At 41.0% G+C, this 144,179-nt stretch overlaps 2 protein-coding genes across 3 annotated transcripts; both read right to left on the bottom strand.

Annotated features, from left to right (window-relative positions):
• Positions 1-47,343: 47,343 nt before the first annotated feature.
• On the bottom strand, positions 47,344-49,581 carry SLC35D3 (solute carrier family 35 member D3; the record flags this gene model as incomplete). The annotated part of the gene is made up of 2 exons (XM_080700744.1): positions 47,344-48,164; positions 49,143-49,581. 2 exons carry the CDS (start codon positions 49,579-49,581, stop codon positions 47,344-47,346), a joined length of 1,260 nt encoding a protein of 419 aa, XP_080556870.1.
• Positions 49,582-60,401: 10,820 nt separating this feature from the next.
• On the bottom strand, positions 60,402-134,622 carry PEX7 (peroxisomal biogenesis factor 7; the record flags this gene model as incomplete). 2 transcript variants are annotated; one of them, XM_080700541.1, is made up of 10 exons in its annotated part: positions 60,402-60,654; positions 77,665-77,764; positions 99,864-99,919; positions 102,442-102,555; positions 105,752-105,858; positions 115,996-116,104; positions 116,527-116,604; positions 127,609-127,759; positions 129,540-129,597; positions 134,508-134,622. In XM_080700541.1, the coding sequence occupies 10 exons, from the start codon at positions 134,620-134,622 to the stop codon at positions 60,586-60,588; spliced, it is 957 nt and encodes a 318-aa protein (XP_080556667.1). In that variant the 3' UTR covers positions 60,402-60,585. The 2 variants fall into 2 exon arrangements, with proteins under 2 accessions (XP_080556667.1, XP_080556668.1); XM_080700542.1 differs by lacking the exon at positions 116,527-116,604.
• Between the last annotated feature and the right edge of the window lie 9,557 nt (positions 134,623-144,179).

The following is a 144,179-nucleotide window of genomic DNA, read 5'->3' as shown; positions in this document are numbered from 1 at the left end:
GGTGATTCAAGAACTCTCTGGACATCCAGTTTCTGCTTTAGCTCTGACCACAGACCACTATCCTCACTTCCTACCCACCAGCGCTAATTTACAACCCCCGACTGGTAGAGCCAAAAGGGCTATATATTCTAGACTCTTGTCTGTTACCAGCCAGTTGTGTGACATTGAGCAAGCATCACCCTCTTGGCCTTAATTTTCTCTTTTGTAAAATGAGAACTTTATTCAATGAGATCTCTAAGAACCCTTCCAAAGGAAGCGTTCAACCATTCTGATTCTAACAACCTCTCTGCGTTGGCCCTTCCAATATTTAAATGCATCCAGATCATCTCATTCTCTGCAAACATCCCCTTTCCTTCCACACGTTCCTGTCACTCCTGGTTTCCAGATCCCTCCCTGCTCCAGCCATTCTCCCCTGGAAGGGGGCCAGCTCATCAACTCGGTTCAGATAAGGGGCGAGGCAGAGCCTGCCTGGGACTTCATCCAGGGCACCTGCTCATTGCCAGAACCAGGACAGTCTGACGCATTAGAGCATCTGGTCACCTCCCGTGTCCCCCCTAACCTTGTGGCACCACCACCGACTTCCCAGGTCTAGAGAGCTAGATTTAAATTGCGGCTATTATGGGGCAAGTTACGGAACCAAACCAGGTGTCCATCAACAGGTAAATGAATTTTTTTTAAATGGAGTTTTATCAGCCATAAATAAGAACAAAAGCATGTCATCTGGAAAATGGATGGGACTGGAGAACATCGTGCTAAGTGAGATCAGCCAGACTCAGAAAATCAAGGGCTGTGTGTTTTCTCTCTCTCATACAGAAGCCAGGGAGAAAAAAAAAGAGAAAGTAGGGAGCTCGTGCAAGTGAGGAGAGACCAGTGAGTAGAGGAAGAGGATCGGGGGAGGAGAAGGGGAGGGAAAGGGAGGTCTGGCAAAGGAGGAGGACCAAATAATGTCATATGCAATACGAACGTGTCTCTGTGGCTCTCAGCATCATGTATGGGGAGGGAGGAGGAGGAAGGAGAGAGTGTGGGGAAGAAGAAGACCCAGTGACGTTGTGCACAAATATGAATGGATTGCTGTGACTCTCACTAGGATGTGCAATGACAATGCACTAAAAAAGGTTTTTTAAATAAATAAAAATAAAAAACCAAAATAGTGGCTATTAGGAGAAGATGAGAAAGTTACCCACGAAGGTGTCACCTCAGCATTTCCAAGACAGCATCTTAAGCAAAGGGAAACATTTAGCAGGCGCTCCATAACAAGCACCGTGAAGCTCTCCAGCACCTCAGAGGGCGACTCATTTCTGAAGATCTGAGGGGGAGAAAGTCATTTCGTGTACAGTTCAAGAAAAAGCACCCTTTGGGTAAAACAGCCAAGGAGATACTGCTGCCACCGTGTGGCTGCAGATGCTGCATTGAGTCTGTCCATCGACAGTAGAGCTGAATTCCAGATGAATGGCTGAGAAAAAAAATCGACATTATTTACAATTATATATCAGACATATATAATTATAAATATACAAGATTATTGTGCAGACTGGTTTTCATAGTAGGAGTCCTGACACAGAAAATATGAATGGAGACAGCACACTAATAAACACGTCCATCCCCCGGATCCCTTGCCCTCTCCTGGTTCTTATTCCTCTGGCTGCTCACCACCCCCGGGGCATCTTTCATGGCGGAAGCCCAGTGTACTTGGACAGCCCCTGAAGCATCTCAGGCGACATCTGTGACTGCTGACCCCTGCGTAACCCAGAGTGTGGGGTGATTTCTAAGCCACAATTGCTCTCGCCTTCAGACACACCCCTGACCATCAGGGCTCCTCACGGGAGAGACTCATGTCTGGACCTTCTCCTGTCTCCTTGCCCTCTCTGAAGGGGGCCCCCACAACAGCAGTTTTCTTGCTCATTCTTCACATCCACTGGGGAAAGTTGGGTTTTTTTGTTGTGTGTGTGTGTGTGTGTGTGTGTGTGTGTGTGTGTGTGTGTTACTGTTGATGGAACCCAGGGGCATTCTATTTCCAAGTTACACCCATATCCCTATTTTTTATTCTCTTTTTGGAACAGGGTCTCACTGAGTTGCAAAGGGCCTCACTAAGTAGAGGCTGTCCGCAAACCACAACCCTCCTGTCTCTGCCTCCCAAATTTTGGGATTACAAGCATGGGATGGGGTGGGGAAGTTTAACCTCCAGGTTAGAAAAGAGAAACTGCCTTTGTCTCTAGGTCTCTCCATGCTCCAAGGAAGCCCTGAGAGCTGGCTTCCCACTCTGAGTGAAGGTGAGCTGCCCCTTCCCACGTGCCCTGCTGAGGACAGCACTATATAGAAAGCCACATGGTAGATGTCATTTATGGTCCCCACCAAGAACACTACCCAGAGATGCCCAGGTTGGACGGCGGCTCTGGGGATGCACAGCCATGGCCTCCTGTGGTTGGTCTGCCTACAGTATGGGCTCTGTGTGCCTCTGTCCAAGTGGTCAGCAAGGCCAGCCTCTCCTCTTACAGATTGGCTGCTTTTCCATCTGAGAGTTCTACTGCAGGTCATACACATTGGAAAACCAATGCACAAAGTGTGGTGTGTGCATGTATGCTTCTACCATTCTGTACCTCAACATGATATATGGTTACAATGGCACCAATAAATAAAAAGAGCCAGGCATGGTGGCGCACGCTTGTAATCCCAGCATTTGGTGGGCTGAGACAGGAGGATCGAGCAGGTTCGAAGCCATTCTCAGCTACTTAGAGAGGCCCTTTGCAACTCAGTGAGACCCTGTTTCAAAAATAAGGAATAAAAAATAGGGCTGGGGGTGTTGCTCGGAAATAGAATGCCCCCAGGTTTCATCCCCAGTACTGGAAATAATTAATTAATTAGTTAGTTAATTAATTAAAAAGAGAGGAAGAAAGAAAACCAATGCACAGGAGCAAGGGTGACCATATATATCTGGTCTAGTGATATCCCCTGAGCATTATTTCAGGGAGGTTTCCAGCCTTAAAATAATTTATTTTTCCCATCACTAGTTCACAAGTCCTACTAATGGGGGTGAGGGTACAGCAGGGCACAGTGGCACATGTTTGTAATCCCAGTACTTGGGAGGCTGAGACAGGAGGATTACAGGTTCCAGGCCAGCCTCAAAAATTTAGGGAGACCAGGTGCCAGCTCTATCTGTATCTTACTAGTGCCTAGCTTCGTGCAGGTCGGTCACTAAAACTCTTGAGTCTGTTTTCTTATCCATAAAATGGAGACATTAATACCCAGAGTAATTACATTGATGGAGACTACAATAGAAAGAACCTGAGATACAGTTAGTCTTAAATAAATGTTTAAGAAAAAAGAAGCCAGGCGTGGTAGCACACGCTTGTAATCCCAGCATTCGGGAGGCTGAGACCGAAGGATCGCGGTTTGCAGACAGCCTCAGCTTCTTAGTGAGGCCCTCTGCAACTTAGTGAGACCCTGTTTCAAAATATAGAATAAAAAAAAAATAGGACAGAGGGTATAGCCCAGAGGTTGAATGCCCCAGGGTTCCATCCCCAAACCCACACAAAAAAAAAAAAAAAGAAAGAAAGAAAGAAAAAAGAGAGTATTGCCCAAATCAGAAATGATGCAGGCCTATGAAGATGGTGGCCAAGAAGAAAAACAAAAAGAAACATGATGGAGACAATTTCCTCAGAGTTCAGAGGTAGGAAGTGAGGTGCCCGGGCCATTTCATCCTCAAGAGGTAACCTCAAGACAGAGGACCTCTTCTGAAGCTCTCCCAAAGCTCCCATGGGTCCTCCTCTTGTCTCTTGTCTCATGCTTTTTCCAGAGCCAATCATGAGCAAGAAGGTAGGATGCCCCTGAGACTCATGGGTCCAGCCCTGGAGACGGGAACGGGTATGGTTACTCCCAGGCAAAGGCACAGCCCAGGGGCAGGGGAATGGCAAGAACCCAGACAAAGTCAGGGCTCTGTGAGAAAGAAAAAAGGAGGGAATAAATGCAGGTCAGCAGGTTTCTGGCGTCCACTTAAGTACCAGCTGTGGTGTTCCTGAGCAATTTGATTAAGAGAAACAGGTTTCTACTTTGGTCTCCATATTGTGCTAGATCTCTAGAGAGCAAACAATGGTTGATTTAGTTATTTTGATCACATTTATTTTGACTAGCTATTCATTCAGACACATGAACTATAAAGTTGTAGCTTTTCATGTTGGACACACATTTTACAGTATGTTGTGGTCTCCTTTTTAAGCAATGTGAATAATGAACAGACTGGGGCAGGAAGCGGTAGCTCAAAGCCTGGCACTTTGACATTCCGAACACTTCTAACTAAAACAACTGCTCCAGAACCACAGTACATGTCTTCTCTGAAGTGCCCCATCTCTTGCCTCTCTCTCTCCCCCAAAGTACAGGGAGGGGCTTTCTCTAAAGCTCCCTTATCTACCAAAAGCCAGATCATCCAAATGTTTAGTAAGAAAAAAGACCAGAGTTGACCCCACACCCAGAGCCCAGGCTACTGTCTGTTCTTGGGGACCATCCATTTTCATAAAAATCATTTAGTCCTCCCCTAAAATTTTCTACATCCTCTGCTTCCCTCTGCCCCATCAACAGGGCACAAACCTTCTACATCTCATTGAGTTATTGAATGCTCACTTTCCTGGGATGCCCCATGCACATCATATACTTGTGCACCTTTTCTCCTATTTATCTACACTTGATCTTAGCCAAGCGGCCAAAAAGTGATTTTCTCCTATTAATTTAATTTCTGTTTGTTTCAGCAGACTCAATTACTAAGCCTTTAAGGAGGAAAGTTCCCTTAACCTCTATGATACTATGAGGGACAGATTAGATAGATAGATGATAGATAGATAGATAGATAGATAGATGATGTGTGTGTGTGTGTGTGTGTGTGTGTGTGTGTGTGTGTGTGTGTTGTGTTCCTTTGGGTTGTTATGTTTTGGGATTTTTCTAACAGAGGAAATACAGTATCAGGAAAGGAACATAGATCTGAGTACCTAAGAAACAGGTCCATCATCTTAACTTTTCTAAGTTAGTGACATTAGGTAAGTCCTTTCTTCTCTTTGAGCTTTGATTTTTTTTTCACTTGAGAGATAAAAGATTACCAAAGTCCCTGATATTCCTAAGTTTTATATCTTGGAACATACTGCTACTATATTACAGTTTATTTGGGTTTGTGTGGGGGGGGTGCTTATATTCTTGGTTTTACTAAATATTTTGTTTCTATTTGTAAATTTTCCTGAAAACTTGAGAAGATATAAGCTCTCAATTAGAATGTTGTTTTGATGGAAAATATAATCCATTTTACCATAAACCATGCCATAATCACAGTTTCCAAAGGGAAACATTGGTACTAACAAAAGCAGCCTCTTGTATTCAGGGTTAAGTGAGCATATTCAATCTTTTATACAAATGGGTGGGTGGACAAACAGAAATAAAATTGAATGAACAAATGTTCTTGCTGTCTAATAATTCACAGGTGACATCAAGGAAATGAAGTGGCAGGTGTATGTCTTTCGACAATCAAGGACAGTTGGACATTGTCCCGATTCTAATAATCGGCTCATGAATGTGTCTGCAGCCTGAGTCCACAGAAGCAGCTCACTCTGTTTGCCAAATTCCCAGAGGGCTTAGTGTCATTTTCATTAGACTCTCTCCTTTCTTTCTATTAACACATCTGGACACATGCTCCCCTAGCTAGGGTGCTCATAGACCCCATTCAAGTCTGTAATATGGAAAAAATTCTCTGGTGGTAAGTACGTTTCCCCAGTCCTTTTTCCCTTAAGGGTCATGAAATTTATAGGGTGCTCCTAATGAGTCAGGATGTGTTTCCTTTTTGCACATGCTCCATAAAAAATAAATTATTAAAAAAATACACAAACACAACACATACAACACACATACCTGGAACCATTTACAAAGTCAGTTAAATTTTTATATTCTTTGGAGCAATAATGAATTATAAATGTCTCAATGAAGATATTTTTATCTAGAAAGACTTTTTTTTAAAAAAAGAAAAAGCTGTTTTCTATTTTAACCTAACAAGAAAATATAATGCAATAGCTGTTGTTTTAATTGTTTGATTATTCACAACTAAAAAAAACAGCCCAACTGACAAACCTCCTCTGACCATCCCAGGCTCAGCAACTCCAGGGCACCAGCTTCCTCCCAGCCCCATTTAGCTGAAGACCTCCGCTGTCAACACCGCAATGGGACTGTTGCTTCAGAGGCCACTTCCTGCAGCTGCCATCTGGCTGATTAGAAGGGGGAAAGGCCTATGGTGACAAGCCCTCAGGGCATTTCTCCAACCCTTTAGGAAACAGAAGGAAATACTTGGGACTCTAATTAGAGACCCAGGAACCACTAATAAATAGTTCAAGCAGCCTTAAAGAGAAGAGCTTATGGTTCTGAAAGACGTGGATGGCTTCACATGTCATCTTCTACATGCGCCCCCCTTTCATTTGAGCAGTCTTTATTCTATTCTATTATTTCCTTTCCCTCTTTCTTTTAAATTACAAATCTGCACGTCCAACCCACAGCCCCATTATAAGGAATTTCCGCCCTGCATCAGCCTATGCTCCTATTGGATCCTGTGTTCCTGTCTATTAGGCACCAGGTGTGGTGCAAAGCACTGGGACAAAAAGACAAAGATAAAACAAAAGCTTGATTTGAAAATACCTAAAACACAGTTCAATGCCCTCCTCAGCTCCGTATTTATCTGTTTCCCCCATACCCCTTCCAATTATTTTTTTTCAATATATCCCAGAGGTTAAGAATATAGGCTCTGGACCACCACACTGCAGATGGATCCCAGCTTCACCTCTGGCCCTGCATGCTCATTTTCTCACCCTCAGATGTCAAGAAACTTACAGTCACACAGATTTTAAGGCATGGAGCCAGGAAGAGTATGCTAGTGGTTCATCAGTCAGTCTGGCTTCAGAGTTCATGTACTACACCACTATGCTGTCCTGCTTTCCCAAAGTACACAAGCTATCCTGCACTTGAAAATATAATATAGGGTTGGAGGTATAGCTCGGTAGTAAAGCACATACATTCCTAGCATTTGTGGTGATGCCCTAGGGTCAAATCCCACCACCACACACAAAAAATAGAATTAGTTCTAGGTCCTTAATAATTATTTTAATAATTTAATAGTAGCAATATTCCATCTACATATGTATTTATACATAATATACATAAGTATACACACAACAATAAACATTATGTTTGTATATTTAACTAACCCCTATTATGTTACCAATTTTCATTACTGTAAAGAATAGCAGCCAGCATCTTATAAACAGATATGTCTATGTCTACTTATTTTTTCAGGATGAACAGCTATAAGTAAGATATTAGACCAAAGACTCTTCACTTTTAATGCTTTTTTCTTTTTTTTCTTTTCTTTTTTTTTTTTCTGTCCTGGGGATTGAACCCAGAGGCATTCTACTTCCAAGCTACACCCCCAGCCCTATTTTTTATTCTTGATTTTGAAACCAGGTCTCACTGAGTTGCAAATGTCCTCACTAAATAGCTGAAGCTGTCTTTGAACTGCAATCCTCCTGTCTCAGCCTCTCAAATGCTGGGATTACAAGCATGCCCACCACTCCTGGCTCACTTTTTAATGCTTTTAATGGCTAATACCCAGGTGCCCTTTGGAAGCCCCCAGCCCAAACGGGTGAATATGTCTATTTCCTCTACACCTTTGCTAACATTGATAAAATCTTGTCAAACTGAGAAGTGAAAACTTGTCAAATATATATTTCTATTAATTAATAGTCAAACATTTTGATAGGGAATGTGCCAGTATTGGGAAATGGCCTTGGTACTAATTTCAAAATGTATTGGAAAATAGCTTTGTTCCTGTGCAGGCACTCAGGCAGGGAGGAGGAGGCAGCTGTTACCCTGCAGAATTCTTGGCACCACAAGCGATTAGCAAGAACACAAAAAAGGAGCCAGGAATGGTGGCGCACGCTTGTAATCCCAACATTTGGGAGGCTGAGACCAGAGGATCATGGTTCATGGACAGCCTCAGCCACTTAGGAAGGCCCTCCACAACTTAGTGAGACCCTATTTTAAAATAAACAATAAAAAATAGGGCAGGGGATGTAGCTCAGAGTTCAAATGCCCCTGGGTTCCATCCCCAGATAAACACATACACAAAAATGAACACAAAAGAATTGTAGCCCAGGACCTTCAAATTTTAAAGACAGGTTTATATAATAAATAACTTCTAGCAGACAGACTAAAACTCCCCAGGAATGCAGGAGGATGGTACAGAACTTCTTCAAAGAGGGCAGATATCAGGAGATCCCTGACTTTAATAATCAAGTAACACATTTTGGTCTTAACAACGACTTAGGCTTGCTTTAGGGGCAGGCCTACACCTGCATCAAGGCAGGAAGAAGGTTTTTGGCCAAGCAGGAAATCCTCATAATCATACCAAAAGGTTTGCCGCAGAGTTAATGGGCCGGCCCACACCTAGTTGGGTCAGGAAGACTATTGGTTAAACAAAGATGGGAGATAATAATCTTTATAAAAAACTGTTTGGTATTCAAAGACTTCAGTGTCTTATTTTCAAGGCACTCCACTACATTTCTCTGATGTAGTGCTTTATAATTTTGGTCCCTTCTTTAATAAAAATTGCTTAAATTTATAGCAGAACAGTTCTGGCTACTTTCTTTCTAAAATTAACTAAGAACAAGAACCCACAGCTCCATCTCAAACCATTACACATTTCTTTATTAATTAACCTGGTTTATAATTGAATTATTTGAAAAATGGCCTTTCCTCTTTTTTTTTCCCTAATGAAATCTTTGAATTTTCTTATTGATTATGTTTTTGTTCTTTTTTTTTTTTCAGAACTGGAGATTGAACCCAGGGGCATTCTACCTCTAAGCTACCCTCCCAACCCTATTTTTTATTTTTTATTTTGAAACAGGCTCTCACTAAGCTGAAGAGGGCCTCACTAAGTAGCTGAGGCTGGCCACAAACCTCTGATCCTCTGGTCTAAGCCTCCTAAGTACTGGAATTACAAGTGTACACCATCACACTGTCATTAATGTTTTCTTTACATATTAATATCGGCCTTTGTTGATACTCTGTTGAAATATATATATATATATATATATATATATATATTTTTTTTTTTTTTTTTTTGGTGGTACTGGGGTTCCTGGAAGCCCTTCTACCTCCGGGCTACACTCCTGGAAGCCCTTCTACCTCCGGGCTACACTCCCAGACCTATTTTTACATTTTTATTTGGAAACAGGGTCTCCTAAGCCAGCGCGCGCAGCTGGCTTCGAACCTGCGTGATCCTCCTGTCTCAGCCTCCCAAGCGCGGGGATTACAAGCGTGCGCCGCCACCACGCCCGGCACTTTAATAAAGATATTTTTGCCCATAAACATTGCATGTGTGTGCACATTTAGGTAGCCCCCTCTACTCCAAGAGTATTAAGTATATTCACCTAAATTTTCTTCTAGTCCTTTTAGGAAACCTTTTTTTAAGAATATTTTTATCCAATACCACAGGTATGGTTCAGACATGGCTGATATCCAAAAAGGAAGAGAAGTCAGGTGCATGCTTGCAATCCCAATACCTGGGAGGCTGAGACAGGAGGATCACAGGTTCCCAGCCAGCCTCAGCAACTTAGTGAGGCCCTCTGCAACTTAGTAAGACCTTGTTTCAAAGTAAAAATTAAAATAGGGCTAGGAGTATAGCTCAGAGATAGAATTTCCCTGGGTTCAAACTCTACTACCACCAAAAAAACAGAAGGGGTGGGGGAGAAAAGGATTTTAAGCAAACTAGATACAAATAGTGCTAAGTTGAAGTGTTTTGACCTTAATCATAATTTTATAATGATATATAATAATAATAAAGATGGGAGAAAACCAAATGTCAGGCTGATGGAGAAATGATCCACAGATGAGCTTGTGGGGACTCAGAGGAACTGAGAGGTGGGCCAAGGTCACAGTTTCTTTAACTGATGCATTGGAGGTGAACCAGGACCACTGGGCAGGCTCCAGTCTGAGCCACCCAACCTGTCTGAAGAACCAAGTCCTCCTCTTCCACACGCACCCTCATCATTCCTGTCCTCGCTCCGTCTGTCCTCTGCCTCTGACACCTAGATGGTTTCCTCATTGTCCCTCACTCCGGCCATAGGAATTCTGCATCCCTGTCGCCTGTGGACATCAGCCTCCCTGAAGGTGGAGCCGCCTTCTGGGTGTGAAAGAGGTTGCTTGACTTCGGGCATTTGGATGGCATTCTTACTTGGGGGGGAGGAGGGCTTCTGGATGCCCTGGATCAGTCCAGCAACCTAACTTGGGGGCCCCATGCAAAGTGAAAAGCAAAAAGACCCCATGTTCAGAAACCAGAAAAGAGCTTTTTCTTCTTTCCAAGTTTTTCTCTTGCCTCTTCCTGGTGGTTCTGTTTGCTATTTACTATGGCTCCCAAGGACACAGGGACACCTGCAGGGTGAGAGTACCCCACCCCCTGGAAGCTGGGACACCTGCTGTGTGTGCCCACAATGCAGGAAAGCAGGGCGGCTGCGTGGGTGATTGGAGGCTCCAAGTTCCTAGCCTCTGCTCCATTGTCCCATTTGGACTCCACTCCAAAGACACAAATTCAAAGATAACTCAGAGTTGGAAGAGGGAGACTGCAGACGCTGGTCATGCAGGTGCCCTGCTGGATGGGCACTCCGCACCCCGCCCCAGATGCCAGCCCGGGTCTCAAGCCCAGGCAGCCAGTTCCTCTCTTCCCACTGAAGCACCTCCCGCCTCTGCTCTCTGGTCTGCGAGCACTGTCCCATCATTAACTTTTCCGGTCTTTTCCACAGCACCCAGCCCACTACAGCAACCTCTGAGCAGGTTGAGATAAGCAGGCGCAGCCACAAGAAATGCAAACCAGGAGGTCCTTCCGGATGAGGTCTGCACTGCCCAAGTGCATTCCACTTAACTAGCAGGAGAAATTCTCTAGGACTGTCTTTGATACTATTCCTAGAACCAATTAGCCCTAACCTTTCATTTAGATGCAACTTAAAGATGCAAAAACAAATAACTGCGGTGCTGTATCTTAACAGCTTAAACAGCTCCGTTTGTTTAGCTAAAGCAGATGAATAGCTGCCCAGAAATACACAGAAGAGCACTTGGGGCCTGATGAATGCATAACAATGACAGCTGCAAGTCACAAAGGAAGCACCATTTAGGTGCATTTGCTAATGAGCTGTATTTGGGGAGGGAAAGAAAAAAGTCATTAAAATAATGAACAGCAAAGCCAAATGGAAACATTTCTCTCTCATCTACTTTATGTTATGAATGAACAACTCAGTTCATCAGTTTGGATCATGATCTGGTTGACCTCAGTCGGGAGCAGGCTGTGGCATTTAATAAGGGAAAGCTCCGTCTCCGTCTCCCACTGCTTCTTGGACTCCACATTTGTTTGTTTGCTTGTAGTTTGTTTGTGCTGGGGATTTAACTCAGGGGCATTCTACCTCTGAGCTACACCCCCAGCCTTATTTTATTTTTTATTTTGAAACAGGGTCTCACTAAGTTGCAGAGGGCCTCACTAAGTTCCTGAGGCTGTCCTCAGCCTCCCAAGTACTAGGATTATAGCTGTGCACCACCACACCAAGCTGACTCCACAGTTAAATAGATATCATATACCCAAGATTATTCTATAATTGTGCGACTATAACATTTGCTTTGACTTTCATAAAGATTTGTGTTAATGATAGGATACATACATATGCTTAAAAGTCATAGTTTGTAAACAGACTTTCTACAAATAGGCAGGTGAGTGACTTAATTCCAGTGAAAAGCTAGGCTAAAAAGTAGGAAAGTGATTTTCAAATATTTTTTCAATTTTAAAATTGTATATTGAAAATATAATAACAATAGAGCTTCATGAATTTTCAATCCAAGGAAGGATTTTTAAAAATTAATTTTGAACCGGGCGTGGTGGTGCACATTTGTAATCCTGCTCTTGGGAGGCCGAGACAAGAGGATCGTGCAGGTTCAAAGCCAGCATCTGCTGGCTTAAGAGACCCTGTTTCCAAATAAAATATATAAAATAGGTCTGGGAGTGTAGCCTGGAGGTAGAAGGCCCCTGGGTTCCATCCCCAGTACCACAAAAAAAAAAAAAAATCAATTTTGAGCCAGGCGTGGTGGCACACGCTTGTAATCCCAGCATTTAGGAGGCTGAGACCGGAGGATCACGGTTTGCGGACAGCCCCAGCTACTTAGTGAGGCCCTCCACAACTTAGTGAGACCCTGTTTCGAAATAAAGAATAATAATTTTTTTAAAAAAAGACAGGAGGTGTAGCTCGGAGGTCGAATGCCCCTGCGTTCCATCCCCAAACCCACACACACACAAAAAAAATTAATTTTGTTGTTTTACTTCCCATCTCATTCAAAGATAATTTTAAACATTTACTTAATTGATTTTCTACCTAAAGAACCTAATCCTAGGGAGGGTGATTTTAATTATATATTTTTAACAATGTAAGTCAGACAGTAAACTTTTCCCTGAATCAATACACACCTGTCAATTTGCAGATGAATTGACTGATCAGAGAAAAAGCCTGTTTCTAAGTGACACCGTAAACAGTCCCATGTATTACACACAAGATAAGGTCTCACACAAAATTAAGACTCGTAATAGTTTCTAACATACAGAGATAGTGGGTGCGTTAGCACATTTCTATAATCCCAGTGTTACGGTTTGAGGGAAGATGTTATGGTTTGGGAGAAACTGTCCCCGGGGACTCCTGTTAGGGTCCCAAACACAATTTCCTTCAAACCACAAAAAGATAAAAAGGTAAAAAGCGTGTGGGTTCTTGTCCTGAGCTAAGGATAAATACACATTAGCCTGGACTCTTGCTGAAAATTTAAAGAAGTTTATTAAAAAGATAGAAATACAGAAGACAGTTACAGGCCCATGCCATTCTTGAATGGCATGGGGGGGGAGTTCAAACAAATTCACTGAAATACAAAGCACGGAACAAACTTTTTATACATGACACCCTCCATTTTGTTCACATAATTCTGTGTAGTAAAGGTCTCTGTAAGGTACCTCCCCTTACTTTCCCGCCAAAGTGTACTTTCCCACCTAGGTCTCTTTTCATGAAGGTCAAAGGTCGAAGGTCAACCCCCTCCTTCCACCCCAGCTAGATTATCCAATTATTATGTCAACCTGTCTTTAGAATGAGGATGAGGAAGTCCTAGTTCCCCTCTCCTATAGACTTGGTAATTTCCTTTTGCTAGGTTAATTTACATTGGAATAATTGCCTCCTTTTTTTTTTTGGCAGAAACCAAGTCCTTTCACCAATTTTTGAAATATAATAATCAGAGCTTTCTCAAATCTCCCTAGGCCACTCCCAATACTGGTACACCAGTCCTTGGAAGGCTGAGACAGGAGGATTGCAGGTTCGAATCTAGCTTCATAAACTTAGAGAGCCTCTCGGCAACTTAGCAAGACCTTGCTTCAAAAATAAAAAATAAAAATAGCTGGTAGCATATCTTAGAGGTAGAACATTGCTGGGTTCAATCCCCAGTACAAAAATAAATGATTAATAAAGTGCAGAGAGATAACGTACTCCAGTTGAAAGAGAATGGAACTGCATTATTCCAGCTCTAAGAACATTTTAATTTAATTTGGGAAGAGTAAGCAACACCAGCAGCTAACTCAGCTTAACGATGGAACCTGGGACACAACTGCAAGCTGGCCGGGTCTTCATCTTAAATCCTTTCTCTTTCTTCCAAACCACCCTTTCTAGCTTCTAATCTTGGCTGGTTTTGTAAACCTTTCATTCTAATCTGAATTCCTTGTTTTATATTGAACCCCTGAATAAAACTCGGCTTCTCCAACACAGTACCTCACAACCCCCCCCCCCAAAGCATTAGTTTTTAGTCTGCGTACAAAACAAAAACCGTTGGGTCTCACTAAGTTGCAGGGGGTGGGGGTTCTCACTAAGTTTCTGAGGCTGTTCTCGACTGTGCCAACCAAATGTAGAGAGGGAAGTGAGACCCTGTTTCAAAATAAAAAATTAAAAAATAGGGCTGAGCTGGGCGTGGTGGTGCACGCTTGTAATCCCTGAGCTTGGGAGGCTGAGACAGGAGGATCACACAGGTTTGAAGCCAGCCTTGCCTACTTAGTGAGACCCTGTTTCCAAATAAAATAGAAAATAGGTCTGGGAGTGTAGCCCGGAGGTGTTCCACCCCTAGTACCACCAAAAAAAAAAAAAAAAAATAGGGCTGAGGGTGTAGCTCAGAGGCAGAATGCCCCTGGGTTCCATCCCCAGTACCGAAAAAAAAAAAAAAAGGAAGGCACTGATCTCACCTATAATGACTTAGGACAAGACTTAGAATCCTCAGAGGCACCCACGATGAGATCACTTTAGAATCCTGGTGTTAATACCGCACAACGGCTTGCTGTCTGATTGTGCACAGAAGCCAATACTAGGGCACAAGGTTTGTGCAAAAAGAAACAATTGCCTAATGGTCAGTGGGCAAGGAGGCCAGCTTAAGAAAGAGAACTCAAATCTGCCACCCCATCGTGTGTGTGTGTGTGTGTGTGTGTGTGTGTGTGTGTGTGTGTGTGGTGTGTGTACACGCTATAGGAAGGGGAGAGGTTGCTTGTTGACTGGATGAGAAGAAGGGGAAGCTTTAGGGTTCTCTGCACAGGTGTAAACAGCCATCATGGCCCTTCAGGCGGCCTCTTCTTTTCGTAATCACCATGCTCTGTGAGGGGGATTTTGAGCTTCTGGTATCCAAAGGTAGTTGACTCATTGAGTTAGCTTCTTCTGCGTAGGTCCATTGGTGGGCAGGGGTGGGGGTGCTGGCAACTGAGCCCCGGGGCACTCGACCTCTGAGCCACAGCCCCAGCCCTTTTAATTTTTTATTTTGAAACAGGGTCTTACTTAGTTGTTGAGAGTCTCACTAAATTCCTGACGCTAGCCTCAAACCTATGATCCTCCTGTCTTAGCCTCTTAAGTACTGGGATCACAGGTGTTTGTTCCCGAACCCAGATTGCACACAAACCCATTCTTGAAAAGCCAGTTCCATATTGTTCTTAAGTGTTTTTTGGAGGCCTTCCCAGAGAGCCAAACTCAAAAACTTTATTATTTAAGGAATTTATGTCCAAGCATGTCCAGGCCTTAATTAATTTCAGGGTTGGTGTTGAGACTATGAATTAATTCAATGACTATGATTAATTAATTAATTCAACAAGTCCTCTTGCCAGTCTGTTGTCTTCCAACTGCTTTGAATAAAGGGTTGATAAATCATTTAGAATTCTTTATGATAGATACTGCGATTTTATTGGGATATGCAGTTACGAATCGCTTAAAAACAAAGATAGGGTCTAAGAAATATGACATTAAGGCCATGTCATCCTTCTGTGAACACACAGAGCATCTTACACAAACCAAGGTGGCTCCTGTGTCACTAGGCAACATTATCTTATGGAACCACCATCATACATGTGGTCCCTCCTATGTTCTTATATTAATGTATCTTGGAGAAGAAAATGGATTTCCTATAAGAAAACCTCTCCTTTCTATCTACTTGAGTGAACAAAATTTCTCAACACATCTATAAAAATGACAGATATGAAAAATGGAGTTGAATCTTATCTCTTCCTTACTACAAGTAATATTCACCCAGGAATACATGAAATAACTTCTTAAATGTCATACCTATCTCACTAAGAGATGTAGTTCTAGCAGATTTTTATTTTTGTATTTAGCAGCTACTAACGCGTGTGATAAAATAATATTGAGGACCAGCTGGGTACTACTGATAATTGTGATGATAACTCAACATAGAAGAAAATCTTTGAACATTTTAGATCCTATAGTGAGAGGAAATAAAAAAAATCAATTTCAATTTATATATCCTATTTTTGTTCCAGAAATGTATTTAAGACTTTCAGGCAGAGTACACAGGATAAAATTCTACTGGATAATGGCACAGAAATATGCTCTCAAGGAGTTTGAGGGAAAAGAAGGTGATATAAAATTTCTTTCATGTGCATGCCTGTGTCTTTCTCATCCCTGCTATTACTTATTGGACACGCTTAAGAAAAGATATATCAATTTTATTTCAAATAAAGCAAAAGGGTAAAGTATATTCTCTACAACTGAGTAAGTTTAAGTTGAAAGTAAGTTTAAATTTAATAGATATCAAATTTTAAATGTGCACAAAACACGCAGCTTTTAAAAGTTCTCTCCGAGGGTACACAAGCAGAAAAGGTTAGAGACAACCTCTGCCCTGCCTCCTGCCAGGCCACACCTCCTCACCCCCTAGCATCTTGCCCAGATTGTTTTGCTTAGCTATGGCACCTTGGTCAGGAGCGTAAGCTTTAGGGTCCAGAGGCCCAGACTATAGGTCCTGGGCTGCAGATGCAGCGCAAAGTGCCGGCTGAGCATGCAAGGCTCCAGACGTGCATCTCAGGTTCCTGCACACGTTGACCTTGCACTTGCACAAACCAGGGAGTTCTTCTCCCTACCCTCCGTACTCTGAGCACCCCTCTTGCCTCATCCTACTTCCTCCCACTTATTACTATGTCACCTCAATAAATTATTTAGCTTCTCTGACTTCACTGTACCCATTCATAAAATGGGAGGGAAAATAACACAACTTTACAGAGTTTTTAGGAAGGATTAAAGAAGAGAAATGCAACCAGGCATGGTGGTGCGTGCCTATAATCCCGGTGCATGGGAGGCTGATACAGGAGGATTGCAGGCTTGAGATAATCAGTGCATGGTCACTTAGTGAGACCTTGTTTCAAAATAAGAAATAAAATAGGGCTGGGGTGTAGTTCAGAGGTTTAACAGCCCTGCGTTCAATCCCCAGTACTGAAAGAAGGAGACGGAGAAGAAGAAGAAGAAGAAGAAGAAGAAGAAGAAGAAGAAGAAGAAGAAGAAGAAGGAGGAGGAGGAGGAGGAGGAGGAGGAGGAGGAGGAGGAGGAGGAGGAGGAGGAGGAGGAGGAGGAGACAGAGTACTTGACAAAGTGCCAGCCTGTGGCCACCAATCTGTAAATGACTGCTGCTTTACTCTGCGGCAGAGGAAGATATCTGATAAACCAATCCCTAATGAGGCAATAATCACCAAAAGACTCAAGAGATTAATAGATTTTCATTCCCAGCAGATTTGATTTTAGGAAGCACTTGGAAAAGCACCAGCCTCTCTCTCTCTCTCTCTCTCTCTCTCTCTCTCTCTCTCTCTCTCTCTCTCTCACACACACACACACACACACACACACACACACACACACACACACACACACAGCCAGGGTGACTAACTGGCATTGCTATATGGGAAAAAAAAGCAATATTTTCTCCTCACCTTCCTCAAGGTTCACAACTGACAGCCCTTTAACAAGACAGATTTACAAGAGAAAAGCATGACAAATTTATGCAACCAATGTTTTACATGACACACGTCCCTCAAAAATAAAGATCCAAAGACCCACAGACTCCGAGGGAAAACTGGGTCTTTTTGTGCTTCAGTTTGGTGAACTGTCATGTAGAAGTATGACTGGATGAAAAGAGGGTGTGACCTGATGGTAATAAACTGGGAGGAATTTAGCAAGTCCTGATTGTATAGATTCTTCTTGGCCTCCGTGGACAGCCAGGACCCCTCTGGAGTAAATGTCTTCTAGCCTACTTCCAGGAAAGGGAAAGCAGAGGATTCCTTTGTGACCTGCTTCAACGGAGAAGGCGGAAGGTCAGGTGACATTGCTTCTGCAGTTTTCTCAGTTTCCCGGGTATCATAGTTTGGGGTATCATGATGCTCTGAGCCCCAACAAGGCTTCCTCCTTTCCTCCCTTAGGTCTCCTGCTAACCTCCCTCCCTCTCTGTTTATGTTGACTTTGCACTTGCATAAACCAGGGAGTTCTCCCCCTACCCTCCCTACTCTGAGCACCCCTCAGAGTTTACACAGCCTGTGCCCTCTCTGCATTAGGAATGTCCCTATCTTTCAAGACAAACTTGAACCAGGCAGGGAATTTGCTTTCTCTTTGTAAAAAGTAGATATAACAACTTAGTCCACATGATACTTGAAACACAGCACAACATAACCTAACAGCGTGGCCTCCAAAAAGGCATTATCAATAGAAATACAAAAATGCACTGGAAGGACTGGATTCAGCATGCAGTGGATAATTCTTGGAGATGCTCAGTGAAATTTTAATAATCACCTCTCGGGATGGGGGGTTGTTTGGTTTGGTTTTTGTATGTTTCTTCTGTTTTGGATGCTGGGGATTGAACCTTGGGACATTCTACCTCTGAGCTCTACCCCCAGCCCTATTTTATTTTTTATTTTGAAACAGGGTCTCCCTAAATTGCTGAGGGTCTTGCTAACTTGCTGAGGCTGTCCTTGAATCTGCTATCTTCCTATCTCAGCCTCCCAATACTGGGATCACACGTGTACACCACCATGCCCAACCTATCCCCTTTAAGGTTAAAGGGCCTTACAGCTCACAAAGGCCAAAAGGGCAAAGGCAGCATGCTGCGTGTGCTTATAAAGAAAGTTTTATTGATACATAGCTATGTTATTCATGCATTCTCTGTGGCTGTTTTCCCACTGTGATAGCAGGCTTAAAGAGCAGGGACAGAAACCATAGGGCCAAGCTGGACCCTATGGTAGTGAGACTCTCAAAGTAAAAGATAAAATAGGGCTCAAGGGTGTGGCTCAGAGGTACAATGCCTCTGGGTCTAATCCTAAGTACTGCAGAAAGAAAGGAGGAAGGGAAGGGAAGGGAAGGGAAGGGAAGGGAAGGGAAGGGAAGGGAAGGGAAGGGAAGGGAAAGGAAGGAAAAGAAAGAAACCATGAGGCCTGCAAAACCTAAAATATTCTCTGCCTGATTGTTTAAAATGCTCACTCCTGCCCTGGAGGTAACCCCCAAGCCTGCCTTTCCTTTAGCTTCTCTTAGCGTATTGAAAAAGTCTCAACCTTTAAAAAAAATTTACTAAACATCTACAGAAAACAAAATGAGAATGAATTTAGAGAATAAAGCAAGTGTAAAACCACTCTGACACTGGACTTTGGCATCTGGCCCTGTAACACAGCTTACTCCTCTGTCTTCAGTCTATTTCTAATCCTGCCCCAAAGGCCAACCCAGAGCTGCAGACTTCCTGCCCCCTCTTCTTCCAACTGAGTCCGTGGGGATATTTCTGTTTTATGATTCAACAGGTAGAAACTACCTCCTGAACATCTTGAGACTCTACTCAAAACTGTGACAGTCTCCAGTTCCACAGCCCTCCTAGGACCCTTCATTCTTTTTTAAAGCAGTTGTTGGTTCACAGTGAAACTGAGAGGAAGGTACCATGATTTCCCATGTACCCTTTGCCAACACATATGCATTACCTTCTTCCCCCACCAATATCAACATATTCCACCAGAGTGGATCATTTATTACAATTGACAGACTTATACTGACATATTGTTATCACCCCAAATCCATAGTTTACATTACAGTTCTCTCCTGGTAATATGCATTCTGTTGGTTTAGACAAATATAAAATGACAGGCATCCACTTATTAGAGTATCATATAGAGTAATTGTATTGTCCTGAAAATCTTCCCTGCTTCATCTATTCGTCCCCCCAAACCTCAACACTGACAATCACTGATCTTTTTAGAGCCTCCAGGGTTCCGTCCCTTCCAGGATGGATAATGGTTGAAATCATACAGTGGTTTCAAATTGTCCTTTGACCTAATAATATACGTTTAAGTTTTCTGCATATCTTTTCATTGTCTCGAAGTGCCATAATTTATCCATTCCCCTGCTGAAAGGTACCTTGATTGTGTTCAAGATTTGAGAACTTTTGAAGACAGCCGTTATGCACATCGGTACACAAGCTTTTGTGTAGACATAGGTCTTTAACTCACTTGAGTAAATACCAAGGCAGATCGTAGCTGGATTGTACGGTGGGAGTGTGTTTAGTGTTGTAAGATGCCACCAAACTGTCTTCCAAAGTGGCTATACCATTTTGCATTCTCAACAGCAACAAAGTAGAGTTCCTGTTGCTCCACATTCTCACCATTTCATGTCATCAGTGGTCTAGATCTTGGCCATTCTAATGGACATGGTGCGGTATCTCATTGTTGCTTTCATTTACATTTTCCTGGTGACAAGTGAGGCAGAGCATTTTTTCATGTGCTTATTTTCCATCTGTAAATCTTCTGTAATGATGTGTCTATTAAGGTCTTTGGCCCATGTTTTTATTTTTTATTATTTATTTACTTATTTATTTATTTTGCAGTACTGGGAATGGAACTCAGGGGTATTCTACCCCCAAGCCACACCCCCAGCCCTATTTTTTATTCTTTGTTTTGAAACAGGGTCTCACTGAACTTCAAAGAGCCTCACTAAGTAGCTGAGACTGCCTGGGAACTGTGATCGTCCTGTCTCAGCCGCCCGAGGCACATTTTTTAATTGGGTTGTTTCTTTCTATTATTGAGATTTTTTTATTACATTGGTATATCTTATTTATTTTTTAAATTTTTTATTGGTGCATTGTAGTCGTACATCTTAATGGAGTACAAGATGGTAGATGCATACATGCATACATCACCCAATTAGCCCTTACCCAATTCCCACCCCGTTCCCTCCCCTCCCTCCTTCTCATGTTTGGCTTAGTCATTGACTTTGATATGTTTGTGAATGTACAGCATGTACATTAGGGAACTTCTCTCTTCTCTCCTCCCATCCCCTAGGTCACCCTATTTTTTTTTCTAGTCAATTTATAAAGAGAAAAAGTTTATTTGGGCTCACAATTTTGGAGTTTCAAGTCCATGAGTGGTTGTTCCTGTACTTTGAGCCCGTGGAACGGCAACACACAAAAGAAGGAGTACATGGCAGGAAAAAACTGCTCATCTCCTGGCCAGAAAGCAAAATGAAAGAGGAGGGACCTGGGGTTACACAATCCACTTCAAGACCATCTCTTCCAATCTCTCACTAGGCTCTGCCTCTTAGAGATCTACTACCTCTCAATAATTCCATCCTGGGGAACAAAGCTCTAACACATGGACCTTTGGGGGATATGAAGATTCAAACTATAAAGTTTCCATCTTCACTAAGCCATTTATCACTATCTTGGGCAAATTATCCCACTTTTTATTTTTTTTTTTTTATTTTTTTACATGCATTAGTTGAACCTTTAAGTTACATTTTATTTTTTTATTTAATTTTTATTTTTTATAAGTGGAACATATTGAGAGTGGTGTACATTCACATTGTGCTTCATGCCCTTCCCCCTCCCTTTCCCTCCCCCCAATAGAGAGTGTCCAGGTTAATCATGTTGTATTTATGCTATTACACATATTCGTATGTAGCTCCTCCATTGAACAACCTCAACTTTCTTCCTCTCCTATCCTTCCATTCAAGCTTTGCTGAGATTTCCCCTCCATCATCTGGAGTCCCTCTGGTATTACTACTCCCTAGCTTGAACATATTAGAGAAGACATATGTCCCTTCTCTTTCTGTTCTTGACTAATCTCACTCAACATAATGTTCTCTAGTTTCTTCTATCTTCTTGAAAATGCTATTGTTTTATTTTTCTTTATAGCTGAATAGCATTCCATTGTGTGTATTTCCCATAATTTTGCAATCCATTCATCTGTTGATGGAGATCTAGGTTGGTTCCATATTTTGGCTATTACAAACTGTGCTGCTATGAACATGGGTATGCATATGTTACTGTAGTTCTCTGATTTCAACTCCTTTGGAAAGATACCCAGGAGTGGTATAGCAGGACCAAATAGCGGATCTATTCCCAGTTTTCTAAGGAATCTCCATACTGATCTCCATAGTGGCTGAACTACTTTGCACTCCCACCAACAGTGTAAAAGAGTTCCTCTTTCCCCACATCCTCGCCAGCATTTGTTATTTGATTTCTTTATGCTTGCCACTCTGACTGGGGTTAGATGGAATCTCAGCATAGTTTTGATTTGCATCTCCCTCATGGCCAGTGATGTTGGACATAGGTCGCCTCATTTGCTCATCATCTATAGTTTCTCCTTCTTTGTCTAGAGTTCCCCCTATGATCCATTTTCTCCCAACTTCCACATATTAGGAAGAACATCTGATTTATCTTTTTTTGTGACTGGCTAATCTCGCTTAGCATAATGTTCTCCAGTTCCATCCATTTCCCTGTAAATAATTTAATTTTGTTGAGTTTTAAGGGTCCTGGATATATTTACGATAACTGTTCTTTATTAGATGCAATTTTTTGCAAATTTTCTCTCAGTCAATTCTCTTGGCAAGGCCTTAGCAGAGCAGAGATTTTTTAACTTTAATGAAGCCCAGCCATCTTATCAATTCTTTCTTTAATGGATTGTGTCTCTGATGTCTTATTTAAAAGGTCATTGTCAACCCAGTGGGTACACATCTGTAATCCCAGTACTTGGGAGGCTATGACAGGAGGATTGCAGTTTCAAGGCCAGCCACAGCAACTTAGTGAGACTCTCAGTAACTTAGCAAGACAAATAAAATAAGATTAGGGGACATAGCTCAGAGGTAGAATGCTTCTGTGTTCAACCGCCAATACCAAAAGAAGTAAAATATAAAGTCATTTCCAAATCAAAGGTCATCTAGATTTTCTTCTATGCTATCTTATAGAAATTTTATACTTCTGCATTTTATACTGAAGGTTTGCTCCTGGTATACATTTTGTGATTGATATCGAGTAAAATTCTAAGAAGAGCATAAGATCTGTATCTAGATCATACTTTGCATGTGGGTATCCAGTTGTTGAAAACATTGCCTTTGCTCCTTTTTCAAAGATCAGTTAATTGTATTTATGTAGGTCTGTTTCTGGGCTTGCCATTCTGCTCCATTGATCTACCTATTTATTCTTTTGCCAATACCTCATTGTCTGACTGCAGCTTTACTTTACAGTAAGTTTTGAAGTAATGTCAGTCTTCTAACTTTGTTCTCCTTCGATATTGTATTGACTACCCTGGGTCTTTAGCCTGTCCATATAAACTTTAGAATTAATTAGGTGATGTGTGTGAAACAACGTGCTAGGCCTGGAACCCATTTTTTTACTCCCTCAGTTTTCTATAAACATCTAGGACTGTAGTTTTTCCTCCAATGAGCATCCTCACCCTTCAGAAAAGGGTCTTGTTCAGACTACAAGACTAATAATATAAAAACCCCAGATAAATGTAATATTCCAAAAAAAAGCAGTCTCCGTGTAGTAGCAGAGAGTTATTTGTATCACCTCCCAATTTCAGAAACCCGATCTCCTAGAGAATATATAAATTTCTCAGGGGATCAGATCTATTGGTGGACAATAATTAGAGGACAACATGAGAAAAGCCTTTAAATAGTATAGTTATAAATGTATCTGCTGAGAGGTATGGAAAGAGATAATGGTCAGAGGAGAAAGATGGAGAGCAGGGAGGGCCTTTTGAAGGGGTGGAAGTTGAATAGATTTGGGATAGGAACTAACAGGGAAAATCTGTACCACTGAGAGACTCTGCTATGACTTCACCACTCAGATTTCTCCTTATTTCCTCCCTTTTAAATTGTCTTAATATAAATGGCAACAACACTGAATGGCCGGGGATCTGCTCACAGCAGCTTAGCTATTAATGTCTGTGTTTATTGGGGGAGAAAAGAGGATTTGAAGATAGCTTAGCTCAGTAGAAAAAAATAGGCCTTTGGTAAGAATTAAAGTCAGAATACCATAGCAATACATGCATGCCCATCTTTATAGCAGCACAATTCACAATAGCCAAATTATGGAACCGACCTAAGTATCCATCGACAGATGAATGAATAAAGAAAATGTCGTAAACACACAACAGAATTTTCCTCAGCTGCAAAGAAGAACAAAATTTTGTGCAGGGACATGGATGCAACCAGAGAATATTATGCTGAGCGAGATCGGTCAGTATCAGAAGGTCAAGGATTGTATGTTTTCTTTCATACGTGGAAGCCAGACATAGGAGACATAGGAGACTTCACATAATGTAGAGAGAGACCTGCGGAGTAGTGGAAAGGGATTGGGGGATGTTGGGAGAGGCAAAAAAAAGGAGTATTGAGGAAGGGAACAGTTCAAATAATGCTGTGGCAGTGTGTGAAGCTATCGCTAACAATCCCACTAACAGGAGCAGGGAGGGAGGAGAGAGGAGCTGGGTGGGACAAGGACGGGAAGATGCCAGAGCTGTGCGCACGTAGGTCTTCATCATGTTGAGCCTCATTATGATGTATAATTGCCAGGAACTAAAATCAAATAAATTTTTAAAATAAGCCTTTGGTGATCAAAAGTGAAAGGCAATTTGCTCAAGCAATCACACTTTTATTCCCATTTTATCGTAAAACACTAACTAAAAATGGAAGAAGTCTGCGACAACAGCAATAAGAGTTTCTTGCACCTCGTCAAAATGAGTTTTTATTACTGAAAGGCAGTTGCTTACTGAGACTGGTTTTCACCAAAGATACAAATTTTCCTCCGTATTGCACACTCTCCTACCCAATACCATTTTTAACTCAATGATTTTTTTCCTCATATAGTCATGGAATAATATTCTTGTTTTTACAAGTGGGTCTAGACTTTGATGTAAAAAAAAAGTGAACAGACTTATTAATAAACATAAGATTAAGCTTAATCGTTTGCCTTTGGATTTTTATCTTCTCCTCTATCTTAGCATCTCTAAGGGGGAACAGATAAGGTCAAAAACATTAAAACTAGCATTTGCTTTGCTTCAAAAGAAGAAAAATCTTTGTTTCTACAGGATTGTTGGCAAAAACAAAATTAGCATCAATTCATGCTAATGGGCACTCTGCTTTCTGGTTTACAATGTAGATTCTAATCCCATATTTCCCTTTGATGCATTTCCAAAAGAGAAAAAAATCAAACAAACTACCTGTTTCTTTTAAGTGTAACATTAAAATCCCATTCTCTGCCACTCTTCTAGGGACCTTATTAAAATTTTTTAAAAGTCGTCAATTTTGTTGTGCCCATGGAGGTTTACTGGGGGAGAGTGAGGTTAGAACAAGATGAAGGGGATGCTTTCATCAGAGGAGAATCGGTCTGCTGAAGAAGCTCCCAGGCAAATAGCTTGTGTTTCAGAAGAATAAGGAAGAAAAGGCGAAGGTTGGGAGGAGTCTGCTTCTGTGGGCGGCAGACTCACAGGAGAGACTGTTCACACATGACATGTTTCAGATCTTTTGACACGGTCATGCAAGCAACAGAAAGCTATATGGTTTTTAGTCTCCCAGGTAGCAGTGAAATGATAATGTGGGTGGATCAGAAAAAATGAACTTCTCCTCGTTTTTCATTTAAATTACTTTCGAGCTAGTTCTACACTGTGGGGGAGTTGATAAACCACTCAGTTCACACACACTCACAGCTCCCTGGTCCTCCACAGCGACGTCCACGTTTCCCACATTCTTGCTTATTCAAACTGTCTTTGTGGAAGGAATGTGGACTCTGTATGCCCTGGGAAAACGGACCAAAGAACATATTTCTGGCCTCTAATGAGAAAGTCAGACAAATAGGCAAAAATAAACGACACACATTGAGAGAAGTGTACTGATAGGAGCAGGTGACTACCCGCCAGGTACCCGGTGCATCTGGGGCTGGGTGTGTAGGGTGCGAGGGAAGCCTCCGCAGAGATGATGATGGCTCGCTTGGCATTGGAAGATGGACAGGGCTTGTTCAGGAAATGGAAGGACATTTCTGGGAATCTCAGTTGTACAATTTCCAGATTAAGACGTGGCACAAAAATGTTAGATTTGGAAAAGAAAGCAGCAGGGGCGATCACAAGACATCTTGGATACTGTACACTAAGCACTGCACTTTTATTATACTCTATACTACTAAGACTTTGTACTTCTTTCTGAAGTTGATGGGAAGTAGTTTCTGGGGACAGTTAGATGGATTTAATTCATGAAACGATGCTTTGGGAAATTGAATAGAGAAATCTAGAGCTCGAGAGGCATGGACGAGTAGAAAGATACATTTTGGTGCCAACCAGGGGATGGGAGAAGCCACAGGTGAGGAGGAGATGCCTAAGGAAATAGATGGAACCCCCAAGCATTTGTAGGACCCTGGAAAAGAGACTGAGAAGAATTGGACAGATAATCAAAACCATGAGAGTCCTGTAAAACCCAAGGAGAGAATGGTGACCAAAAGGAGCGACTTCACAGAAGCGTAGAAAGACCAGGCTCAAGTAGGGCTTTGGCTCCTGCAAGTGTGACAGTCATGAGGACCTGGGCAGCACACCGAGGCGCTGTGGAGTGCTCAGGATAGTCCACACCTCAAAGACCAAAGACAAACAAAGATGGAACCTTGGAAACAGCAGTGCAGACTCGATCCAAGAGGCTTGACACCAGAGGCAGTCAAGGAGGAGTGTTCTGTGTATATGTGAGCAAGTAATTGTGAGAGAGACAGAGACTGGAGTGTCAAGAACGTGCTATCTTCAAAAGCGAGGCAAGGTGGCACACACCTGTAATCCCAGGACTTGGAAAGCTGAGATAAGAGGATTGCACACTGGAGGCCAGCCTCGGCAATTTAGTGAGACCCTTAGCAACTTAGCAAGACTCTGTTTCACAGTAAAAATAATAAATAAATAAGTATGTAAATAAATAAAAGGGGGTGTGCTCAGAGGTAGAGAACCCCTGGGTTCCATATGACATTGCCAGGGTGAGAGTATATGTAGCTCAGTGGTAGAGTGCTGGCCTAGCACACCCAAGCCACTGGGTTAAATGACTGGCACTGAAAAAAAGATGCACATATGTCCTCTTCCTCTGTTCCCTACTCAGAAGAACTCCAGCTCTAATCTAATTGCCAGGTAAAACAAAAAGAACATTGCATGTGGCCTGGGAATAGATATTTATGGGATGCTTATCACATGTCTAAAACTTCATGTATTTGCCCCTCTGTCATCCTAGAAATCCTACCACATGAACATTTTTATATTGCCTCCCTTCAAACTATTTGGGAATCCTGAGGCAAAAATTTTCCCTGTTTTTTTTTTTTTTTTCCCAAAGCCTGATATAGGTAACAAAGGAGCTGGAATTTGATTCTAGGCCTTTTGGGGGTTTGTTGGTTTGGTGCCAGGGATGGAACTCAGGGCCTTGCAAGATATGCACTCTACCACTGAGCTCTGCCCCCAGTCCCTCCAGGTCTATTCTCCAGGTCTATTTGAATCTAAGGTACTATTGTCCTGGGAGTAAAAGGGCCAGCTGTGTTCTAGTAACTTCTCCTTGGGGGTCTGTTTCTTTATTTGTGAAATAAAAGCATAGGGCTAGGAAGTCACCATCTCAAACTCACTCCTTGCGGTGCACCTAGTGATCAAGGTCTAAGCGCTCCTTTCAAGAAGCTCTCAGGGAGGAAGGGAAGGAGGAAAACCCATTCCTATCTCTTGCCACTCAAACTTCCATCTACACACCTGAGACACAGTTCTATTATTTTCAAATTCTAAATTAAGCACAGAAAGAATTGAGTTGGTTTTAGCACCAGGAGTCGCTCGTCCTGCCTTCCAAGGGCCAATTACTCTAACCCCAAGCGTCTTTCCTGGGCCATTCCGGACTTGCTCATGGGGTAAGGGGATTTTTTTTTCTTTATCTCAAGCTTCTTTATTTATTTATATTTGAACTTCTTATCGATTTATAACATACATTCACAACAGTGAGCGCATCCTAAGTCTTTAGCATGATGAATTTTCACAAGAGGAGTGCACGGGCAAACCAGCACACCAGCAGTTGACTCTGTTGGAAAATTATTTGTTCTTTGTTCTCACGGTTACAAAGCTTCCTCGGTAATTCAACTCTACCTCGCAGTGAATTTAGAAGGGCTAGCTAATTATAGCTTTAAATGTAAAACACTTTGACAAACTTGAAGTAGGTAGAGAGATGCTTAAATTGATTATAATGTCACATGGTTTCTACTTAAATTATTTCACCTGGGAGAATGTCAAACTGTCCTCATTAGCAGATCACGAAAGAAAGTGTTTGAAATTTAATTTAATGGAGACTTGTGAATTTTTTAAACTATTGGTGGCTTGTTGCCTGAAATATTCCTGTTTAAGTTCTCTGAGCCAGCCTCCTTTCCTTCCCATAGCTTTCTCTGCATTTCTTTCTTTTTTCTACAGCAGTGGAAGACTCTGCATTTGAAAGCAGTAGTGGTCCCCAAACGTCTATGTGTTAGGAGTTGGTCATATGGTTGGACTGATTTATACTGATCCCCAGCCTTAATTCTTGATTCTTAGGCATTGTTAATGGCATTTTGAACCAAGCCACATTTGCATTCTAACCTCCAGGTATGAGTAACCTTTCAGCATCTGAGCTCATTCCAGGCCATTTCTAGTCCAGAGGGATAAAGTTTGCAAGAGCCCAGGTGGACTCTTCCAGTACAGGGGGAGAGAGACAGGAAAGCAGCTGGCAGCCCCACTACCTCACTGGGCAGTGGTGGGGAGAGGAAATGAGTCCCCTGTGACAGAGACTGATGGGAAATCCAGAGTTCCAGAGTAAAAAGCAAGGACTGAGGTTTGCTAAAGTGTGCGTGATTTCCACCCCAAAACTCTAGGGTGCATTCATCATATGTTCAAAGTGCCTTCCACAACATAAGGCTAATACTTATCAGTTAGTTGGTCGCTCAAGAAAAAAATAGCTGAATAGATCATATTAATATTTTTAAATTTTAAGAACATCCTACTTTATTTTGGTCTGTCGTGGTAGCAGTACAGATAGACTTTGAAACTTAAACCACAACTGTAGACAACAAGCAAATCAACCATCCATAAAGTTGAGTGTCAAGGAGAGCAACACCTTTCCTTTCATAAGTCTAATGATAGCTTCTTCGGGTAAGTATCACGGCCAATTTTGATCCATCTTAGGAGAAATCTTTTCCTCTGTGAGCAGCTAACGAAACCATCATGCACTAGCTAAATGTTTTTCTTAAAACATCTCGGGTTATATTCTTGCTCTCCACTCTATCAATCTGTACGATCTCAGATCATCATTTTACATTTCTGACGATGAAAATTATTCTCTTAGCAAAGTGCAACACCTCTCTTCACAATTAATGCTAGCAACATGAATAGAAGGAAATAAGCAAAAAACTTTGGGATGCATGTAAATGAACAATGTAGGGACTTCATTGACCTCAGAGAAGACAGTCTTTACAAATCCTGAATAGCGGTATTAGTATTTCAAATGCAAAATATGTGGGTATCTGTTTTGCTCATTAAGGTGTCTGTTCAACCAAGTATGTGGTGCCTCATTTAAATAATTATCTAATGGAGTATATTTCACTTCTGTGTTGCATATCAGCATGTTCAATCAGGAGAAACTCTAGCCTGCCTAAGAATGTTTGTTAATTAAAAGATTTGGAGATTGAAATGAGGTGCCTCCCACTTTGGGAGAATCCTCAAAGTTAGGTCAATAAAAACTGTGGCTCTTACTGTTCATCTGGAACTAACAGCACGCTCTGGAAGGCATGTGAACACTTCCTCAGCCTGTACACAGAAGTAGCTCCGCCGAGCAAGCCACTCTTAGAAGGCCACCTTTGCTATCCATCCACAGCTGGGCTCTTCCTGTTTGTCCAGCTTTGCTAATCTCCCCAAGGACATTTTTCCCTTAGAGAATTTGAAAACAAAACAAAACAACACAAATTTTGTGTCCTTGACAGTCCAGCTTACATAACAGCATCTTACCCAGGTTTAAGGATAACCTAATTTGCCAGTAGAGATGAATAGCCAATTTAATAAAAAGAGAAGAAGAAATCAGATGTCTGTGCTATAATTTGGTTTTCATATCTTGACAATAATCCAGTAGCAAAAAATTTAAGGAGGATTTTGAGTCTCTTGTTTTCGAAGGTCTGCTCTTGAAGAGTCCGTGAACCCCCCACCTCTATTGCCAGGTTTGTGTTCATTTTTCTGATGAATGCATTTTGTAGATTTAGCTTTAGTAAAATAATTTTGAAAGTCTACATGCGTTTTCAGTGCACCCTGGTGAGTATTGAGTAGGCACTAACTGAATGCTCAGTAGGTGCTAGGAACCAGAGTCACAGAGGATACAAAGATGAACTAACCAAACCCTTCTCAGTCCAGTGGAGTCACAAATATACAAACATAAGTAATAAGAAAACACAAGTCCTCCAGCAAGTGTTGAAAAGACCCTCTAACTAAGCTGTAGGAAGTTGCCTGGGTTTTTCAGATATGGCAAACATCCTACCTAAAAAAAAAACTATATTTAGAATATACCTATAAAGTAAATCCTTCATCTTTTGCTAGTAATCTTTTGACATATTCAGTTTTAAAAAAGCAATTGAGGGCTGGGGCTTAGCTCCATGGTGGAGCAATGGCCTTGCCTACTGTGAGAACAACCCTGGGTTCCATCCCTAGCACCACTCAAGAAACATTAAAAAAAGGAACTAAAGGATACCCATTTGGGGGTTTGTTTTGTTTTGGTAGATTTAGCTTTAGTAAAATAATTTTGGTAAGTCTATATGTGTTTTCAGTGCACCCTGGGAAGTTCCTGCATTGAGTAGGCACTAACTGAATGCTTACTAGGTGTTAGGAACCAGAGTCACAGAGAATACTCTGGTCACAGGGGTGTTATACCTCCAAGTTGCACACCCAGCCCTATTTTATTTCTGTTTGAAAGAGGACCTCGCTAGATTACTGAAAGTCTCACTAAGTTGCTGAGATTGGTCTCAAACCTGAGATCTTCTAGTCTCAGCCTACCCACTACTAGAATTTCAGGCATGTGCTACCACACCCAACTACCCACCGTTTTATTATTAAAAAGTATTCCTGAAACTTTCTGATCATCCCAATTTTCAAAGAAGAAATAAGGGACACCCAGGGTAATAATAAGGACCTGCTAGAAAGCACATATGGCTTCCAGTTCTTCAGCCAAGTCTAACTTCCTGCTAACATAAGCAAGGACTCAGTCATAGACTTGGTTCTTATATCAGCAATTAATCACCTGTCATATAAAGGGAAAGGCTTCCTTAACCTCTCTTGTATAACCATTAAGTTTACAAATCCTCCTGGACCAAGAACTTCTGTTGGATTCTCAAATGATACCTCCACTCTGAGATGTGTGCCCTTGTCCTTGGCGTTTGAGTCGGTGACTATATTTTTTCATGATTCTTTTTAATTTTTTTTTTTGTGGTACTAGAGGTGGAACCCAGAGGCTTTCTACCTCCGGGCTATATTCCCATACCTTTTTTATATTTTATTTGGAAACAGGGTCTCAGTAAGTTGCTGAAAGCCTCACTAAGTAGCTGAGGCTGGCTTCGAAACCGTGCGATCCTCCTGTCTCAGCCTCCCAAGCGCGGGGATTACAAGTGTGCGCCACCACACCCGGCTCGTCATTCTTTTTTAATCAGTGGTTTCCTGGGCTGTGTGACTCAGATTGCTGAGTACATGTCCCATGGCACCAGGGCCACTGAAGGCATCTAAGACAAGAATGGGATCTCTGGGTCACTCCCAACACCAGCTATCTCTTCTACTGGCCCCTTGCTTTTTACCCATTGGCCTTTTTTTTTTTTTTTACAACTTCTTTCCCCATTCCCTCTGTTCTCTTTCTTGCTATTTCTTTTTCTTACTGCTCTCCTTAGACATTGCTTCACTCTGCTAATTCAGCACTAACTTAGTAACTGCTAACTGCTCTGTTAACACCCACCTTTCTCCAAACACGAACAAGACTGACAGCTACCCCAAGATATCTTCTATTGCAGGGCCCTCTTAGGGAGTCTATGGGCCCCCAATAGGCCCAGTCTAATCATTTTTCACTTATTAATTATATCGATCATCATCCCTGGAGGAATGACAAAAACCTGGCACAGATATTAACTCCAAATCATAGAACAAATTTTAGCTGCCAAAAGCTATTTCAAACACTGTTCAAAGGATTAAAGAATGGCTAGGACAGGACAACTTCACCCTCCATTTTTTTGTCTGACCTATTTCTACCTCCCCTGTCTGAACTGTTAGCAATGTTCTATATTATTTTTCGAGACAAGCATCCTAGCCAAAAAAAAAAAAAAAAAGTTTCTTTATGAACATTTTATTGGACTGAGCCAGGACAAATCTCCTAAAATCTGACTGCAGAAAGCCCCAGGGCGCCAGGATGCAGGGTAGGAGCCCTCCCTTGCTCCTGGCTGAGCAGAACTCTGCACTCACTGTTCCAAGTCATCCCTCTCCGCTGTCTGTGATGCACACACTTCCCAGCCTGTGCCTGCAGCCGATTCGATTTCTAGCATTTGATTTTCCAAGAATGGCAAATCAGGCTTTCCTAGCAGGCCATCTTAAAAGGAGCTTATAACCCACTGTGTTTCCAATTGAATGAGAGAAATAAAGTTGTCCTTCCATTGTATGACTCTGCTTTCTTTTGTCACTCAGTCAAGCAACGTTTATTGAGTGCTAGACCAAGTTGCCCAGCACAGGCGTGTGAGAGCTGATAAGACAGCCGGAATGGCCACCTTTGTGAGGTGAGCTGTCTGGCCTCGGTCTTCCTTTCCACATTCATCTCTCCATATGGTGATGGAATTAAAGAAGATGCTATTTGCTTACAAAGCCATTCATCAAATGAAAAAAGGCAGTGCTGTCCTGTGATTTCAGCAGTGCCCTGGAAGGCTTAGGTAATATTAAGCAAAGTGAATTTCCCTTTATACCACTGCAATGACAGTAAGTGCCTACAGAAATGGCTGCTTACCAAGTCAGTAATAATGTTTATGAAATATATTTCAGATTTTGGAAGACAGCCATTCACTAGGCGAATTGAAATATGTAAAACTTTCCCTAGTTGCCCAATTCATCTGAACATGTATCGTTATTCCTTAAAGTGGAACAGGGACTAGCAATTTGAATCGTGTTGCCTACTGTGGACTGCTGTAAGGGTAACTGGGCTTAGCAATTATTGATGAGAGTTATTGATGGCAGTCCCTCAGAGAGCTGGGTAATCAGTGGGAAAGCACTCTATACACTGCTGGGACTATTGGATTTCAGTCATGACCTGTATTCACTTCTGCTAATCCAAGCTACATGGCAGAGATTTACAACTGGTGATATTATATTGAATCGCACAATAGATTGGCACTCTACTCATAAGCCAGCCCCAAGATCAGCAGCTCTTCTCATTCACTAAGTGATCTTTGATACAAAGAAACACACACACACACACACACACACACACACACACACACAGTCATCATCATTGTCGTCATCACTACCACCACACCAAATTCACAGTCCACATAAAATCAAGTAGCAAAACAAACTCAACAAATTTGGACCACTCTTCAGATATCCTTAAGTTAGGTTTTCTGCATTAGGAGCCAGTCAAAAATAATGAATAGATTATGTTTTCTCTTATGTGCAGAAGGTGGAGAGAAATCTGGAAATAAGAGTAACATCAGGTGGAAGAGCAGAGGCTCCAACGGAGTGATGGGGAGGCAGTTAGGGAAGGGAAGAGGGAGGGCAAAGACTGAAAGAGTGCAATAGTTGAGGTGATGCTATGCATGTATATAGAACTACTAATTTCAGTACCAAAGATAAGTATAAGGATGGAGGAAAAGGGTAGGAACTGGAGGGAAGTGCTCTGAGGGCTGAGTGTGTGTCTATCACTCTACACCCCAGAGTGATGAAGAACCACAATGCACCAGATAAAAATATTAAAAAAACCAAAACCTCAAGATGAATGGATTTTGATACTTTTTAAACAAGAGGTTTCGTTATCACATGATTAGAACCAAATTTTCTCTTTTCCATAGACCAAAGGAGAAGTTTGGATGAGAGGCAGGAATGGGTCAAACATATCTGGAGTTATATCACATGGAAGGACAAACCCAAAGCTATGCTCTTTGCTAATAAGAAGTCATTGTTCTTCCTGTAGCATCCAATTTATTATATAGATTATATTCAGAGCATATCACGGAGGTTAGCCCATTGTTAGAGCCTTGAAAATGTCAAAGGTTTACCAAAAGAGTTTACAATAAAGAGGGATTTGAGAAAAACGATGGTCTTACTCTTTTGCTAACATGTTTTATAATCTTCTATGTAATGACATAAAAGGCATAAATGACAAAGAGGCATGACTCACATGACTTTTATAAACGTATGCAGTGGAATAACTGTGACCTGATTCTGATTGAGTTATACTCTGAAATGTTGTACTCACTCAAAAAAGCTGTTAATGAAATCAACAAGAAAAATTGTACTAGTTTTACCCTTCTGTAAAGTACTGTGCCTTCAACAGTTTGGTAAACTAAAATTATGCAAAGGGCCCAGGAAGTATGGCTTTCTGGGGCACTGCTGGTTATAAGCTGAGAACTGGCTGGCATGAGGAAGGGAAAGTGCCACAGATTGAATACAGTGTCCTCTCTGAAACTCCTGTTGAAACATGATTGACATGTGGCAGTGACAGGAGTTGAGGCCTTGAAGAGGTGACTGAATATTCCGTCTTCATGACTGGATTAATATGTGCATGAATTAATTAATGAATTGTTTTTGTTACAAAAGCAAGTGCTCTCTGGCCAGCATGTTCTGGCTCCTTACATGAGGTCCTGTGCCATATCATGATGCAGAACAAGACCCTCACCAGAGGCCAAGCAGATGCCAGCACAATGCTCTTAGACTTCCCAGCTTCCAGACTATGAGCTAAGTAAACCGCTAGTCTTTATATATTACCCATCTCAGGTATTTTATTATAGCAACAAAGAAGAGAGCAAAAGAAGCTTCACCTTTGTTGTTATTGTTGTTGTTGTTGTTGTTGTTTATGGTACTGGGGTTCCTGGAAACCCTTCTACCTCCAGGCTACACTCCCAGACCTATTTTATACTTTTATTTGGAAACAGGGTCTCTTAAGACAGCTAGGCTGGCTTTGAACCTGTGCGATCCTCCTGTCTCTGCCTCCCAAGCGTAGGGATTACAAGCGTGAGCCACCACGTCCAGCATCTCCTTTGTTTTTTAAAGCCAGTGTCAATTCTCATTGTGGAAGGTAGGGTGAGAGTGGGTTGGGTATTATACTGGCTAAACTGCTGAACTAAAAGAATCCCTTTGTAGTTTGACTCTGGAATGTCCCCCAAAGGCTCATATGTTGGAGGTTTATTTCAGTGTTCAGAGTGGGTTTTGGGGAAGAGATGGGATCATGATGGCTCTAACCTCATCTGTGGTGTCTCTCTCTCTCTCTCTCTCTCTCTCTCTCTCTCTCTCTCTCTCTCTCTCTCTCCTTCCCTCCCTCCCTCCCTCCCTCCCCCTCTTTCCTTTACCAACCATGACTTCACGACTTTCAGCCTTTCACAAGCTTGCAGAAATAGGGCCAACCAACTATGAACTGAAACCTTTGAAACTGTAAATCAAATTAAGTTTTTCCTCAGAGCAACAGAAAACAGATGAGCACAAAATTAATACAAAAGCTCTACAGACATGAGTGTGTCTTTCTTCTCAACAGTGAACACTGGGCCGGAGCAGAGCAGCAGAAAGCCTCACTTGCAGGAGTGGTCGGGGCAGGTTTCCTTCTCCTTTACCTAGGATTTCCCTGAGAGCTTTGCCACATAGGTCAGTGCCACAACTACATGCAAGATGTGGGACTAGAAAGAAGGGAAGAAGAGGACAAGGAGGTGTTTATTAAATGTATTTAAGCCAAGCATGGTGGGGCACACCTGTAATCTCAATGTTTAGGAGACTAAGACAGGAGGATCGTAGGTTCAAACCCAGCCTCAGCCATTTAGCGAGACGCTGTTTCAAAATGTAAAAAAAAAAAAAAAGAAAATTAAAATGGCTGGGGTTGTGGGTAGGAGGTAGAATGCCCCTGGGTTCAATCCTCAGTACCAAAAAAAAAAAATTTTATGGAATTATTAAGATACAATGCACACACCCTACAACTGTGGTAAACTATATATGGCATAAAATTTGCCAGTGTAACAATTTTCAAATGCATAATTCACTGGTGCGAATTACATTCATGATGCTGTATAACCAACACTACTGTCCACACCCAAATGTTTTTCACCAAGAAGCAAGTTACTTTTAAACAAGTGATTTCAACACTGTCCACCTTCCTTCCATTCCCATTCCTGAGTGAGATCAGTCATGTGGCTGCGGCTGTCTGCAAGGAGGCTTGGTAGAGGAGAGGATGCCCAGCTAAAGCAGAAGCCCACTTCCAGAAGGGGAAGGCCTGGGGGAAGCCACAGATTTGTTGTTGCTGTTTTTGTGATACTGGGAGTGGAACCCAGGGGCATTCTGCCTCCAAGCTACACCCCCCAGCCCTATTTTTTATTCTTTATTTTGAAACAGGGTCTCAATGAGTTGCCAAGGGCCTCACTAAGTAGCTGAGGCTGTCCACAAACCGCAATCCTCCCGTCTCAGCCTCCCAAATGCTGGGATTACAAACATGCACCACCAAGCCCGGCTAGAAAGCTGCTGTTTTACTGAAGATATTTATCTAAAGCAAAAATCATATAGAGCACGATTGTGTAACCTGGCTTTTTATGTTTTGTTGGAAATATTATAATTATATATAATAGTGGGATTCCTGATGTTATTTATACATATACATAAGTTTGGGGGGGGGTACTGGGGATTGAAATCAGGGCATTCCACCTCCAAGCTATCCTTCAGCCTTTTTAATTGTTTATTTTGAAACCGGGTCTCATTAGTCTCACTAAGTTGCTGAGTCTGTTCTCAAACCTGTGATCCTCCTGTCTCAGCCTCCAAAAGTGGGATTATAGGCATGCACCATCAAGCCAGCCACATAGGATAATTTGACCAATTTAATTATCCTGGAACCTCTACTTTCTCCCCCCTCCTCCCTCTTCCCAATATCCTTTCTTTACTGGTCTCCCTTCTACTTTTCAGTTGGTACATTAGAATTAAACATCAGCCAGGCGTAGCGACACACGCTTGTAATCCCAGCATTTGGGAAGTTGAGACAGGAGGATGGCAGTTCGTTGACAGCTTCAGCTACTTAGTGAGGCCCTCTGCAACTCAGTGAGAACATGTTTCAAAGTAAAGAATAAAAAATAGGGCTGGGGGTGTAGCTTGAAAGTAGAATGCTCCTGGGTTCCATCCCCAGTGCCACACACACACAAAAAGAATTACACATCAGAGTGAGACTCATTGTGATGTATTTATGCATACACATATAACTAAGTTGGTCAATTTTATTTTCAAGTAACCCCCTTTCCCTCTCCTCCTCACTCCACCTTGGACTCCTTCCTCTACTCTACTGGTCTCCCTTCTATTTTCATGAAATCTCTCCCATGTGCCTCTCTCTCTCTCTCTCTCTCTCTCTCTCTCTCGCTCTCTCTCTCTCTCTCTCTCTCTCTCTCTCTCTCGCTCTCTCTCTCTCTCTCTCTCTCTTGCTCTCTCGCTCTCTCTCTCTCTCTCTCTCTCTCTCTCTCTCTCTCTCTCGCTCTCTCTCAAAAACATTTGACCCTTGGCTTCCTGAGTCTGGTTTATTTTACCGAGTACGATGCTCTTCATTTTTATTCACTTATCAGAAAAACGACATAGTTTCTTTCTTCTTTATGACTAAAACTCCAGTGTGTGCGTGTATATGTTTGTGTGTATCACATTTTCTTTACCCATTCATCTACTACAGATGAATTGTAGGTAGTAATTTGTACTCAACAGTAGAAAATAAGCACCATTTTTTAATCAAAAACTTATATGTCTTAATCTGGGATTATAATAACAAAATACTCGACACTGGACACTTTACAAAGAAAAGAGGTGTCCTTAGCCCACAGCTCTAGAGGTTCCAGGACATGCCCTGGCATCTGCTTGGCTCTGGCGAGGGCCTCATAACAAATGGCATCAGAACAAGGAAGCATGTTCCAGCAAGATTACATGGTGAGACAGGAAGCAAGGGGCCAGGGTAGGCCTGGCTTGCTCTCTTAATAACAATTCACTTTCGCAGAAATATCCATCCCTTCCAAAGGTGATGCCCCTACACTCTCAGACCTTCCGCTAGGCCCTGCCTCTTAAAGAGCCCACCACCTCTCAATATTGCCATACCACAACCAGGCTTCCACAACATGAAGTCCAAACCTTAGCCCCATAGAATGGGAATTTCGGAGATAAACAGGCTTCGTGTTTTTCAAAAAGGAATGTAGCCATGTGTTTAAATCATTATTTTTATCCTGAGTACATAATTCATGGGATTAAAATAAATCCAAAAGACAGCCAGAGGGTACAGTGTGTCCCCCCTCCAGCCCCTGTATCATGGCCACCAGATTCCTTCATGAGCGACAACCATTGTTGCCAGTTTCTCATGTAGTCTTCCAGCGACATTATTCTGTGCATATAAAAGTATGTCATCTCTTTTTGTAGATACCTGGTGGCATACAACATGTACTTTTCTGCACATCGTCAGCATATTTTCTTAATGTGTTTTTAAGATCATCCCCAAAAAGAATGTTGTCTTTTATCCTAAAAGGCTGCAGATATTCTATTGCTTGGCCATATCGTAATTTATTTAACTAATGCCTTTAGGTAGAAAATCAAAATTCTTAAAGAAATTTTGGTTGGCAAACAATGGTTTAGTCTTTATGCTTATATGGTTTTGCCTACATGCAATTATATTTCTCAGACAAATTTCTAGAATGAGTCACTGGGAGGGGCAGTAGGTACATTGTCTATTGTCATTATTTTCTTTCCCCTCAGAAGTCATTCCAACATTCCTGTTCATGAACAGAACAGCCTGCAAGTGTCCAATTCTGAAGCACCCCTTCCTCCACAACTGTTTTCAGTATATTTTATTTTCATGTGTATAAGAAACATTTGATTTCCTTGGCTAAAAGCTTTCTGTTCCTATCTTTGTTCACCTTTGGGAGGTGTCTGGTTCCTCTTTTAAGCTCTTAGTGGATGTGGGAATGGTCCAGCTGGATCTTTTAGATAAACTTCAGAAGATAAGACTTAGAGTCTCTACTGCTCTTTCAAGGAATGTCTGACTAGTGTTTATCATCAAACTACTCCTCTAGGAAGAAACCCTCCTAGTTATAATTACAATAATTAAATGTTAAAACGTGGGACTGGGTGTGTAACTCAGTAATAAAGGATGCACTTAGCATGTACAAGGCCCTGGATTCAACCCTCAGCACAGGAAGGCAGGCAGGCAGGCAGGCAAACTATTTGAAAATCGGTATATACAATGTATTTAGTAAGTGTTGAATCAATGAATAAATGATCGATGGCAAAAATTGGTGTCACCACGGAAAAAGGTTTTGTTTTTAATAAATTGTCATTTTGAAGCAAAATTGTTGAATTTAAGTGATATCGGGTAGAAAACTAAAAGAGAGAGTTTGCTCAGTTGAAAGTGACTTCAAACTAACCAGAGGTCTGGAAGTCGACAGTTTGGGTGTTGCTGATCCAGCAGTGTAATAGAGGAACCGGGGCGCCAGGCTCCATCCCTCATCCCTAGGGTTGCCCTGAGCACATTGTTTATCCCTAGGACTATCTGCTCATGGTTGCAAAGATTCAGACATCACAGGTCACCAACTGCATCCAAAGACAGTGTTAGTGGAGTTTCTTCTTAAGAGTCTCTTCTTACCATAAAGAGCTTTCCCATGACCCCTTCCTTAGAATACTGACCTATTCAGCGTATCCACTAGAGCTGGGTCATGGGCCGGCCCCTAAGCCAATCATTGGATCCCCAGTGGCTGGTCCAGGAAATGATGTCACCCACCAGAACAGCTTCCTGAGCACACCTGCTGCTCAACCAGAACAGTAGGTGGCCTAAGCTAAGGAGAAGGGGGAGAGAAGAGACAAATGGGCAGACAGGTAACTTTACATTGGCTGTCAGTTTTTCTGAGATAACTTTTAATATATGGCTTTAATGTCTTTCTCCACACTCTAAGAAGTTAATATTGAAGACGCTTTGCTTTGATTTTAGAGAACACTATTATGGCTCCTCTGGTTACTGCCAAAGAAAAAATATTGAGAAATCAAGGGACTGAGTTCTTGTGTATAGGGTAACCATGGGAAAAGAAACTGTTGTGAGTTACAGAGGGCCCAGCCTATAGCAGCAATCTGTAACTGAATCCAAGGAGAGACAGGAACACTCAGAAACTCCAAGAACAAGGACTTCTGATACTGACTTTCAAGTTTTCCTTTTCTACATCAAAATGCCTATATAAAGGCTAGCAATGTATCTCCGTGGTGGAGAGCTTGCCTAGCATGCACAAGGCCCCGGGGTTCAATCCCCAGTTCCACAAAAATAAATACATTGAAACTCCTTTATAGTAGATTGCTTTAAATGTTCTATAAGTTTTTTCAACTGAATTCCAATGCATGTTTGTATCAGCAGCACCAGGAGGAAGAAGTTGGGAGGAGCAATACAAAAAAGCAATTTCAGGAGAGTAAGAAGTCATCAGTCCCAAAAGGTAAATTCATAGAGACAGAAAGGAGATGAGAAATTGCCAGGGGCTGGGGGAGGGGAGGCACAGGGATCAGGGAGAAATAGGTGGTGACTCGTAGTGACAGTATTTCTTTTAGGGTAATAAAAAATGTTGTAAAGTTAGACAATGATGATGGTTCTACATTCTGTAAATGTACTAAAGACTAGTAATTGCACACATATAGGCAAATTTTATATCCAACTTATATTTAATTACATTATATTACAATGTGCAACAAATTCTTAGAAACGCATGAAGGCCTGAATTTTCCAATGTTATAAAAGGTGAATTTTATTTGAATATTAAAGGAGAGATCTGCCCCAAAATTGGATAGTATGGGGATACCTGGTCACAACAGCACTTGATCCCCTTCTTCTAATCTACTTTTCATGATACTCCATGCTCTCCTGGTCTCCTAGTTCTCACAAATATATACACACTGTGTATACACACACACACACAGCATTGCTTCTATGAATAAAGTTGTATCCTCTTCTTTTTTGAGGAAGCCAAAAGAAGTAAGGAGAGTACCAGGGTCTTCAGCAAGTTTCAAAACTAACATGCCTTACCATCCCTCCACCCTATCTAGCTGTATGCCAAGCTGTTTATTAGTCATCTTTTTCATCGCCGTGACTAAAATACCTGAGAAGACCAATTTAGGGTAAGGAAGGTCTATTTGGTTGATGGTTTCAGAGGTTCAGTCCATGGGTGGCTGACATGGAAGAATCACAATGTCAGTAGGACTTGTAGAAGACAGCTGTGTAGCTCATCCAGCTGGGAAGCAGAAAGAAAGAGAGAAAAGGGCCAGGTACAGTCCCCACGGCCACACCCAGAGTGACCCACCCCTCCAGCTCATCCCACCTGCCTAAGGTCACCACCTGGTAATCAAGGCAAATTATTAATCCACCAATAGATTAACTCACTGATAAGGTGAGTGCCCTGACTCATTTATTTCACCTGGGAACATTGGTACAGTGCCAACACATGAGCTTTTCTGGGGAACATTCTACATCCAAACTACAATAGACCGTATGCTTCTCACCAAGAGGCAGGAGAGCAGAGTGGTGAAGCCTATGGCTGCAACCACACCACCTGGCTTCCAATCAAATTCCAGGCCTACATGCTACTGGCTATGAGACCAAGGCTAGTGACTTCACCTTTCCGTGCCCCTTGTACAATCAGGATAATATCAATGCTAACCTATAGTAATGTTGGGAGGATGAAATGAAATGAATGAGTATGTATCAAACACTTAGAACCCACCTGGAAAATAGCAAACATCATAATAATAAGCTCTAGGTACTGTTGTTCATAGTAGTGTGCAATGCTCAGCATTCTCCAATCTCCAGTCGATTTGTGATGCATGAATGAAGGATTCCACTAAATTATAATCTGAAGAAGAAGACAGTAAGTAAAGCCACAGACTGCTGAGGACCGTGGGTGATACATGCTGGATGGTAATGTTGGAGGGCCCAAGGAGGCATATCTATCTAATCCCTAATTGGGATAAAGGGGTAACCATGAGTCAGTTGTGTGGTGAAAACTCAAACTCAAATAAAATTTCTCTTTTGGCTCTCTACCGCATCTTTCTGGATGAGAATCATTAATTTATGTTTGTACCACTCAGGATTCTTTGGGTTACTAGTGTTGGAAATCTCAACTCAAAATGATTTAATCAAATAGCAACCAAAACCAAAACAAGAAAGAGTCCTTTTTTTAACCTGACAATCTGAGAAATAGTATGATCTCAAGGTAAAAGTCAGCTTAATACCAGGGCCAGGTGAGATCACCAGGACACACTTTTCCCCTCCCCTTCCCCCTTCACCTCCTTTCCCTCCTCCTCCCATTTCACCTCTCTGCATTGTTGCCTTTTTATTGTATCTTTTCCAGTTGACAACATGGCAGCAGCACATTTTCCCCACCCTACTCCATCCTTCAAGGTTCACATCCACTAAGAAAAAAACCATATACAACTTAAGCTTTACCAGAAGCATCCTGGTACCACTTGGTTCTCACCAGGACTCAGGACCATTCCTGAATCATCCTGGCAGCCAGGTGGATGAAATGCTTTCATATGATTGGCTGGACTCACATCCTGAGCATGGGGTTGGGGAGCTGGAGTCAAAACCATCTGAAAGACATGAGCTCAGAGAGGGGAGGGGAGGGTTGGCTCCCAGGAGGAAGTTGGGATTCTCTTTTACTGGTTTTGTGTCCTGCTATTCTGTTATACTCTATTCTGCTCACTGATTCTCTTCTGAATGATCCTGCTTAATCCTAGGACCAGGACAAAGCAGTTGAGGAGAGAAAGAATCAGAATTCTAGCACTTCTTAGGTATTTAAGGGGTAGGGGACCCAGGAGAGAGGTACCATTTCAGCAGATGCTGTAATGGTGTCCAGCCTGGCAGCCCCAGTGGTCATCACTGAGAGATTAACATGAAAATTACAGATATCATAGTAGGTAGTTCAATCATGAAAATTACAGATATCGTAATAGGTAGTTCAAACTGTTTTTTTAAGCCAGAAATGAGACAAAAATGCAGAAGCAAGGTCTCCCAAGACAAAGAAGGAAGAATTGGTACTAACTACAATGCCTTGATGCACCAATCCCAGCATGCACTGCCTCTTGCTAAGGAGGTGCTTGAATTAGAATGTCTCCCACACCCACACATGTGTGACCACAGCTGAATGCATGGGGGATGGGAGGGTAGGGGTTGCAGGAAGGGCCTGTAGCTTCGGGTGCTTTTATTTTCTTTTATTTCCTTCCTTAGGAATGTCTAGCTTCTCTTCACAACTTTTCTTTTCACAGATATTGAACAAACTTTTCAAAAGTCTTTACCCAGGACTTCTGGTTTCATCTCCAAATTGTAAAAGAGCTTAGAAGTTACTCTCATCCTTGCAAGAAAAATGATGAACGACTGATCACCACCTCTACATCTGAAGAGTCACGTGAATCCAGAAAACTACAATGAGTCCCCTTACTTGGATCAGAAGCCATCGAGTAATGGGCATTTTTATTTTTTTTCAATACTAGGGGTGGAACCCAGGGTCATTCTACCTCCAAGCTATATCCCCAGCCCTATTTTTTATTCTTTATTTTGAAACAGGGTCTCACTGATTTGCAAAAGTTACTAAGTAGCTGAGGCTGACTTTAAACCTGGGAGATCCTCCTGTATCATCCTCCCAAAGTGTGCGCCACCATGCCCAGCTTAATTGGTTTTTGTTTGTTTGTTTGTTTGTTTGTTTTTTGTAGTACTAGGGATGGAACCCAGGGGCATTCTACCTCCAAGCTACACCGCCAATCTTATTATTTATTTATTTATTTATTTATTTAGTGGTATTGGGGATGGAACCCAGGGGCATTCTACCTCCGAGCTACACTTCCAGCCCTATTTTTTATTCTTTTATTTTGAAATACAGTCTCATTGAGTTGCAAAGGGCCTCACTAAGTAGCTGAGGCTGTCTGAGAACCGAGATCTGCCTGTCTCAGCCTCCCAAATGCTGGGATTACAAGCATGAGCCACCACACCCAGCTTAATTGGTAATTTTAGTAAATACTTCTAAAGGCTGAAGAAGGACTACCATGTGAGTGAGGAGCCAGTCCCAGAAAACACCCACAATTCCATAGGTTTGTCCATATGACAGAAATGAAGAGTCCTTTTGATGGGCTCATCAGCAGACTGGATGCTGCCAAGAAAAGGATCAGTGAACTTGAAGTTAGGGCCACAAAAATTTCCCAGGCTGAAATGCAAAAATAAATAAATAAATAAAGTCTTCAGTGAGTTAGGTACTTGTGAGTTTTATCCACTTTAGTCCAACTGAGTGTCGCTATTAATCACAGAGTATTTAGGCCCTGTGACAATGAATGACTGCTTTTGCAGGATGGCTGGTCTTTTAGGAGTTTAGGTCACTGTTCAGCAGACTTTTCTAACAGACACACACACTCTCCTCTGTGCAGTTTTGGGCAATCATTGCCCCCAATGCTTCTGATCTGTGCTTCAATGAACATACAGGGATAGACAATCTTCAGAGGAAGGGTCCAGCAGCAGGGCCAGCATGGGGAAGGCTGGCCTACCATCCTGCTGTGTTTCAGGGACACATTTCTATCTCAGAAGTGATAGGTGAACCTGAGGCATGGCCTCCATCCTGAAGAGCTGATGTAGGAACAGACTGTCAAGGCAGGGACCCAGTTTGATACAAGGGAAGAGTGTCATCTCAGAAAGGAGGGAGAATCCAAGTGGCCAGAAATGGGGCACAAAGACTGGGTCAGCCAAGCAGCAGTGGTGAGGGGCTCCCAGTGGGATCCCACCATAGTGAAGCCTTCCTTCTGATTATCCACAGAGGTCGGGCTGTTGTGCATCTGTGGATGGGCTCCTGTGCTGCTGAGAGCAGAGGAAAGATTTAGAAGCTAGGGGGAGGCCTGCCACCTGCTCAGGTCCTCTGTGAATGAGTCCCAGGTATCCGCTTTGCAGCCTGTCCTGCCTGAAACTTACTATCTTGCTGTGTTGTAGAGAATTCCCAAGTTTTGTCCAAATAAAAGGATGGGGCAGAATTCCTGCAGTTGATCTCCCTGGGGATTTTCTTTATGCTATCATGCACAACCTCCACTCTCCTCCCACCATGGGTATTTGTGACAATTAACTTTAATGGGTTAACTTGGCTAGGCTTTAGTGCCTGGCTACTTAGTTAAACCACAGTCTAGATTTTAAAGATGATATAAACACTTGCAGTCAGTAGACTCTGAGTAAAGCATATTATCCTCTATAATGTGGGTGAGCGTGACATCCAGTCCATTGAAGGCCTTATGGAAAAACCAAGGTTTTCAGAAGAAAAAGGAATTCTGCCTCAATACTGCAGCACAGGAATCCTGAGTTTCCCAACCTTCAGATTTCAGACATGCCTACTCCCACAAACCATAATTCCTTAAAATATCTAATATAGTGCCTCTACAAATTTGTTAACAGGAAAGAATTAACCTTTTTGCAATAAATGCGAACTTGCATGGTAACCAAAGGGGAATTGTATTCAGTGAAAAACAATTATTCTATCCATTTATATGATAGCAATATTAACAAAAAAATAAGAAAGAAAAGACTTCATTCAACTTAACTGTTTTTCATTAATTCTGTTTCACATTGTAACAGAACATTGCCCTCTGGCATACTGATGTCAAAATTAATGATTATTTTTAAAGGTCATTATAATTCTGGCAACGACCTCTAACTGCTGTCCTATATCTTGAATAGCTTGAAGAGGCACTTATGGAAGTAATGAACAGTCTGTGAAAACCAGTAAACCAGGACCACTCAAAGTCCACAGCAATTACACTTGCTCACCAGCTTGCGGAACTAAAAGACGGATCTGAATTTTCATTTTTGCTGTGCTTTGTTTTGTTTTGGTTCTTGAAAAAAATATATAAGATGCTACCACCTGAGAGTCTCAGAAATATCTTTGCAAATGAGAGTGACCTCACTGGGAAGCACCTTGCCTGCAGGAGTTGGCAGAAGGCCTCCCCACAGGCAGATTCTACTCTTCATTCTAAAACGATCTGTAACCCAAAGGCTGGTATGAATGACGTCGCATCTAGCGTGAAACAGGTTTTACTTTATCATACTTTCCTTCACTGGAAAATGTGCTTTTGATATTGTTTTAAACTAAACTGACGTGTCAATTTTAAAAGTTCCCAGTGGAGCTGGGTATAGAGGCACATGCCTACAGCTCAATACTTGGGAGGCTGAGACAGGAGTATCACAGGTTTGAGGCTAGCCACCACAACTTAGCAAGATTCTGCTTCAAAACACAACTAAAATAAAAGAGTTGGTGTTATAGCTCAGAGATTGAATGCCTTGATTTCAATCCCCAGAACTACAAAGACGGAGGAGGAAGAAGAGGAAGAGGAGGAGGAAGAGGAAAGGAAGGAAGGAAGGAAAGAAGGAAGGAAGAAGGAAGGGAGAAAGAGAAGTTTCCAAAGGGCTGGCATCTACACACCAGAAACTATATACCATATACAGATGGCAAACACAAACTATACACCGACACCAGAACATAAATGTGTCTGAAACAAACTTCTAGCAACATAGCTTTTAACATATAGACTCATACTTTATTTTGACAAATTTAAGATAGAAAAATATCATAATGTGAATATAGTGGTTGCTCTTCTTGTCACACAGTTTAGAATACGCAATACAACTTGGGATTGTCTCTTCTGTCTGGGCTGCAGTCAATACTGAATTATAACTCAGCCACTGCATTTGTTTGAAAGAATATCACACAGTAAATCTGGCTTTTAAGAAGGTTGTGGCATTCAATAATAAATACTATAAGCCAGAAACCAAAACAACTTTTTAAATATTTTGTAATTGCTAAAAGCACACATTGGACTTCATAATTAATGATAAGAACTCATTGTCAAAGTAGCTTCAACATTTTCTACCAATATATAGAATAATAGAACACTTTAAAGAACGGTGAGGAAAATTAGAATAAACATGATATTTCCGATGACTCTAGACAGTAAACATCCGTTCAGTCTATTTACATGTGTCCTTTCAACACTACACTCTCTGCCCGGCTGGCAATAAAAAACTGCAGTTCTGTCATCAAAAGTGTGCCCTGAATGTGATCTTTGAACTCATTAACTGCTGTCATTCCTACGCTCTATCTTTGGAGGTGGTGGCTGAGGGACTCTTGGTACATGCAGATTTGGGGTTATGGTTATAAAAACAAAAAAATTAAACGTGGTAGGAGTTAGAAGCTGAAGCTGCCTTTTTACTTTGTTAAACACCTGCAAGGTTTTGTTTTCTCTGTAATGCCTCAGGTTGTCACGCTAAATAATTCACACAGGGGCTAATTTGGTTGCTCTCAGCATCCTGAAGAGCTTCTGTCTTTGCTTCCCTTCCCCGCTCCTTAAAGAATAAAACTGGGAGACCCCTCATTTGAATGTTAGCTCCGACATATAAGTTAACTTTACGTCCATATGTACATACATGCACGTCCTTTTCAAGGACTAGGCAACTCCTCGTTTTCTATCAAATAATCCTTCTTCATATACTTGGTCCCCCTAACTAACCTCCACACTTCCAGGTAGGCATCCCTTAAGGACCTCCTACTTCCTTCTTCAGAACTGTCTGAGATCTGGGAGCTCCTAGGCACCAGGGCGACCCCTCTGGCGCTGCCCCTCTCCTCTCGCCCACTCGGCCCACCTGCTCCCTCCCCATCCTCTGCCCCGCCATTCCCAGCCTCCCCGGGCAGCTCCTCCATGACGAACGGCAGCTGGTCTCTACTTGGCTGAGTTTCCTCTCCCCCGGGCTGCGACTCCAGGTCCTCGTAGTTGCTTTGCCTTCTGGTCTCCACGAATTTGGCCACACAGTAAATGACGGAGCCCAGGGTGTTCACCACGACGCCGGCGATGAACAGCGAGGTGGGCTCCACGTCGCTGAAGGCCACCATGCCCACGGTGATGGTGGCAATGCTCTTCACCACGCCCACGAAGCTGGTGGTCACCGCCGAGTTGATGTAGGTGCAGTGCAGCGTGGTGAAGTTCATGGCGCAGCCGATCAGGATGCAGGCCACGAAGATGCACACCATGGCCGGGTCCTTCCAGCCCGGGAAGGCCCAGGCGTGGATGGAGTCGGTGCTGGCGAAGGAGCAGATGACCAGCAGCGGCGTGGCGGAGATGGCGATGACGTACTGCGCGGTGAGCGGCCCGTGCTCGGTGTCCGCGCTCGCCTTCTGGATGAGCACCAGGTAGGCGGCGTGCACCAGCACCGCCAGCACACCCGTCACGTACCCGACGGGGTCCCCGGTCAGGTCGCCGGCTCCTAGGGCGCAGGAGAAAGGCAGGGCCCGCGCGGGGAGGAAAAAAGAGAAAAGACACCGGGTTGGCTTCCGCTGGGCCGCGCGTCGGGTTTAGAAAATAGACGGAGTTGGTACCCTAGCTCTGCCCGCCGATTGCTCCAGGGCCCAATAGACGCCCACCGCGCCTCCGCTGCCCAGATGAAATGCGGCAGCCGGGCTCTCCAGACGCGATGCAAAAGGACCAGCTCCTTCCTGCTGTCCCCGGGTCACCCCGTCTCGCCCTGCCCGTGACCGAGGCCGCGGAGAGTGCAGATGCGCTCGGGGTAGACTCTGGGTGGCTCCCGGGGTTGGCACCGAGGCCCCCTGGTGGGCCACCCGAGGGAGAGGGAGCATCAGCCAGTGACCTCTAACCCGAGGGGCCAGCAGCCCGCGAAGACCACCTACCTCCTCCCGCGCCTCGGAGAGAGGGTTTCCCCGGCTCCTTCTGCCAAACCCCGCCCGCGCCTGGGTCCAGGCCAGCGCCCTCTCGCCGGCGCTCTCAGCCCTCAGAGCGGTGCCAGACACCCCAAACTAGCGGCGGGAGCCCGGGCTTCGCTCCCATCCCTCCCCCACCCCAGCCCCGCGTGACCCAAGGAAGTTCACGGTCCCCTCCTTCCGGCTCAGTCCGGGGTTGGACTCCAGCTCTCCGCTCCGGCGGCTCTCTCTCCCACCCCTGCGGGGATAACGGGGTTGGAGGGGAAGACCTGGGCGGGTCGGCGGGGTGAAGCGGGCGGGGGGCGGCACTTGGTGGGGCGCCCTGAAGAGGGGAGGCCAGAGCGCGGGGGAGGCTCCTCTGGGTCTCCGGAGAGAGTCCCTGGAAGCCAGGGAGCGAGCACTCGCTCCGCTCTCCGCCGCTGTCTGCCTCAGTCTCCCCGTCTGGGAGCGAGCGCGTCGCCCTGGGCGGCGCCCCGACCCCGGCCCCGCGGGGCGGGCGGGCGGGGGTGGGCGCGGGTCCCGCTCACCTGCCAGCGCGGCGCCGCAGGTGGTGATGAGCACGGCCGCCAGCACCCCCGGCGAGGGCGCGCCGTTCTTGAGCACCAGGACGCCGATGAGCATGGTGACCAGGGGCAGGCAGCGCTTGAAGACCACGTACATGGGCAGGCTGAGGCCGCGCAGGGACCAGAGCGTGAGGCTGGACTGCAGCGTGGACAGCACGGCGACCCCCGCGAAGGAGCGCGCCAGGCGCAGGCCGAAGGGGGGCACGGCGATGAGCCCCAGGCGCCGCAGCAGCTCCAGGCTCAGCGCCGCGGTGGAGCTGGTCAGGCACTGCACCAGGGTCAGGAAGGAGAACTGGTAGCGGCTGATGAGGAACTTGAGCAGGATGTTGAGGGAGCCCGAGAAGACCCCGTGCGCGATGGCCACCGAGATGCCCAGCGCGCGGCCCCGGCACAGGTGCCGCATCGCGCCGGCGGAGCGCGGGGGCCCGCGGGGCTGCGGGCGGCGGGGGCGGCGGGGCGCGGGCTCCCTGCCCGGCGGCTCGGCCCGGGCGTCCTCGCGCTCGGCGGCTCGGCGTCCGACTGCCCCGCAGCTCCGGGGAGGCAGTGGCGGGGGCGGGGGACTCCGAAAAGTGGCGGGTGGGGGGCCGGCCTGAGAGGAGTGGCGGGAATCCTAGCGACAGCGCTGTGTGTGTAGGTGACGAGCCGCGACGGGCTGCGTCCCGCGCGGTTTCTCCTCTGGGCGCCCCGGGCCGCCGTATGGGGCTGGGTGGGCCCGCGCCCCTCGGGCACCCAGCGCCCACCTGGCCGGCTGGCGCGCGGCTCCCCCTGCAGCCCTCCAGCGGCCGGGCGGAGGGGTGCGGGTCAGGGGGATCCCAGCAACCTCTGGAGACGATTTTAGAAATAACAGTGCTCCGGGATCGAGCACCGTTTATTGGTCGCAACAAGTGATGGCGCCCCCAGCCCCCCTGCCCGCGCGCTGCAGCGGATTTTCCACCCCCGGTCTTCCCCAGCCAGCAGGGGAAGCCAACCCCGTCGGCGGTGGCTCCGGGCGGAGCCCCTGATGTTCAAGAGCCCGGTGGACGCCGCGACACTGGAAGAACCTGCGGCGAGCCGCGCTCTAGGCGTCGCCCCCTGCGCACCGGGTCTGAGCGCCTTCCCGAGAGGGTCTCGGGACTGTGCGCGCTGCTCGGCGGTAGCTTCCTTGGGTGCGGGTGGCCTCGCAGGGCCGTGGACTCTGGGGACCGGGGGCGCACATTTAAGTGAGGCAAAGGTGTGGAATCAGCCAAAGTCTCCCGTGCAAGTAGCCGCTACCGGTTCTGGAAGATCGTGGGGGCGACACGGCCCCAGCGGCCAGAGAGGCCGGCTGCACTGGGGATGAGGCAGGGGCGCGGCGGCGAGGCGCGGGAGGAATGCCCGGGCTTCCCACCCAGTCCTGAGGCTCCGTATAAAACCCCAGGATTCCAGGGAACCAGTGGCAACCTGCCAGGCAGTTGTGGGGCACCTCCCTGGGCCAGGGTACACCTTCGCCACCGCAGGATTTCCTTCCCTTAATGCCAAAAGACAAAGGAGGTTTGTACTTTTTGCATTAAGACCTCAGTGACTCTGATCTGAATCCAGTCCTCTGGGAAATAACGCCAGGCCCCGTAGAGGTCTGCAGACCACCGGCTCAGCCGAGGTCATCCCTACCTTCCAGTTTAGTTTTCACGCTTCTTGATTATTTTTGGCCATGCCAGGGTTTGTGTGTGAGGGGGAGAGTTCGAAATTGAGGGGCTCCACTCCTTTCAATCACAGGAGAATCTTTCTAAGCCGCACCGTCTTGTCCTGACACACAAGATCCTTCTCGCGTGGGATTCTTTCTGCCTTTTTCCCCACCTCTGTGCTAAACATGGCACTCCAGCACAGAGTTGTGACGATTAGTACCGCAACAGGGGGAAAAAAATACAGCAAGGATAGGGCATCCCGCAGCCCTTATCAAAGAGCTCCATCTCAACAAGTCCACCAGCTCAAGTGCCCAGAGCTTACCTGTCCTGAGGTCCTCAGGAAAATGTGAATGGCCCACTGCGTGGACTAACTTTCCAGGAATAATAACACCTGACAGCGTTACATGGGAAATGTGTGCTTCCCGTTCCCCCAGGAACGCTTGGTTTTTATTGCTAAAAGTTGTGGATACACAGTATTGACCATGCACAGGTCTCTGTTCTTCAGTGTTATTGCTGAATGTTATTTCTTTGGGAAATAATGGAATCTGATCAAGCAGTTCACACTACGTGTATGCAAATGGTGTCCATTTCAAATATACTGAAAATTGACTTTTAAAAGACATCAGCAAACAACAGAGTCCTGCTTCTAGGGAGCATTCCAATTAAAGGTTGGTTGCTGTAAGCCGTCTTAAGTGAATATTATAAAGAAGTGGCTGCAGAGACCTAGTTTGGGGATGATTCATTTCTGCCAGCAATTATAATTGCTTCCATTTATGATACTAACATTAGGTAGAAGATTGGGAGCTGATTCAACTACCTTACCCTTCTCACTTAGACAAGACTAGCTTAATATTTGAAGCCTACAGTGGCATGAAACACAGCACTTTTTCTCTACTTTATTGCATATAGTTCTTTACTAGGACTTTTTTTTTTATTTAATCCCATCTCCCACAAACCAGTTACTAGATAACTACCTAAAGAAAATGGGGAAATAAGAATATGGTGCTTAGCAAGATTGACTGAACAAGAACAGGACCTGAAGTCAAATAGATATTTGACCTATTGGTACCAAGGTATCAAGGGTCTAGACACAGGCACTTTGTCTTCAGTGCTACTCAATCAGCATTGGGGGCATTAAATCAATCTTTTAGTTCATTCATTCAACAAACATACCGAGCAAGTATTTTCTGCTAGGGAGTCTGCTAGCCTAGGATTGAAGGATGTACACTCAGTCCTTAGGGATGGGGGTGGGCAACACAATGAGCTTACATAAACAACAATAGTGAAGTCTTGAGAACAGGATGGAGGGGTGTGCCCAGAGTGGCAATTAAATCAGCTTGCCAGGGAGCAGAGGAGGCTTCCTGGAGAAAGAAATGGGGTCTTTCTGAATATTTTATTTTTTTCATCAGTTTTTTTTTTTTTTTTTTTTTTTTTGTGTGTGTGTGTGTGTGTGTGGTATTGGGGTTCCTGGAAGCCCTTCTACCTCCGGGCTACACTCCCAGACCTATTTTTTATATTATTTTTATTTGGAAACAGGGTCTCCTAAGCCAGCGAGGCTGACTTCGAACCTGTGTGATCCTCCTGTCTCTGCCTCCCAAGTGCTGGGATTACAAGCATGCACCACCAGCCCGGCCCTAACTTGCTGTTTTAAGAAGCATGTTGTCATCAGCTCTCACGACAGCCCAGTGATCTGCTTCCCTGTATTCACGCCCTTGTTAATTTCTCCCACAGTACCAGGGTTGGTTTTTGTGACCAATAGAATGTGGCAGAAGTGAGGGGATGTAGCTCCTGAGATTCATTTAAAAGAAGCAGAGGCCTCCATCAATGGATTTTCTCTTTCTTTTGTGTCACTTAGTCTGGGGGAAACCAGATGTCATGTCTTAGGGATTCCCACAGGGGGAGCTATAGAGGCTGGCTAACAATTCCAAGAAGGCCTTGGGAAGCTGATCCTGGGGCCACAGGTGCTCACTTAACTGAACCTCCTGCCAAAGCCCGAGCCAGGACACCTCAGAGACTTCTGGACTCCTGGCCTGCCTCCTGTGAGGTAAGAAGTGCTTGTTTTAAACTGCTAAATTCTGAGGTGATTTGTTACATAGAAATAAACAATACATCTATCAATAGCAATATATTTTTCCCTGTCAGGACACATTCTTTTGGGAGGGAATACTAGGGATTGAACCCAGCGGTGCTCTACCTCCAAGCCACACCCCAGTCTTACATTGTTTTTTTTTTTTTTTTAATTTTGAAACAGGATCTCACTAAGTTACTGAGAATATCACTAAGTTAAAACACATTCTTTTACATAACTGTTTTATAGCATTTAGATTTTACCAAACAACGATGTAATGCATTATAGAACAGCCATGTCAAATAATGTATTCTAACTTAGGAAAGTTTATTTTTACATATACTTCAAGTATTTTGAGAATCATGGAAGCAGAACTCCTGGGTCAAAGGGTAATTAAAAATCTTGATTTATTGCCTAATTACCTACCCCAAAAATATATAACTGTTCTCTCATTTTTAACTAATATTGAATATTCCCAACATTTTAAATGTTTGCCAAAATAAATGCAAAAACAGGATCTCAATTTGTATTTCTTTGTTATCAGTGAAACAGAGTCTGGCTGTATTTAACATTTGCCTTTCTATTTCTGTGAACTATGTAAATCAATATCCTTTGGCACCTGTATGTTTGGTTGTCTTAGTGATTTTTAAGAGTCCTTTATAAATTCTCATTATTAATCATTTGTTACATATATTGCAAAAATGACCTTCCATTATGTCCTTTCTCCATTAACTTTACTAATGCGGTTTTGCTGTGTTAATATTTGTATGTTATCAATCTTTGTCTTTATTCCTTTCATTTTCTTTTTACTGTACTGGGGATTGGACCCACGGCCTTTCACATGCCAGGAAAATGCTCTATCAGCAACATCACCAACCCTTTTAAAATTGTGAGAAAGGGTCTCACTAATTTGCCCAGGCTGGCCTACCTACTTGCTTCAGCCTCCTGAGTAGCTGGGATTGCAGGCATGTGCCACCATGCACAGCTTTATTTCACTTAGCCTTTAAATGATGGGTAAGCATTCCCAAGCCAGGGGCAGGACACTCGAGGCACGGAGACTAACCTGTGCACGGACAGAGACGAAGAACTGTGTGTTTTCCACAGGGAATTTGTGGTCACGCTCCCATTGCTCTAAAGAAGAACAGCGCTGCAGAGGCAGGGATGAACCCAGAAGACCTGGGCTGCCCGAACTTGCCCCCCTAGGCAATCCCACAAGCAGAGAAAGGTTCGACGCTGAAATGGGGCAAATGCAATTTTGCCACTTTCTGCCGGCTGCATTGACGAGGGTGCCTTTGAGGACACAGAACTACAAGCACAATACACTATTTAGGAATGTGGAAAAATATTTAGGGGGTAAAAGGGACAGGACTTAGTAGCCAATTGGATCTGTGTAGAGAAGTAGGAATAGGGATACAATGGGATGACATACAGGTCTCTAGATTGACCTAACTCATATTTTGCTTGATTCTTCATTGGCAACAAATAAAAACTCATGTGCAGGAGGATGGGACGTAGTAAGCAAGAGGGGTTTGGTTTAAACAAAAGAAGTATAAAAAGGGACATGGCATACTCCAATTTGGGAAATAGGAGGGGGGAAGGCAGGAGGTATTCAGTATTCAGTGTGTGTGTGTGTGTGTGTGTGTGTGTGTGTGTGTGTGTGTGTGAGAGAGAGAGGGGGGGGGATTTTAAGTAGACTAGCACTTCCAAGTAGAAGCCTGTTCAGTGGGAAATTACTAAGAGCTCATTTTGGGAAATTGTTGCTAAGACATGTGGTTAAGAAGTGCCAAAGGCAGAAAGGACAGCTGCTCCCAGCCTGCTGGACCTTGAAGGGCCACCCAGACTCGGCCTCAGCTTCTTAGCTCTTTGGACCTGGAAGCTCAGTTTTGCCAGTCCTCTCAGTAATGATCAGGATCTAGTCATCAGCGAGTCCCACATCTTGACTGCCTCAGTGAAGTAATTTCTGTTATTCTGAAGAAAAGGAGGCCTGGTGGCAGGGCCATGGGTTTGAGCTCATTCATTCCAGACCTCAAATCTAGTCTCATAACTTCCTGGCTTCTGTGGTTCCTGAGAACCTTGGCTTCCTTGTCTGCAAACAGGGAGTCCTGCCTGGCAGGGAGTTCTGAAGATGAAAGGGATCGATGTATATAAGTAGCTCACATTCTGCCTGATCACAGGCCGGTGGCTTTGAGCTCCCTTCTCCTGCATCATTCCTGCCACCTTGGGCCAGAAGCAGCGCGGCAGGCTTACTGGACGGAAGCTATGAGCTGAGAGCCAGGAGACCACGGCTGATTTCCCCCTCCTAGAAGGAATGCCTGCTTGTCCAGAAGCTGCATAGGTCGTGAGCTACCAGAAATCCAAAAAATCTTGCGTTCCTCTTAGCGGAGAAGCCAGCTCTCCCTCTAGTTTCCCAATACTCGTTCCAAGGAACCAACTGGAAAAGCATTTCCGCCACTCTTTCATACTGACAGACCACGAGAGCCGAGATTTACACTATGGAGTCAGTGTCCTATATGTCTCCAGCATTCCTGAAATACAGAGGGAAAATAAGTCCTGGCAGATGTTCGTATGTATGTATGTGAAGGGTCCGAGAATCGCCCACCAACCCAAATAACGAAGGACTCACAAGAGATGTAAAATGCAAGCGAGGTTTATTGTGCTGCAGCTCTGCCCCGGCAAGCCAGGGGTCGAGACCCAGACACTATGGTCGAGTTTTGACCCAGAGCTCACTCCAAGGTCTGAATTTATAGCCCCAGGAGGGAGTGGTTACACAGGTCAGAGCCCACCAAAAGTCCGAGCCCGCCAACCTTAGAATACAACCAATCAGATACAAGGTCAAACATGTACAACCAATAATTTTATTTATTTATTTATTTATTTATTTATTTATTTATTTATTTTTTGGTTGTACTGGGGTTCCTGGAAGCCCTTCTACCTCCGGGCTACACTCCCAGACCTATTTTTACATTTTTTTATTTGGAAACAGGGTCTCCTAAGCCAGCACGCGCGGCTGGCTTCGAACCTGCGCGATCCTCCTGTCTCTGCCTCCCAAGCGCGGGGATTACAAGCGTGTGCCACCACGCCCGGCCTACAACCTTAAAACATGCATCCACATATGTCAGATCCTGCTAAGGACTGCCACCTTGGCTGGGCCAGGCTTATCTCTGTGCTGAGGAATCTGCCTGGAGAGCAGATTAGCATGGCCTTGTTCCCCAGGCCAGAGGGGGAGTGCTGATTTGGCTCAGAGATATGGGGATGGGGCCCATGTTGCTTGCAGCTGTGGGGGCAGTGCGGGGAGGACAAAGACCTTGGCCGGCAAGCTGGAGATTAGAGGCTTTGACCTGGTGGGTCCCCTACCCTGGTCCTTGAATCCTGCAACCTGGGCAGCTGGGCTTACGGATTTTCATTCTGTTTCCAATCCTACCTTGCTTCTATATCTTAACTCTATATTCTAATATCTTATTTCTAATCCTAATATGGGAGAAGACTTCTCTAGTTAATTTCTCATGCTGGGGGGGGGGGAGCGCTTCTTCCAGCCTGCTTTCCAGCACCCCTACATATGTATGTATGTATGTATGTATGTATGTATGTATGTATTTTGCGGAGCTAGGATGGAACCCAGGAGCATTCTACCTCGGAGCCACACCCCTAGTCCTCATTGTTGGTCTTTTAATTGTTTGAAAAAGGTCTCACTGAGTTATGAAGAGCCTCACTAAGTAGCTGAGGCTGTCCTCGAATCATGATCCTCCAGTCTCTGCCTCCTGAATGCTGGGATTACAAGCATGCGCCACCACGCCCAGCTCTTTAAATCACAAGGTTTTGTTTCAAAAGATACATGGTAAACCTGGCGTGGTGGCACATACCCGTGATCCCAGTGCTTGGGAGGCTGGGGCAGGAGGATCGCACGTTTGAGGACAGTCTCAGCAAGTACTGAAACTTTCATCAACCTAGTGAGACCCTGTTTCAAAATAAAAAATAGGTCTGGGGGTGTTAAGTCGAAGGTAAAATGTTCCTGGGTTCAATTCCTAGTACAACAACAACAACAACAACAAAAAGGTACACGGTAGATTATTTTAATATAATCTCCTACATTCCAAAAGGAAAAGAAATTATTTCATTGTAAATATGATCTGGGTTAGGTATTTTTAAAGATATAATCTAGCCAGGTGTGGTGATACATACCTGTAATCCCAGAACTTGGGAGGCTAAAACAGGAGGATTACAGTTTCGTTCATGGCCAGCCTCAGCTACTTAGTGAGACCCTCCACAACTTAGTGAGACCCTGTTTCAAAATAAAGAATAAAAAATAGGGCTGGGAGTATAGCTCAGAGAAAGAATGCTCCTGGGTTCAATCAATCAATCAATCAATCAAAATAAAAAAAGAAAAAGGTAAAAGAGTTGGGGGTGTAACTCAGAGGTAGAAAGCCCCTGGGTTCAATTCCCCAGGACCTTCTCATCCCCCTAAAAATGGTCTTATAAATTTTGCTGGTACAGTGAACACTCATGTGGACCTGCCTTTACCAAACCACACCTTACTGTGATGCCATTAATTCATGCAGCAAAAAGCAACAAGAAGCTCCAGGAAACTCAGGGTGACAACTCTGAGGATAAGGTTTGAGTACCCTATCATTGACTTATATTGTCTACAATTAAGTGATGTTATCCCCTTAGGCACTTTTCAAAAACATTTAGTACTGCTGATCTAAGAGTCAAAAAGAGCGGTACTTTCCCTGAGATTATCTGTTCACTTAACAAATATTCATCAAGCACATTCTATGTACCTTGGTGCTACACAGTGTCCATGTCCTTGGGTGATGGGCACTGAATTTCATAACTGACCAGGTTACCTGACTATGAGGCTAGACACTTTAGTAGCAAACCTCAGGCCTAGCCGGTAACAACTTTACAGAACTCTGAGGTGTGTATTTTCCAGCTGACTCCCGCTCTACTTTGTCTTTTGTTCTGCCTTTTGGTTTATATTGTCTTTTTTTCATATCTTAAACAGGATTAATTTTTTATGAAATTAGTAAAAAAAAAATGTAAATAAGACAATATTTTTTTTGCCCTGATAATTACAAGTATATTTTGTTCTTTAAATTTTTTTTGGGGGGGCAGGTCTGGGGATGGAACCCAGGGGCATTCGACCTCCGAGCTACACCTCCTGCCCTATTTTTTATTCTTTATTTTGAAACCAGGTCTCACTGAGTTACAAAGGACCCCACTAAGTAGCTGAGGCTGTCCGTGAACCACGATCCTCTGGTCTCAGCCTCTGGAATGCTGGGATTACAAGTGCGAGCCACCACCCCCGGCTTGTTCTTTAAAAATTCTCATTAACTCTGGGTATGGTGGCGCACCCTTGTAATCCCTGCGCTTGGGAGGCAGAGTCAGGAGGATCACGCATGTTCGAAGCCAGCCTTTTGGCTTAAGAGACCCTGTTTCCAAATATAAAATAGGTCTGGGAGTGTAGCCTGGAGGCAGAAGGGTTCCATCTCCAGTGCCACAAAAAAAAAAAAAAAAAAGAAAGAAAGAAAAAAAGATCTTATTAACTGAGCCGGGTGTGGTGGCGCACACCTGTAATCCCAGCATTTGGGAGGCTGAGACCAGAGGATCGTAGTTTGCTGACAGCCTCAGCTACTTAGTGAGGCCCTCTGCAACTCAGTGAGACCCGGTTTCAAAATAAAGGATAAAAAAAAAAATAAATAGGGCAGGGGGTGTAGCTCAGAGGTCAAATGCCCCTGGGTTACATTCTCAGACCCGCCAAAAAAAAAAAAAAAAAAAATATAGGGCTAGAGAGCAAGGCGTGGTGGCACAAGCTTATAATCCCAGTGCTTGGGAGGCTGAGACAGGAGGATCACACAGGTTTGAAGCCAGCCTCAGCTACTGAGTGAGGCTCTCAAGCAACTTAGTGAGGCCCTGTTTCCAAATAAAGTATAAAATAGGTCTGGGAGTATAGCCCAGAAGTAGAAAAGCCCCTGGGTTCCACCCCCCAGTACCACACACACAAAAAAAGATAAATAAAGTAGGGCTAGGGATATCTTGGAGGTAGAATGCCCCTGGGTTCCATCCCTAGTACTGCAAAAAAAAAAAAAAAAAAAAAACCTCACAACTTAATTAGAATCTTTGGCATTAATAACATGTTTTGAATTATATAAAAATAAAAATGCTATGCAAAGTAGTTTGTTCTACTAATATTTCCCTTTCAATTTGTGTTTCAGTTAATCATTGCACATGATTTTTCAAGGAGATTTTAAAAAGTAGCAAGGAGGGTTTATAGAATCGATTCCCAAAGTGGCCATACCATCCCTTGGGGTGCTGGACAAAGAATAGGAACATAAAAGCACACAAATTTGTCACTGCACCTTTCTGTTTATTAATGTTAGGAAGGCAGATTTCCAGGGAAACGCTGAATAATTGTTTGTTTGTTTGTCTGTTTGTTTCTGAAAAAAGGCCAGTAAACAAATTAAGTTTGGAATCTCTTTTATAGGGTTGTCTGGGGCTATTTTTAGCACAGTTGCTAGAAGTCTTAGTAGACCTAAGTAAGACTCTTAAATCACTGAACAATTAAAAATTTTCTTGGTATTAGGGAAGTAGGGACAGACAAATAGATAATCATAGGTATAATATATAAAAAGGTTTGAATAAGTGTTTTTTTAAAAAAGCTCTGAGCCGGGCGTAGTGGCGCACGCTTGTAATCCCAGCACTTGGGAGGCTGAGACAAGAGGATCGCACAGGTTTGAAGCCAGCCTCAGCTACTCATTGAGGCTCTCAGCAACTTATTGAGACCCTGTTTCCAAATAAAATATAAAATAGGTCTGGGAGTGTAGCCTGGAGGTAGAAAACACCACACACAAAAAAAAATAATAAAGCTCTGAACTCACAACATTCCCTGTTCTAACCGCATGGCACCAGTCCTCAAGAGGAGTTCATTCAGTCTCTGGGTCAAGCACACAGAATGTGCTCAGTAAATAACTGAATAAATTAAACCTATATTAAACCCACATATCAACTACAGCTATATACACATTACATATAATACTGTATTCATAATAATAATATATTAAAATATAATCTTGTTGGGAATGTCATAAGATGATAAATAATCAATTTATTTTTATTTTTATCAACAGCAGTGATTTATATTTTACATCAAAAATGACAAATTAAAAATATATCACTATCCATATAATCTGATCTCCCATATTTTAATCTACTTTACAATACAGAGATTACATTTTCATGGATATTAAGATACATCACAACATCAATTATTCCTTAGGATTTTAAGAAACACAGCTTATGTAGTAGGCTTACAGAGTGAGCTGAATACTATAAGCTGCCTCAAAACTGACTCCAGGGTAAGTTTAAAAAATCTGAAATCTAAACAGCACGTAAGAGTATAATGTCTACATTTTTAATGGTTAATTTATTTGCAGTTAAATGTTCTTCAGTCAGCCGGGCGTGGTGGCGCACGCTTGTAATCCCCGCGCTTGGGAGGCAGAGACAGGAGGATCTCGCAGGTTCGAAGCCAGCCATGTGCGCTGGTTTAGGAGACCCTGTTCCTAAATAAAAAATGTAAAAATAGGTCTGGAAGTGTAGCCCGGAGGTAGAAGGGCTTCCAGGAACCCCAGTACCACCAAAAAAAAAAAAAAAAAAAAAGTTCTTCAGTCAACGTCCTTGTTTCTGATCAGAGCAGTGTATTTTCTCAAGCAGGAAGAGTAAGACAAACAGGATCATATATCTTTATTGTTTCATCCCAAGAACAGTCAGCCACCTACAAAACAAAAATGAAGTAAAAAGAATCACTTTTAGGCGTACAAATTTTCCAAACTGACAGCAAAAGCCTGTCAGTTTGAGTGTACTAGATCATTCAGCAGTAAACTTACTTTTAAATAGTAAAACTCAGGGATAATTTTTGATAAAAGGCCAATTTTTCCTTTTGCAAAACACTTTGGGGATTGTTACCAATTGACTGAGTTGTCTACAAGGATCCCCTCCACCTCCACCACCAGCAAAGAATTATAATTATTCCTCCTGAGTTACATGTGGAAAAGATGGACTCCAAGTATAAATCCAAGTATAAAATCCAAGTATAAAATCTAAGATTTAAATGTAAAAAAAAAGTAAGTTAGGTAAGTGAGGATGGGGAAGAAGATAAAGCACAGCTCTCGTCTTCACAGAGCTCGTTCTAGGCTCTAGAGATCCTCAGAGGAGCACGGTCCCACTTTCATGGGGGCCATGCGGGAAGACATCACAAAGCACCACATCCATACTGAGGTCACAGAGCTGGAACTGGCATTTAACCTGGGGAGTGTTTCCACTAGAAACTATACCTCCTAAAAGGAAAACTGTCCATCATTATTCGCCTAATCCTATAGTCGCAAGTTTTTATACCGTGGGATACAAAGAACAGTGTATTAACTTGCCCTGGTTTATCTATGTGCATTTTTTCAAGTGCTGGGCCTTTCTGTATGTTAAGCATCCTCTATTATGGAGAAATAAGTCCTAACCTTCTATTGCAAGGTACCTATAAGTTATGTTTCTGAATCTGTAACATTCTTCAGTCTACTTTGTTTACTCAGGACTTACAAATGGCAGGGACACTGAGTTGGCCAATGTTTACAAATGTATATTTAATTAGTAAGAAATGTATATTGAATTGTAAAAAGTATCTAAAACTTCAATGATAATTATTAATAGATTGATTTAAATTAGTGCAAATAACAATAATATGTCTCTACTCATTAAATTCCATCTGGTTCTACAAATTTAAAAAAAGTTTACAATAAAAAAATGAAGTAAAAAAAAAAAAAGAAGCAATTTACTAAGCTAACAGGCTTCAGATTCTCCAAGGTTGGGATTGTAGAGACTTCCTGGTAAGAAAAAAGGAACGTACTACCTGGTCCCTAGGGGCTCTCATTAATTACCAACACCACCCCAATGGCCTTTGGTGGCACCGGTTCCCCTTTAATTCCAGGACTGAGAGTCGACGTAAGGCTCTTTTACTGTCCCACAGACATCTCTGGCCAGCCCCAAAGACATCTTAAAAAAGACTGTGTTAAAAATAAGGGCTGGCAAAAAGGAAAAAAAAAAAACATTTAAAAAATGGCTTTGCTAGAATACGAAGTATTTAAAAAAAAAAAAAGACAAAGCAAATAGAAAGGCACAGGGCGTGGAAACAAAGGATCTGCTTTACAGTGTGAGGCGGCCCAGCCTTACGCCTGCGGAGGGTCTCCCGGCCCCATCCTGCTTCCTCTTGGTGAAACCCTCTTCCCTCCCATTCCCAGGAGCCCACTCCTGGCCAAGACTCCCAAGGCCAGACTCGGGGTAGAGAATGAGAGGGGCCAGACACAAGGTAGCTCTTTTTCTTCCCTCTACCTAGGACTGGTGTCCTCCTCCTCGGTCCTGGCCTCTACATGACGACTCGCCTCTTTGCCTATTACCCCACTGCTGGAAAATCCGTCATCTCCATAGTGGCTGTACTAGTTTGCAGTCCCACCAACAAAATGTAAGTGTATATATTCCCAAATCCTTGACAGCATTTATTATTATTTGTATTTTTGATGACTGCCATTCTAACTGGAGTTAGATGGAATCTTAGTGTCGTTTTGATGTAAATTTTCCGGATTGCTAATGATATTGAACATTTTTTCATATATTTATTGGCCATTTGTACTTCTTCCTTGGAGAACATCTATTAAGTTTAACTGCCCATTTTTTATTGTTTTTTTTAATGTTAACTTTTAAAGTTCTTTGTATATTATAGATATTAAAACCATGCTGGAGGCATCACAATACCTGATTTCAAATTCTAGTTTGAAGCAACAGTAATAAAAACAGCATGGTATCAGCACAAAAACAAAAACATGACCATTATTTCCACAGAACATAATAACCTTTGCTTGCTAATAGGATATAATACAGTAAGTAGCAGAAAAGTCATTTCATTAAAAGAACAAACATTAGAAATTATACTAAAAGAGGGGGCTGAGAATAACTGCTAAAGTTGGGTATAAGATTAAAGGTAAATAATAATATAAAATACACTGATATCATGGCTAATTGTCTAGCCTTAAGTTTTTTCCTAGTATTTGACTATAAGAGAAACATATGCCTCCATTAGAAAAATCACTCAATGCCAAAAGAGTCACTTTACAAAAGGTATAAATGTTTGTCTTTATCTTTTGTTTTTAATCTCAATTTTCAAATGGGCCGTAAGCATACTGCTCACTGTAGTTTCCTGGAGGTGTTTCCATGAGGCAGTGATCCTCCCTCTGATGAGAATCACCTGCAGGTGACAGATGAGGCCCCATCATCCCAGCCCTGATTCCAAGTCCAGTCCAGGGACTGGCATTGCTGGCATCACATGGGGCTGATACACAGCCTGGCATCTTTAAGCCAAGGTCCACAGATGGGCTTCGGAAAGTTCACAAATACAATATTATGTGTGTCTAATACATTTTAGGGAAGGGGAAGAGAATCCATAATTATCTTCAGATTCCAGACCCCAAATCTCTGTACTAATCCAGAGCATTTTTTTTTTAGGTGTGCATTGTGTGTGTGTGTGTGTGTGTGTGTGTGTGTGTGTGTTATTGGGGGTGGAACCCAGGGGCTTTTCTACCTCTGGGCTACACTCCCAGACCTATTTTATATTTTATTTGGAAACAGGGTCTCAATAAGTTGCTGAGAGCCTCACTGAGTAGCTGAGGCTGGCTTCCTCCTGTCTCAGCCTCCCAAGCGCTGGGATTACAAGTGTGCGCCACCATGCCCGGCTAGGTAGGCATTATGACCATCTGGAGAACTTTCTAATATGCAGTGAGACTTGAGAACCTCTCATAGAGAAGAAATGTTTATCAGTGTTCAGAACTGGAATTTTGTGTTGTGAACTAAGAATTCTTTTGGAGTGCTTTATGTTCAAGTAATTTTTTGGTGGTTGTTCACTGAAAGAAATTCAAGATTTTGGCAAGACTAAACCGTTCTGAAGAATTCTCTTCTTATCTTGAAGAGAAAGAAGAGATTAATAAGCCACTATTATAATGGAAAACAACTTGTACACTATTTTCACATTTCTATTTAAAATCCTGTTTCTAATCTGGTAGGTTGAGGTGTGGTAGGAAGTGAGACAATTGGGAGGAGGACTAAGGAAGAGGGAACATGGCCATCTTTACACAGAGAGCCAAGCCCTCCTACTGCTCTCCTGAACCAAGAGTCTGCCTATGCATCTTCCTGGTCTATCCAGGATCCAGAAATTCTACGAAAAGACAGACAGAACAGTACTAATGATTTAACCCATAGTTACTTACATTTTGTGTGAGGGGGCACTGGGGACTGAACCTAGAGACATTCTACCTCCAAGCTACACCCTCAGCCTGATTTTTTTTTTTTTTTTTTTTTTTTTTTGGTGGTACTGGGGTTCCTGGAAGCCCTTCTACCTCCGGGCTACGCTCCCAGACCTATTTTATATTTTTGAAACAGGGTCTCTTATGCCAGCGTGGCTGGCTTTGAACCTGCGCGATCCTCCTGTCTCCGCCTCCCAAGCGCGGGGATTACAAGCGTGCGCCACCACGCCCGGCTGATTTTTTTTTTTTTTTAATTTCTTATTTGGAAATGAAGTCTCATTAGGATGCTGAGAGCCTGCTGAGTTGCCAGAGGCTGGCTTGAGCCTGCAACCCTCCTGTCTCAGCTTCCCAAGTTCAAGCGTGTGCCACCACGCCCGGCTAACTTTTTAAAAATTTACTTTGCTTGAGATTTGTACCCTGTTGTGTTCTAAATGGGCAGAGGTGGTTTACAGATAAAACCACAGAGCCAAATGAAGTAAATAGAGGTTTTTTTAAACATCAAAGCAACCCCCCAAAAACTAACGAAAACTAAAATCTGCTCTACGAGAACAAATGGAATGAAAGCTTTCAGAAAGAGCACACAAAAATACGTGCACAATAACTTAGGCTTTGTGTTTTATGACAGCTATGAAGACAAAAGCATATTACGGCTTCTGTTTCCTAACAACATTACGGCTTCTGTTTCCTAACAACATTCACATATGGATATAAACACCTCTAGGCAACTAGAGCAAAATCGGATTCGTGTTCTTTAGGGTCACAGACCATCTTGGTCAAATCTGTGAATCTGCATTCCTTGTGTTTGAGTAAACCTTTAATAGATGTGTGTTGGATGAACCAATCTATGCGTGAGTTGTGGTTTCCGTTCTCCTAAGATTTTGCCAAGTACGGAGCCTCTCTCAAGGTCAAGAGCACGGATTCAAATGCAGGGTTAGAAATTTAGGTAAATACAGCTGGGCGTGGTGGCGCACGCTTGTAATCCCAGTACTTGGGAGGCTGAGACGGGAGGACCTGGTTTTGTGGACGGCCTCAGCTACTTAGTGAGGCCCTCCGCAACTGAGTGAGACCGTTTCAAAATAAGGAATAAAAAATAGGGCTGAAGGTGTAGCTTGGAGGTAGAAAGCCTCTGGGTTCCACCAAAAAAAAAAAAAAGAAAAAAGAAAAAGAAAAAGAAAGAAAGAAAAAAATTTGGATAAAGGCAACAAAAGTTTTACGGGATGAGGGAGGTATTAGGTGTGTGTGTGTGTGTGTGTGTGTGTGTGTGTGTGTGTGTGTGTGTGTCTGTCTGCCTGTCTGTCTGTCTAATACTGGGGGATTGAATGCAGGGGTATTCTACCTCCAAACTATACCTCCAGCCCTTTTTAATTTTCGGTTTTTGAAACAGAGTCTCACTAAGCTGCTGAGGGTCTTACTGTGCTTTTGAGGCTGTCTCTGAACCTGCAATCCTCCTATCTCAGCCTCCCAAGTACTGGGATCAAAGGCGTGCACCACTACACCGGGCTGGTTGAGACTTCTGAGCGTGATGACTATTATTTAGAGAAATTTTCCTGAGAGCTTTCTTTTATGTACAAGGAGCTCTTGGTCAGATATTCCTCTGCATTATAAAAATATATAAAATATGATTCATATATATATATATATCTATATATACACACATTCATCCATTTATTCACCAAATTTTATTGAGAGCCTCCACTATATCAGAAGTATACCAGGGCTATGACAATGAAACAATGCTCTTGCTCTTTGTCCCACAGCTCCTGCATCCAAGAGAGAGATGGATAAAGACATCTGTAATGCAGGGTGATAGGTACAATGACCGAGGCATTATGGAGCCACTGTAACCAAATTTGAGGAAAGGGAATGTTTTCAGGAAGAAGTACCATCTACGCTGGGGCTGAAAGGAAGAGTGTGCCTCAGCCCCAGGACATTTGTTCCTGCTTGTGGGACGGGGCCCAGTAGAGCAAAGGGAAGCGACTGGGCACTGGGGTAAAAGAATCAGTGGAGGACTAAAAGCTCCGGCTCCACAGCAGCTGAAGCGCTCTACACCTTCCTGGATAAAACCCTTAATCTTTTGAGAGGATTCCTTTTTTCCTGAAAGTGCTCCAGGCTTGCCTGAGAGCAGGCTGCCGAGGCCCATCTCGTTGGACCTCTTCCCTACGGAGTGAGTGAGTTTGGGGACCAGAGCACTGGGGCTCCACTGCTCCTGACCCAGGGCATTCAAGTGCAGCTTTGTTTGATTTTGTTTTTAATACTGTGAAATGAACCCAGGGGCATTCTCCCTTGGAGATAATCCCAAGCCCTTTTTATTTTGAAACAGGGTTCTACTAAATTGCTGAGGTTGGCCTTGAATCTGCAATTCTCCTATCTCAATCTCCCAAATACTAGGGTTCTAGGTGTGTGCCCTGACTCTTAGTGGAAAATGTACTCCTTAACCTGGTGGCCACCCTCTGGAGCCATCCATTCCCATGCTCTTAGGAATTCCTTTAACCTGAGATCAAAATGCAATCCTTCTCGTCAAAATAAATTAACAACGGCCTAGGAAAAGCTTTTGTCAAAATGTTGTATTTTTTTACTTAGTGTAAAATTTGAAGAGACTCCATCTTCATTACTCATTTTTAAAGGCTGCTATCTTTCAGGGTAGTGAAATATAACTTATAAGGTAAAGCCTCCATGTAAGTTCTCATTTTTGGTTGTTTGTTTCTTTTTGGTGGTGGTACTGTGGATTTAATCCAGGGTCATTCTACCTCTGAGCTACACCTTCAGCCCTTTTTATTTTTTGTTTTTTGAATCAGAGCCTTGCTAGGTTGTTAAACAGTCTCACTACTTGCTGAGGCTGTCCTCAAACCTGTGATCCTCCTGTCTCAGCCTCCCAAGTACTGGGATTGCAGGCATGCGCCACCACTTTCAGCTCCATATAAGTTCTATTTCTATTTGTCTCATTTTTACTTTTATATTGCAAAACAGATATTCCCATGTTTTAAAAATAAGCACTACTTAGAGTTACTTGTTGACGCACTTAAATTGCCAATCTCCTTAAATTAGAAATGTATGTATTACTACAAACTACTAATTTCTAAATACAGCTATAGCACATACCCCACAACACTGTCACGGAGGGAATGCGTGAGAACAATTGTATTAAACAAATATTTGCACAATTTCCTATGTTCAAAGTACCAGGCTGGTGATACACAGAATCCAAACTATCAATGAAACAATACATTCAATAAGGGGTTTATGATAAGAAACGTATCACTGGGGAGACAAATACAATGATATATAAGGCATCTTCAATACTAATGATCTTATAAGTGTCGTTTGGGGAGAAGGAAACATAACAAAAATTTCAGACTTAAAATACATGTAAAATTTAGAAATTTTATCAATTTCCTTGACTTTACTGAAATGTTTACAAGTGCCACTGATAAGGCAATTCATCTCAAATGACCTGATGTGGCTGTTGATATAACCAAAAATCCCAACTGACCCATTAAGAGGTTTACTTCATTGACATGTTTCCCCTTCCTATTTAACATTATACGCTTTTCTCTCAATTTTGTGGACAATCGTGTTTGCCCTTGGCAAACTTGTTCAATCTACTGTAATTATCCACATGACATACGGCCTCCATAGAAGTATAAACAAGAGAAATAGGCAGAAAGATGTAGTGAGAATGACTTTCGAAAAAAAGTTACTTTAAATAGTCAACTCTAAATTTTGAAAAAGGAGTCCAATCGTTATGTCACAGTATATTAATTTTGAGCTAAAGAAAGAAACATGTTTTCCTTACTCAACCAGCTTACAATAGGAAATGACTACAGGGGAGAATATGATTTATTATATTGCTTATTATGGAGTTTAGGTAAAAATAAAGAGAATAACCAATACACTAAAAAATTTTAATTAATTCATTGATTTAATATATATTTAGTACATATGTATCAGGTACTTTTTGTGTTTGTGGTACTGGGGATTGAACCCAGGGCATTCTACCTCAGAGCTATACCCCTAGACCTATTTTTTATGCTTTATTTTGAAACAGAGTCTCGCTAAGATGGAGAGGGCCTCATGAAGTAGCTGAGGCTGGCCACAAACCTGCGATCCTTCTGTCTCTGCCTCCCAAATACTGGGATTAGAAACATGTGCCGATACTCCCAGTTGACACTCAAAACATTTACTGAAGCTAGGTGTGCTGGCACGTGCTTATAATCCCAGTACTTGGAAGGCTGAGACAGGAGGATCACAAATTCAAGCCAGCCTCAGCTATTTAGTGAGACTTTGTTTCCAAATAAAATATAAAAGAGGGTTGAGGGTGTAGCTTGGCGGTAGATGGCCCCTGAGTTCTATCCCCAGCAACACACACACACACACACACACACACACACACACACACACACACTCACTCACATTTACTAAGGCGAAGAAGGAAAGGTGAAAAGAAGGAGAGAAGGAAGAGAACTCATCCTGGATTCTGAAAGGCAAAAAAACTCTGCATTGGCAGAAATGAAGGAGAGCACAGGAAACTGGCAAAACCAAGAAAGATGATTAATATTAATATGTAAGCCGAGCATGGTGGAACACACCTGTAATCTCAGTACAGAGTCTGAGACAGGAGGGTTGCAGGTTCAAGACCAGCCTCAGCAATTTAATGAGACTCTCGGCAACCTAGTAAGATCCTCTTTTAGAACAAACAAACAAAAGTATTGGGGTAGGATGCCTCTGGAGTCAATCCCCAGAACCTTCCATACACACACACACACACACACACACACACACACACACACGCACACGCACGCGCGCGCGCACGCACGCACGTACGCACACAGGGACACACACAAATAGTAATATGTAATTGGTCTGCAACTGAAAACGACAGGATGGTGAGAACAAAAATTAAAAAGGAACACAGATTATGCCAAGTCTTGAAGGCAGGATTAAAAGTTCGCTCTACTCTGAAGAAGGCTTCTAGGCTAAGAAGACATAATGTAAATGACAGTTTAACTGGGTTGATTTGCCAAGTAAAGCTGGCGTGCAACACTCATGCTGTGACATGCCACCTCTTGACACACAGTGCGGCAGGAGGTGAGTGGCCAGAGTGATTTAAAACAGAGCCAGCAAGAGTTAGAAACCCACTTGAAGGAATAGAAAAAATATAGACCACCAATGTTTCGAGGCGATAGAGATGGAAGGCGACACTTATCCCTGGGAACTCTATCTTGACAGTAAAGAGGAGCATAAGGTCAAATGTCCAGGTACCCTGAAAAACACTGAGAAAAGAAACTATGAAGATTGTGCTAAAAACACTCAAAAGACTTCAAAGGCTAGCTGAGTAGAATCCAGGGTGCAAGTGGAGCCGTAGAAGAGTAGCTCGTAGGGAGCCAGGTCCCTGTGTTTGCTTGGCTTTTAGAATCAAGGCTCTGTATGCTGTGTATCAGTGCTCCAATACCTAGAGAAAAGAACAGGACTAAAAAGATGGCGACTCAGAGGCAGGAACAGAGGTGGCAGGGCCAGGGTGTCACGGTTCTGGGCGCGCACTTGCAAGGGTTACTGTGAAGTGCAGCGGTCACAGGCCAACCCAACCACCCTGGAGTGCACCGAGAGCCGCAGAACTGGGCCTGGGGCTGGTTCACCCAGGGAAAACAAGCCTCGTTATATAACTCTAAGCTAAAATATTATACAATTACAAGACCATCACAGAGGAAACAGCCTAGACAAATGCCCGGGGACACAATGCTTCTGGCACATGTTCTTTTCAACTCTCGAGCTAGAATGTGACAGATGCAGAAACTGTCACCTGAGATGCAAGGTGAACAGGACACAGTCCTGACTACCAACAGTGCCAGCCCCCTCTGAGGTTCAGCTTTCCAGCCTCATACTGAGAACTTTAAAACACTTTTATGCACCGTCAACTTTTAAAGCTGGTATTGAAGACTGTGGGAATAGATTTAAAGCAAAACAACAGCAGAACTTCTAATAATACCAAATATTTTTAAATAAAAAATTAAAGTCAAAGATACTTTTAAAACCACACCAAAAGAAGCAGTTTAGATAAGAAACAAATCCATGCATCTTCCACTGGAAGAAAATGAAAATATCAAGAATTTCTCCTATCTTCTTTTCAGGAAAAGTCTCTATACTAGCCATATGTTCTAAGCATGGCTCAATTAGGATACTCATTCTGAAAGATTAGACCTATCAAGCACTTTGGGCGTCCTAGAAAGTGAGTTATCATTGAAAAGAAGGCGGGGGTAAGATTTGGGAGGAACCTTCTGGAACCCTGGCAATATCTGTGTGTTCCCCCTGGATAGCGTTTACATAGGTACATAATTTATTGAGCTATTACAGTTAAAATAGGTGCATTTAAAATAGATGCAGTTTTCATTATAGATGTTACACTTCAGTTAAAGTTTTTTTTTAATAACTGAAATGAAACATTAATGCTATAACAGCTTTTTCTAGAATGGCAGGACCACATGTAATCTTTATTTTTTTTATTCTAAATGTCATTTCCAAAATTTCATCATGAGAAAAAGTTAAACTTTATTAAATATATAAATGTGATATTTTATGTGTGTGTGTATGTGTATGTGTGTGTGTGCGTGTGCATGTGTGTATGTGTGTGTGTGTATGAGACAGACAGACAGACAGACAGACAGACGAGCCCAGAGGTGTTACACCATGGAGCTACACTGCACCCAGCGAGGTGAGAGCTTTAAATATACACAGGAAGCCGGGCGTAGTGGCACGCACTTGTAATCCCAGTGCTTGGAAGAATGAAAAAGGAGGATTTCAAGTTCACAGCCAACTTCAGATACTAGTGAGATTCTGTTTCAAAATTAAGAATAAAAAATAGGGCTGGAGATGTAGCTTGGAGGTAGAATCCCCAGTACTGCAAAAAATAAAATAAGTAAATATACACATAATAGATACTTTGGAAAAAATCAATATTATCTAGTTTAAAAGACACTAAAGAGCCAGATGTGGTGGCACACACCTATAATCCTAGCACTTAAGAGACTGAGACAGGAGGATCACAGGTTCGTGGCCAGTTTCAGCAACCTGGAAAGGTCTTCTGCAACTTAGTGAGACCTTCTTTCAAAATAAAAAAATAGAAATTGAGGTATATCTCTGAGGCAGAATGCCCCTTGGTTCAATTTCCAGAACCACCAAAACAAACAAAGAGCAAGAGATTAAAGCAAGAAAGAACTACGTCCCAAAAAGGAATAGGTAAAGACATATGAATCTATACCCAGCTTATAGATAATTCTACACTAAATATCAGTGAGCATTCAAAAGATCAGGATCAATACTGCACAGCACAAAGTCAGGAGCTATAAAGATAAATTAATACAGAGATTCCAATTATATAAGTGGGTATACTGCATATCACAAATCTAAAACCAGAAAAGAGCTATCCAATTTAGAAATAATAAGGATAAGAGTGAAAAGACAAAATGCTAGGACTGTGTGAATCATGTTCAGAAAGAAAAAAGAATCAAAGAAAAATTTCACCAAATAAAAGACAACTTGGGCCTGGTTAACGAGAGAGGGCGGAGAGTATTTCTCAGCAATTATCCTTAAAGAATGACCTCAGACACTTATTTGGCAGGTTTTAAACTTTTAAAGACAAGATCTTACATTCTGTCAAGAAGAAAGATGGTATAACATAAGAATACCTTTGGACCTATTTGTTCAGATCTCTAAGAAGGGAGAAGCTAAAAAGAAAAGGATTATAAATACAAGGACTCAGATAAATCCCTTTTAAGACAGAGAATACATTAAGACAGACAGCCCTCAGGTAAGTGTGCTAAGATCACAAGGAAGAGGTCTTTGAAAGGAGATGGAAAGGTACTAAGAGGTTAAAAAAAGATATACTTTCTAAGAGAATGAAACATGACCAAAGGTGACATCAAATTAACTTGCAGTCAGTACACCTAACCATGCATTGCAAAAATAAAGGACAAATATGTTAAAAATGATTTAAAACACCAAATAAACCAACACAGGTTAGCACGGTAGACGACCACTAGCTCTTCACAGTTCCTCAACGGCCCACTCCCTGGATCTGGCTGGCCTTGTAACCTGTAGCAGCAAAAGGAATGGTGTGTGTCTCCCAAGTCCAGTTCTCCAGGTGCCTTGCCCTCGCAGACACACTTGGCCCAGAGGATAACCAGCACTGCCCACCAGACACATGAAGGTGGTCATCTCAGACCACCTGGCCCTGCGTAAGCCACCGGGTGACTGGAAAGATGGGAGGGGCCCCAAGGGAGACCAAGAGAGAACTTCTGGGCTGGAATTGCTAACTCACAGGATCATGAGCAAATGAAACTTCTATTGTCTTAAGCCTCTAAGCCATGGACGAGTTTGTTATACAGTAATGGAGAACTGATAAAAGTAACAGAAAAACAAGGAGATACAAGTTATTCAAGTAGAATATTGAACTCCTTCTTAGGGGAAATAAAATTCAAATTTTATTTTCCCTAAGAAGGAGTTCAATATTTGACTTGATAAAAACATAAATGTAATAATATGAACAATTCAAATGTTTGTGTTAAAATCTATTGATGGGAACCGAGGATGTAGCTAAGTAGTACAGCACTTGCCTAGCAGGTACAAGGCCCTAGATTTGATTTGATCTCTAGTACTGCAAAAATAAAATAATAAAAATAAGATGTGCTCATCTTATTTTGAAAGAAAAAAATTAAAGTCAACAACAGAACATAAATAAAATGCAGACAAAAAAGATAAACTAAGGTAAATTTACAGGGAGAAGAACATTATACGCACATAACTGAAAAACAGTTACATAAAAAGTAACTAGATCTTAGGGCTTGGAGTTCGAAAACCTCTTCTTCAAACCCAAAACCCAATAGGTCATAAAGCCTTAACCTAAAAGGTCTCTCAAAGTTTCTTAAGTTACTTCTTATCTGCCTTTTAGCTGAGACTCCTTAGGCATTTACATTTAATGTAACTTTTGTTTTCTTTCACAGCCCATTTCCAACCTGTCAGTAAATTCTACTGTTGCCATCTTCAAAATGTTAGGCTGGGCCACGCCAAAGTGCTAGCAGTTTAATATGGTTCACCCAACATATTCTGAATCCTGCCATCCCTCCGTCTCCAGGACTCTAAATCACCCTTGCCCTGTCCTTTGCCTGGATGACTTCAAGAGACTCCAAGCTGGCCGCCTAGCCTTCACTCTTATCTATGGTCTATTCTCCTGTGGATGCCAAAATGATTCTTTAAAGACAAGTCAGATTCTATCATTTTCCTGCTTTTAAACCTCCAGTGGCTTTGTAATGCAATTCCAGTGTGAATCAAACACAATATGGGTCAACAAAGTCCCATTTAATATGACCCCTGTCTACTTTATAAAGTCTGTCTCCCTCTCATTCTCTAGGTCCCAGTCACACCGGCTTTGCTGTCTCATAACAAATCCAAAATGTTCTTCCCTTAGATACTTGGAGAGCTGGCCCCAGTTTGTTAATTAGTTTTCAGCTCAAATTTCACTTTCTTGGACAACCTTTAACATACTAGTCAGTACCCCTCTCCGGTCATTCTCTATCAGATCACCCCAATTCTGAATAGTATCTGCTGCTACATGAAATCGCCTTAACTATCTACTGGATCAATCATTAGCTTTCTCCCACAGGAGCTGAGCTCCAGGAGCAGGAACTGCCTGTTTTGTTTCCTGCTTTTTTCCCCAGTGTTTAGAACAATGCCCAGCACTCAGCGCTTGACAATTCCTTGTCAAGAAACATGACAGTGAATGAACTAGTGAATGTCAAAAGAGCATTAATATAAACAGTCACTATGTAATAATATTTCTAGAAGATTTAAAATACACTAAATGATAAAATCTCTTCAACACTTCTTTTTATGACCTGAACCACATAGCAAAACAATATAAAGAGAAATTGACTAATAATGAATAGAGACTGCTATGGACTAAATTGTATCCCTTCCCCAAAACACACAGATTGAAGCCCTAATCTCCAATGTGTGTGTATTTGGAGGTAGCTAAGATAAAATGAGACCGTAGGGTGGAGTCTAGCGCTGATCTTAGTGTCCTATAAGAAGAGTCAGCATAGAGTTCTCTTTCTCCTCCTACTCCCTCTCATATCCCCGTCAGTCTGTCTGTAGCTCTTTCTCGGTCATATGAAGACACAGCAACAAGGCAGCCACCCACAAGCCAGGAAGAGAGCTTTACCAGAAACTCATCAATCTCTACAACTCTGAAAACAAATTTCTTTTATTTAAGCCACCCAATCTGTGATATTTTATTATGCCAGCCTAAGCAGACTAATATTGAGGAAAAAAAATTAGGTAATAGCTGGGCGTGGTGGTGCACGCTTGTAATCCCAGCATTCGGGAGGCTGAGACCTGAGGATTGCGGTTCACGGACAGCCTCAGCTGCTTAGTGAGGCCCTCTGCAACTCAGTGAGACCCGGTTTCAAAATAAAGAATAAAAAATAGGGCAGGGGGTGTAGCTCGGAGGTCGAATGCCCTTGGGTTCCACCCCCAGACCCGCAAAAAAAAAAAAAAATTAGCTAATAATCTCAATACTCTAATTTTTAAAGCCATGGCAAGCTTATTGATATATATTTTAAAATTTTTACCACATAACTGTATACTCAAAACCAGGAAGACACGCACTGTTTCATTTTCAATAGCAGCCCTGCTTCTATCACAAGGTCCGTGGCAAACTGTTTCCTTGGCCTGTTTTTTCATTTTCCTTCTGCCTCTTCATATCACTGACACCTGTTCACTCATCACATCTCAGACAAGCCTATTTCCTATGGACCACCCTCCCTCTTTGTTTATTTGCAGTGCTAGGGAACACACCCAGGGCCTCACACATTGCAAGGAAGTTCTCTAGCACTGAGCGACATCCCCAAACCCTATGGATCTCTTAAACAGGTCAAATACCCTCCCTGGTTTGAGCTCCTGAAGCACGATGCGCTTCTCTTTCACAGCACTGTCACCGTCGTCCATTTACAGCCATGCGTGAGCCGGTCTACTGCGGCACTGAGCTAAATGCTTTATGAGGGCAGAGGCTATGTTTATTTTTATTCTACACTTAGTCCCATACTTACACAAGGTCTGGCATGGGAGAATATTTGTTAAAAAATAAATAAGAGCAAACACTTCTTTCCCAGGTTCCCCAATCCCAAAATTATATTTGTTATGAATGAACTCAGAAATCTTTTTGGAACATTTGAACTGTGCATTAGACTGTTTCAAAATAAAATAGGGCCGAAGGTATAGCTCAGAGGTTAAATGTTCTTAGGTTCAATTCTGAGTACCCCCCCCAAAAAAATAAATAAAGCTGGGCGTGGTGGTGCACACTTGTAATCCCAGCATTTGGGAGGCTGAAACAGGAGGATCACAGTTCACGGACAGCCTCAGTTACTTAGTGAGGTCCTTTGTAGCTGTGAATTCCAAAATAAAAAATAAAAAAAATAGGGCTGAGGATGTAGCTCGTAGGTAGAATGCCCCTGGGTTCCATCCCCGGTACCACACACACACACAAAAAAAGACACCTGCTTCTCTACCCCTGGGTGCTCTCAACGGCAACTACTTCCTTGGTGAAAATGGAATTTGGCTATCCAACTGGAAGAAACAGATGGCGACTGCCAGGCTACAAACAAAATATATGGCCTTGCAATAAAATCTCTAACTCTTTAAGGATGTGCGTCATTGATTAACGAATCCTCTGGTCACAAGGTTCCTTTTAATCAGATGGGTCTAGGGAAACATAGAAAATACGGATGTGCTTGAGACTTGGTTGAGGAATCAGCACAACTGAGGAAGCAGAGGAGCCTCACGCGCAGCCTCAGGTCCTGGTCTAGGTCGCACAGAGCAAGGTAATAAAATGTTCAAGAGTGGGTGCTTAATGTGCATTTACGAAGTCTTTGTTTGGGATTATCATGTTTCTTATTTTCTTTTTTTTTTTTTTTTTTGTACTAGGGATGGAACCCAGGGCAATTTTATCTCCAACGTACATTCCCAGCCCTATTTTTTATTCTTTATTTTTGAAACAAGGCCTCACCAAGTAGCTGAGGCTGTCCTCAAACTGTGATCCTCCTGTTTCAGCCTCCTAAGTACTGGGATTACAGACATGTGCCACCATGTCTGGCTGGGATTATCATGTTTCAGTGGGCACATTACAACTTTCTTTTCACCAGGAGAGAAGAAAGTCACAATTCTCTCATGCAAAATTATCAATAATAAATTTTTTTCTCAGAAAAGAAACTAGTTCATTTAAAGTACAGTATTGTACATTGAAGATAATTCTGTTACTCATCACTATTTCAGTTTCTTCCCTTGTATATGTTATATGTCATTTTATTTATTTATTTATTTATTTATTTATTTATTTATTTATTTTTTGTGGTACTGGGGTTCCTGGAAGCCCTTCTACCTCCGTGGTACACTCCCAGACCTATTTTATACTTTTTTTTTAAATTTGAAAACAGGGTCTCCTAAGCCAGTGCGGCTGGCTTTGAACCTGCGCGATCCTCCTGTCTCTGCTTCCCAAGTGCGGGGATTACAAGCGTGCGTCACCACGCCCGGTTTATATGTCATTTTAAAACAAATAATTTAATGTTAATGAGAATATTCTAATGTTTTTTGAGAATATTTTAAACTTAGAATTACATTTTAAATTCTTAAAATAAAAAACCTATGTATTTAAGAATACAGTAACATAAAGTGGAATTTTTCTTTTTAACCTCTAAAATTTATCATAAAAGCTTAATACCTTAATCATACTTTAGAATTTCCATGTATTATTTTGTGTTTCAGTGATATGTTGCTTTTTTCCAGTTTGTTTTACAAAATGCCTTCTCACTCAGTAATTTAGTGTTTCTGACTGAATTTATAATTTCTGAAACTAAACAGTGTTTTAAAAGCCCCTGAAGAATGTTTAGAGTGTAAAATTCTAAAGTCCTTAAAAGAAAAAAAAGAGGGAAAATAAAAGATTCATTAAAACAGAAATTCTCTTCTACTTTCTTCTCCATCTGAAGCCTCCTTCTGGACACGGGGTGTGGAGACAGAGGTAAGGTTCAGCGTGGGAAATGACCTGCCCCAATCTCAATTGCTTAGTGCTGAGTCCAGGATAAAAACGCTCCTAACCCTGGCCAACCTCTAGGGACAGGCCTGCCTCATCCCATATTAATCTTACAGCTCTAGCAAGCAGGAGAGGCCCACGCAAAACCTTCAACATGCAGGGCACAACACCTCTTAGGAAGGTTCCTTTTACTCCCAGAGAGGCATGCCAAGTTTCTGGATGCTTATTCCCCGGTACTGCACTGCTCAAATGCGTGAATTTATTCAACAAATGAGTAAATGTACTTAGGTCTACCCTAAAGGCAACGTATCCCACACGCATGACCCAGCTGTGAACTGTACAAGTAGAAAAGCCATGAGGTTATCGCCATCACCTGAGTGGGGCTCTGAAGACTCAAGTCTAAGCCACAAGTAAACTCTGTGTGATGCTCCACTGTTTCCAGAAGAGGGTCAGGCTTTGAAAAGTTCCAGAATCTGTGAAGATAAGCGAAAAGAAATAATTTAAGTGTTGATACTGCCCCTAAAATACCTTATATAAAGAAAAAAATAGATATTTGGCATAGAAAAAAGTCCATCAAAACAGGCCCAAACAATCCATCAATGAACCTGGCATGGTGGCTCATGCTTGTAATTCCAGTACTTGGGAGGTTAAGATAGGAAGATCACAAGTTTGAGGCCAGCCACAGCAATTTTGCGAAGCCCTCAGCAACATAGATCTTGTTTCAAGATTAAAAAATAAAGAGGGGGGGGGGCTCGGAGGCAGAATGTCCCTGGCTTCAATCCCTAGTATCAAAAAAATCTAAAACCCAAACAAAACATCAATCCAGGGTCAGTCTGCTAATGATCTACATTAAAAAACTCTAATCAAAAATATGTACTCCATTCTATTAGATTAAAAAAGAACAGAATTATAAATCAATCTACCATAGCAAAAGATTATTGTATTCTCATGAGGATATGCTGGAAGCTTAGTAAGTTTTCATTTAGAAAAAAAAAATGTATACTGTAGAAGGACTTTTATGATGAGCCACTAAGCCCTTGTACCTTGCCTTTTTTTTTTTTTTTTTTTTTTTTGGTACTGGGGATTGAACCCAGGGGCATTCTACCTCCAAGCTACAACTCCCAGACTTTTTTTTTTCTTTGAAAGTCTCACTAGGTTGCTGAGAGTCTCCCTATATTGCTAGGCTGCCCTTGAATTTGCAACCCTCCAGGCTTCTGGTCTCAGCCTTCCAAGTGTTGGGATGACAGGCATGTACCTCCAGACCCAGTTCTTTGTAGCAATTTCTAAAAGTTAAGGGATATAAGACAAGAGTATTGGATAAGATGAATTCTAACATTTTATGATTTTAAATTCTACTTCATTTCTCAACAAGTGACATGAAAAGATCTCAGGTTTAATTTCCATTTCAACAGCAATTCAAATGATTTAAAACAAATCTGTTTTCGTGTAAATATCTCTATAATTCTGAATCCTTTTTGTCTTTTGGAGGCATAGGCTTTCTTATAGATCACGTCAATATAATTTCCAGAGACAAGAAAAATAAAAACATATTTTCCTAAGTCAATACTATGTATTCTCCTTCTCATTTGTAGACTGGGAATGATAATATTTGCAATAATATAGCTCTGATTTCTACTGTTCAGAGAAGAATTTGGCCCTATTTTCAATACACAAAATAGTACTTTAACTTTCTAAAGCTTATTTGCTCATCATCTTTTTTATTCGACTCTAAACATACTATAAAAATGGCGTATTCAGAAGCATAGAGCACATCCTAATTCAGCTTCCCTACTGATCGACAACAGGGAACACGGTGGAGGCTGGGCAGATCGCTTTGACAGAGTAAACACACAGAACCAACAGTTTGTTTAACCTGGTGAGATGATTTCCCCAACAAATATAGAATTGGTCCTCTGAAGTTTTGAAAAGGATCACTGCTATTGGATAATCCACTGTGTGGGCACCAGAGAGATGTGGCCCTCATTTATCAGAGATTTACAGATTCTCATTTATCAGAGATCTACAGAATATTCAGGGAGAGTGATTTCACTTTTGAAAATTTGCCTGTTCAAACAATTGAGGGAACAAGTCATTGGTTTTCTCAGAATTCCTAATGGTAGCCTCCACTATCTTAGCATATTTGTTCTTTGGGGTTTAGACAGTAAACTGTATTAAAATCAAATTTCAGGATCTTGATAATGTTTATATAAGCAAAGAAAACATGTAATTTTATAACTTCATTTATAAAACCTGGTTATACACTGATTTGCATTATTTGAAACAATAATCAAATGATTTTGCATACAGCCATTATGTTCCAAAAATTCATAATGGTTTAAAATATGAATTTAAATGGCCAAAGAATGATTTTAAGAAAAATTAAAGGTAGGAAAGTAAGTTGGAACCTTCAATGAGATTGGCAAATAGATGTAACGTCCATGAAGTTACACATGCCTGACAGGAGAGGAACTCAAGATGCTACGCGGCTTTTTAGCAGCAAAAGGAAAAATGGAGCCGCAATCAGACCCTGAACTCAGAGTCTGCAACCACGTTGTTCTTGGAACACAAGAAAGATCTCCATTGAACATTCATAAACAAGAAACCTTAAGCTACATAATAAAGAATGTCCTTGCTGGGTACAGTGGCACATGCCTGTGATCCTGGCAACTTGGAAGGCTGAGGCAGGAAGACTGCAAGTTTGAGGCCAGCCTCAGTAACTTAGTGAGCCGCTGTCTCAAAATAAAATTAAAAAAATAAATAAAGCTGGGCGTAGTGGCACACACTTGTAATCCCCACCGCTTGGGAGGCAGAGACAGGAGGATCGCGTAGGTTCGAAGCCAGCCTTGCTAGTTTAAGAGACCCTGTTTCCAAATAAAATATAAAATAGGTCTGGGAGTGTAGCCCAGAGGTAGAAGGGTTTCATCCCCAGTACATTAATAAATAAATAAATAAATAAATAAATAAATAAATAAATAAATAAATAAATGAATGGGCTGGGGATGTAGCTTATCCCTTGGGTAGTGAATTGCTCTTGAGTTCAATCCCCATGCCACAAAAAGAACATCTTCAAGGCCTCAAAAGTAAGAAAGTTACCATGTCACCAGCAGTCACTTGTCAACCAATGGCATCACCCCAAAGGGCAGTTTAGTAAAACTTCTTTATCGGAAGGTCAACTGACCTAATCCAGGTATTCAGCTGACTTCACTGGTATTTGGATTTATTTCAGTAGAATGAAGGGGCTAAATCTTCTTTAGGTAAACTTGTAAGGATTGGTTTCTTTCAGTAGAACTTTGTAAGGATAATAAATCACAATAAGTTTCTGGAATGCAGTTTCTGTGATCATTGTTTTAAATTAGGGGAAAGTTTCATGTTATAGATTGGGTTTGGAATGTGCCCCAGAAGCTCATGTGTTGAAAGCATGGTCCCCAGTACAGGAAGGTTCAGGTGGGACAGGTCTGGAGGAGGGAGGCCACAGGGGGTGTGGCCCTGGGGACTGTATATGTCCTGGTCCCCTCCTCTCTCTCTGCTTCCAGCCCCTGCCAGCTTTCCTGTCATGCCCTGTCACCATGATGTTTCTGTCTTGGAGCCAGCCTACCATGGACTAAACCTCTGAAACTATGAACCCAAATAAACATTCCTTCTCTAAGTTGCTCTTGCTAGGTATTTTGGTCACAGCCACAAAAAGCTAATTAACATATACTACACTAAGAGCAAGAGAGCAGGGTCTCAGGAAAACTAAGATGCCTGATAATGTCATGCATGTGGAGAGAATTTCAGCCACAAAGTGTGATGAGCAAAGCCATCCATCCAGGAGGCTGAGATTCTTTTCACAAAGTCCATCTGGATCTGCTCTATACACAGGCTATCAGGGCTCATAGAGTCCTCCCTTACAGTGATAACCATTGTTGTTATGTTTTATGTTATTTTTGTGGTACAGGACATGGAACACAGGGGCATTCTACCTCCAAGCGATTCCCCCAATCCTATTTTATTTTTATTTTTAAACAGGGTCTCAGTAGGTTGATGAGAATCTCACTACTGGCTGAGGCTGCCCTCAAACCTGTGATCCTCCTGTCTCAGCCTCCCAAGGACTGGAATTATAGGCATGTGCCACCATGCCCGGCTCATTATTTTATATTGGGAAAAACTATCCAAGTGTTTACCTGCATTCTGCAGATAATTATTAAATAAAATGCAGCTAAAACTTTAAGCAGACTCTTTGGTAGCTGGAGGGTTAGCTACTGAGTGGTAAAAAGCATTATTGGCCATTATACTACTTCACAGTTCTAGCAGAAATTATGTAATGTGCAAACTATATACTATAATACAAAATTATGAGAGGTTCTTTTCCAACAGAATGGCCCCCAAAACATAAAAACAAACAAATGACAAGCACTATAAGAAAAATCACACAAGCATCCCTGAGAATACAAAGGTAACCCCTAAGTGGAGACCAGAACCAGAGAAGTAGTGGGACAGTGAAGCCAACCTCCGCCTTCACTCTAAGAGGAGGTGTTACTCATGGAGACCCAGGCAGCAATGTTCTTTACTTTACTCAAGGGGACCAGGGAGCCAGGACAGTCAGAAAATCCATGTTAACGTGTGTGTGTGTGTGTGTGTGTGTGTGTGTGTGTGTGTGTTGTGTTTTGCGGTACTGGGGATGGAACCCAGGGGCATTCTATCTCTGAGCTACACACCCAGCTCTATTTTTTAGTCCTTTTATTTTTGAAACAGGGTCTCACTGAGTTGTGAAGTGCCTTGCTAGGTAGCTGAGGTTGTCCGTGAACCACGATCATCCAGTCTCTGCCTCCCGAATGCTGGGATTAACATGTATAATTTTAAAATAATCTTTAGTACACTAAAATATCTTATTGAAAACATTATTAAATACCATAAATTATGCAAGTTAAACCAGCTGAGAAAACCAGAAGCAAAGCAGTATACCAACATACTATATATGTTTAATCACACATGGCTTTTTGATGACAAAAGAAATACAGGTCTTTTTTCCTGTTTCTTTTTTTCCTGCAGTGCTAGGGGTTGAACCCAGATCCTTGAGCGCTACACTGAGCTACACCCCAGCCCATGTGAATTCATTCATCTCTACTCTTCTTCAACAGTAACCATCGCTAACAGCATGATGTGTACACCTCCAGGATCCGCTCAAGTTCCACCAAGAAAGGGTGGACTGACTGCAAGGAGGGAAGTGGGTGTTTCTCCAGGTTTACTTGAGTCTATGATGAAGAGGGTGGGCGAGGTCTCTCCTAGCAACCTTCTTCTGGATTCAAGGGTCCTCAAAAGGCTACATTATCTGAGCACCTTCAAGCAGCTATTATACAAGTGAATTGGGCTCCTTGTTACTGGTGAAATTAGGCTACATCTATCATAAGTGGGCAAATAAAGCACATAATTTTTAAATCTGTTTTGCTTCAGCATATATACTACTTGGTGCCTTTTTGTCTCTGGACTGATAAAATCACTATTTAAGTTCTCTCATGAGAAGTAAATAAGCTGGACAGTTCTCCAGTGATTAAAAATATGACTGGACTACAGGAATGTTTTCCATTTAAATTATGGATCCTAACACAATGTCTTGGCTGGGTTACATTTTGCCTTCTGACTCCACAATTCCTACCAAAGCAAGCATGCAGCACTGTATTGAATAAAACATCAAAGCTATTTTAGAAATTAAGCTTAAATTACTTTCTACTTTAGTAAACGTAATTTATAATCTCTACATTAACACTTAGGAAATTTAGCTAACAAGTGAATTTAGGAGAACATTTAAAATGTTTTTGAAAGTTTTTCCTTTTCCTTTCTTGCTCTCAATTTATGAGTTACTCATTAACTCTTTGTCATTCTTTGCTAACTACAACAAAAAGATGGGGAATGTGGTTATTTTTCAGTGCTTTAGATGCGTATTCATTGTAGTTGTTTTATCATTTTAAGCAAATTGCACCAATATAATCCCCTCCAATTGCACTACTTAGGTCTAGTAGTGCTGAGTTCCATACAGAAGAAAGACACAGCTTTAGCCTTCTCATAGCTCACAGTTCAGTGGCAAAGACTGACCTTAAAAAATAAACACCAAAATAGTGCTGGTGGTATAACTCAGTGGTAGAGTGCACGTTGCTAAACGAAGTAATTTTAAATTACCAAAACACAAATGTAATCACAAGTGATAAGTGCCACCAAGGACAATGCAGGACAATGTAAGAATGAGGTCCTGAGGCAGTGAATGGCCAGACGGAAGGCAGAGGAGCAGCGCAGCCCTGCTCAGGAGGGAGCCTGGCAGAGCGTGGCAGGGCTGCAGGAGGGCAGGGGCCAGACCACAGGAGGAAAGCAGGGCTGGATCATGTGGGTCTGGGTATGCGTAAAAAACAAAAACTCCACAAAACACTCAAGAGCTTTTTTGTTTTGTTTTTTGCTCAGGAAACTTATAGGTCAGTTTGCCTTATTTTAAATTAAAAAATTGTTTTGTATTTGTTTTATTTTTTGGTTTTTGTGATTGGGTCTTACTTTATAGCCCAGGCTGGCTGGCCTCAAACTCACCATCCTCCTTCCTCAGCATCCCAGTAGCTGGGAATACAGGTGTGCACCACCATACCCTTCTTACTGAACTTTAATTTTACAACAGTTTTAAATTTACAAACTCATTGTGAAGATGGTGCAGAGGGTTCTCATATGTACATCTTAGTGTGGTCAGCTTTGCCTTTAAAGGTATCTCTGGACACTGTGATGAGAATGGGATTAAGGGCTAAGAGAAGGTGTGGAGATCGGTGGTCTAATAAGAGATACCCCTAGCATGGACTTGAGGTGGAGACAGTGATGATAAGAAAGGTTGATGGACTGGAGACACACTTAGGAAGAAGAGTAATAGGATCCGGTGATGAATGGAAGAGAAGTATCATGAGTAATTCTCAGGTTTCTGTCGCCTATCATTGTATTTTCAATACTTCCATGAATTTATTTATTTACATCTCTCTCTTCCTCTCATAAGCACTAAGCTCCTTCAATTCAGGGACAGTGTCCTAGTCTTCTGTCTCCTGCATGTATAAAAGTATGTGACACATGGACACCCAAAGAACATCCATGAATTCATGAATAAGTGAACAACTAAATAAATGAATACGCTGACCACAAATAAAGTAACTTTTAATCACCTATGGGCATGGTTCCCAAACGATGGACCAAGGACTCATTACATCAGTCAATCAGAAATCAGAGTGTTCCTTAGTTCTGCACCTAAAAATTCCAATTAAGTATACCTCCACGGTGTCTAGAAAGCCTTTGCATGGGATGTTGATGTCCAGCCAACTAGGTTTGGGAGCCACCTATCTAAGGCAGTCCTTCTTAACCTTCTTTCAATCGACACAAATTTGATCAATTCCTTTTAGAAACAAGAGTGATTTCAGGCAGAGTCAAGTGAGCAGAAGGAAAAAGCCAATAAGACAGTGGTTCTCAACCTTGAATATGTTGGAATCTACTGAAAAGCTAAAAACAAACAAACAAAAACCTAACATAAGAGTTCGACCCCTAGAAATTTTGATTTAACTGGTCTGGGGTCTGCTGGGAATTGGACGGTTTTAAATATTCTCTGGGTTATTACAGTGTACAGCTAAGAGAACTCTGATCTATTAGTTGAATCACTGATACAAACCAGTGCCTTTCAAATTTAAATATGCATCAGCATCGTGTAGAGGGCTTCTTAAAAACAAAATTTAAAGCACTCAAGTCTCTAGGATAAAACACAAGCCAGGTGTAGTGGCGCACGCTTGTAATCCCTGCGCTTGGGAGCCTGAGACAGGAGGATCGCACAGGTTCAAAGCCAGTCTCAGCTACTTGGTGAGGCTCTCAGCAACTTAGTGAGACCCTGTCTCCAAATAAAATATAAAATAGAGCTGGGAGTATAACCTGGAGGTAGAAAGCCTCTGGGTTCCACCCCAGTACCACCAAAAAACAAAACAAACAAAGAAACAACAACAACAAAAAAACCCAAGTTTCCAGGTAATGCTGATGTAGCTGGTCTCAGGACACTTTTGAGAACCACTGTTCTAGACAGTCGGTACTAGTAAGAATGTATTAAAACTGTTTCCACCAGGCGTGGTGGCACATGCTTGTAATCCCAGCATTTGGGAGGCTGAGACCGGAGGTTCGCAGTTCGTAGACAGACTAAGCTACTTAGTGAGGCCCTCCACAACTCAGTGAGACCAGGTTTCAAAATAAAGAATAAAAAATAGGACAGGGGGTGTAGCTCAGAGGTCAAATGCCCCTGGGTTCCATCCACATACCCGCAAAAAAAAAATAAAAAATAAAAAATAAACCTGTTTCCAACAATAAGAGAAGGCAAAACTTTGGAGAGAGACAAATATGTTAGAGACAAAGAATAAGCAAAGACTTTCATAGGAAAAATAGTAACACTATTGGTTCATATAATTTAACTTAGAAAACTAAATAAAAAAAAGGCTTTTTCTAAATTATTCCTTGAAAAAAAAAAAAGAATAGCATTAGTGTTAGCTCCTGCTTCCCAGTAATAAAGAATACAAATGAGTCAGGTGTGGTGGTGGACGCCTGTAATCCCAGAACTTGGGAGGCTAAAACAGGAAGATCACAGATTCAAGGACAGTTTCATCAAGTAGTTAAGACTTCCATCTAGCAAGACCCTGTTTCGTAGCTTGGAGGTAGAATGCCCCTGGGTTCAATTACCAGTATCACAACAACACCTAGAATAACAATGATCCAAGACTTTTCCATCTTACTCAATCCATCCTAAGCAAGAAAGGATTATGTATTTAGCACTTCACTGTTTGAATGCTGCCTTCACTGTTATAAGTGGCTTTTGAGCATTAAAAAAACTTTCAAGGAGACACAATGTGTATAATTTTATTTCAGAGATGAGGAACACAGGCTGAAAGAAATCATGCAATCCATAGTTATATAGCTAATAAATAGTATCCCCAAAGCACACATTCTGTGACATCACATCATGCCCAGTATTTTTTTCTACTAAAAAATTCTGACATTCAATTTTTCTCTAGCCCTCATTCATACCAACGGAGTTTGAACATAGGTGGGGAGGGGAATGATCTGAGATTCTTCTGCAAGTCCTGATTAACAACCTAAAAGTTCAAATGGGCCTGGACCAAGTCAGTTTTGCACTAACTCCTGGAACTACACAGAAAATGCTACAAGCCAATGCCCATGCCAGGACTCCATTAGTCAGACAACTTACTTTCAAAAGCAATACACTAAGGAAGTTGTAAGTCAGGATAAAACTCCCATGGCAAGCAGTTTAGGAATTCCTTTCCTTTTCTCCTATTTTTATACGCACTTAACTGCATCTCGTCTACTTTGCTGCCTCTTCCTAACCTATGTACCACTCCACCAACCAGCAACTTCTGAAACTGCATAGGATAGCAGTCTTCTGAGATTCATTGTAAGAGTTGTGGCGTGGCACATAAAATCATGGGCTAAAACACAAAAAGCCACAAGCCTATTATTTCATTATTTGTACCATTTGGGGAGGGGATTTAAAACTGGAAATTACATGCTAGTAAAAAATTGTGTTAAGTTAAACTTATTTTCATTCATTCACTCAAAGTATTTATTGAATGATAATGTTCATTTATTTTTGAATTGGAGAGCTGTTTGGCTTTTTGTCTGGGGAATTTTAAAACAAAAAAAGGACTGCTAGTCGGTCACAAAAAATAAGAAATCGATGCCTAATATGTGAAAGCTAAGGAGAAAATGGTCATAGGAGGAACTCTAGACAAAGAAATTCTATAGATGAGCAAATAAGGCAACCTGAGGGCATGGGAGGGTGAAGAGGGGAAATCTCTAATGCACATGATGTACTTTAACAAACACATCAATATCAATCACTAAGCCAAACATGAGAAGGAGGAGGGGGAGGGAATGGGGTGGGAACTAGGTAAGGACTAATTGGGTGATGTGTGCTTATATGTCTCCACCATCGTGCATCCCATTAAGATGTATGAATAAAATGCACCAATAAAAGAAAAAAAAATTTAAAAAGCACTGCTGAGTGTGGTGGTACACATCTGTAATACCAGAAGTAGGGAGGCTGAGACAGGAGGATTGCAAGTTTGAGAACAGCCTTAGCAACTCAGTAAGACCTTCAGCAACTTAAGTGAGACCCTGTTTCCCTGTTTAAAAACAAAACAAAACAAAAGATTAAAAGGGCTGGAGGTAAAGCTCAAAGGTAGAATGCTCCTGGGTTCTATCCCTAGTACCTCAAAACAAACACTCACTGCCTGCTAAGTAAATAGCATATGATTAGTTTTGAAATATAATTGAACCATTTTTCAAAGACAACTTTTAGAACACTCAATCGCAAATGTACAGAAACCATACCATATTTGCAAACTTTCAAGGCACACTCTAGGGTTAGCTTCTCTATCAAAATGAATTAATTATAGTATTTCAATTAAAACTTTAATCAGATCAATATTTTAGAAGGGCAGACTCCACTTCATCACAATAAACATTAAGCCCAGGAACTACATAGCATAAAGCCTACAGTACTTTGACAAATTAAAGAAAACCATTAGACTGATGGAAAGCTTGCTCTGGGAGTACTTATGGCTGCAGGCCACAGAATGCAGGATGGCTTTCTGAAGAATGCTACACCTCAACAATACAAGATAAAGGAAATGGAGAAATACTCCTATAGGGTTTATTCTTGACTGGTACAAACTGAAGAATCATGAAATAAGTTTTTGCCTTTCAGTTTCAAATATTTGACTCTAAAAGAAACAAAATTGGAAGAACTCTCCTCATGAAACAGTATCAACATCTCGGGGATAAAAATTAGTCTGTGTACATTTGGACTGTGACTAGCACCAAGCCGTGGCTACCTAAAGCAAAAGAGCATTTCACAGAAGTACAGATGGATAATGTTGTCTGATGAGGCTGCATCAAAATTGACACCTGAATACTAACAATCATCGCACAGCAGCTGTCTGCTCGAGGTTTGGTCACTTATTAGCTATGTCACACAAAGTACTGAATGTCCTAATCTCTGTAGCTAAGCGAGTGTGAAGAAACCCACCAGGGCTGTCATGTCCTGCACTGTCTGCACAGCTTACAGTCATCTCCTTTATGTAACAAGCCTCTCCTCAGCAGACATGGACACAGTGAAGGGGAAGAGGCTGGGAGGAGAGAAATACCAACAGAGATGGAGAGAAAAAATCAAATAAGGCAGACCAAGTAACGTGGTTTCTTTTCTGGTGACTAGACATGAAAGTCAGAGGAAAAGAAAGAAAAGAAATCAGTCTACAGAAAGAGGAGGAAGGGGGAAGAAGGAGTGTTGAGAAAAACAGTTTAGTCCCTTCCTCAGGCCCTGCTGCACCCCTGCCCTGGGGCTCAGGGGAGCCCATAACCTGAGAACACTTTGCCTTTTCTATGTAAGCTAGCTAAAAAGGGTTTCTGTTTATATACATATGCACATGGAGACACACACACATAGTGGAATAATAACAAATACACACTACATAATGGAAAAAGACGAAAATAAATTAATAATTATTTTTATTTTCTGCATATGTCATTCCATGAGGTTGATCCATATTTTGGTCTGGGGTTTCCAGACAGACCTCATGATTGAACTGTTTATCCTGAGTTCTTGGGGAACAAAGCACATTACGACCAGCTGACTGGTAGTGTAATGGCGGCCTGCTTCCAACCCTGGTGGCTGATAGATGGCCTGTTTCAAAGCTGACATGATTCCTCCCCTCTTTTCCCCCTGTCCCTCTCCTTCCTTCTCCCGTTGTAACAAGTAACCACTCTTATCAGCTTACCGGCCAAAGGAGGAAGACTGGACACCTGGTAGCTGAGAGCGTGAGGAAGAACCAACTCAAGGATGACCTAGACACCACTGAGTCTCTTCTGACGTGACCCTGATGAGCTCTTAAAAGAGACTTGCTTCCTTTGTTCAAAGACAACCCAGGGTTTGATTTTGAACTCTTAAGATCACTGGCTTCTCTGGTTTGCAAGCAAATCAATAAATTTCTTTTTCCTTCTTCCCAAAGGCTTGTCCCAATTATTTGGTTTGGCAAATTGGGGCAGGTACAGGAATTTGGTTTCATTAGTACCCAGCTGATCTAAATAAATATGCTTACTATCTGTGCAAATAACTAACAGAAAGAAAGACCAAGGTTTTCTGCTTGCTTACTTTTTTCTTAAAAACTGTAATTGTGCAGATTGGGCTTATAACCAAACCACAGCTTCCTATAGCACCCCTTTCCGTCCTTCACTTGAGAGGCAATCACTTTAAATTCTGTTAGTTGTTTCTTCTGATATTTTACTCTATATTTCTAAATAATATTCTCACAGAATTTATTGAGTATTTTCAGATATCTTTTGACTTCCTACTATGGGAAATGAGCCAAAGCAACATCTACTTGAGAAAATACAAACATATACAACAAAATCCACTCCATTCCTTTATTGAAATTACACAGTGAATTTTTAATTATAATGCAAATTACAACAAAATCCATAAATTTTCTGTTGGAACTAATCAGCACAATTCAAAGTTCAAAGCAGTGATTTAACACTGTATTAAGCTAAGGCTTAACATTCCTCAGTCCTTTTAGATCTATCTACTTATTCATGTGCTTGTGTTAGGTTATGAATTAGACATGGATTTGGTTTGATTCTTAAAGAAAAGTGTTAGTACTAAATAATTATGAAAATGTTCTCCCGTTATAAATCAAGCTATTTAAAATCAAAAGCCTTACAATATCTTTTCTAATTAATGTATGTTCCTTCATTTTATAGAAAATTTTGAGTTTTCAATTGGCATTTAACTTTCAAAATTACACCTCACTTTATAAAAAGATCTTTTGAGTATGGCCATAACTGACACAAGAATTTACTAATTTGAACAAGTCAAATGGAAACAATCTTTTAAGACATATAAAAATTTATGTGACAAACCTGGAAGCTATTGCTACAATACATAAAAACACTTTAACCCATAGGTCTATTAAGCTCAAAGAGATTTATCAGTGTACTTACAACTGATTTCAGAAAAATAGAAATGTCTTTCTTCAACTTCAGTTAACAATCAGGACATCAACATAATAGTTTCAAGTTTGTTAAGTGATATAATTCTCATTCTAGTCACTATCAATTTAAAACACAATAGGACCACAAGATCTTTCCTTGGAAAATATTTTCTCAAATAGGTCTTTTCACATTAAATTCAGTTTTATTAGTGATGACTTTAAGTATAACTAAAGTGAAAAATATGTTAAAATATAATTATTTGCAAGCTTTTATAGTCAGAGTTACCAGAAAGTATAACAATTTTTTATATAACTTAAGTTCACTTATATTTGTGAACAGTTATTTAGCACAGGCATGTCCCGGGTGCTAGGGACAAATCAATGAAATAATCCTATCCTGTAACTAAGGCTTTGTGCTTTATTAACACAAAACATTCAATACTAAAATATATTTAAAAGAATTAAATAGGAGAATGAAAATATCTTTCTTAAAAAAGGAAAACAAGGACAAGTTACACTGAAATGAGATGCTTTTCTAACTGATCAATGGTAAAGTCTGGCAAACCTCTGCTGCAAAGAAAAAATGTACCAGGGCTACAGAGACATTACAGAGACATTACAGAGACATTAAGATATCTGAAATGGATAGAGAATTAAACTTTGCTCATTTTAAGAATTCAATTATACTTTCTACTAGTGTTAATAATTAGTATCACATCATTAGCCTCGAGATTTGTATGGTTTGATAAAAATTGTACAGAAATTAAAAACAACTATCTTAAAAGATGAATCATTTGAAGCTGCACAGAAGCTCACATTTAACCACATTCCTTATCTATTTACTTTGACTGACCTTTTTTTGTGAGTAAGGGGAACTAGGTAAAGTTGAAATGAAAGGTTTGTGAGACAGAATACATATTCAGCTATACTATCTGTTTACTTTGGCTGACCTTTTTTTATGGGGAAGGGGAAGAAAGAGAAGTATCTGCCCGTGGAAATCTCTGTGCTAATAAACATAAAGATCAAAAAATCCCATCGACCATACCGAAGTTAAGACACTGACTATATAAAAACAGATCCCACGAGAGTAAATGTGACAAAGATAAAAGGTATTTCTGTATCTGCTGCTTTGTTAAAATTCTAAGTTAGCTACAATCCAATTAAGATCATTTTCCTGCTTATTAAATAATTAATGCTATTTACCTTATTCTAAATTAAATATTAAATATCACACTATTAGAAAGCCTAAGAAACATATCCAATGACATATTTTGCATAAGCAAACAGCTGACATTTTTTTAAAATGTTTTTGTTTTGAAAATTACTAATCCACACAAAAGTTCAAAGAATATAAAGAGCTATATACCCTTTATCAAGTTCACCAATTGTTAAAATTTTGCCACACTTGTTATACACATAAAAAGTGAAGCAATTAAGGTGACCAATCAGAGGGTATGGAATAGGGGAGGATGGAGCCTCTTTAAAACGCAGGAGGTACATAAACAAATGTATCAAAGTTAATCACCAAACAAGCATGGAATCAAGGAGGGGGAGGGAATGGGATGGGGGCTGGATGAGGGCTAATTGGATGATGTGTGCTTGTATATCCTCTCAAGTCTTGTATTCCAATGTGATATATGATTACAATGCACCAATAAAAATAAATTTTAAAAAAAGTAATATTTTTGTGGAGCCACTTAAAAATAAAGACATCGTGTCTTGAGTGTCTGTGATTTTGCTATTTTTTTGTAATTTTTATCAGAAATATAAGAACATGTATTTATAGTGCTATGTTACTAAATGCAAAATTTGAGCCAGGCGTGGTGGTGCATGCTTGTAATCCCAGCATTTGGGAGGCTGACACCGGAGGATAGCGGTTCACGGACAGCCTCAGCTACTTAGTGAGGCCCTCTGCAACACAGTGAGACCCGGTTTCAAAATAAAGAAAAAAAAAATAGGGCACAAGGTGTAGCTCGAAGGTTGAATGCCCCTGGGTTCCACCCCCAGACCCACAAAAAAAAAAAAAAGAAAAAAGAAAAATATGGGAATGAAAAGGAAAAGGAAAGTAAAATTTATTGAGTGCCTGATACAGGCCAAGCACTACACAAACAGCTTCCACACGTTGATGTTTAAAATCTCATAACAATACATCTTATGATGGCAAAAACAAGGGTCAGAGAGGTTAACTGGCTTTATAAGAGATTAAATATAACTAAATAAAAAGTTATATATTAAATAATTAGTATATATTATCTGTAAATGTAAAATATAGCTGGTAATGAAAAATCTAGAATTCTAAACTCTATTTTTCAATTACATCATGTTGCCTCCCTGAGAATTTTTAAATACAAAGCAATTTAGAGGCAATGCCTAAACAGATTGCACTGAAGCAGAAGTGGCCGCTTGGTTGTGGGTTTGAAGAGGATGCTCCATGCACACTCCACTCTCTGTGGCGTAACCACTACCCTGTCCCTGCTGTAGTCTAGTCACACGGTTTGCTTCCCCACCTCACCTTCACAGTGCACAGCTTCTCAGGGGCTTGAAGCAATATAATTATCTCATTAACGTAATGCGAGGGAAGGCGTGAATGATTAATGCCTCAACTCTCCCTGAGGTACTTACATTTTAAAATAGGAAACTTATAATTACTATTGGTATTCTCATTTAAAACATCTGATATTAGTGAGCACTAATTCCATGCCGAGAACATTCACGGATACTGCCTCATTTAACCCTCTGGACATCTCTACAAGGCAGGTATCATTTCCTCTTTTCCATGGCTAGTAAATGGAGAAGGCAGCCCTTCACAAGTCTTACTCACTCACTGGTCCATATTTTCATCCACTACAGAACAGATGTCTACCTCGGGGAATGTTCCCAAATTTCTCTAAAGAGCAAGCGATGTGGAGGGACGGGCTGGTTCTATACAACTTCCTACCCTCACTTTGTGCTTCCCCCCCCCCCCAAGAAAAGAGGACAACAAAATGCTAGGCTGAGGCTGACTGCTTTCTCTGATATAAAATAAATTGAATACAGTTTGATAGCATTGAAATTAGAATTTTTTCATGATTTTCTTGCCAAACAAGCCTATAATTCTAAAAAAATTAGTTGCTTTGGTTTATTACTACTCAAGTCCATTGATAAAAACATTGTAAAGGTTAGAATACTCATAAAAGTGCCATGAACTTGATCAGTATTAATTCTGAGGCTAAACTGATCAGTTTAGCTTTATCAACATATGGAAGTTATATCTTTAACTATTAAAGAAGTATTTGCCACAATGTAGAAGAGAGGGGAAAAAATGTTCTCCCAATGAAGAAACAAAATTGCAGCAGCTTTCACTTTTGTTTGGTTGTCATACATACCTGGTTTACTGATTTCTGTTTAATGACCTACTTGATGTGAAACTAAAAACAGTCACTGAAACCTCAAGTCATTCTGATGCACGGGTGGCAGGAAAAAGAAGTAACCAAATAGAGAGGAGAGCAGGAGACACAGAACACGCTAAAACCTATGATGACAAAATCACAGAAGCTGGAAAGAAGTGACAGTGAAACATGCTAGGCTTAGTGTTATCTTGAGAGACATTTAGAAGAACCAATGTACAGATGCTTGACTTACCTGGGGTTACACCCCAGTAAACCCTTACTGTGAACTGAAAATGTAAGTCAAAAACACATACCCGGGTGTGGTGGCGCACGCTTGTAATTCCCGCACTGAGACAGGAGGATTGTGCAGGTTCGAAGCCAGCCTCAGCTACTTAGTGAGGCTCTCAGCAACTTAGTGAGACCCTGTTTCCAAATAAAAATTAAAATAGGTCTGGGAGTGTAGCCCAGAGGTAGAAAGCCCCTGGGTTCCACCCCCAGTACCACACCAAAAAAAAAACACAAAAAAACAAAAAAACAAACACACACACACATATTTATTTCAGGCATGATGGTACATACACTCTTTGTAATCCCAGTATCTGTTTCAAAATAAAGAATAGGGGCTGGGATGTAGCTTAGTGGCAAAGTGCCTGCTTTGCAAGTGTGGCACTCTTGGTTCGATCCCTGGTTCCAAAAAGACAAAAAAAAAAAAAAAAAAAAAAAAAAACTTAAAAAAAATAAGCTAAGATCAAAATAAAGAATAAATTAGGGCTAGGGTAGAATGACCCTGGGTTCAATCCCTAGTACTGCAAAAGAAAGGAGGGAGGGAGGGAAAAGAAAAGAAAAGAAAAGAAAAGAAAAGAAAAGAAAAGACACATTTACTACACCCAAGCAGCCTGCACACCCTCGCTCAGCAACACAGCACACTCAGAGCAGCAGTTGTTCCCTTGTGGTCTTGGAGCTGACTTGACTAGAGCTTTCGCTCTCTGCTGCTCCCCAGCATAGAAAGAGAGTATTGTACTATGTTCTGTTAGCCTGGGAGAAGATGGCAATTCAAAGTAAGGTTTCTTCCAAATGCCTTTTACTTTCAGATCACAGTAAAGTAAAAATTTTTTTAAAAATGTTCTAAGTAGAAGCAGTGTAACTTAGGGACCATCTATATTTTTATACAGTATATGATTCATCAGCTGAAGAAAATTCAGGTATTTTTCATAAAGACTGAAGTTTTTATTTAACTTCACTAAATAATTTAAATCTGAAATTATATAATCATTTTTTAAAATTTCACTGTTTATTCAGTGAAACATAACAAGCAGCTGTATAGGTAATGGACTTAAAGCTTTTATTAGATACAATATATATCCGCATAAAACAAAAATAGAAAATATGCATTTTGGGGGGACGTACCCAGGGACTTTCTACCTCAGGGCTGTACTCCAGACCTACTTTAATCTTTTATTTGGAAACAGGGTCTCTCTCAGTAAGTTGCAGATGGCCTCACTAAGTTACTGAGGCTGGCCATGAACCTGCAATCCTCCTGTTCTCAGCCTCCCAAACAACATGCATTTTGCAACACTAAAATACTTACATAGTATCAGTTTTTATATAATACCCATCATACAAACCATTTAAAAAATGTAAAGTTAAAAATTACAATGGGCAACTGAATGTAAATTACATTTAAAGACTAGCTACCCATAAGCTAGAGGAAATATTAGCATTACTAGTGCTAAAAATTAAGCCACTTACTACTGGTCTCATTTCTTAAGTCTTTTTTCATGATTTTTCCAGCACTAAAGATGTCCTCAATCCAATCAGATTTAAAATTCTTCAGAGGATAGATTTGACCCATACCACATGGGATAAAAATCTACCAAATGTACCTCCTCTGACCTTTCCAATCAGTGGTCACCACACACAAATAAGAAGAGACTAGATTCACATAAGTCATTAGTACAATTAATTTTACTGTCTACATGCATTGATAGAAATAAACATATACACATATAATACAGATATTAAAAAATAAAAGCTTTTGAAATGATTTTGGTTTCCTTTTAAATTATTTTCCTTTTTATAAGAAAATCTTTGGTAATCCTATATAATTACTAGCCTCTAGATACACTTAGTATGTAGGTGAGAATAGCTATCATGCATGTGAAACCTAAATTCTATTTCTGAAAAAATAATGTTGCTCTATAAACTACCTGTGAAGCAATGTGGCTTAGGTTTTACACTCCACTTTATATTGGGAGAATGTTTACCAATTGTTTCAGGAAAAAGGAGAATTTCAGGTTTCGGGCTTTCCTGACTAGGGATAATATTCCCATTTATTAAGACAAATAAGTAAATAAATATGCAAGATCAGCAGAAGGAAGAGGAAGGAAGAAGTCAAAGAATTCAGGGTGAAACAATGCCTTTTTGGACATTCAGGTGCCCGTGTCCAGTATAAAGCTACGTATGTGGGCCAAAAGCTCTTAGGAGAAGTCAGGCTGGGAAGGGGAGGGTGGAATTATTACTTTGCATGAATATGCAAAGGAGCCCTAAGCCAAAGGCAGAACACCAAGTTCAGAGAGAGAGGAGGGGATTCCATGACAAAGAATAAGAAGGATCAGAAGAGAACAGGAAAAGAAGGAAGGAGGAAGGAAAGAAGGAACTGAAGAGGAGAGAGGGACAGAGGGAGACATTCCTGAGATGGAAAGTTTCCGGGAGGAAGGCCTGATCAGCAGTGTAATAACAGAGCAGCAAGCTCCTGAGTGCTGACAGTGGACGTAGTACTACGAAGGTCGCTGAAGGCAACTGCCACAGCAACTTCAGTGAGGAGGTCGGGGTGGAAGCCAATATGGACTGGGGGTAAGTAGAGACGTACAGAGCCTAAGTGCCTAAACCTACATATGCTTTCAAAGGTGCAAAGTCTCACAGCTGAAAATTAAAAATCATTTCTTACTAACTAAATTTAATAAGTTAACATTAATTAATAAGTCTAAAACATTTTGTTCTTTTTGAAAATAATTTCTAGGTTAAGATTTTTTACCTCACAAGAATTCCTGAGTGAGCATAATGATTGCCAGGAAGTCATAATCAATCAAAAGTGAGCCACTCTGCCAAAGCACTTCAAAAGCAAAAGCCTAAAACCCTTTTCAATATAATTAACCTTATTTAATCAGTGATGCCAATCACTTTTCTATGTTCGAATGACACAGGGTAAGACCTCCAAGGCAGAATAACCTGGGCCAATGAAGGCCCCGAAACGGCCTGCTGAATAGAAGCTTCAGCAGACAGTAAAAGCTTGGGTAAGAAAGAAGGGAAATATAAGAGTAGTCAGAGATAGGGAACAGGGGGAGAAGTTGTAGGCTGAGGGAAAGGGCAACAGAGAGGTGCAGACTGATGATAAAGGAGGGACAAGAAGTAGCTTCACGAAATAAAGTCCTGAAAGCAACAGGAACACCAAGGGTCTGGAGCACTTCTGTCCAGGTGCCAAACAAGAGGAGGAAGGGGAGGTACAGATTTAGATAAATCTGCACGCCTAGGTGGAAGTTAATATTTGTACTTGAGTCCTAAAAGTGTTATTATTATTATTTTTTAAAGAACAGGTAAGGTCTATTGTTGAAAGTACAGAACACACTTGGGGAAGTAGCTTCAAGGCAAGGCTGGCAATAGTAACCAAGAATTATCACAATATTTAAAAATGTGTCCACTTATATGAGCCTTGTAATCTTGTGAGCTTGTGAAGATAGATATTATTAATTTCCTTATTATGTACTTAAAAAAAAACCCAGACTCTAAGTTATATAGAGCACTGGCTTATTAAAAAATCCTTTTCAGTACTTGAGAGGCTGAGACAGGAGGAGCAAAGGTTCAAGGCCAGCCTCAGCTATTTAGTAAAACACTCCACAACTTAGTGAGACCCTGTTTCAAAATAAAGAACAAAAAATAGGGCTGGGGGTGTAGCTCAAAAGTAGAATGCCCCTGGGTTCAGTCCCTGGTACCACAAAAAAAATCCTTTTCAACTAAATAGTAAAGATCCCTTATATAACTATGATCTCAAGTTTTTCACACACTTACAAAGACAGCTGCCACCTTTCTGCAGCATGTCTCAGAGGCATGACCTAAGCCATCTCTCGAGAGAGCCCTAAACATTTCTCTCCCAGTCTTCAGTCTTGCTCAAAGTTCAGGAAAGACAACAAGCCTGTTTTATACGTGTATTTAAATGTCCTTAAACTTAAGGACATAAACAAAATAGGAATGGTCAGTATGATTAAGATCATAATAACAATTCCAAAAAGAATGTATAGGTAGCCATTCACTAGCTCTCCCTCTTTATTATTGAATGTCCCTGATTGAAAGACCCCCCCAAATCAGAAATACCCAATTAAAACCATTAGGAATACTAAAAGTGATCATCAGATCACTATTCCATCACAGATGACTAAGGCTTTTAGTGATCAGTTTCAGACATAAGAAAGGGTTTTGAAATCCAAGGGCTACATAGATTCAACATCAGGAAATCCCTTCTGACATCACTAGTGGCACTAGATGAGAGAAAATATGCTAAGTTCCCACTGTATCCTGCTAGCCTACGGGGAAAACCTGACACCCCCGGCCATCTCCGCCTTCTGTACTTCATGGCATACTGCAAACTCTGTTTCCTCCTGTTTCTAGTGTGCTGCTCCTTTCTTCTCTCCTGAAAATACCATTGTAAAATACACTTTTATTAGCTGGGTGTGGTGGCGCACGCTTGTTATCTCAGCATTCAGGAGGCTGAGACCGGAGGATTGCGGTTGGCAGACAGCCTCAGCTACTTAGTGAGGCCCTCCGCAACTTAGTGAAACCCTGTTTCAAAAATAAAGAATAAAAAAATAGGGCTGGGAGTGTAGCTCGGAGGTCGAATGCCCATGGGTTCCATCCCCAGACCCCCCAAAAAAGCGCTTTTATTGGGGCATCATAATGTAAAACATGTTGACAATGACATACATGCACACAGCATTTGGAAACGCGCCCCATCCCCACCCCTGCCTCCCCGTCTCTCTCCTTCCCAATAGAGTTCTGAGACTGGCGTTCGTGTTTTCACATATGTACACACAGTCTCGATGGTGACAATTCCATTAATGAGCCTCACTCTGCCCCCTCCCCATTCCTTAGGAAAACACTGTCTGCTCTGCTTTCTTTATATGTATCTCGCTTTAGCGTATTCGTTCTCAAAGAACAAGTGATCAAAAGTTAATGGCCTTGAAATCCACGTCCATGGCTCGAGCCTCCAAGCAATGACCTAGCTCCACATGTTTCACATTTCCATGGAAATGTCTGATGTGGATGGTGAACAACTGACAAGTTTTCCTCCTGTCGGTCATGCTGCCATTCTGTAGCCTCCAAGCTGAAATCTCTATAATCACCTCTTACTACTTTATTCAGACTATTTAAAAATAAACTTTGCCACAGTATGCTTTCAACTGAGAGTTGGGAGCCTCATTGTAATTGTATTTTCTAGTATGTCTGCCTTCTTATATTGGATCTGTAGAAAAAAACAAATTAGGGCATGCAATCTCTCTCTCAAGGCGTCGTTATAATCTGTTCTATTGGAGTGCATTTTATGCAAACAAAATTACAGAGGTTCGGCCATATCCAATACTGACTTGGAAGGAGAGAGATCGATCTGGGTAGTTGAGGCAAAAGGCCAATGTAAATCCAAAACTCAGCGTGTCTTCCCAAAACCCGTATAGAACAATAAGAACAAATAAACCCACTCAAAACTCAGGCCTTCAACACATCTAAAATTCAAATTATCTATAAGAAATACAGAAACAATTCCACTAAGCTGTCTCCCAGGTTCCAGCTGGGAGCCTTTGTGGAAGGCAAAGGCAGTCTAGGAAAGAAGAGAGTAGAGGAGAGAGCAGAGGAACCGGGATCAGGTCAAATGTTGACCTAAAACCACTGCCAGAAAGAAAAGTCCACCCCGTGAAAGAAAGTACTGAAACGGACAATGGAGGTTGAAGTATAGACAGTATATAGAACACAGGAGGAGGTCTTAAAAAGTTAATAGTTTAGGGGGAAAGAAGGTTAAAAGGCAGAAAATATACATATTATTAGTAAAATATATATATTATCTTTTAGCAAAGTGCAAAGATGCCAATGCTACTTGGTGTTTCATGATGAAATACTTAAAGCCACTGTACCTTACAGTAAAGTCATAGGAACAAGAGGCCAGCACTGAGGCATGAAATGGTGAAAACTACAAAAAAAAAAAAAAAAGGTTAAGTGTGATGATAACATGCTATATCCTATGGTCATTCCATTATATTAAATTTAAGTTTATTTTTCCTTGAACTTTACATGCTTTAATTTGAGGCAAAAATATTTTAGCCTTTTAAGTATTCATGTATAAGAAAAACAATTTTGTGTATCCTTCATTTTAGGGCTTATTAGAATTATTCCCCAAAATTTGCTATTCTGGGAAAATTAAATATGAATCCTTATATTTATAAGAATATTGAAAATTCAAACAAGATTCCACAAATTCAAGAATATGTGATAGTATATTCCTATAAAATAATTACATAATTTGCCAATTTTATGAATATATATTATTATTGCCATGATCACAAGCATCAAAATAAACATTTAAATGTTAAGTAAAGACACCTTTTGAATAAGTTTGCTATTTATGTATATTACAGAAAATGTGTTCTACCAATGAACCCAGCCTTATAAGCACTTTAATAGTTATATACACATATTTAACTACAAAGTATATACAAAGTACTTCACAGTTTAAGAAGCACTTTTACTGTATTATCCTATTTCATTCTCAGAATCATTCTGAAATACAGAAAATATTTTTCAACTAATAAAAACCTATGGGGGGGGGGAGTATAGCTCAGTGGTATATCACTTGCTTAGAAGCTGGGCGTGGTGGTATATGCTTGTAATCCCAGTATTTGGGAGGCTGAAGCAGAAGGATCGCAAGTTCTTGGCCAGGCTCAGCTACTTAGTGAGGCCCTCCGCAACTTAGTGAGACCCTGTTTCAAAAATAAGGAATAAAAAAATAGGACTGGGGACCGGGCATGGTGGCGCACACTTGTAATCCCCACACTTGGGAGGATCATGCAGGTTCGAAGCCAGCCTTGCTGGCTTAAGAGACCCTGTTTCCAAATAAAATATAAAATAGGTCTGGGAGTGTAGCCTGGAGGTAGAAGGATACCATCCCCAGTACCACCAGAAAAAAAAAAAAAAATAGCACTGGGAATGTAGCTCAGAGGAAGAATGCCCCTGGTTTCCATCCCCAGTTCTAAAAGAAAATAAATAAATAAATAAATAAGGCAAGCCAGGTGTGGCGATGTACGCTTATAATCCCAATTCTTGAGAGACTGAGACAGGATTGCAGGTTCACAGCCAGTCTCAGCTACTTAGTGAGGCCCTCTGCAATTTAGTGAGACCTTGTTTCAAAATAAAGAATAAAAAATAGGGCTGGGGTGTAGCTCAGAAGTAGAATGCCCCTGGGTTCAATCCCCAGTACCAAAAAAAAAAAAAAAAAAAAGCAAACCAGGAATGATGGTGCATGCCTGTGATCCCATCACCTCAGAATGCTGAAGCAGGAGGATCTCAAGTTCAGGGCCAGCCTGGACAATATAAGGAGACTCTGTCTTGAAACAACTAAAGAGGCCTGGGGATATGACTAAATTGTAGAGTCCTTGATTGGCATGTGTACAGTCCTGGGTTCAATTCAATGTAAAACAGGCTAAGATGCCGCATATATTTTACTACAGGTACTACAGTCTAAAATATTAACTAAAATATGAAATTTTAAAAATAGAAATAACATGTAGTTTTCTCATTGAAAAGATTAATAATATAAATAATATAGAAAGTGTATAGTTTCCTTTTTAAAAGATCAATAAAGTACCTTTTCTATCCTTAATGTAAAAGTTTTAAGATGAACTAAAATTGAGATAGTTAACTTAGTAAGATGTTTTCCACACTAACTTAGCAGAAGCTGCCTAAATGAAAGTTGGGAAACTAACTAAAGTTACCTTATAATCCAGGTAAATTTCTTGGTAACAACACAAAAAAGTTACCTCAATTTCTATTGCTTGCACAGTAGAAAAAAATTTTATATCTCACACATTTATGAACATTCATAGATGTCAACATGTTACAGAAAAAATATCCACCTCTTTATTATCAGTTTCAACAAAAACTTCTCACTGAATAAAAAATTATGAAGAAGAAAACATCAAAAGTAAACTACTATAGTTAAAATGTTCTAAAGAAAGAACAGTACAGAGGGGATGAAAGACTAAGAAAAACATTATTTAACCTTAAACATTAAGTGTCTACATTGTCCTAATCTATTTCATAAAGAGTCAAATATCTATCTGACCTAGCTAGGTGTGACGGTGCATGCCTGTGATTTCAGTACTATGGAGGCTGAGACAGGAAGATCACAGGTTAGAGGCCAGCCCAAGGAACTTAGCTAAACCCTGTTTCAAAATAAAATAGGGCTGAAGGTGTAGGTCAGGGTAGAATACCCCTGGATTCAATCCTCAGTACCACAAAAAAAAATGTGTGTGTGTGTGTGTGTGTGTGTGTGTGTCCTAATTTTAGTTTTCAATCTTCGTTATCATAATTTGGTAACAAAAATATACATAAAAAGAACCAATAACACCAGATCCTAACCACCAAAACACTTTTATATATATATGCTTTATATTTAAATTTTTATTATACATGTAAAAAGAAAAGATAAAAACCTACTTTCACCCTCCTAATAGCATAGGTGTGACCAAGAAGTTCAAACACAGGTTGCCGTATATTCCTTAAGTCCCAGCCTCTCAAACTACAGTCAACTGCTCCCGTCACCAGCAAATTCTGAAAACAATTCAGAGAAAAGTAAATTGTGCCATCTTTGTAAATTAAGCAGTACCAAGGCTTTCCCACTATAAACAACATCTATTTTCTGGTAATTATTTAGTTATTTAATATGAACCCAGTAGTCATTCTTGAGAAATATAACAAGTAGAGAAAGGAATCAAAAAAAGAGATTACATAGCAAAACACTTCCTATATTCTGCACAGTAAAGAAAACATTACAAGTCTGGGGAGATAGCCTAAGAATGGAAGAAAATCTTTGTCAGCTACTCCCCTCATAGAAGACTAATATCTATAATATATAAAGAACTAAAAAAAACTTAACACTAGAAAAACCCAATGAAAATGAGCAATTGTGCTAAAGACAAAGAAATGCAAATGACCAATAAATATATAAAAAATGTTTAACATCATTACAGGCAAATGCAAACCAGAACTACTCTGCGATTCCATCTCACCCCAGTGAGAAGGGCAATCACCAGGTGTAAGGGTTTGGATTACAAATGCCCCTAGTCCTCACGGAAACAGGGTAGCAATGCTGGAGGTGGGGATTAGTTGCAGGAGGGGTCCTGGGGGTGTGGTGAGGGGGCTCATGTGGCTCTCCTTCCCTGCCCACTCTCTGGCTTCCCGCCTCCATGACCTGAGAGCGGAGCCTTCTCTCCGCTTCCTGCCACCATGCCCTGAGATCCAAAACCCAGCCTCATATGGACTAAACAGAATCGTCAAGAAACTGAGCGAATAAATCTTCCATCCTCTAAGTGGTATGGTCAGTGGTCTTGGATTATAGCAGTGAGACTGTTGACTGAGACACCAAGAATACAAACAATAACAAAGGCTGCCAAGGATGTAGGGAAATAGAAACTCTACTACAATGTTGGTGGGATTGTAAATTAGTATAACCACTCTGGAGATCAGTATGGAGGATCCTCAAAAGACGAGGAATGCGACCACCACGTGGTCCCCTATATCACTCCTAGGCATCTTTCCAAAAGAATTACAGTCAGACTACTATAGTGATACATGCATATCCATGTTGATGGAAGCATAATTCATAATAGTCAAATTATGGAACTAACCTAAGTGTCCATCGACAGATGAATGGATAAGAAAAACGTGGTATACACACAATGGAGCTTTACTCAGCCAGAAAGAAGAAAAATGTTACATCATTTGCAGGCTATGGATGAAACTAGAGACTATTATCCTTAGCGAGATCAGCCAGCCTCAGAAAGTCAAAGGTCATACATGTGTTTTTTCTCATATATGGAAGCTAGAGAGAAAATAGAAAACAAGAGGGACTTCAGATAAATGAGGAGAAGGGCTAGTAGAATAGTGAAAGGAGACTGGGTGGAAAGAGGAAAAACAAGGATTGAAGAAGGAAACAGTTCAAATAATACTATGTCCATATATGAAGGTATCACTACCAATCTCATAACATGTACAAGGAAGGAGGAGGGGAGCTGGCTGGGATGTGGAAGGAAATATACCTAGTGCTGTGTGCATGTATGTACGTTTGTATCACTCTGAACCTCACTATCATATATAATTACAATGCACTTATAAAAAGAGAGAAGCTCAATATGATATATATATATATGACGGAACACTATACACAAGAGAAAAGGGCAATCTCAAGTAGCACTGCAGATTTTCCAATTCACCTTTTGTGTAGTAATAAGTACATTAGAGATTAAAGCTTATCTCTGACAAATAAGCCCACCTTTCTCTTCAAAAGGTTTTCATCATGTTCTAAGGACGTGGCAGACATTAAAAGGCCAGAGGCCTGCTAGTTTAGAACTATGTGAAAAGGCCAAGGGTATAAATTAAATTTGTTTTTCTAAGTCTAAATCAATCATTGTTCCCAATTTTCTTGGGCCAAGTCTTTAACACAATATCTGATCAGACCTGAGAATCTACGGTGAATCTACGTTCTAGTCAGGCTTTATAAATTCTGCTATCTAGAAACCTATGGATAGCTGAGTCCCTGGTTAAACAGGCCAAGTGTGAGTCTACATTCAGCCTACCTATATCAACTACAGCAGCAATTCACTATCTGAATATGCTGGGCTTTAAGATTATTTAAAGAGGCTGGGCATGGTGGCGCATGCTTGTAATCCCCGCGCTTGGGAGGCTGAGACAAGAGGATCACGCAGGTTTGAAGCCAGCCTCAGCTACTTAGTGAGGCTCTCAGCAACTTAGTGAGACCCTGTTTCCAAATAAAGTATAAAATAGGTCTGGGAGTATAGCCCAGAGGTAGAAAGTCCCTGGGTTCTACCCCCAGTACCACCAAAAAAAAAAAAAAAAAAAAAAAAGATCATTTAAAGAAAAATTTCAATGATTAAAGAAACTTTTTTAAAACCACTCTCAAGTGTATAGTAGTATGGTTTTTTAGAATTCCTAAAAATATCAATATAGACCACAATTTAATTTTCCTAATTTAATTCATTTTTGATGGAAGAGACTGAAAGTGTAGCCATCAGAATTGATATTTTATTGATATCAAGTACTATCACTGAATATGTACTATATATTCTCCTGTTTTTTATTTAAAGAAGCCTACCAATATAATGGCCTTTTAACTTTCATTGATTAATTTAAAACTAGGGGATAAACAGGTATACATTTTATCTTTCACAGTCAACAAACCACTTGAGGTACATAGATAGTTCACTAACATATTCAATCCATTCCTATCTCTAATTCATATGCTCATATAATTAACTGAAGCTTTGCAAAATTACACATAGACTCTGCTATCTTACAAGAGCATGAAAATTAGTTAGGATTAAAAAGTACTATGAAACAGAAAATTTTAAAAGCTGATAGACTGTCAAATTAAAAATTAAGTTATAAATAGTTCAGAAGCCTGACCAGCAAAGTGAAAAAAAAGATAATACAAAGTGTCAGGGTTAAGAGCAATCAAGAAAAAAAATATTGTAAAGCAGTTTCCCAAAACAAATAAGTAAGGCTGCACTGTTGAACTTTGGAATATTTCTGCTTCTTATTTTGCCTATTTTATGAGCACTTAAATCCAATTAATGTTAATGTGGGTCAGTCACAATCATTAATTAGAAATAAAGGAGACTGAATTCAGCCGAAGGGTGCAGGAACGCCACCAAGTCCACACAAACAAAGATAAAGTCTTGAACATTTTAACATTAAGAAAGGCAGCAGCTCATGGAGCCGCACACTATACCTCATTGTATTTACACCAGTCACAACTCAAAATTTCTGCCTGATGTCCTGGAATCACAATTTTGACTCCTGTTGTCTTCATATCCCAAATTCTCAGTGTTTGATCACCTTGTAAAAGAAAAAATAAAAGCCTTGATCACTTTCCATCGTCACCTGGTGACATAGTGAGCTCATAATGATAAATGAAGTGGTAATACTTGCATTGATAGGGTATCACCATCTTTATACATTTTAAAGCCACAATAAAACATAAGAACTACTAAAAGTAAAGGACTACAAAAATAATGTGCAAATAATAATGCTGTTAGATCTACTCAAAGAGGAAAATTTGAAACACACACTGAGTCAAGTACCATAATAATTGAGCACATACCCAGGCATTCCTCTCCAAGGCAGAAAAATATCCTGAAAATCCTCATGTTCAGTAAATAAGCTTAACACTCTGTATAAAAATATTCTACAAGAAACAAGTAATATGCAAACAGAAGTCTACCACGCTGAAAATAAAAACTGCTTTACTTTTATGTATGTTTGCTTGCTTTTTTGTTTTGGTGAGGGAGACTGAGCCCAGGGCCTGAGTATGCTAAGCAAATGATATGCCACAGATAACACCTCCAGACCTTACTTTTAGTTTTTATATATGCTAATTTTTCCTAGTGTGTGTGTTGGGGGGGTTACTAGGGATTTAACCCATAGATGTTCTACCTCCGAGCTACACTTCTAGCCCTTTTTATTTTTGTTTTAACGCAGGCTATCACTGACTTGGTGAGAGTCTTGCTGAGTTCCTGAGACTGGTCACCTCATCAAATGTGGGATCCTCCTGTCTCAGCCTCCCAAGTACTGAGATTACAAGTATGCACTACGTCTACCAGCTCACATATACTACATTTCAATGGACCAGCTGCAGGTGTATTTTTACTATGAAAAATGCAAGCTCAAAAGTTTTAAAGATTAGACCACAGTATTACAAAAAGTGTACTGCTTAACTGCACAAAGTCACCTTGACTTAACGTTCTATATGCTGTTTGCCTTCAATTTTTCTAAAACACAAGGAAAGAGTTGGGTGTGGTGGCACATGCTTGTAATCCCAGTACTTGGGAGGCTGAGACAGGAGGATCTCAAGTTCGCAGCCAGCCTCAGCTACTTAGTATGGCTCTCTGCAACTCAGACCCTATTTAAAGATAAAAGGTAAAAAGAGGGGTGGGGATGTAGCTCAGAGGTAGAATGCCCCTGTGTTCAATCCCCAGAATCACAATAAAATAAAATACAAGGAAATAAAAAATAGAAGGATAAGTAAAATCCAGAAGAAATCATATATATAATTTTATTTATATATAACATTTATATATAAATATATATAACATAATATATATTTATATATATTTTATATCTATAAGAAATTATAGATATGTAATTTATATATCTATAATTTTATATATATACCTCAAAAGCAAAGTATGAACAATTGATGGTAGAAGAAATTTCTACCATCATTTCCACTCAGGCATTACAAAGAGCATGTAGTCTTTGACATGAAAGCAGGCAGGGGTCTGAATCCCACTGTGAGGTTGTGGGACCCTGCATAGGGTATATAACATCTCTGAAACTTGCTCATTTCTAAAAAGGAATAGAATGCCTGCCACAGAGAACTATAGTACAATAATTTAATACAACAGTTTTTGTACAGCTTTTGGCAGAGTGTCTAACACATAGTAGACACTGTCATATATGGTATATAAAAATGCTAAATTTTAAATTTATTCTTTACTTATCTACATGTATTTTCCTATATTCCCAATCTAAATCAGCTGTCATGTAATTCCCAATATAAATCGTGTGTCTAAATTTAGCCATATTAGACAATTTTTCTATCGAATTCTTTCAGTTACTTAATAAAGATAAAAATTAAACTTATTGCCAGTAATGAAATGTAGAGGTTAAGAACCGGAGTTTTAGAGTTTCAGAACATGGTTCTAATCAAGACAGAACATTTGGTAACTATGATATTTAATCAAGTTATTTAACTTTGCTGATTTTCAGCTTCCCTACTTGTGACAATATTCCTTTTATAGGTTGAAATGAGAGCAGGTAGTGAGGCTTAATATGGTGCTGGATTTACAGTAAGTCCTTAATAATTATTTTGAAAAAATAAAATGAGAACCACAGCCATGCTTAGAAGTCATTCCTGTCCCCATAATAATAACATGAAACTTCTTCCAAAGGGCCAGATGCTCTTCTAAGCATTTTAGACACCACAGTAACTTTTTATACATCACAACCACAGTAACTATACAAAGCAGAAATTTTAATGACATAAAAATAAGTTTATAACACTTTACAAGTAAGGTAAGTGTAGCAAATGGAGACGAGCTCGCTCGCCCTGCACACAAGCAATGGAGCCAGGCCCTGGCAGCGCCCGGGTGCGCTGGCTCCGGCGTGCGCTCCATCACCGCACGGCCACCGCGCTGCCGCGAATGCGGCTGGGGCACATGCCACTCCACCGACGCAGGCTGACTGGAGGAATGACTACTTTATCTGTGCCTCTTCCCTTCTTTCTTGTTTTCTTTCAAGATAGTATCTTACTGTGTTGCTCAGGCTGGTCTCAATCCCCTGAGCTTAAGTGATTCTCCCAATGAGTATCTGGGACTAGAGGCAGCACCACCTCACCTGGCTTCTAGGTCGCTTTTTTTTTGTACTAGGGGTGGAACCTAGGGGCTTTCTACCTCCTAGCTATACTCCCAGACCTAGTTTATACTTTATTCGGAAACAGGGTCTCACTAAGTTGCTGAGAGCCTCACTAAGTAACTGAGGCTGGCTTAGAACCTGTGCAATCCTCCTGTCTCGGCCTCCCAAGCGCTGGGATTATAAGTGTGCGCCACCACGCCCGGTTTCTAGGTTGCTTTTTGATAGGGTTAAAAACATGCTCACTTGCTTGCCTTACCTCCTTTTCTCCCTCCCCCCAACACACAAGATTTTGTCAGATATGTCCAGGTTATTTTAGAAATATAACTCGTAAAACACTACAAAGGTAAAATCTTTTCTGTATTTCCAATCAATCCCACTTCCCAACCTCCCTGCCTAGAGGCCAGCACAATCATGCATTTGGTCTGTCTCTCTTTAGTCAGTTTCACAATATTTTCATTATACTTTTATGGATCCATGAATATGGACTATAGTTTTGTGTGTGTGTGTTTTCTTTTTAATTTAAAACACCATCCTGCTACTTTATAAAAGGTTGGAAACCACTTTGACAGATGAAAGTAACATTTTTTGGATCTAAGGATGGTAGGGATGAAAGGGAATGAGTCTGAACAAACCAAATGGAAATAATTCTCAATTGTACAGCCTAGAGCTTCAAATATTTCCTAAACTAATCACTGTCTCTGGTTTAGCAACTAGTCCCTGGAATTTGTTTCAGAATTCCAAACAGCTTTGATGAAATGACCTTTGGTGGCTTTCCCCAGCCTTCAAGTGTCTGAAGCTGGGAGATGTAGACATCTAGTGTCTAGTCTGCCCAATAATACCATTATCCAGAGCAGCACAGCCTCTTCTCACTAAGTGATTCTAAAAAGGCTCAGGCTCAATACAGGCTCAGACTGGCCACAGCAAGTCCAAACAAGGCCAGCTGTAGTATCTTGTTCCCTGCTCTGACCGCAGACAGTAGGTCAAAGGTGGGTATTTGTGATTTTTCTGAACTATAATTGAAAAAAAGAATGTTGATCCTTCTCTTTCAGTACAATTTACAAAGTGTAATATTCAGAAGCCTCTGGCAGTCAGTCCTGTGCCTCACCATAGGGAGAGCCAACCTGCAGAATCAAGTCACCAACAGGAACAAGTCCAGAGGAGGGACACAGAATGCATCCTGGGATGGTTCCAGCATGCCTCCCCTTTCTGGGGTCTGCTTCTCAAAAACTGACACAATGACTGAAAATGCTTCTAATTCTATTACTTACAGGTAAAAGAGACCACTTGTCACTGAGGGAGTAAATAATATTTTCCCAATTTTCCAATTCTAAAAAATCCTAGTCCCAGAGAAAAACATTTGACTTAGCACAAAGCTTCCAGTAAAATATATAAAATGCCATTGTGATGCTCACTAGCTTTCAAAAACTGATACTTAATACTAGGTCTGAAACTATAAAGTCTAGTATAGCCATGACTAAAGCACTAATGACCAATGAGCTTGTGTTTACCTGATACTTAATAATCTGAGTATGTGAATTGCTTCAAAGTAGCAATAAACTACAACGAAAATGAATTAGATTGTTAAGTAACTTATTTTAGCACTGATAAGGATGAGTGTCATAAGACAACATTGAGCAAAACAAATCAGACACAAAAGTATAAACAGGCAACATTAATCTACGCTATCAGAAGGCAGACATGTTCACCCTGGGCCGGGCATGGCAACAGAGCCCTCTGGAACAATGCTGTTTCTTGTTAAACAGATGCGCTCACTGGGAAAATCTGTCAGCTTGTGCACACTTAGGGGTACACATATTTCTGTATGTATGTAAAAGATACAAGGAAGGTTGGGTAGATGGTTACTCTATTTCTCTGATACAATATTTAGGTTCTGCATCATTATAGTCAAGCAACAGGTTTTGGTTTTGGTTTTAAGCCATGGTTTAGATGGTTCCTGCAGTTAACTGAGGAACACAAAATTATAAAGACTACTCCTCTGGAGCAAGGAACTCTAGTCTCTTGATAGTCTCTTCTGCTGCAGACATTTGGCACTTTGTCTTCCTCTCTGTTTCCCAGGCAAAGAAAAGACTTCCTAGCCAAATGACACAAAGACCCACTCTACTCTTGGCCAGCAGGACATCTGTTTTTATGTCAACTGGCCTTGCGCTGTCAGCCCGATGTGTATCAGGGCACTGTGGTGCGCCATAGGCCCACCTGCATTACCGGCTTCTCTTATCAGTTGCAAACCGGCCACTGGCAGCAGAACCAGGGAGCAGGAAGTGTTGACTGTTAGTGTGTCTAATTCAAACTGCAGCAAATCAGAAGAAGTGGAGTAAGAACAATGAGTACAAAAAGAATATAAACTACAAAGTAAACTGAGTACCAAAGGGTACTTTTGGGCCTAAATAACTTAATCTAATTGAAATGCCAGATGCCTATCAGATGTAGTGTGACTTTTTCTTACAGTAGAATGAGGTTTATTTTAACACTGGCTGGACCCCACACATGCAGGCACAGCAATGACTTATGCAATTATATGGAGTCTGTAATGGCAGTAATTTAGTTTTCCTGGTTCAAAAGAAAGTTTACTTCATATTAATCCTCTTATAAAAAAGAGCTCAAATATTCTTCCTGTTTCACATAATTAGAAATATGAATTCTGCACTAATATAACTAAAAACACATAGCAAATTCTGCTATGGAAGATAAACCTAGATCTAAAAGCTCTCCAGAAAGCTTCTCCCTTTTGGTCTTAACTTAGGTAATGATAACAAATTTGGTTATAGATTTGAAAATAATATAAAACCTTGACAGTAATCCAGGCATGGTGGCACACACTTGTAATTCCAGTACTTGAGAGGCTGAGACAGAAGGATCATAGGTCTGAGACCAGCCTCAACTTAGTGAGGCTGTGTGCAACTTAGTCCATGTTTCAAAATTAAAGATATGATGGAGCTGGGGATGTAGCTCAGAGGTAGAATGCCCCTCGGTTCGATCTCCAGTATTGCACAACACACACACACACACACACACACACACACACACACACACACACAAAATCTTGAAGGTGACTAAATTCTTGAAGTATCCTAAATGCTGTATTGTCATATATTATCTTAAAATATAAGTTATTAGCAGTTGAATGATATAATTATCTATATATGTGTGAATAGACATAAACATATATCTTGATAACTTATCATATAAGCTTCTACCCAAAACCAAACTTTGTACCCCATTAAAAACAAATTTTGTACAACTTTGGGTTCTAAAACCACAAGCTCTGCAGTTGGGATTATTTCTATGCAAAAATTTGGTATGTCTTATAGAATGCTCTTGTCTATAATCAAGAAGACAAAGCAAGAGAATAAATTGTTAAAGACAACAATGTAACTCACTAACAAAACATTAAAAAATAAGGAGTTCTCAAAGTAAAGAAATCAATCTCTGAATTGAGTACTGAAACTACTTTGTTGGTTGCATTTCCATTATAAAAAATAACTGAATAGTTTGGCATCTCAGAGGTAGTCCTATAAACTATCAAGTATTTCCCAAATTCAGCTGATCACTTGATTTAGTTGCAATTAAAAAATATACCTCTCTAGGGGTATTTTTTTTTTCAGCAGGACTGACTCAAACAGAGCCCAAAACTGTGTTCCTGCTTAAGTTCCCTCAGTAATTCCAAAGGTGAGCAAGTTTCAGAATCACTGGACTACTTTGTTATTATTTAACTATGCATTCCAGTGTCTACCTACAGCAAGCTACTTGAAAGCTCATGTTCTGCACAGGCCATCCTTATGCTCCTCCAGGGAGCTCCGTTCTATGTCCCACACCTTGCCTCCTACCTCTCACATCCTTAACAAGAGTAGCTCATAGGTAGCAGCTTAGACACTATTTCCTCAGGGAAACATCCCTGGCCAGATATCCATGATGAATCCATTTATGTTTTCACAGAATTCTGGGCACTTGTGTTATTGGAAAAAAAAAAAAAGAGGTAACATTTTCAGAGCCATGTTGTAGATATTATTATCAACCTTAGAAATAATAGAAGGATCTTGAGACAGAAGGATTGCAGGTTCGAGGCCAGCCACAGCTACTTAGTGAGGCCTTCTGCAACTTAGTGAGAACCTGTTTCAAAAATAAATAATACAAAATAGGGCTGGGGGTGGAGCTTGGAGGCAGAATGCCCCTGGGTTCAATCTCCAGTACCGCAAAAAAAAGAAAAAGAAAAAAATAATGGAAGGACAGAGGTTAAAGAACAAGACCAAAGTCAACAAAAATGGGGAAAACAGGACCTGACCCCAAGGCAGTCCAGCTCCAAAGTCTATGTTCCTAACCACTGTGCTACAGTACCTCTCCTCTGGAGAACCTCGCACTCCTTATCAGCATGCCGTCTAGTTTTCTCTTAGAATCTCCCTTTCTCACTGGACTATATGTTCTAGATGACAGGAATTTTATTTACTCCTTCATTAAATCTCCAGTACCCAGTAAACCATGGACTTTCAATAATATCTGATGGACTAGCTGACAGTATCCCTCTCAATAATCAAATAACCTTGGCGTGGTAGCACATGCCTGTAACCCCAGTAACATGGGAGGCTAAGACAGAAGGAACACAGGTTAAAGGCCAGCCTCAGCATCTTAGTGAGACCTTGTTTTGAAATGAAAAATAAAATAAAATAGGACTGGGGATGCAGCTCAAGAGTTAGAATGTCCCTGGGTTCAAACCCCAGTATCAAAAGAAAAAAAAAAAAAGAAAAAATTATAATGAAATGATTATTCCCGTAGCTTATGTAATAACTATAAAAATATTTTAGTGATTGGCTATGAAAGGCATTTACCTATACAAAAGAATATACAAATACCATAGTAAATGTATGAAGACAAGACCAGTAAGGGAAATCTGCTAAATAGTTTATGTGTCTACTAATGCATAGTACATTGCTTGGTGAGTAATTTTCGTGTCTCCTTTGAAATAGCTAAGGTACAATAGAGGTTACTTTTTACTATACCACACCTCCTTCTGATAGTTTTGTAGAGTATAAGGAAAATTTTAAATCTTTTAAACTTTAGGATACTATTTATAGAAAATCATCATGAAAGAATATTTCAAGAAAATGGAAAATGTTTTGACAAATCAACCTTCCAATGAGTTTCAAAAATTCTAAAGAGCTTTACTATATCCAGTTTCACAGAGAAAGTTTTAAAAGGGTTTATTGTTTGGTTTGTTTTGAAGGAACATATTTTAGAGCTGACAAATCCAATGCTTAATCTGATTCATCAAATTTTCACTGATTTATTTTAAGCCTTAAGTGTATTGGCCTCCTAGAATCTACCCACCTACTTCCATGGCTTTCCATCCTCGGCACCTGCAGTCGGGGTGCAGACCTCTCCCAACTGCAGGTGCTAAGCCAGGTCTAAGTCAATCAAAACATTGCATCGCCCTCCCCAGGAACAGTGATTGGTTCAGGAACATCTCCACGTCAGAACCAATGGGAGAAAATAAAACTTTCCTAGATGTCTGAGAAGGAATCTTCCACTACAGGATAGAAACCAGAAAAGATGAAAGGGTTGGAGCTATTGTCATTTTGCCATCACATGAATCTCATACTACAGTCAACACAACAGAAGACAGAGCCCTAAGCCCAGCCATGCCTCCAAAACCAGATCTAATTCTAAACTTTTCAACTAGGTCAGAAGAAAGTTATCTTCTTCCTTAATACAGTCTGGAGCAGATGTTTTTTTCACTTTTAACCAAAGAAGTCCTGGCTGACATGACCACTATTTATATTTCTAATATAACACATGAAGGTACTAAAATTAAACAGATGCTTCTATGAAAGCAAATTGCCATTTTGTTGATAAAGGATTATTCTATATATTACCCATTTATACTGTATGAGTAGATTTAAAAATTAAGTCTTGTGATTACACCACTAGCTCTACAATTAAGCTTTTTCTGCGACTCAGTCTCATACACTGAACTTTCTACGTGCAATCCCCAGAGTCAGTGCTACATACACCACAGGACACAAAAGGAAAGGCGTGTGTGACTCAGCCAAATAAAGGCCTAATACACACAGTTCTTCTGATGCTTAAATAAATGCAGCTGTATTGGTTCATGATTTTGTCACTCATTTATATTTGGCCACAGGCATAAAAAGAACAATAATTAAAAACAAATGAAGGTAAGGTAGGGCAAAGCTCAGCGACAGAGCCTGTACCCAGCATGCAGGAAGCCCTGCCTTCAATCTCCAGCATCCCTCCACCCAAAATGAAGGCAGTTTTAAATGCTTAAATAATAATATGAACAAAATTAAGGTAAGAAAGAAAAAAATTTTTTAAACTACAAGTATCTTAAGTATACTTACTAATATTCTTCCAAATATGTAACATTATACTTATAAAATTTAATGCACTGTGACTGTGCCAATTAGAGCTCCCAGTAGACATGCCTTCGCTGTTTCAGTGGAGGGAAGCATGTTTCAGTACATTTTAAAGGTAGACCTATTCTATACCACTAGTTCTATCCAGGGTTTAATCAGTAGATATGTAAAATGGTAGCCAGGCACGGTGGCACATGCCTGTAATCCCAGTACCTGGGAGGCTGAGACAAGATGATCACAGGTTTGAGGCCAGCCTCAGCAACTTAGCAAGACTCTTTTTCAATATAAAAAAAAGGGGGGCTAAAAGGTGGAGCTCAATGATAGACTGTCCCTAGGTTCGATCCCCAGTAACACACACACACACACACACACACACACACACACACACATAAGGGCTGGGGGTTTTACTCAGAAGTAGAACACCCCTGAGTTCAATCCCCAGTACCACAATAAACAAACAAAAATATACAAGGCAGGCATGATAGTGCATACCTGTAATAACATTATTTGGGAGGAATAGACAGTAAATATTCTTGGCTTTGAAGGGCTATTACGTGTCCGTAACAACTACTCAATTCTGCCACTACAGTGGCATGCAAGTAAGTAAAATGGCTGTGTTCTGATAAAACTTTATTTATAAAACTGTGAGTGAGTTGTTCTGATCTGAGAATAGTAGTGCACTTAGCTGTGCTTTATTCCAAGGTTTCTCCTATTTAGTCTTCCCTGGGTATTTTGATTTACTACAATGGCTCTGGTTACCAATTATGAGCCAAAGACATAAGTTTTATCCACAAGGCCAGAGTTCTCAGCTCCAAATTCAACCTGCTCATTGACAAGGCCACATACACAGGTTCAATAAGTGGGACTTATTGTCCCACAGGTTCAATAAGTGTTCTAAAGCAAAATGGCCTTTTCTTTCAAATATATTTCTTATTTCAGTTATTGCCATCCACAGAGTTGTCCTTTACAAGAAACTAGGAGTTATTCTTTAGAAGTTAGATTTATTAAAAAGTAATTTGGACCTCAGTTAAGAATGAAATGGTCTTAAGAGCCCAAAAGAAAAGTAAAACAGGCTTCTCTTTTCTCTGAACCTAGGGTACACAGTGCCACCTACTGGGAAATCAAGGCCACCATTCACTACAAGTTAAGGCTTTCGGTAAATTCAATTATTTACCTGAGGCTGAAGCAAAACAACCAGGGATGTGGGGAGACCAGATTGTGCTATAAATGACACTTTCATGGCCTCTAAAGGTACACAGAGACTTTCCAACATTTGGGTCCCACTAAAAATAAACAAACAGATCAATTACTTAAGAGAAGTAAACTGAAATGTAAGCTTATATATATATATATATATATATATATATATATATATATATATATATATACATATATATACTATATCTACAATATGCTGTATATACTTACATATATGACATACATACATATCTCAAAGACTTTTTAAAAATCTATTTTACATAATTCAAGATGCTCTTTAAAGGGCAAATTAATCAGTGCTAAGCTAATTATTAGTTTATAGCCAAAAGACTAGAAAATTTTAAATTCTAATAAATGTCTTAATATATTTTTGAAAAGAAAAGTGTCCAATTATAAGCCTGAAGAAAAATGCTTTGAAAAAGAAAAAATTTTGTAAAATTACTGAAGTAGAGAGTATTAGTTTTTAAATACAGTAGAGCTGACATACCACTTTGACCGTTTGGTCCCATGAGCCAGACACCACAAGATGTTCACCTCTGGTTTGGCTCCAATCAATACTATACACCTAGAAACAGTTGAAAGTGTTTAGAAAGCAAAACAGCATTAAGTTGAATCTTACATTTTATCTCTTCACAGATACAACCAGCTAGGACAACTAATTTACTTTGTCAAAACATTAAATAAAGTCCTACTCATTTCAACATGATATCTGAGAAATGGTCAGGTAATCCTGACCATTCTATTCTTTAGAGATAAGACTTCACTTGGCTTTAATATAATTCTACAGATTATTTCCAAATCTTTTTCACTAAAATAAATTATACACATTTTTAAGCCTACCAACAAATCACGGTTTGCAGCATTAGGAAGAAACATCAAAGCAGATTAGAAATTAGTCATCTTAGAAAGCTTTCCCAGTCAATGTTTATCAGAAAGTATTAAAATTCAATGAATTCCCCTATCTGGCCTTTCCCTTAAAAAGCTTCTAGGAAACTTGTGATCCTTTTCGATCTCTTGGTAAACAGCTTTAGGTGTTAGACACTGCTATTCCAACTCATACTCCACTTCTCTCAGTATTCAAATGAACTACCTGAAAATTTATGGAAATATTTTTCATTTGTCATCTCGTACAACAGATTAAACATAGATCACTACTATTAGCTAAGCCTAACAAAATATGTGCACGATTATACTTTATGAAAGCCACATTGATGTGGACCTTTGTTTACGCCATTAAATATGATCAGCTAGCAGGTAATTTGGGATCTTAAAACTAACTCCCACATCTATGTAAAGAACAAACGTGTAGAGTTTGCTATGGCTTAAGGAAGGGTTACTTGTTCTCTACTATCCAGAGCTATGCTAAGCCATGTTAGAGCCTAAGAGGAAAACTATATCAGTAATATTGCTCCTACAGTATTTTTGATATTTTATCACTTCGATATGAAATCTTAAAAAGTCAAACCTAGAAAAATATAGAATAGAATGGTGTTTCCTAAGAGCTTCGGGTTTTACAGGTAGAGAGATGATATTGGTTGAAGGGCACAAGATTTCAGTTATAAAATGAGTAAGTTCTAGAGTTCCAAAGCACAGAATGGCAATTATAGTTAATACTGTGCTGTATGCTTGAAATCTGCGAAGAGAGTAACATTAAATGTTCTCATCACATACATGCACACAAAATGGTGACTGTGTCAGGGGATGAATAAGTGAATTACCTCAATTGTGGGAATCAATTTCAAGGTATACCAATATCAAAACACCACACTGTATAATTAAAATAAATACAACTTTGTTTTGCCAATTATATTTCAATGAAGTTAGAAAATCATAAAAATAAAATTAAGGTTCCAAAAAGAGAATAAACATTCTACAATCTGTTCATCATGACTTTTCTGCATTGTGTTTTGTTTTTTAAAATACTGTGTTAACAGATTCTTAATCTCAATTACCAAATTTGGTGGAGGGCCCTGAAACTGTACAGCCAAGAGAGTGGCTCACACAGCACACCCTAGTCCTGGCCCGCGCACTTCTCACATTCCTATAAGAGAGAAGAGCAGTTTGAACACGAAGGGAACCACAACCCAGCAATGGAGAGCGCTCATGCAGCTAACAGAAGGAGCAGCAAAACCCAGGAGCTGCTGAGCTGAATATGAGTTACAGATAGCAAAAAGTATAGGCTTAGAAGCAATCAAAGACCTCAAGAACTAAAGAGTTTGCTTTTTACTCTCTGAATTTCTCCCTTAAAGGCCATAGAGTAATTGGTAAATGTCTTCTATAAAGGGTGATATAATAAAATTTGAGACTTTCTAGGCTATTAAGTCACTGTCGCAACTACTAAATTCAGGTCAAGTCACATACAAAAGCAGTCATTATCAAAGATTGGGCATGGTTCTGTTCCAATAAAACTTTATTTGTAAATCAAGCATAGAATCAGATTTAATGGGGCCCAGGAGTTGTAGTTTGCCAACTCCTGCTCTAGCTGATGTGCACAGTCAAAATTAACAATAAACTTCAACCACAACAAAACCCTTCTTGAGCACTGTGTACAGATGCTCTCATTAGCACCTCATGTATTTTATGTCATTTTAATCTTCATGTCTATGAAGTGGACACTATACATGGCAAGGCCCAGAGAGGTTGAGTAAGTTGTCCAAGTTTCCAAAGCCAGTGAGGTACACAGAGAAGAGTGGAACCAGGGCAGCCCAACTGCAGAGCCCACTCTTAATTGCCATGCTAGGCTGTCTGCACAGCATGCTGCTGGTATTGAGTGGTACTGAGTGAGAACCTCCACAAGGTAACCCAGAGGAAACACAGCCACGCCCCTGCTGGTATCACCCTTCACTGGAGCTACACTCCGGCCCATACAGACTCCATTTTGTTTTCCTAACTTATCCCCACCCTGTCTACTTGTGAACGTAAAGCCCTGTCTGCTTGTGAATCCACGGATGCAGCACTGTTGAGACGTGGCCACATCCAGTCTGTGAGCTAAGCCTCGCCTGCCGAGCCCCCGGTGCGCAGATGCTCCCTAACATGCACTCCACCAGTGGCTACTATTAACCCAGAACTTAAAGTAACATTAAGTAATTGCCAAAAACTGCTAGATTTTGGAGACCCCTCAAAAGCAAAACCTGAGTAATTTACGCTCATCACAATAAAAGAGGCACTCAATAATTGTTGGTTAAAATAAGTTAACCAATCAAATATATCTCCACAACTTGCATTGTTGCTGAGGACAAAGAGAGCTACTAAGACTGTCATCCTCTGCTCAGACTCTGCTGCTTCCGCACACTTCCAGCATGCTGCCTGCGTTGTCGAAACCTCTGATTTCTCATCCCTGAACACTTTAGGAGCCCTTAGAGGTTCAGAGAGAGCCCAACCCTAAAGAATGAGAGATAAGAGGTAAGAAAACTGTGCTGCTGGGAATATGCTGCCCACCACCTCATCTGTGACACAAGCAAGTGGCAAGCATTTGGTCTCTAGGACGAAGCTAAAGATGGACACGCATGTGTGCGGCTAAAAACGGAAAATAAAGAAGGAAAGAGAGGCAGCTCGACCAATAAATGCTTCATTTGCTTAGTTGGTATTTATTTATTTATTTATTTATTTTTGGTGGTACTGGGGTTCCTGGAAACCTTTCTACCTCCGGGATACACTCTCAGACCTTTTATATATATATATATATATATATATATATATATATATATATATATATATATTTTTTTTTTTTTTTCATTTAGAAACAGGGTCTCTTAAGCCAGCACGGCTGGCTTCGAACCTGCGCGATCCTCCTGTCTCCGCCTCCCAAGCGCGGGGAATTACAAGGGTGCGCCACCACGCCCGGCTTAGTTGGGTTTTTTAAAGTATTAAGACAGAAAGAAATGAAGAAGCCAGGAGCTCATCTTAAAAACAAAAAACCAAGTACAGACCTAAGTACAAGAAGGTGCTATGATGGGAGACTGGGCTTGATGCTCAGAAGAGAAGATCCAAGCAGGCCCTGAGGGATGGCTAAGATGTCAGCAGACAGAAAGCAGAGGTGAAACAGGGACCAGAGGGCATTGTGTACAAGGACATTATAAACAAATGTCCTTGTTTACATCCCTCAAGATGTAAACATTTGGTGCCCTGGGGACTAGGGTTAGTGAAAGCAAGAGAACACCAAGGTTCTGTACAACCCTGAGTGATGATGGCATAAACAAAAGTGGATGACTGGAGAAGGGAGATAATGTCTAATTTTACACAGGCTGAGCTTGAAGTGACAGCAAGACAGCCAAAAGAAAGTGTTGAGCATGAACAGGGACATTATCCTCAAGCTCTAATGGGAAGTTGCCAGTCAGAGGTATTTGAGGAGACAGATGAAAGGGATAACGGGATTTCATTCTGCCAACGTTGAGTGGATTTACTCATCCCATCATCTACTACGTAGATGGGCACAGAGGAGGGATGGCCACAGTGCTAGACAAGATCATCCCAATGAATATAATATTTTAACAGAAGAAAATACCTATAAATAAAGAAACATAAAACTTCATGTTGTGATCTTAACGTACAAAGAAAAATAAAGCAGAGTAAGGAGACTATAAAACATAAACAATGGCTAACTGGGTGATGTGTGCATGTATGTCTTCATAAGTCTTTTATCCCATTAAGATGTATGACTACAATGCACCAATAAGAAAAATCAAAGTAAAAAAAAAAACAGTAACAATAGCGGAGTGGGGTAATTTCACCATATAATGATCAGGAATGACCTCTCTAAGCAAAGACTTGAGTGGGATAAAAGACTAGACTCTTCCAATCTGATAGGAAAGGCTTCAGGTAGGGAGAAAAGGAAAAGACCTGAAGGAGGGAAAAGCTGGCCATGTCTGAGGAACAGCAAGAGTAAAGACTGAGGAGGAATAACATCCTTGGGGCCATGGTTAAAAGTCTGTTACAATTTCCCTATCAACCATAAGCTCCACTAAGATTATAGCATCTTTCTAAAGGCTCTCCTCATCCATTCTTATTTATTTCCAATCCATTATCCATATTATATAAAAAATAATATTTATAAGCCAGGCGTGGGAGCACATGCCTGTATTTCTAGTTACTAGGGAGTCACAGGCAGGAGAATCACAAGTTTCCAGGCCAGATGGGGCAATGTAACAAGACCCTATCTCAAACCAAAATAAAGAGGGCTAAAGGTAGCTCAGTCGTGGAATGACTGCCTATCATGTGTGAGGCCCTGAGTTTGATCCCCAGTACTGCAAAAAAAGGAAAAAGAAGAATTTATAAATATATATTAATGTCTTTCCCCTGCACAAGGCCTTTCAGTGGTTTTATACGATGGCTCTTTCAGCTTGTCATCTTCACTCAACCTTATATGAGATTCATCCATGTTGAGTCCTACCACCCAAAGGTCAAAATCATGCAAAGCTATGCATGACTTAGCAGTGCATGACTTGGGAATTTTTATGTAGTAAAACTAAAATGAAAAGCAAATATAAGAAGAAATTTAGGCTAGTGGTTACTTGTGGGAAGAAGGAGGGAGAATAGGATTAGAAAAGGGAACTGCCATGATATAGGTGATATTTTATTTCTTAAACTAGGTGGTAAAGAACATGCAAGTGCTCAGTATGTTATTTTTACACCTTACATTTATATGTATGAACTACTTCTAAGCAATATGTGTGTGTGTGTGTGTGTGTGTGTGTGTGTGTGTGTGTGTGTTACCAGGGATGGAAACTAGGGCCACTGTATCTCCGAGCTACACCCCCAGCCCTATTTTTTTAGTCTTTTTACTTTTGAAACAGGGACTCAATGAGTTGCGAAGCGCCTCGCTAAGTAGCTGAGGCTGTCCTAAGAACTGCGATCCTCGGATTACAAGCATGCACCACCACCCATCACACCCGGCTTCTAAGAAAATTGTTAAAAATCCTCAGTGATTTCCAACTGATCTGAGTACTCGGCCAGATGCTGACGGTCCCAGGCCCACAGGCTCCAGCCGCCCTTCGCCCGTGGATGGTGCTCTTTCCTTTGCCTCTCCGGCTTCATGCCCTGCCTCTCCACCCGAATAGCTCATTCCTACTCTCCCTTCTGGCTCAAGGATGTTTCCCCTCCTCCTTCACAGACAGGACCGCCCTGGCACAGCACTGTCCATTCGCAGCGCTTACCATGCTCCACATGAGGTAACCAGCGGCCTCAGGCCCTGTCCCCAGACAGGCCCAGGGCGCCTGACTTGTTCCTCTTCCCAGGACCCTGAACACAGTAGTTAAAATGCCTTCGCAGGAAGGAACAGAGAAACAAAACTGGATGAAAAGCCCATCTCAACTTGGATTGCTCTTCCATCTCATTCTCAATTTCCCCTTGTACTCTCTGACTCTGAGTAGACACGGCAAGTGGTCAAATTAAATAGAAAAAGGAAGAGAAATACACAGTACCTGATTTTATGTTTTAAAAGCAGGGTCCTCTAAAGGCCTATCTTACCAAAATTACTCTTGGCAGAGGTGAAAAAAAATTAATTGGGAAATGGAAAAACAGAAGAAGAAACACTGAACAGTATTTTTTGCTGCTTTATGAAATCTGAACTTCATCCGAATCACTTTGAGGACAAATGTTATTGCTGAAACCAATTCCCAAAGAGTTCATTTTTAATCTACTGTAAAGTAATACCCTTTTAAGTTGGTCTATTTAATTAAAAACTATCAAATAAAAACTATGCCCAGAAATTTCATACTTATCTGTATCAATGCAAAAGAATACTGACTTTTAATTACTGAATAATTAGAAATGGTTACATATTTTCTTTTAATATGAAACGAATTTAAAAAATCAGTATGGAAATTAAAAAAAACTACAAAGAACAGTATAAAGAACCCCCAAGTACCTATTGCACACTTTTATAACTATCAACATTTTGTCCATCTTGTTTCATCTGCCCCATCATTGATTGAACGACTGCTGGAGCATTTTACAGCTTCCCCGGGTAATACCTGAACCCTGTCTGAAAAGCACTGGATTAAAACAAGCATCTTTTTCATTTTAAATACTATGACTTCAATGTCTGAATTATAGTTTAGTCCTATCTAATAGCTAATACTTTAGAAGTAGATTAATTGAAAAATGGGTAATACCCATCTACGTGTATCCGGCTTTTGGCTCACAGTGTGTGGCCCCAAATCTATACAATCTATCTTTCTCTTGACTTTTCAAAGCATAAAGTCCAACCCTCTAGCAAGGCATTCAAGGCCCATCTGTAAATGGCCCTTATCCATCTTCTTTACCCCAGGTCCACCACACACGTGCTATGGTCCAGTTACACCAGAGGACTTGAGGTTGCCTGAGCAGGCTGGGCGCCTTCGCAGATCTTAACCTGTAGAGGCTCCTCTCCACCAGATGTCATTTTCCCTTCAGGCTGCCTAGCAAACTACTAACCACCTAAGAGTCAGCTCAGTGGCACCTCTTTTTGACAGCCGCTGGTTCTCCTGCATTCCTTCTAGACATTTCAACATTGATCAAATCATATTAAATGGTTTTCTTCATGGCCCAGAACTAATGCTATAAATAAGCACCTGGGTCTTATTCATGCCTGCATCTTTAATGACTAACACATGACTGGCACATAATATATGCTTCCTAGATAAGCAAGTCTAGCTCTTTTAGTACAAGTTCAAATTTAAAGTACTGATCAATGTCCTCCAAAAGTGAATGCTTTTAAAACGTAAGGATTGGAAAGTGGTAATACACATTACATTCTATTAGCAATAAAATCCAAAAAAAAGAGAAGTGATTCAAGTGATACCTAACTAGCAACTATTTTCTTCTATAAATGCAAGTTTTAAACTACTATTTAAAATTGTAATAAAATCTTACTGCAGTACCCTCAGCATGAGTAAATATGCAAACAGAAATATTCTAATTTTTTAAAGAGGAAAGAAAGGATGAAGAAAAGAGAAAAGAGAAAGTGTCAGGAAAAAAGGAAGGAAAAATGTCCTTTCGTTGACAAATTTGCTGTGCAGTTTAAAATGTAGACATGTACAGAAAGTGGCCACATTTGTGTTAAATGTATGACTGGCTGTCATTTTATACTAATATTTTTATTGGTACCCATATCATTAAAGACTTCTCAGCTTCCATTATTACGAAAGGATAAATAATTGATTCATTTTTCAGGTAAACAAGATTTTAACCATATCATTACTATAAAACATGTAGTTACATAGTAGTTTCTCTGCCGGGAGAGGTGGCACACACTTGTAATCCCAGCATTTGAGAGACTGAGACAGGAGGATAGTGATTTGAGGGCAGCCTCAGCTGCTACTTAGTGAGGCTCTTTGCAACTCAGTGAGACCCTGTTTTAAAATAAAGAATAAAAAATAGGGCTGGGGGTGTAGCTCGGAGGTAGAATGCCGTTGGGTTCCATCCCCAATACCGCAAAGAAAGAAAAAAAAACATAGTAGTTTCTCCACAACAGGATAATAATAGTTGCATGTTTAGTTCAAATATAAGTTTTCTATAAACAATGCTTAAAAACTTTAATGAATTGTGTGTGCATACGTGTGTGTGTGTGTGTGTGTGTGTGTGTGTGTGTTTTACTGGAGAAAGAACCCAGGAGCATTCTATGTCTAAGCTATACCCTCAACCCTTTTTATTTTTTATCTTGAAACAGGATATGATATGATAAGTTGCTGAGGGTTTTACTAAGTTGCCAAGGCTGGCCTTGAACTTGCAATCCTTATGATTCAGCCTCCTAGAAGAACTGGCACGCAACACCACATCCACCTTGATGCTACATCATCTTTAAAGTCACTTTAACTCTCTGGGTAGCCTGGGCCTAGGTTGTGACGACATGGTTAAATGCGCCAAAAAGGTCAGCATCATCGATAAACACAGGACCCGCTAAGGTACCTCCCTCCCTCCAGAAAATGTTGAAGAAAATTGCAATCAGCTGGCCTGCCAAATACACTGGCTCCTACTATGGCAGAAGCAGGATAAAGAAAAGAGCTGTAGGGACCTAGCATTGTGGGTCCTTTGTGAAAATTGGCTGGTGGTACCTGGACCTACAACAAAACTTTTACCATCACAGTCAAGTCTGCCATCAGAAGGCTGAAGCACTGAAAGACCAGTAGAAGCTCATTCATTTGGGCTATCCTACAGCCTATCATAAATGAGCTAATTCATGTAAAAAAAACACCTTACCTTATTCTTGATAGAACCGTGCTGCACATCATTAAGGTAGAGAAACAAAATTTTCAATTCAACTTTTTTTCTACTTCTTGCTGAACTTTTAAATTTTTTCCTGTTCTCCCGTTCCTAATATATATTAATTAGTAGGCTAAATCAAGGTGTGCTATGGGGCGCAAAAGACACAATGGCCTCTGCAGACATCAGTAGACAACAGGGAAGACTCCAATCTCTGCTTTGATGTTAAGTTTAGAAGCCAGGCATACTGATAATATGTTTGTGCTTTCCTTTCATTTCACCAAGACCTTCATTCTTCAAGGCCTAATATATACATAAATCTTGGATTTCTCCTTTTTGCTTCATCTAAAAATCTGAAAATTGATTGCTGGACATTTCTTACAAGTAATCAAGTAGTAAAATGGGTAATCAGAATTTCTAACATGTTTTACATTTTTCTAACCCCATTAAAAAAGCAAATAGTAATAATAATAATAGTAATAATAATAATAACAACAACAACAACAACAACTTATATTTATTCAGCACTGGCTCTGGTCCAACCACCCACAATGACCCTATGATACAAGATACTACTATGTTTAATTTAGGGGTGAAGAAACTTGGATTTAGGAAAGATAACTAACTCAAAGTCACACCTGATAAATTACCAGAGCTAGGACTCTAGCCCAAGGTTGACCAAAACCAGGATGTTCTTTCTTATTAGATACTCTTCCATGGGGAAACTGACCCATTGTTCGTTACTCTATAACATAGCTTCCCCAAACACATCATTGGAAAAATATTCAAATGTCTATGTTCATTTACTTACTAATTTATTCAGTAAGCATTATTAGCCTCTCAAAACTGTCATTTAACCTGAAATCCTTTTACATGCTTCTCAGTATCTGGTATATGAAATGGGCCAAATGCGTCCCCCCAAAATTCATGTGCTGAAATCCTAACCACTGATACAACTGCTGGGATCCAGACTTCACACGAGCGCCCCCTGCCGACAGCCCCGCTGCCCTGGAAGGCATGAAAGGACAACAAGGAGGAATCTGCAGAGGGATCCAAGATCAGTGCCAGCAGGGACCAGCAGGATGATGGTAACGTGTTTACTGGAGGCTTGAGCTAGGATACAAGCAAGAAAGATCTGACTGGATATTTGTGTTCAATTTAGGGAAGCTATAGACTACACAATTTAGCGAGGCCCTCAACAACTTAGCAATACCCTGTTTGTTTGTTTTTTGTTTTGTTTTGTTTTGTTTTTTGGGGTGTGTGTGTGTGTGTGTGTGTGTGTCTGTGTCTGTGTGTGTGTCTGTGTTACTGGGAACAGAACCCAGGGGCCTTCAACCTCTGAGCTATACTCCCAGAGCTATTTTATATTTTATTTGGAAACAGGGTCTCACTTAGTTGCTGAGAGCCTTAATAAGTAGCTGAGACAGGCTTCAAACCTGTGTGATCCTCCTGCCTCAGCCTCCCAGGAACTGGGATTACAAGCATGTGTATCACACCCAGCTTAGCAATACCCTGTTTTGAAATAAAAAAGAAAATAGGACTTTAAGCTCAGAGGCAGCATGGCCCTGGATTCAATCTGGAACCAAGGATTAATAACTATTATCATCAAGGATATGAAAATTACAATAGTGCCTATGATGGTGACCAAAACTATACGGCTATGGTGGGGATGACTGTGCTGGGTGTAACTAACTACAGATACGAATAGGGATGTGCAGACTACGGTAGTCAACAGAGTGCTTATGGCAAGGCATCTCGGGGAGGGGGCAACCACCAAAATAGTGACCAGCTGCACTAAAGGAGGAGACTGGAGAACACAGCGATGCTGAAGAGACCATCTTGCAGGACAACACTGAAGACTGGTCTTCTGTTGATCTAAGGTGATTATTTTGTAAAAGACTTTCTAGTGCCCGAGACACAACTGCCCAACCGTGTACAGACACCAATTCGTTTTCTTTGCTTTTACTTTGTCCTTGTGTTTGTTATGACTCAGTATGGATTTGTTTATTCTTAAAATTCTCAGGAACCTCACAGAGGCCTAAGGACAATCTTGTGATTCCTCTGTGAAAAGTCCACCTACCTCTAAAGGTACTACCTGGAAGGCACAGTCTCAATGGTGTAAAGAAGACGATAGGCCTCTCTGGAGGAAATGAGGACACAATAGACTATTGGAGGCGCTTGCACTGCCTAATGAGAAGCCTGGCCTTTCTCTTCTCTCCCAGCTCCTGAGACCAAGAGATATTTTACTCTAAATAATCAGATAATAAGTGACATCTAACATGTATAAAAAACACTGAAGTTTAAACTTGTCCCCTGAGAACATCTCCCCAAAATAGATTTCAAAGTCTAAGAAAGAAAAACAGTTAGCCTAGATAGATTCCCTTCCTACCTCCTGAGTGTGCTCTTTATAGACCTGTAGTGGTCCTGTGGCCTTGGCAGTATCCCACAGCTGCAGTGAGCCATCGCCGCTACAGGTGATAAGGACGTGTTCATTGTTCTCACTCCAAGTCACGTCAAACAATCCATCGTTCCAGTCAAAGCTACGCCAGAATAATTGAGACAAAAGAAAACAAAAACTTACATAGGCAGCTGAACGGTTCTAAAGATCTGGGACATTTTCTTAGTTCATCATATATTTTTTTTTCATGGTGCTGGAGATTGAACCCGGGGCCTGGTGTCTGTGAGGCAACTGCTCTGCCACTGAGCTACATTCCTAGCCCCAGCTTATCACAGATCATCACACACATTACCTCGTGTGATCTTTACAACTCCAGAGGTAAGTAAAACAGGTATTTGATAGACATGGAAACAAGTTCAGAAACACTTACGGAATAGCCCACATATTACAGGCAGAAAACTGCAAAGATGATTTAAAATTAGGTCCCCCAACCACTACTATGCAACTATTTACATGCCGGCACGCTGCCATACATGGGTACCCACTGGTTTGTGACTTCTAGGATGGGCCAGCAGGCACTTCAAAATACTATTTAGTCCAATAATTTCAACTTGTTCCATAAATCTGTCACTTGGACTATACACAGGTAGTTATTTTCTGGCAGAATTTCTGTTCTTTTCTCTACCTTTGATTGGCCCTCCTGACAGACTTGAATCCAACAGTCAGACATGGAAGTCAGACATAGAGAGGAAGAGAGGCCTTGGACAGTCCATGAGATGGGTACTTAGTTCCTGCCTGCATAAACCTAAACTACAATAAGATAACAAAGACGGGCAGCATCGCATGGTATACTAACGAGCTCACCTTGTTTTCATTTACATTTTATAATTTACAAATGGAAACTAAAGAAGCAGCTTTGAAGGAAATAGGGCAAAATTTTAACAACAACAATAATTTCTATACTAGGCAATGCTAAAGTTCCTTTTATATTGAAAATTAAAACATCTTACTAGTCCAGGCGTGATGGCGCACGCTTATAATTCCAGCACTGGGGAGGCTGAGAACTGAGGCTCACAGTTTGCAGACGGCCTCAGCTACTTAGTGAGGCCCTCCGCAACTTAGTGAGACCCTGTTTCAAAATAAAGAATAAAAAATAGAGCTGGGGGTGTAACTAGGAGGTAGAATGCCCCTGGGTTCCATTCCCAGTACTGCAAAAAAAAAAAAAAATCTTATTAGCAGGTGTGGTGGTGCATACCTGTAATCCCAGTATTTGGGAGACTGAGACAGAAAGATTGTAATTTTGAGGTCAACCTCATCAATTTAGTGATACTGTTTCAAAATAAAAAATAAAAAGGGCTGGAGGTGTGGCTTACATGTCTCCCTGGATTCAATCCCCAGAAACAAAAACAAGAAAGAAAAAAGAAAACATCTTACTAATCAAAGAGACTCAAAAAGCAGTGTGTAATGGCACACGCTTATCATCCCAGTACTTGGGAGGCTGAGACAGGAGGATTGCAGGTTCACAGACAGCCTCAGCTACTTAGTGAGGCCCTCCACAACTTAGTGAGACCCTGTTTCAAAATAAAGAATAAAATATAGGTCTGGGGGTATAGCTCAGAGGTAGAATGCCCCTGGGTTCAATCCCCAGTACCACAAAAAAAAAAAAAAAATCTGAGATAAGACGGGCACAGTGGATACCAGTAATCCCAGCAACTCAGAAGTTTGAGGCAAGAGGATTCCAAGTTTGAGGCTAGACTAATATAGACCCTATCTTAAAATAAAAATTAAAAAGCTGGGAATGTAGCTCAGTGGTAAAGTGCTCCTGGGTTCAATTCCTAGCACCACAAACAAAGACTCAAAGCCTAATTATAATTTTAATAGCAACACATAATATACATGCTTAATAATTAAAACCACCTTACCTTCTAAAAATTCTAAGCCCAGATTCATGTTGATCCAATATTAGTAGGGTTCCACAGCCTAAAGAGGGAAAGAGTCAAGGTCATGCAGTTGAACGTGCTAGGTAAAATCTATCAAGGAAGTATCAAGCACTGAGTACCTGATGTTACTACCACAAATCTCTCCCTAGTTATTGGGACTCTGCAAACAAAAGGATTAGAATTGTGCTACTTATGTTTTTCATATTGCGCTTCAACCATTGAGTATGCAAATTCTCTTTCCACTTGTAGTCAGAATGCAAACACAGCATTAACAAAGGGAGAGATAGTAGGCAAGGTGCTGGGCACTCAAATCTTCCAAAGAGATGTTGTCAACCCTACTGAAGGATGAGAAACATCAGGCTTACAGATCCCAGAACTTTGGCCCTTCTACTAAATCACCCTGCCTTGACAATAAATGTCAAATACATCCAACGTGCAACTTTAAAATATGGAGAAATACCAAATACTTGAGAGTAAAGTGCTGAAAACAATATTAGTACCAGTTGACTACCAGCAATGAATTATTTTTACAAAAAAATATGTATTTTTAAAAGTCATATTTATCAGCAGGCACAGCGGTGCATGCCTATAATCCTAGTACTTGAGAAGCTGAGACAGGAGGATCACAGGTTAGAAGCCAGCCTGGGCAACTTAGTGAGATACTGTTTCAGAACAAAAAATAACAAGGGCTAGGAGTGTGGCTTAGCGGTAGAACTCCCCTGGGTTCCATTCCCTCCTCCAACAAAAACCTTATTCTTATCTTTTTTTTTTTTTTTTTAATTTTATTTTATTGGTGCACTGTATTCATACATCATAGTGGGATACAAACTTTTGTAGACATACATGCACACATCGCCCAGTCAGCCCCCACCCGATCCCCACCCCATTCTCTCCCCATCCCTCCCTCCCATGCTTGGCTTAGTGGTTGACATCTAGTATTATAGCAATTTATCCAAAATTAAAAATGATAATCTCACATAACAGTTTCATTTGTCTGATACCAAGCTTTTGATGACTTAAATATAACATTTCAATATTTCTTTTTGCTTTCTTTCTTACCAGAGAATATTTTTTTCTTTTTTTTTAGGTGAAACTTTCATATATTTATTTTTCAGAAAAAAATCTATCCTGATATGGAATATGGACTCTAGATACCCAAAACAATCTCGAAGCAAAAACAAAGCTAGAAGATGTATATTTTCTGATTCCAAACCATATAAAGCTACAATAATTGAAACAGTGTAGTACTGTTCTAAAGGCAGATATATAGACCATTGGAGTTAAATACAAGCCTAGAGCTAACTTCTTCCCTATATTGTCAAGTTATTTTTGACAAGGTTTCCACGAAGATTTGGTGGTGGAAATTAATAATCTTTTAACTAAATATTGTTGAAAAATAATAATTACATGGAAAAGAATAAAATTGGACCCTTACCTAATCCCACATACAAGTATTAACTCAAACTAGATAAAAGACCTAAATATAAATCTTAAGACTATAAACTTTTAGGAGAAAATCTGGGTCATAAAACCTCACAACATTGAAATTGGCAGTGATTTCTTGGATATGATTTCAATGGCACAGGCAACAGAAGAATATACAAACTCCCTAAAAAATAAAAGAAAATATTGTATATCCAAAGACAATGTAAACAGAGTTAACAGTTACTAATAGAATTGGATAAAATATTTCCAAATGCTATATCTGAAGGTATATTAATATTCCAACTAGAAATCCTAAAAATTAACAACAATAAAGGCAAACAATACAACTTAGAGATAGGTAAAAGACTAACATAAATAATGAATCTCCACAGATAACCAATCTTAGTTGTCTGTTGGATGGAAACTCTTGTTTCTCTGGTTCTGGTGAGTGTTACCTATTTCCTCTTTGTAGTTAATCTCTTTGAGTATTTTCTCTAGCGCTGGTTTTGAAGACATAAATTCCTTCAGTTTCTGTTTGTCATGGAAGCTTCTTATTTCTCCATCTAATTTGATAGAAAGTTTTGCTGGATAGGAAATTTTTGGCTGGAAGTTGTTTTCTTTCAGAGTTTGGAATATGTTACTCCAAGCCCTTCTGGCTCTCATGACTTGGTTTGGGAAGTCTGGAGTGATTCTAATTGGTTTGCCTCTGAATGTCACTTGGCCCTTTGTTTTTGTTGCCTTTAAGATTCTCTGCTTGGCTTCCACATTGGTCATTTTGACAATTATATGGCGTGGGGATCCTCTTCTCGGATCCTGTCTAAAGGGAGTTCTATAAGTTTCCTGGATCTGTGTATCAACCTCTTGTTCTATATTTGGAAAATTTTCTGCTATTACTTCCTTGAAGAGATTGTTGATCCCTTTGGTATCACTTTCTTTTCCCTCCTCTATTCCAATTATTCTTAGGTTAGCTCTCTTAAGATGGGCCCATATTTCTTCAATGTCAGATTCCAGCTGTTGGATATCTTTTTCTAGATTAGAAACTATGCATTCATTTTTGGATTGCTCATCTTCTAAGAGTGAGATTCTGTTCTCCATGTGGTCTAATCGGTTGTTTGTGCTTTGAATTGAGGCCTTTACTTCATTAATTGCATCCTTTATCTCTTTTTGGCTCTCTCTGAGTTCTTTTCGAAGCACCTCTATTATTTCTACAGTTATTTTCCTGATTTGATCTTCTAGAAATCTCTGATTTTCTGTTTTATCAGGTTCTGATGTTGTGGGGTTGTGCACATTCATTACTCCAGTGTTATTCTTCTTTCCCATGATTTCGGAGGTTTGTGCCTTCTCTGGGTTCTTCCCTTGGGTCACTATGGCTTCACTTAAGGTGCTCTGGATCTCGAGTCTGTATTATCTCAGACCCTACTACTCCTTTACTGGGTTGTATCACAGAGTCTCCGACCCAGGGAGTCGATAGAGGCTGCTTTAAACTATGGGGGTGCCAGGTTGCACGCTCTCCTATGGTGTGATATCTCTGCCACCACCACTCCCTCACTGGGTCAAGTCCCAGGAGGCACAATACTGGGATTTCTCCTCTGTGGCCCGCAATTTGACTCACTGTTCTTGAGTACGTAGATGTAGCTGTACTGGACTCGGTGAATTCACTGCTGCTGCCGCCGCCGGTGGCAATATGGCGCCTCTGCCACGCCCTCGGCCATGAGGCTGGCGTGTTTTTTCTTCTCTGGTTTTGATTTCCACTCTGAATCCCTGCAGCGTGTGCTGAGCTCAGCCACTGGGAGCTTTAAATGCTGTCTGCGCCGAAAGATCCCGCCTGGCTGTTCCGCATCGGCTCACCTCGGCTTGCTGTAGCCGTCCGCTGAGTTCGCCGCTGCCGCCGGCAGTATGGTGCTGCTGCCGCGTCCTCGGGCGCGTGTGTCTCCTCTGTGGCCCTGAGCTCTGTTCTCAGTCCGCTTTCTCTCTGGAGCCTGGTGGTTTTTTTGTTTTTCTGGTGATGGTGTTTTCTGGCTATGAAAGGCGCTCTTTTTGTGGTAATGGAGATTGGTTGTTAGCGGGACTCTTAAGCCCCGCTTTTCTCGGTCGCCATCTTCCCGGAAGTCTTATTCTTATCTTTATAGAAACCGAGGGGGGAGTCTTCTACTAAACATGATTTATTTATTTATTTATTTATTTATTTATTTTTGCAGTACTGGGGATGGAACCCCGGGGCATTCTACCTCTGAGTGACACCCCCAGCCCTATTTTTTATTCCTTATTTTGAAACAGGGTCTCACTGAGTTGCAAAGGGCCTAAGTAGATGAAGCTGTCGGCAAACCGCGATCCTCCTGTCTCAGCCTCCCAAATGATTTTTTTTTAAAACACCAATTCCTTTTAAGGAGTTTCTGCAGAAGATTTAAAGTAATATTTCAAACTTATAAGCATTTTCTACCTATCTACTTGGTGGGCAAGGGGTAGAAAAATGAATGTGCCAACACTAAGAGCTAATGGTGAAAATATAAGAAAATAAGTCTTTTTCTCCCTCTGAGTTTTAGAAATCACATTTTTTCCCGACTGTAGGCCTGAACAATTACTACAGTTCCCTGACATTATTCCATAACTTGCTGTATGCTCTAGCAGTGTGTAAGCAATAGTGGGGTATGAATCAAAAGAAAGTGCTAAAACCGGACCCACACCTGTCAGTCCCCAGCCAATCACAGTTACCTTGAGCCTCTAACAAATGTTGCAAATGTATGCATTTCCCGGGACACAACAAAAGGTAAGGGCAGAACTTGATAACATTTCAAGTTAGCATGAGCTGGAAAATTCCCAGCCTCTGCTGAGGTACATCCTTCTAACCCACGAGTTTCTGCTAGGTGCTTGCACTAGGATGACCCTCAGACTCCTCCAAGTGCTGCCGGGCTGGTCCAGCCGGTCAGATGAGCCAGGCAGGTTCAGCCCGCTATCCGCACGTGTGTGTGCGTGTGTGTCGGCACTGCCAATGCGATCTTCAGGAACTAGGATCCGGCCTCCTAGGCCACTTCCACCCTGGAAGAGCAAAGACCGACAGCCCGTCCAGTGTGTTTTGTGTGGGTGCGCGAGCTCGTCCAGTGTGTTGTGTGTGTGTGTGCACTCTTTGTGTGCACGCGTGACGGCACTGCCAATGCGATCTTCAGGAACTAGGATCCGGGCTCCTGGGCCACTTCCACCCTGGAACCGGCAAAGACCGACAGCTCGTCCAGTGTGTGTTTTGTGTGTGTGCACGAGCTCGTCCAGTGTGTTGTGTGTGTGTGTGCACTCTGTGTGTGCACGCGTGACGGCACTGACAATGCGATCTTCAGGAACAAGGGCTCGGGCTCCCAGGCCACTTCCACCCTGCAAGTGCAAAGACCGACAGCTCGTCCAGCGCGACTCCCAGGCTGGGCGAGCCTGCAGAGCGGGGCGGGGGTCCCTCTGCTTCCCCCTGGCGTTGGCTGGCGGCGCCGCCTACTCCACTCTCGCCGGCGCTCGGCGGCGCCAAGTCCCACCCCGCCTCACCCGTGATGCCGTAGTTCTGCGCGGCGGCGCAGGCCAGGCGGCCCGGCAGGTACGGCGAGAACTCGGCGGCGTAGCCGTGGCGGCCGGGCACCCGCAGCGCCCGCGCCGCGCTCATGCCGCCCGCAGCCTCCCGCCGCCGCCCGGGCCGCGGAGACCGAGCCCGGGGGAAGCGCACGGAGGCAACTCGCAGGGCGAAGTTAGAGGTTCAGGAAGAGCAGGCGGAAGTGAGAACGCCGGGACCGGAGTCCTGGATTCCGATTGGTCCGCATGTGAAAGGGCGGTGACGCCCGCAGAGGCCATTTTTGTTTTGGGCAAAGTAAATCTGATTTGCGCCGGCTTAAATGATCTAGACTTAACTGGGAAGGGATCTAGGGCTAGGTACTCTCGGGCAGCTATTGTTGCTGCACTTCAGCTTCCGCTGCAGGCCAACCCCTAGTTTTTATTAAGTCTTTGAGTTTTAGAAAGACTACATCAGAAAAGTTTTCTGATGTTTATCGAATGAGCTAAGTTACAGCAAACGCTGATAACCACTTAGTGAAAACCAAAAGGCATTTGAGTAGTGTGTTGCCCAAGATGACTTGAAACAATGTTAATCATTTAATATATATTTAATACATATATAATGAAATTTTATATATACATATATGTGTGTGTATGTATATATACTTATATATATTTTAGGTATATATATATACATATATACCTAATATATATATATATATATATATATATATATATATATGTGTGTGTGTGTGTGTGTGTGTGTGTGTGTGTGTGTATACCTAATTCGAGTTCAGCCTCAACAACTTAGCTAGGCCCTGTTTCAAAAAAAAATTTTTTAAGAGGATAGAAGTGCTGGAGTGTAGGTCATAGGCAGACTGCCCCTCACTTCAATCCTCAGTATCATTAAATAAATATCATTAAATAAATAAAGAAAGTATCATTAATAAGTATCATTAAATAATTTAATAAGTATCATTAAATAAATAAAGAAACAAAGAAAGAAACAAAGAAACAAACAACTAAATAAAGCTGAGTCAACAAGCAGAAACAAGTCACATGATCACATACCTTAACTATATACCAAGCATAGTGCTATGCTTTTGAGATTCAAAAAAGTTAAGATATAGCCTTAAAGGATTAGAATAGACACACACAATAAAAAAAAAAGCCATTCTATGATAGCCCGCAAAATTTGTTAGCACAAACTCAAGTACACAAGAAATGAAGACTTTGAGCCAGGCATGGTAACCCACACTTGTAATCCCAGTACTGGGGAGACTGAGACAGAAGGATCCCAGGTTCAAAGCCAGCCTCATCAACTTAGTGAGGCTCTCAACAACTAGTGAGAACTTGTTTCCAAATAATAAAATAGGGCTGGATAGCTCAGAGGTAGAATGTCCCTGAAACAAGAGACTTTTCTTCAAAAGAGTTAAATATCCATCCACTCAGGCTCTTAGGAGATGCAGTCTCATCTTGTTTTGGGCTTCCTGGTGCTCATAGAGGCCATGTTGGACTCTGACACTAGCATGCAAAGTCTCAGCGGCAGGGCCAGAGTTTTGTTCACTCTCCAGGGACCAAGACAGTGCCTGAAAGATGGTAGAGTTGCTTTACTTCAGACAGCTCCCTGTGCAAGTCTGGGCGTGTGAATGTATAACTCCATGCTATGCTGGGATACATTCAAAGCATTATTGAGAAGATGGGCTCCCACCTACTGAAGCCAATGCCCCACTGTGAAACCTTTCCTGCAAAGGAGCCAGGCCACGTCACTGTCGCCTCTCCATGTCCCATCACTACCATCACACAGGCATCGCTTGCCTCTCACATCCCAAGGATACATCCAAATTCTGGCCAGTTTAGGCTTTCACCAAAGGTTATAAGCAGCTTCTGTGTCCATCTTCAAGGGCCCTGAAACCAGGGATCACAAGGGCCTGGCTACTTACTTGGAAAGAAGGGGGAAGAAAATTATGACAAAACATAAATCAATATGTTAACAAGTTGTTTTGACATACTCTTAATGAACAACAACAACTGACATCAGTCAATCATTAATTCATAACAACTGAGAGAAATAACATAGATATGTAGAGGCAGACTGGTACGTTTGCCACCCCTCGCCCCCAAACCACACAAGCCCCCAGTTTGTACCCTCCCCTGTGAAACTGCTCAGGCCTGTATGCGTCATCACGCAGGCAGCATTCCTGTCTCCGAATCTTCCTGGGTGACTGGTGACCTTTGTAAGGTAAGTCCTTAGGACACACCATAGGCCAATTCATTCAAATATCCCAGGGGATGGATTGGAAATCTGCACTTTATCAAGGTACTCTGGGTAGTTCTCAGATGCTGGTTAAAGCACACCTACAGATTAAAAACACTTTTGGGGGAAGGTGCTCTGCATTGGAAGAATTGGGCAGTAGAAGCACACACTGGTAAGCTAAAGAGACAAGAAGCACCAGGAAAATAGGGATGATGATGATGGTGGTGGTGATTTATTGCAGTGTTGGAGATTGAACCTCAGTATTCACACATGCCAGGGAAGTGCTCTCTCACTGAGCTGGGATTCTTAATTTGTTCAAAGACGGGTGTCATTTGTGCAGTGTTAGCACCTTAACTGAAGGCCTAAAAGGTTCATGGCAGAAAGGGTGCAATGGCACACACCTGTAATCCCAGTACTTGGGAGGCTGAGACAGGAGGATGCCACAGTAACTTAGCAAGACTGTTTCTAAAATAAAACATAAAGTATGGATGGATGTGTATCTCAGAGGTAAATCAGCCCTGATTTCAATCCCCAATATGAAAAAGAAAAGGAAAAGAAGATGGAAAGGAAAGGAAAGGAAAGATGAAGAATTATTTTGTTGCCTCTGCTGGGCACTATGGCACAAGCCTGTAATCCCAGCAACTTGGGAAGCTGAGGCAAGATGATGCCAGGTTTGAGACTGGCCTGGGAAATTTATACAGATCCTGTCCCAAAATAAAAATATTAAGAGCTGGAGATATAGCTCAGTAGTAGAGCACTTGCCTAGTATATCTCAGACCCTGGTTGAACCTTCAGTACTGGAAAAAAAAAAGAAAAAAAGAATTAGTGTCTTAGTCAACATTCCCATTGCCATAATCCCAAACAACTGACCACACAACGTAGAGGAAGGAAGATTTATTTGCTCATGGTTTTTGGAGACCAGTCCATGTGAGATCAGGGTCTGCAGAGCCCATGTCATGGCAGTGAGAAACAGAGGGAGAGAGCAAGGGGTCTGCTCTCACATCCTAGAGGCAGGAAGCCAGAGAGAGCAAGCAAGGGAAGAAATTCAAAGACAAAAGCACAGTCTCTAAGGCCACACCCCCAAGATCCCACTTTCTCCAGCCACACTCACCAGCCTAGGGTACCACTAATGAGATTACAACCTTTATGACTTAACCACATCAACTCTGAACATTAATACATGAGCTCTTCAGGGGATATTCTATATCAAACAACAGCACATGGCATCTTTTTCCTGGATCCAGAGGGGATGATGAGGAGTGAATTACTCATAGGTCAATATGGCTAACAAGTACGAGCTCCAGAACCAGGAGGCTCATGTTCAATTCTTCCTATCAAATACTTAGATTAAGGCTGAGAGTTGATTTTCAGTTATGTACTTCATTTTTTATTAGCCTATAAATATACAGACTGTAACATCTCAACCATCCTAGAAGTGTATACTCAAATGGGATGTTTCTTATGTTTGTTTGCTTCCAGACCTTTGCACTGGTGTAAACCTGAGCTCCTCCTGTACTTGGTGCCATTACACTTATACCCATGGCCTATGAGATTTGTTCTCAAAGCTGGCCCAAGATGGCTTCCAGAATCAGTCAGTTCCACAGGCACTGGCAACTTAACTTCCAATTCAAACTCCATTATCCTGATTAGATAAAACAGAGTGAGAACACTCATGTTCTTTGAAGTCACAGGAATGGAGAAGACCAGGAGGTCAAACTTCTCACCCACCATGAGTACCTTCCCTGCCCTGCAAATAAAAGGCAATATCCCCAAACCACCCTTCTAGGAGGAGCCACTGAGCGTGAAGGACAACGCAGGGGCAGGCACTTCCCCATAGTTCAGACATTGGTTAAATATCTCAATCACAAGGAAATCGTCAATGTTCACTGGAAGTAACAATTATTTTTTAAGCCTAAGAGAAGTATGTACTTCATTTAACGATGTTAACACATAATAGCCAGGATATCTGACTAGTCCAGAAAGTAAGGACGTGCACAGAAGAATGACAAAGATTATCAAAAAGACACAGTGACCTGTGAGAGTGTGTGTGTGGGGGGGGTCCCCAGGGAAATCTGAACCAATAAAAATCTTGATAGCTATAGATTATAAACTGACAAAAATGAGAGTCTATAAGATCATGCTGATAAGAATAAATATTGGGGCAGTATTATTAATCCCCACGCTTGGGAGGCTGAGACAAGAGGATCACACAGGTTCAAAGCCAGCCTTAGCTACTGACTGAGGCTCTCAGCAACTTAGTGAGACCCTGTTTCCAAATAAAGTATAAAATAGGTCTGGGAGTATAGCCAGGAGGTAGAAAAGCCCCTCCACCCTCAGTACCACACACACAAAAAAATACCCGAACAGAAGATAGGTTTTCCTTGTAGTAGAATTCCTGTTAATAAAGACAGAAGAAGCTGAGTGTGGTGGCGCTCACTTCTAATCCCAGTATGTGGGAGGTTGAGACAGGAAGATCACAAGTTCGAGGTCATTCTCAGCAGTTTAGCAAGGTCCTTGGCATCTTAGTGAGATCTTGTTATAGGTTTGGGGATGTAGCTCAGAGATAGAACACTCCTGGGTTCAATCCCCAATATGGATAATTAATAGGAGGAAGGAAGAAATGAAGGAAGAGAGGGAGGGAGGGAAGAAGGGCTGGGTGTGGTAGCACATATAATAAATATGTGATATAACACAACCTGTAATCCAAGTACTTGGGAGGTGGATTCAGGAGGATCGACAGGAGGATCGCAGATTTGAACTCAGCCTCAGCAATTTATCAAGGCTCTCAGCAACTTAGTGAAGCCCTGTTTCCAAATAAAAAAAGATAAGATAGGACCAGGGGTATAACTTAGAGATGGAATACCCTTGGGTTCAATCCCCAACACATACATACATACATACATACATACATACATACATACAATCATACATAAACTAAATAGAAATAGAAAAGGAAACTAAATAATAAATAGAAATGAAATTGCAGGGTAATTGTTTGGCAGTTACCATACTAATAATTATGCTAGGCAAGAATCATCAATGGGTGTTAAAATTAGTAGGAGGCAGTATAAGAGAAAAACACTATTTATGTAGTCTTAAAGTGTCTCCCGGCAAGATTTTAATTAGTTATAAGAGTAACTTTATACTGAAGAAAGCTGGCGAACTCCACCTTCGCCAAGTGATCAAATATCAGGAAAAACACAGCTTTGCCTCTATATGATTTCCATCCAAGCTGCGAAACCTAAGGAAGTCAGGTCATGAAGCGCTCTCAGACAAGCCCAAACTGAGGCACATTCTACAAAACAACTGGCCTGTACCCGTCCAAAACATCAAGGTAAGGAAAAGCAAATTATGGCCAGGACACTGTTGTTGATTAAAGCATACTAAAGAGGCTTTATAACTAAGCAACAAGTGATCCTGAGACAGATCCTATATCAGAAAGATGTTTCTCTTCTGCTGTCAAGGACAGAAGAGGACAACTGGCAAAGGTCTGTTGTTAATAGTTCTGTATCTATGTTAATTCCCTGATTTTGATCATTGTGTTGTGTTTATTGAGGTAAGGCAGTATTCTTGTTTGTAGGAAATTTATACCATGTCTGCAATTTGCTCTCAAGCATTTAAGAATTACATACAGAGAATAGAGGAATGGATAGAGTGAGTGTAATTAAAATTTTAACGTTTGGGAGTCTGTGTAGAGGGCATAATGGGACTTCTCTGAACTTTTTTTTTTTTTGCAACTGTTCTGTCTGTAATTATTTAAAATAGAATTTTGTTTTAAGTCTGGTGTAGGCTGGGCATGGTGGTGCATGCCAGAAATCCAAGTAATTGGAGAACACTGAGACAGGAGCATCACAGGTTTGAGGTCAACCTCAGCAACCTAGCAGAGTTCTCAGCAATTTAGCGAGACCCTGATTCAAAATAAAAAAATAAAATAGGGCTGGGAATGTAGCTCAGAGGTAGAATGCTTCTGAATTTAATCCCCCAGTACCACAAAAGAAAAGAAAAGAAAAGATCTGCTGCATTAAAAACAAACCTTTGTGGCAATTAACGTTCTTAAGTAAACTGAAAAGCTTTAAAATTATGCAAATATATGCTGTTGACCAAATTCACAGTTACTAAGATTGGCTATTACTCTCTACTACCTTTCAGAGAGAAAACTTTCAAGAAGTTAAAAAATTAAATCTCCCCTTCCCTATCTCAGTAATAGAGATTCGCCTCAAGATCTTTTCTGAAAGATTCTTTTGTTCCCTACACCCACAGCCTTTCTGGGTGTTTTTGAATGCTGCCCCCTACACAGAGAAGTCTTGCCTTTCTATCTCACAAGATAACTCTCTCTCTCTCTCTCTCTGTCCTATTTTATATTTTTCCATCAAGATTGAATATCTCCAGAATTCCAACAATCTCTAAATTTTATTTCCATGTTTAAAAAGAGCAGCCATTTATCATAGTTCGTAAGAATATAATTGCTTTTCTTATTTTCTTCCTTTTGTGTGCTTGTAGGTGGCATTGGGACTGAGCTACGGGGAGTTCTATTTGTGAGCTACACTCCTAGCCCAATAAAATATTTATAATGTCACTTTTTTAAAGGCAGTTTTGCAATGGAGAAGGCCGAGGACTTAGTGTCAGAAATCCCTGTATTTTGCGACAAGATGCTTTACCATTTGGGGTATTCTATTTTTAATCTGTAAAATACGTATGCTGTATTCTGGCCTTTTTTTTTAATCTCTTAATATTATAACGTTAAGATTGGTTCTACAAAATTCCATTGTAGTGGGGCATGGCAGCACGTGCTTATAATCCCAGTTCTTGGGAGGCAAAGGCAGGAGGCTCACAGGCTTGTGGCCAGTCTCAGCAATTCAGTGAGGCCCTCTGCAACGTAGTGAGACGCTGTGTCCAAATAAAAAGTTAAACAGGACTGGGAGCATAGTTCAAAGGTAGAATGCCCCCCAATTCAATCCCTACAACACACCAATTGGTTGTTTTTGTTCAAACTAAGACCACCAGATGGTAGCCAAGCTTTACCCCAAACCTTAAATTCCACATTTCATAGACAAAAGGATAACTTTTTTTTTTTTTTTTTTTTTTAGCAGCGAGTGTTTGCCCAAGCCAAAGCTTTGGGGAGTAAATGTTGCTAACAGTCCTGTTCCTCCAGAGCTAGAAAGTGGGCAGCCCCACAAAATTAAAAGAGAAGCAAACTCACAGAATATATTTTCTTTAAAATCTTAATATTTGTTTCTGAGCTATGTATTTAAACATTAAGACTATAAAGACGTTTACTTATATGCAAATTTTGTAATTTTAAGAAAGTAATGCATACAAAGAGATAAAATTATTTGAAGGAATAGACCGTTAAGTCTCCTTACTCTCAGGCCTTTAATTTTTCAGTCCCCCTCCCTGAGAGAGGAGTAGCCAGCCCTCTGTAGCTACAGGTTCAAAAGCCATAAATTCAACCAACCTCCTATCAACACCATTCGGGGGGAAAATTACATCAATAATAAACATGTACAGACTTTTTTCTTGCCATCCATTTCTAAACAACACAGTATAGCAACCATCCATATAGCATTTACATTGTAATAGATATTGTAGGTTATCTACCAACAATTTAGAGTATAAGGGAGGATGTGCATAGGTTATGTGCAAATACTAGTTCATTTTATGTAAGGGACTTGAGAATACTTTGATTTTGGTTATCAGCAGGGCTTTCTGGAGCTAATTCTCCATGAATGCTGACAAGTGACTGTACCTTGTTTACTGGCAAAAAGCAAAGTTAAAGCTGGGTGTGGGGTGTGGTGGCACAGACCTGTAATGCCAGTACTTAAAAGAGTAACAGAGGAAGATCGCAGTTTTGAAGCCAACTCAACAACTTAGTGAGACCCTCAGCAACTTAGTGAGACTGTTTCAAAATAAAAAATAAAAAAGGCAAAGGATATGTCTTAGAGATAGAATACCCCTGAGTTTGATCCCCAGTACCAAAAAAAAAAAAAAAGAGCAAAGTTTAAAGTGTGCTCAAAATATGCCACCATTTGTGATTTTAAAACATACGTAAGCCAGGCCTGGTGGCACACGCTTGTGGTCCCAGCACTTGGGAGGCTGAGAGAGGAGGACCGCAGTTCATGGCCAGCCTCAGCTGCTTGGTGGGGCCCTTTGGAACTCAGTGAACCCTGTTTCAAGATAAAGAATAAACGGTGGGGCTGGAAGTGTGGCTAGGGGTGGAATGTCTCTGGGTTCCATCTCTAGTGCTGTAAAATAAATAAATAAATAAATAAATAAATAAATAAATAAATATGCATATGTGTCCTGCTTATAAGTTCATAAAATATTTCTAGAATGAAGACAAAGAAATGGGTCATAGTTTCTCTGGGAAGAATGGGGACACTAGAAGATAAGACTGAACAAGACTTACTAGTTACTTTATGCTTCCTTTTTTATTTTATTTTTTATTTTTATTTATTTTTTAAATTTTTATTTATTTATTTATTTTTATTGGTGCACTGTATTCATACATCATAGTAGGATACATACTTTTGTAGACATACATGCACACTTTTCCCAGTCAGCCCCCACCCAATCCCCACCCCATTCTCTCCCTATCCCTCCCTCCCATGCTTGGCTTAGTAGTTGACATCTAGTATTATGGCAATTTATCTAAAATTAAAAATGATAATCTCACATAACAGTTTCATTTGTCTGATACCAAGCTTTTGATGACTTAAAGATAACATTTCAATATTTCTTTTTGCTTTCTTTCTTACCAGACAATATTTTTTTTCTATTTTTTAGGTGAAACTATCATATATTTATATATTTATTTTTCAGAAAAAAATCTATCCTAATATGGAATATGGACTCTAGGTACCCAAAACGATCTTGAAAAAGAACAAAGCTAGAAGATATATATTTTCTGATTTCAAACCATATAAAGCTACAATAATTGAAACAGTGTAGTACTATTCTAAAGGCAGATATATAAACCATTGGAGTTAAATAAAAGCCTAGAGCTAAATTCTTCCCTATATTGTCAAGTTATTTTTGACAAGGTTTCCACGAAGATTTGGTGGTGGAAATATTAATCTTTTAACTAAATATTGTTAAAAAATAATAATTACATGGAAAAGACTAAAATTGGACCCTTACCTAATCCCATATACAAATATTAACTCAAAATAGATAATAGACCTAAATATAAATCTTAAGACTATAAACTTTTAGGAGAAAATCTGGGTCATAAAACCTCACAACATTGAAATTTGGCAGTGATTTATTGGTTATGATTTCAATGGCACAGGCAACAGAGGAGTATACAAACTCCCTAAAAAATAAAAAAAAATTTGTATATCCAAAGACAATGTAAACAGAATTAACAGTTACTAATAGAATGGGATAAAATATTTCCAAATGCTATATCTGAAGGT

This window comes from Muscardinus avellanarius (genome assembly GCF_963383645.1).
Source record: "Muscardinus avellanarius genome assembly, chromosome: 8".
Lineage (NCBI taxonomy): Eukaryota > Metazoa > Chordata > Mammalia > Rodentia > Gliridae > Muscardinus > Muscardinus avellanarius.
This window is presented reverse-complemented; position numbering and strand designations above follow the sequence as displayed.